Source organism: Myzus persicae, unplaced genomic scaffold (assembly GCF_001856785.1).
Source record: "Myzus persicae strain clone G006 unplaced genomic scaffold, MPER_G0061.0, whole genome shotgun sequence".
In the NCBI taxonomy this organism is placed as follows: domain Eukaryota; kingdom Metazoa; phylum Arthropoda; class Insecta; order Hemiptera; family Aphididae; genus Myzus; species Myzus persicae.
The window spans coordinates 114,917-242,877 of NW_019103885.1; the positions used below are offsets into that span (position 1 = coordinate 114,917).

Here is a 127,961-nt window from a genome sequence, read left to right on the forward strand (position 1 = left end):
TGTGTGTGTGTGTGTGTTCAATACAATGTTGTGATAGTCCGATGTGCCATATGCGTGGTTAAAGGTGTGGTAACAACCGTTCGAAAATTTGTCGACGAATGGTGTGTCTGCTCGTCGAATCCCACACAAGAAGCAGACGTAGAATGTAACCATATTACACAGCACGCCCGCGTAGTCCGAATCTAAACACAAAAATAACTTTTAAAATATTATACGCATGTTTAATAATATTATGTAAATAACTTACTGGTGATGTATAACAACAAAATTAATCCAAATTGAACGACGATATTAAAAATCCGAATTTTTTTCATTCGATATACGAATGATCAGTATTGGTGATTACGATTCAATAATAATTATAAATTATAATGTGTGTTAATGTTATTCACGATGCATTGCTGTAACCGATTATCTAATTATTACAAGTATAAAGTAACCTACTGTATGCTATCTATCAGCTGTTATGTTCCATTATAGTCTACCGGTACATACAAACCCGTTTGTGAAATACTTTTAGATAACACTTCATAGTAAAATAACGTCGTGTTGTTTCGATAATAATATATTCATCATGCTCTATATTGAACTAATGAAATAAGAAGATATTATACAGAACGGTAGACAATTTTAGAAAACATTTTAAAAATGTTTACTACCATGTATAAAGGGCTTATTTTCCTTTTTTCCATGTACCATAGGTATAAGATTAACATGTTCATAGTGGTACCAAATCCTATTTCAGGTAAGAAATTCAGAGTTAGGGTTTTAAGGGAGGAGGGGGTTCAACACTAGATAAAATTTATTTAAGATCCCTCTTTCTATGCTCCCATCATAGTTCCTAATTTAACCCCATCCCCCTATTAGACCGACAATAAATTTATACCTACGCCTAACTTCAGCACTATACACATAATAATAAATATCTTGTGAGGGTGTGTCGTGTGTGTGTTGAATAGTCTATGAAATGGAAAAATCGTGCCAATTCGTTATAAACTTCGAACAATTGTCTAAGTTCAATTAACTATAATTGATTGTAATAATGTTATTAAAATAAAACAATGACCGATGGCTCGACTATTCCAGAATTGAAGAAGGTAACGCATTATTCTTTTTTTATTTAAAAAAAAATATTACTCACCTTATCAAATAAATATAATCATAGTTAAAGTGTAATTATCTTATGACAAATAATTTAGGTAGATATACAGTCAAATCGAATTTTATAACATAAATTATTGCCTTTATTTTGGACTATTCCCGTTTCATATTCTTCAAGTTACAATATTGGATCCCTGAAAACATTATACAGTTTTCTTACATCATGCTAGTGGCTACCAGAATCCCTTGTATATTGATAAAACAGAATATATGTATGACTTCTGTCATGTGTATATATGTACTCGTTTTTATGATGGTATTTATTATTTTTTTTATTATTTTTATTTCTATTATATATGTAATTTTTTACTACTTATTTTTTACCGCCTAAAAATGATCAGAATCCATACAGCAATACGGCATCATTAAAAAAGTACGTCCATATACTGAATATATACATAGATCTTAAATACAAAAACAGACCTACATAGGTACTGTCACTGAAATCGTATCATACTTATTACTATTGCACGACAAATCCCCTGGTGATTTAAAGAATATATTCAATACGATTATAATGGGAATAAAAACATAAGATTATCAAAAAGGATAACAATTGCGAGATTTAAACGTTCCCTTCCAATAGAAAGCTTTTATTTACTGTCTGAATGGAGCACAGAAAAGACAATAAAATCCAATTACACGTATACTGTGTAGGAATGAGACATTTCACTGTAATAACTGAAATAATCGTTTGTGTTTTACGTCCTACGGCGGTACGGTATCCTGATAATCTATTTACATTTTTATTATTCAAACAAACACACGATGTCGTCTTCTTAACTACAAGAAAATCCAATATACTTTTTTTTACACACCAAAATTTTTATAAATTCAAACATTTGAAGTTTCACCGATCAACCATAATGTGACGACAGTAAATAAATAAGTTATTGTTCTACGATGCATATAGGTACGCGGGTAGTGGGTACTTCTATACCGGTTGCAAGATTAGATAATGAATTATAATACAACTAAAATATAATATAATGTTGTGTTTCGTACATGCGTACAACATGTGCAACACGTGTATCGTGTTCTGTACAGTGTTTGTCCACAAAATAACATTTTTGAAATAAAATCTTAAACCATTATTACTCTATTGGGTTATAACTTATAATAATATAATAAAGATTTAATTCAAATTTATAATACTTAAAATTCGCTATAATTCAAAATTTGAATTTTAAAGAAAACAAGTTGGTTGAGGAGGGTAGAAAGTAGTTTATTAGAAATTACTAACCAGATGCAGGATAAGAACGATAACGGATTAAATATTTTAAGAAATCCTATGCCGCAATTTATATTTTAATTGCCTTGGAAATTACTGTGCAGAAACTTACAAACAGGGAATGACATTGTAAATCTGTAACATATTTAATTGACTATTATTTTTATGCTACTATTACAGTAATGTAAAGTGTACAATTGAGAAAATTGCTACCTTTTTGTAGAAGTTACATCTCCCATATCAAATTAAAATAGTCCAAACCGTTCTTCCTAATAGTATAACTATTGTTACATGGGTGTACTGTTATATTAATAAAAAAATTTAAATAAAAATTTGTTTGCATTAATTTAAGTGTGTAATATTGTTATAATTATTGCATGCGTATTCGACAAATTAAATACTTTTTTGATAATCAAAACAATTAGGTAAGTGCATTACATACGGGTAGGTCACAGAAATATAATTTATATTTCTAAGCCAGTATTATAGTGCTAGATATTTTAGTTGCTTAACTGAATTCAAACATAAAAATTAAACTAAATGATAAAAAATAATGTTTTTATATTTTAACATCGGTTTTATTTGAATTATTATTATTATTCTCTCAAGTAAATTTGTTTAGGTTTAATTTTAAATAGTTGAACTATTTAAATCGTTGTGCACCATTCGTTATTTTATGTCGTATATCATGCTAAACTACTAAAATGGTTTTATTTAAATACGTTGTATAAAAGAATAAAAGATGATCAGTTATTACCAGTCATCATTGTATGTATATCGATACTTGAGAACGTTCTAATAGGATTTTAAATAGAATAGAACCATTAAAAATAGTAACAATACGATAGTTTTTAATCGTGGGTAGGTACTTCATTAGTAGGCGCTTTCAATTTGTGTTATGTGGGTATCAATAAACCCAAAATCAAACAATTATACAACACTGACTTGGAAAGAGATATAGGTACTAATATTTAAGTGAAAATCAATTTCAAAAGAGTTACGTTTGACCGAGTTATAAGGTTTCTTCAGCTGATATGAAGTCGTACGATACTCTCTTAATCGTTACCAATATATACAACTAATCAAAATTAAAATATAAGAAGTAAACTAGGATAAATAAAAATACATTTTTATTAACAAAGTGCTAAGTTATTTACTTATTTCATTATCTTGTACACGTGATTTGTATAATACTTAAAAAGAAAAACGTGAAAAATTTAAAAGTACCCAGGTGGTTGTCGCACTCAGAGTAATCACAATTGCATTAGACTTAATAGCCGAGCCCGAGTAAGTACAAATTCTTTGCAATAAACATAATTGCTTCGATAACATCCGGACAATTTATTATCGAGTCCTAACAGTCAATTTTGTGTAAAAATCAGCTGAAAAATTATTTTTAAAAAGTTGTTTCAAACTTAGAAATGTCATATTTTTTCTAAATAAACCTATTACTACAAAAGATACATAATGTAATTATTTGAAATTAAAAGTGCCAATAAAGTTTGAGTGGTTTCGGAATCAGGTGGCAATTATTGTTCATTTTTATTGCTAAAATATTAAATAATCATGAAATTGATTTGTGAATCATTTTACCACTTTTAACCTAAATGACGAATACTTACAACCGCATTAGAAGGTTCAAAAACAAATTTAATAATTTTTATTGTTTATTTTAAAGTTTTCTCAGCGGCTCAGCGGAGAAAAAATACAACTTCGTCGAGGGTGTGTGTTTGGATTATCACGCTGTACGCTTTTAGTACATTCGCCAACGTTGAGCAAAGCGCATTCACCTTTTCACTCTTCTCGTTTTCCAATGATATGTCGGAACTTAAGCGCAATATGTGAATAAATTATTTTAAATTGCGCCATTTATTAAGTAACTGAAAATAAGGTGGGTATATATTTTATTATAGCAAATTAATGTACTTAGAGATATAAATATAAACATTTTTATATTTTAGTATGATTTAAATTAATTTGTTAACTGTAACTTGTAGGTTCGCTGTAGGTAGTTAGGAATATTTTTTAATTTTATTTTGTATTAAGATATACATTGTTATTGATTTATCTCTGAGAATTTCAGAATACAACGACATAATGTTTTCACCATTTTAGTAGGTATTTTAGTTAATTATTTTGAAATAAGATAGAACTAAAACATATACCTATTGAATTGGTATCATAAGTATACACTATTTTTTAAACACTACACATAATTTCACATTGAATTCAATTCATCTGTTCAGTCTATGACTACAATAATCAATATTTTGTCTTCATTCATTTGTTAAAAATTTTAAATCTATTTGTTCAATTATTAAATTGATAAATGTTGGTATTATAAATGCTAAATTGATATGTTTAACTTCTATAGATTACAAGTTAACCTTAGTTAAATAAATAATAATAATAATAATAATAACATTTAGTAAGTGATAAACATATTAGGTACGAACCGTATTTAAAAAATATACGTTTTAAAACAATAATATTATTATACGCTAACGTGATTAAATAAACCATTTAACATTAGCTATAACGGATGTTTTAATTATCACATACTATGTAATATCTGATAAGACAATAATGTTGCACAATTATTTATTTACTAACTATACCTACTAGAATATTTAGTATGATTTTATCTTACACCTTAAATTGTTTAATGTTTATAAGCTCGTAGGTAGGTAGGTATATGGTATTTCAATATTTCTAATCATTATTATTCAATAGATATAATATTATTGTCATAGATCGTTTATTTTATACGCATGCAGTAGCCAGTAGGCAGTGGCCAGTGGCCAGTAGCCAGTAGCCAGTACCTATATTAATCGCTAATCAGTAGAATTTTCTTCATTACTATTTACTATTTTAATCGGGAAGTGTTTAAAATTGTAATACTGTTCGTTGATATTTATTTATATTTTATTCATTTTACTATGTGTTAATAACTTAAATTAACAACCTACTAAATAGTAAATATCTATAACAATATTATTATAGTAAGATACTATACTAAAGAACTATAAACATTCAAATTTTAATAAAATATTAAGTTTGTATTTACAGGAAAGCTATATAATATGATAGTATTAACAAAATAACAATTAAAATTACAGGACACCTTTCTTTATGATATCAATGCAGTGATCACAGAAGAAAAAATTAACAGAGTCGACCTTCTTTAGTTGGCACAACAGCATCTTTATAGAGTTCAATATTCCTTGAAATTTGCAAAATCCAGATATTTGTCCTGGTTGTTCAAGACAACTCATCATTGAATTCTAAAAAAGTAATAATACATACTATTATAGATAAGAATTTTTCTATTATACTATACCTAATCATAGAAAGATTAATTTTATATAGTTATCGTGGATTTTTTAAATATTAAATTTTACTATAAACTAAATAATATCATATAGTTACAATATTTTAATATATATATAAATCGTATGTGTATAAATTACCCATATATATAATATAACATTCGTTAATCAAAACCAATTGTATTAACAAATGGAGAATATTAAATTCAACCTTAAAATAGAAAATAATTCACAACTCAGACTTCGGCGTATTTATCTGCTTACAATAATCTATAATTTGATCTAAATATTTGTATCCATCAATACGACAAACTATGGTGAAAATAAGAAAATGATAATACCAGTGATATAAATGTATAATGCTCGTCGTAGGTACAATAATAACGCACTTATTCAAATATAAATCGTAATTGAAAATAAAATACTTTTACATACACGGCAGTTGTTAAAGTTGTTTCCGCAGGTTTAAAATCCATCATACAAATTTCGTTTCCTTACAATTAAGGAATCATTTTCGCACTCTCGCATTGTACATAGATACAGGATACCTAACACAAATATTACGACCACAAATAGAGTATACTTGTGAAACAAGTCGAAATAAAAAAATTGTAATGCTATGATCCATTCCCTATGGCATCGTACCGGGTGCAAGAAATACAAGTAAAATTCAACGGTGTAAGTGACAATTGCTTACCGTTAAAATACAAATGATTGCGGTAATAATGATGTCTCGTAGTCTGTACTTATAGCTACCTACAGAAAGTGCCATACAACCGGTCGGGGATGGATTACAATAATATAGAGACAGCTCAGTAATTGTTCAGCCATCGCTACCCGGCTATATCGTTGTCAACATATTTTGAACTTGGACCTAAGTTCAATTGGCCTTCTGCAGTAGGTGATTCTAAGTGAACGTATTAATAAACAATAATCACGCAAATGCACAATTTCAAATCACAATACTCCAAAATATTTACCTCCTAATAACTAATCAAGTCAAAACCCTATAACACAACTAACTAAAGCCACCCCCCCCCCCCTTAATGTATTTATGAACTTTATTTTCTCTATAAGACTCACTATGCAAGGTTTAAAAATTGAATAATAAAATAAAAACGCATACAAATGAAGTATAAAAATTCTACTTATTACCAATATATTATTCAATATTAATACATCTCATCAAATATATTAATACTCCAGTCACTTTAACTCGTGAGTACATCACTAAATACATCAACATTTTATTATTGACAAATGTATGGTAAAATTAAAAAACATGCACAAGATGATCACTTAGATTTGACAGATTTACAAATAATACCTACACATTTTGCGACACACCTTAAGCACTGTATAAAACCGTAAATACATATTTTGTGTGAATAAAAATTTTTTAAAAATTTTTGAAAATATTATGAACTATTATATTATAAAAATGTTGTTTAAATTAAAAAAATTATATACTTTTATAAAAAATACTTACTATACTTAAAAACATGCTATCGTAAAATATCTTCCGCCACAGTGGATTCGGCTTTCCGACATAGCTTGTCCATAGTTTGCATACATTCATTCAACTGGAAAGTGACCTTTGGCAGTTTCTCTTGATAACATACCTATAACACAATCTACTCTGTCGTAATCACATTGGCTACGTCAGTAGATTTTGCTCTAGTTGCTAGCTAGAAGTTTTTATTTTCATCATTGACGCCAACATTAGTGTAGCACAAGTCTCTGGCTCCGCTGTCTTAATGTGTATAATATGTACAATATGTAAGCAATTATATTTAATGAAAAATAAATAAGTCTTACTTACAATATTATACTGTGACATAATATTGATGAATTGATTGTTGTGTAAAAAATGATTTTTCTGGAGGAACTTCGATACCTGGGTCACCTCTGACCGTCCGGCTGCCATATACCGTCAGGTACATACATTATAGACGGAAATTTTGTTATACCCTGATGGCTCTCAATTTTTGGAAGGACTAATATGTGCCTATCGAGTTCATTTAAAATTGAGTAGTACTTAGCACAAGTAACTAGTGTAAACTGGTATACGCTTACCCAAAATGTTTCGTATATTTTTTACTACAGACGCTTCTCTAATGAATGATTTAAATAATGTTCTGCCGCAAATAGTAGATAATTTATTTGTTTCTAGAACAGCTGGTACGGCCAAACCTGGTCGATTTATTCTTTTGTGGCTACCCGACATGGGGTGCTTACATTCTCCACCATACAATCAATAAATTTATAAACGATACAATTTATTGATTTCAGTCCAAGCCATCCTAAAATAAACTGCAAATTTTTACCAATTTTTATAACTGTCTATAACGCGCCAAATCATCGTCCACATATTACAATATCATTATCTTTCACGATTTGAGTGATATTTATACAAAGTCAATATAAACTTTTTTATTTTAGCCACTACTTTCAAATTTGTTATCCGCCGAAAAGTGAAATTTACCGCCTTTTATTCAATTTAATCTCTTTTTTAATGCACAATTTTCTCCGTTCGGCGAGCCTGGAGATTCGCTTCGGACATAAGTGTCTAAAGCATTAGTCAAAGGAATGTGTAAAAACTTATTTATATGTTAAAGATTTTTGATGTCTTTCTTGGGTTTACAAAAGTTTTAAATTTAGATATACAACCTAGTAATATTCATACCAGCATCTATCAGCATTTCCAACATTTTCACATATAATATGAATAATAGATAATTTTATTTACCTGTATGGCTGTATCTTTTCCTAATGTTTACTGATAAAAATATATTTTGTTTTGTTTTTATTATTCATAATATTTATATAATATTGTGCTAATTATAATTGGATCATTATATTGTTACTATAAATAGTTATTAATAATATTATAATAATAAGTTAACTTATAAAATAGAGTATGTTGTATAATATATCTATATTTGTTTGATAAATTAAACTTTAGAATTTTTCAATTCGTGTAAAATATAATATTACATTTAATTTAATCATTGATATTTAAGACAATATTTAATGGACCTAATTTCATGTTTCTAGGTCTAACCATTTCATCGATAAAAATAGCTGAAAATCATTTTTTTTTACTTTTCATTTAAAGGTATATTCTATTAGAATCAAAAAATTCTGGTGGTGATTTATCATGGTGGAAAAACTTCACGAGTACCAAGGCCCGATAGGTATTTTACATACCTGGAGAGATTTGTTAAGAGATAAATGGGATGGATGGAAGGAAAAACGGCCTAGAACACTTTTAGAGCTCTTACAGTCATTAGGTTTGGCCGAACGTCCAGAAAACCAAAAAGAGGATGAATGTCCACCTGAAGTTGATATGGAACAGTACTCTCACATATTTAGGTGAATCCAATAATATTCATGAGAAAAGTACTAATTATTGTAATGTGGAGATACAAACCAAATAATTCAACATCTTTAATTTATATAAAAATAATTTTAACTTATGTTGTATGTGTTGTAGAAAAAAGACTAGAAGGGAACTTGTACGCATATCCGCTGCTGTGATGGGAATTGAATTTTCGTATGCAGCAGAAACAGCATTCGTATCTCCAACACTTTTGAACATTGGAGTCGACCATCAACATATGAGTCTTGTATGGGCTGTATCTCCTTGCATTGGATTTTTCGTCACGCCCATATTAGGATCTTTAAGTGACAGGTGTACACTTCCGTTGGGACGACGCAGACCATTTCTCATAATGCTAGCTTGTGGGGTATTTTTAGGTAAGTTACATAAAACAAATTATTGCTCGTATACCTATATAATATCTAAATGAATATTATTTTTTATATTTTTTATAGGTCTAATATTGGTGCCAAATGGAAAATTATTGGGACATTGGGTGGAAGGTGATTTAGCACCAGGAAACAATTTCTGGGCAATTTTTTTTACAGTGCTAGGTACGGTACTGTTAGATTTTGATGCAGACGCTTGTCAAAGCCCAGCAAGAGCTTATCTTTTAGATATTTGCGTACCAGGTAATTTTGGATAAAAATATAGATTTTACATAAATAACTTAAACATTATAAAATATACACAGAGGATCACGCCAAAGGTCTAAGTACGTTCACGATAATGGCCGGTCTAGGAGGATGTATCGGTTATCTTTTAGGTGGAATTGATTGGGACTCGTTGAAATTTGGTAAAACATTTTTTTTTACTTTATACATTAATTCTTGGACAACTTCATACGTGTTTAGGAGAATTGATGGGCGGCCACGTAAGAGCGGTTTTCACATTAGTCACTTTTCTTTTTATTGGTTGCGTAACTTATACTGTAAGCAGTTTCAAAGAGATGCCATTAAAATTATTAAGGTCCAATCAAACAAGAATATTGATCACCGCAGCTGATGAAGTTAGCAAAATAAATAACTCCAGTAAAAATAACTGAATTAAATCACGATAAAAATGTTATAGGATTTTGATGTAGAAAATAAACTCACTGAATACGCACCAAAGTCATATGGTACTTTAAAAGATGCTGTTAGTGAAAATGAAATCGAGAATAACGAACCACGTCTTATACCTGTAAGGTTGCTAGTAGTTGTTACTAACCACAAGAATTTATTTTATTAGTTGGGTACTTATACAATAATGATATTATCTTATTTTTCATGACATATGTTACAGGAACATGCAACGTTTGGCCACTACTTGAAAACTATAGTCGTAATGCCCAAATCCATTAAGTTATTGTGTCTGACAAATTTGTTCTGTTGGATGGCTCATGTTTGCTATTCGTTATACTTCACAGATTATGTGGGCGAAGCTGTATTCGGAGGCGATCCCACAGTGGGTTTATAATTTTTTTAATGTACAAGCCACATTGCAGGTTTACTGATACTGCAAGAGCACCGTGATTTCATACTGCAATATGGTCATCATGTGCATAAACTGTAGAAAATATAAATAAACATTTTTTTAGGCTTTAATGGGGACCGAGAAGAAAATACTTTACGAACAAGGTGTGCGATTCGGATCGATCGGTATGGCGATGTATTCGCTATCGTGTGCGTGTTATTCAAGCGTAATTGAAAGACTTATAAAACGATTTGGGTGAGCGCTGTAACAACCACTTGGTGTCTAAAACACTTTATACTGTTTTGACAGAATTAATGTTTATCGGACAGGGCCAAACGGGTGTACGTCGGAGGTCTACTGTTTTATTCTACCGGTATGTTTTTAATGGCCATCACACGACACAAGTTTAGCGTGATATTTTTCTCCTGGGCAGCCGGTGTGATGTACTCTACGATGTTCACAATGCCGTATTTGCTGATCGCCCATTATCACTCGACCAACACGGTATAGTGTTAGATTAATATTATGTTCTGTTCTAATAACCTGGGATTCTCGACGAGAGTTGGATTTTATAATTTTGTATTTTTTTGCTTTCAAGTTTGTTGAAAATGTCAGTGGTCAAGAATCAGATGATCAAGTCAGAGGTTTGGGCACAGACGTAGCTGTGGTCAGTTCCATGGTGTTCGTGGCTCAGTTCATACTGTCCATGTGTATGGGAACAATTGTCAGCATATCCGGGACGACTTCGGCTGTCGTTTACACTGCATCGTTTTTAGCGTTTTGTGCTTCGATAGTCGCTTAGCAAATCGTGTATTTAGATCTTTAAAACCAACAATCTCAGAATCCCAGAAAAAAATGCCTATTAACATATTTGATTTTTCCACTAGTTACATATTTTGCTTCACTAAAATATAATCACATAATATTATATCAACAAAATAATCATTTTTATTCGTTTTATATACCACTATGAACTTTAACTTATATAATTACTTAAATGGTATATCAAAAATCCGTATCTAAATGAAATATCACATACCTACCTATTGTTGTTTATCAATTGTTCTTTACAAAATTAATTTCGCTTAATGTGTAACCCTTAAAATACAATCCACTACATACTAAAATATTTCACTTAAAGACGACGATGAATTACATGCTATGTGTTAATTTTATTAAATAAGAAGTTCAAGACAAGAATTTAATCAACAAAGGTTTTGTTACTCATTTAATCTTTTACACATCAACATTTTAAACTTAGACATGTTGTAGTTCAATTATTTGAAGAACGATTTTTACCAATATCTTGAATGAAATATCTACTATTTTATACACAATTTAAGATAAGAATTATATATAGGTATACCTATTCAGGATTTCTAAAGTTTAACTATACTTATAAATTTACTTAATTGTTAAATAAATTATATTATTTGATTCAACATGTTTATTTAATTAAAATACGACGAATTTTGTTTTAAAAATAATAAAATTACATATTAATTACAATTTATATACTTATTTAACGTTTGAATAATTAACTGTATTCATTTTAATTTTTAATTATTAATTATAGGTATGTTTTATAATATTTAAACCAACTCATATAGTGGAGTAATATAATTACATTATTATAATATATATTTATCAAATAAATCAAAAACATGAAATATCCATATAACACTGATAATTAATTTAAAAAATGTGCTTAGTCATTATATTATATGTTCACATACGAGTATAAGAGTATGTGTGACATTCTGACATTTGTATATTTATATAGGTAGTTACATGCGTTCTAATTTAAATGGTCTAAATAACTATGAAAACTTATTACAATCCTATTATTTTAGGCACGTAGTTTAATTTTTCCGGTTGTTGGACACTTGTAGAGTGTTAACATTGTCTTAGACGCACTGACTCAAACTAGGCAGTCAATTTTAAAATGTTCTTTATACTGTACGTCGTATTAGCAACTCATTGCCACGCACATGACAATATATTCCCCGAAGCTTTGGTATTTGAAGGATTAGGCTTATCTGACATGGTCAATAATTCAAAATCCAGTGAAATTCGTAACAATACCATAATAATTGCAGGAGATTTAAATGACGCCTTGACAACCATGAACTTCCACAGGTATGTTTTTTATTTAATACCTACCGCAATCACTAGTCAAATAATAAATATACTCCTATATTAAAATTTACAACGATCGTATAGGTTATTACTGGAGCCCGGATTTAAATGCTCTGGAACCATCGAAAAATGATCTAAAAAATAGACAAAAATTGAAAAATAAATTTTACTTCAATAATATATACCCTTAAAAATTTACATATAAAGTTATTCTTTTAATGTCTATGTTATAGGTACCTACCTAATTAATAATTTACTTAAAATAATTTACTAGACTTTATTTTTTTTTTTTTTTAACCGAAATATTTGAAAAATTTGATGAGTTAATGCGGAGATGTATCATAAAACGATTGACAATTTGAATAGAAAAAACATAAAAGCCTATTAAACAAAACATCAAGAAAAACAAATTAATGTATTATCTTTAGATAATATTTTGAATTAGTTTAGTTTAAAATAGTGAGTCGTAGGAATAATAACTATAATGTACAGATATACAAAAACTAACAAAATGATCGATAAATGCAAAATAAAAGTTTCACCGTTCAAAAAATATGTACTTGAAAAGCATTGTTCTAAGATCACCCAAAAAAATATGCACTTTACATTGAAATCCGGACGTTAGGTATAGTTATCACTAATCAGTGAATCAAGTGTAATTACTGCTTGAGGTTATATTACAAATTTCGAATTGAAGTTAGTAAGTATCTACTATTTTAACATTTATTCGTTTTAAATTCAACCAACTTCATAATGTTCAATGAAGTATAAAAAAAATGTTCTAATAACTTTATATCAGAGATTGCTGGCAATCTTATTAGATCCACGTCTAACATTATCTTTCCATCTCTTACTCAACTACCTCATTCTGACTTTACTCCTTTTATAAAACGCTATATATCTAATCTATGGTCCTCATATTGGAATAACTTACCTGCAAACTTTGCCTCAAGATATAGGGACATAACACCTATATTCCTAATAATATCTGGTTCAGCAAATTAAATCTGCATAGATCACATATTATACAATTTAACAGATCAATTAAGCCATTCTCTATTACCTAGGCATTCGTTCAAACTTGGTTTAAACGATTCTTCCTTTCGCACACTTTATCTCAATGAGTGTATTTGTGATCTATCTCATATACTATTTGATTGCCCAGCTCTGATATCCGAACGTCTAGTCTTAATTAATTATCTTAGATCTTTTAACTGTGCCTTTAATCTTCACTCCATTCTCAATACTAACTGCATCTTCACTATTAAAAGTATTATTAAATTTATTTCTTATTTTATATCAGTCTAAAAACATATAACAAACTTACAAACCATGAAACAAATTAATATTATTTAATAACCACAGTGTACCAATTATTATTTCAAGAACGTAACAAAGATTCCATTTGAAAAACTACTTTATTATTAATAAATAAGTAAGTATTAGGTATCTATGACAAATAAAAAGTACGAAAAAGAAAAATTGGCAGAATATAAATTAATTATTTTTAAATGCCATTATTTGTTGTTAATTCAAATAGGTATCTCAATAATAGTTCGTTATTTAAGGCAGGATAAAATCTATTATAATACACAAGTGCAATAATATTTACTTTCAGCACAAAATTAAATACCCAATTATAAGCCTTGACTTCAAAACCAAAAAAGGTACCTATTATATTACATACAAATTATATTTGTTTGTTACTGAAGTAAATAGGTGTACATTTGTAATAAAGAAAAAATCCGTTTACTTTGAATTGTCTTTAATGTCAAATTAGCACTTTGGTTTCAAATCAAATTTTATCAAATAATAGTTATCAAACTAAATAAGCATGGACCAACATGAAACTTAAACTGTTCTACTTATGTACCTAATTAATTTATCAATAACATTCGATTAATGTATTACAATTTCTTATAGAACAAAAATAAATGACTACCTCTGTCGACAATACGTAGTTGAAGAAATATTACAAGATATTACGGACGGTAAGTCATCTGAAGGCCGATCGATGTCTCAAGATAGTCACATGAGGGGTAAAACGTCTGTAATGCAAACCGATCAAGGTTCATCTGCTTACAATGAATGGCTGATCAAGTATACATTTAAATATAAACTATACCTAATTATTTTTTAAGCATAATAGATTGAAATATGTCGTTCGCGTTGATTTTTAGAACAAAATTATTGAAAAAAATTTATGACGAATATGATTTAAACGTTAGAATGCACGAAAAACCCGTTGGATTCACACTAAAAAATGCAAATAATGAAAGTAATTACACATACCGTTTTAAAAATGTAGTACAGTACATTTTATAATATTTTCTAGGCTTAGGAACACATAACGAAGATACCATGACGAACGTAGATGACATGAAAGATTTGAAAAACGTTCATCACTCAAACGAAGGTAAAATACCTACCGTAAATAATATAACAACGTAATATTAGTTGTAAAGTAAATAATTAAATTAATGATCATTATTGCTTTGTTATTTCAACTAGTAAAATAAAGTAAAATTATCACTTAACTAATTGTAATAACCAAATTATATAGTTAGTTTCAATAATATGTTTTACTTTATCTAAAAAAGAATTAATTCTGTTAAATAAAAAATAAAAGATACCTAGGTAAAAAAAATCCCGGTTGGCTAGATCTGATTTATCGATATCAGTTTAAACGGTATCTTCTTTGAATTCTAATAAAGTAAGCAGTAGGTACTTACCTACCAGTAGGCCTACCTACAGAAAACTGGCGCGTAAGTCGTACAGGACACTTAAATCGAAAATAAGCATACCAACCAGGTACCACAGATTACATTAAAATGTACAATCGGCCAATCAGTAGATAAATAGTTTATATATTTTATTAATGACAAATTAATTACTTACTAAGAAAATTCAATATTTCCATTGGTTTAGATTCAAATCCTGGCCCCAGTGGCAGTGAAACGGTCAGTGTGGATTTTGCACAAAGTCACTCTATACAGTACGATATTGATAATGAAAAAGAGTACAAAAAACCAAGTCGACCGCACCATGGACCTCCTGATTTCAACCCTACACAATCTACTCAACTACCTCCATCAGCACAAGAATCCTCTTTCCCACAATCATCACACGAACCACCATCATTTCCAAATGACTATGGACCCCCACCATTATCAAATGAAAAACCTCCATATCCATCTGATTATGGAACGCCATCATCACAGTCGTCATATGGGCAACCACCAACTTCTTATGGACGACCACCGTCATCGTATGGAACCCCTCCGTCGTCATATGGACCACCTTCGTCGTCATATGGTCATTCTTTTTTGCCTCCTTCAAATTACCATTCATCAAATTATCCACATCCTGGATTGATTCCACCAACTGAAAATACAGGTGAATACTATCAGTGTTGTAATACATATTGACTTTTTATTTTATTTATTCTTTACTAACGGGCGAAGCCTTTTATAACAATTTAACATTTTGGTTAAAATAAATAATACAATACCGCACATATATATATATTTATTTATAACAATAATGGTAATAAAATAAATATACAATACGGCAATACAGCGCATTAGATAGTTAAGTAAAATATAATAACTAGTAGCCTATATAGTAACACCTAATTTCATCAGTATTGATGAATGATGAGTGGCGCTTTCGTTAGCCAACCGCATCATACGATCCAAAGATTGTTTTCTAGTTTACCTATTTAAACAATTCAAAGTTTAAAAACTAATCTAAGATTAGTAAGTATAAATTACTCAAAAGTGTACATACTATTATAGATATAAATGTATAAGTACAACACATCATTTTTAGAATTTTAGAATTAATATGCGCCTATTATAACTACCTACCTATTGGCTTTTGAAGAAGGTGACTGGTAAGTAATTATCAGGTACGTCATTTTTTTTTTGAATAAATATTTAACTTAGTCACATGGGTATCTAATATCTATTAGACAGGTATTACATAATATCGTCTTTCTAGTATTTCTATCTTACCCTCATTAGCTAGAGAACAATAAAAGTGCGAACATTTAAAATATTAAAATATGATAAGATAATAAGAAAATAAAAAATAAAGAAAAATAAAAATAAAATATAAATAGTGAATATATAATTTTGTTTAATTGTTTTCTTTAATAGGTAACTAATAAACAATAAATATAAATAAATTTAAAAAACACTTTTTTTGAAAAGGGGAACGTGTAAAATGTTAAAGATAAGATTATGTTTTAGTATTGTTGCCATATATTTTTGATGCTATGCAAACCCAATCACTAACACTATTTCAAGTCAATAACGCTTTAAGTATTAAAAATCAGAAAAATATAATAAAACTAATTTAAAGAAAGATAGGTAGTGTATGATGTCTATTGACTATTTATAATTTATATGTATACATTTCTAAAAATACGTATAGGTACTTCGGTATTTTTATATAAATGTATATTGCACATGTGCAGCCTTGTAAATTATAACTCAAATTAAATATATTATGCGTATTGTTTTAATACAAAGGTTACAATGTTCCAACTCGAGACATCGAAACATTAAGTCAATCGAATTACGAGGTACACAATTCTAATAGAGAACCATTTATACGAGGACTTACCGCAACGGATATGTACGATCTAACCTTAACGGCTATTGCATTTTTGGGGTTCGGTACATTTGTCATGAATCTAGTAATGGATGCGATGGCGGTAAGTTCGTATCTATCATGTAAACGAAACCCTCAAATCACGATGTAGATAATCCATGCAAATCATCTACATGGTGCCTCAAACTCAAATAGAATAAATTATATAATACTGCAAAACGTATAACGGCTATTATACATATGGAATAATCATTCAACAAGCCCTTGTTGAAATTCGTGGTTATTTCAGGTGCAATCGGGAGCAACACTAACGCTAAACTCGTCGCCATTACATCACGGTGCCACTGTGTCCAGAGTCAGAAGACACAATATTAATAACCCCATATTTTGGGAAATAAACGAGCTGTCGTGGACCATAGTATCGACGCTTGACAATATGATGGCAAGCGTGGACGGGACCACTGTGAATTGCGAAGAAGCCAAAATATTATGCCAAAGATCCAAGAAACTAGTAAAAACCGGTATAAACTTCAGTTCAAAATTATTGCCGGTTTGGAAGTGAGTTGAAATTTAAAAAGGAATACAAAAAAAAAGAATATTTTTAGCAGTAAAAAAATCATTTTGACTTTTAGAATTAAGTATAAAGATGTTTTTATCTTAGAGTCTGAGCGGAGCAAAGAATATATTGATTTTACAATGATAAGTATTTTTTGATTTTTTTGTGTGGGTCTGTTTAGAGCAAGCTTTTAGGGCAATAAAAATGCTTTGATTTTTTACTTCAACATCTTTTCTGGTAGGGACAAAATCCAAAAGGTCAAAAGTTATAAATTCCATTAGTATATATCCGTAGATATGTTATCCTTTTTTGTAGGACAACGCTCAGTATAAATATAAATTATACATTTTGAATTTAATAAATGATACGGATGTAGCGGGAAGAACGGCCCCACTGGTTGAAGTGCCCCTCTACAGCGCCATGATGAAACCACAAAAAAAAAAGTATATATCCGTAGATATTTTAATGGGAAATAAAAATTTTAATTTTGTTGTAATTTAAAAATATTATTCATTGGTATTTGAATCTCTTAAAATATATTACTATATTGTATACACTCAATGACTTTTCAAATACCACATTTCTGGACAACATTAATTTAACTTCTATATTATAAATGCCTAAATGGCTAATAGTAAAATAAATTAAATTAATCACAATAATATCATCAAATATACTACCTATGTAATATTATATGCTAACCCACAGTCTTTACTCAGAATCGTTTTTATATATAATGATTTCATATCATCTAATTCAAATTTAACACATCAAATACAGTAACTCTCTAGACACCTAATGTACAGCAGAGCGTTATCCACTTGCCCAACTTTTCCAAACTTGATCATTATTCCCAACATAGTCAATAATAGTTATGTTATATTTTTTAACCTATTTGTAATAGGTTAAGAATAAATTTGTGTAGTATTTTTTTCTTTTTGATATTTAAAAATTTGAAATACCAAAAAAGTATAAAAATTGGTCGACCAAATATTATAACAAAGGTCTAACAAATCTGATTTTGTATAGAACTCCCAACAAATGTTATTCACAATTCAAGTATTAATTTAGTTGAAATACAAATGTAAAATTGTATTTTAAAAAAATATTAGAACTCAAATGACAACGAAAAAATAAAAAAATGTTGTCAATAGATTTAATGTAAAAATTTCTGTTTTCCCTAAATTGCTTTTTTTTCGATGCTCGAGTAAAGTTAATAAAGAGAACTTCTTAATTTACTTACCCTCCACCCCCCCCCCCCAAAAAAAAAGAACCAAGTAGATACCACATTTCTACCAGAAATTACACAAAGTTGAACGATTTCTGTGAAGGCTAACACAAAAAAAAATTAATAATAACACATTGTAAAATAATACAACACTCCACTCAACATCTAACACTTATAAATGCATTGAAATATCTGCTGTTACAAATATTAAGCCTAGATAAAAGCATTAATAGATATTAAACAATATATTTGATAACAAAGACAAATTTAATTTTCATATAAAAATATATGCAATATTAAATGCTATTATTTATCATATTAATATATTATAAGTGTTAAAATTTAAGCTTCAATGGTGTTTGTGGTATATTATAATGAATAGTAATTTTAAAAATGTTTGTTTTCAGTGTTGCTTTAGGATGGCTTTCGAAGAAATTAGGTACAGATAAAAGTCAGCCAGTGATATCTGCATTATTAGGTCATTGTATTTTGCCTTCACAGTGTCAATCAAATTCATGATTTTATCATCTAAGTGAACATTAAAATAAATAAATACATATATTAATTTATTGGTCTATTTTTCTCTCCTAAACTATAACATACCAATCCAATATGAGCAATTTTTTAAAAAAACTGACCTCTAAACATTCCTTCCTTTTTTTATTTTAATACAATATATAGTACAAACTACAAAAACATAGTTTACAAATTTGTTATAATGTTAATTTTGTTTAAATTGCTAAATCATCTTCTTTAATAATATAATGAATATAATAGTATATCATATTGTGTATTTATAAATAGGTATCTTATCATATGACACGCCGCCAATTAGATCATAAGTAATTAAGTTATTAATTTTAATTTTAATCAGATTAAAAATATATATATAGATACATTACATATAATAAACATTATACCATGATGTAAAGATTTACCCATTTATAGCACTAGTGGCGCCAAAGTGTTTAAAACATACTATTACAATTACATCATTCAAAGACCCTCCCCCCGCCACCCAACATTTTTGGTTTAATTGAACAATTAGCTGCAAATCAAAGCACCCACATAATGCAATGTATAAAAATTCATTTTTAGTTTTTAGCTGAACAAATATTTCAATACATTTATGATTCAAAACAAAGCAATAATGTATTGATTTTACAATGATATTTTTTTTTTCGTCTACACAAAAAATAGTAGAAAAATAATTCTCAGTACATTTAAAAAAATCAGGTAGAACAAAATCAAATTAAGGAAATTCATAAGCCGTTTTTTTTTTATAGATATTTTAAGTTTTAACTAGGCCGAAATTAGTTTAAGCAAAGAATAACAATTTTAGATATTTTGTTATAAATCCTTTAAAAATTCTGTTTATACTGTAATCAAAAAATATAAAAATATAGGCCATAGTTGTCTATAGTGTTACATAGCAGCTGCTATTTATTAATCATTTGTATATCATATTGCTTTATAATAATGATTAAAATTCTTTGTACTTAAAATTCTGGAACCACAGCCGAACCCTTGCAGTACCCTATGGTGGGCACCCCAATTACAAAATCTTCTAAGACAACTGTCATCTAAATTAGGGGATTGATGCTTCTGTAATACCTCCTAGTACTTTGAAAAAGTAATTTTTCAATATTCTTAAGTTTCAATAACTATGTTTAAGCATGAGAAAAAACCACTGGCATTAAACAACTTTTGAAAGTAATGTTGGAGGCGTAGTTATGAAAAAATATCAGCGAATATAGTTTTTATAAATGTTTGCTCAGTTGTGTCTTTAAATCTATCATTATATTAAAATATAATAGCGACACTATTTTCCAAGTATTATTTATTATAACTCATTTTCCATGTATTCTCTTATTACACAAATTAAAATTGAAGGTAAGATATATTTGGTGACATAGGTTTTAGTTTTAACACACCACTTATACATTAAATACTACTTACAAATACATCAAATTTAATAAATTATTAAGAGTCACACAAAAATTTAGCATGGTGATGATAATGCTGTTCTATAAAAGTTGAAATGAAATAAAAACCATGGCCATATCCTTCTTCAACATTTATTGAAGCTGCAATCCCTGACTTTTTACAAGCACTTATAAAACTATCCAATCTTAAATCATCTTTATGTTCATCATTATTTCCCTACAAAAAAATATTTATACATTTCATTTTCAAAGTAATCATTATAGTATGCCATTGATATTGATAAAAAATAAATTAAGACATTTTTAATATAACATATTATTTAACTTTACTTGATGAATGAGAATATTTAACTCTGGTCCTTTATAATCAGCTACTAAGCAAGTAGAATCCCATTTCTCCATTGTTTTGTTATCATTTCCAAAATAACACTCTAATATGAATCGTTCATCAGGTGATTGAGATGGATTACAAACTGGAGCTAATGCTGAGACTGAACAAAACTTGCCAGGATTTTTAAGAGCACTTATTAATGCACCATGTCCTCCCATACTAAAATATTATTATTCATTAATAATTATATTTTATTACAGTGCAATACGTAAAAATTATTTAATAAACTATAAATCTAAGAATTTAAAATATAATAGATATTATATAGGTGCCAATTTATCAATATTTAAAATTAACCTATCTTAATTTTCCTGGTTTAAACACAATAAAGCTTAACAGTTAAGATATTTTATGATTAATAATAACATCTCTAATTTTCTTTTTTAGTTTAATACATAATACATAAACATAAATACTCTTATTTAATATTTATAACTATACCTGTGGCCCATGATTGACTGCTTGTCTCTGTTGACATTAAAATGTTTCTGAATAATACTAGGTAGCTCTTCGTTCACATATGAGTACATTTGGTAATTCTTGCTCCACGGTTTTTTAATGGCGTTTACATAATATGACTGGCCGTAAGCTTCAATTTGATTATTCTCAACACCTAATCTAACCCCTGAAAACACAAGTCAATGTTTGTGACCAATGTTTATTATTACAAAATAAATTAGATATCCTTACTAGGGCAGACATCTGGTGACACTACGATTATTCCATAATGTGCTGCCCATCGTTGAAACCCTGACTTCTGTATAAATGTTTGTTCAGAACATAACATACCACCCAAATGGTATAAGACTGGAGCAGGTCTTTCCAAATTTTCTGGTACGTACACGGCAAATCTCATACGGAAATTTAACATGGCACTAAAAACAATAAAAGAACATTACATTTAATATTATAAGTAATAACTAAAATACAACTTATGAATAATAACATTGTTTTTATTTTAAAGTAACATTGATAATTAATCAAAAAGGGGCTAAGGACTAGTAGTAGCTAAGGACTAGTTTGTTCAAAGTATCTACCTATGTCCTGACGTAACTACTAACTGGTACCTTATACTTTATAGATCGGCGTGAATAGGTTTGAGGTAAATAGATTAAATTTAATCTTATGTTTTTAAAATGCCATCTTGTAAAATAGAACATAACAATGAACAGTAGGTTTGATAAAAATTAAGAAACAATAATAATATATACTATACGCTTTACTTTATGCTTTAGTCACAAACTTATCTTTAAATAATTAGTTTGTATTTTCCTTTTTTTTTTGGATACCTTTATTTCAAATATAGGTAACTATTAATAGCTAAGTATATTTTTGACACTAAAAATTCTATATTGAAAAATTAAAAACACGAGAAACGTTTTATTAAGGATTGGCCTGGTGGTGGGAAAAATTGGCCTCTTTAATTATTTGCACACCCCTAAAAAAAACTGAAATGGCACCCCTGTTCTTATGCCGAAGATTTGTTATTTTACAAATAATTTAAGGCATAGGGATTGACATATATAACTTATATTGAAAATTTAAAAACAATCCGTGGTTTTCGAGTCTATTATCAAAATTTCAAGTCAAAATTATTATGTAAGATCAATTGCCTATATTATGTAACCACCTGTGGCAATCATTAATATAAAAAAAAATGAATTCTACTTATTTGCTAGTATTACTAAATTATAATATGTAACCTATGGCAACCATTTATATACAAACATCCCATAGAATGATAGCCTTTCTGTTTTTCCGTAAATCCTCATTCGGAATAATACGAACACTAAAATAAGCACGCTACTCGATATTTTACCTCTATAAGTAAGAAAATCGAAATACTGAAAACAAATAAAAAACGATTAAGGTAAAAAAAAACCTTACTAAAAATCGGTCAGAAACAAACAATTTTGTGTGTAGCCCAAGACATATTTATTTTTAAAATGAGACAAATCGGGCCAGCCGTTCCGATTGATGAGGTTACCAGCGAACGGCTTTTCATTTTTATTATATTGATATATATTATATACTATATATTTCCATGTAGTAGGTATTATTGACTTATCGACTTATAACTTAAAAGCTAATAACAACTAGTAATATTATAATAATTACCAGTTACCAGTGTTACCACCATGTGTAACGTTACACCAGCACTCGGACCCATTACTTTCAACAAATTTCAACCATGCAGTTGAGAAACATTTCTCCAGCCCCCCTCCAAAAAAAAAAATTGTTTACGAAACTTTTTTATGCAAATATTTATCTATTGTACGTCCACTCGCGAAATCCCTTCTAATCAAGTAACGTTTTTTATACGTTTTACGCATAATTTTTCAAATATATAGTCAAAGGTAAAAATAAAATAAACCCAGGATTTAACTAATGTCTAATATTTAATGTCAGATAAATATTTATTTTATTGATGAAAGAAAATAAAAAACAATTTTAAATATATTATGATTTATTTGTATTGTTTACTACAAAAAAAACGGATATTTGCTCACGTATTCAGTCAACAGTCTGTCTTCACTATTTTTCTACCAAGAATGAAACTTTCGAAGACATTTTTTAAACAGTTTTTACAAATTTTAATTGTTACCTTACATAAAATTAAATTAAATTTGAACATGTATATTGAACAGCTGTGCGTTTTGTGCTTTTCGATTACCTCCGGAGCGGTCATCACCGTGCACCTAAGTTAGCCATAAATCGACTTCGGTCTGTTGCGACGCAATTCATTAGTTATTAATTATTAGGTACTATTAACATACTAAATTTGATTGTTTGTAAGAATCAGTCTATCTAATACATTTTAAGATGAAAATCGCAATATTGGGATGAATTGAAGCAGATAAATCACTAAATTTGACATGAAAAAACTCACTTTTATTTGTCGTTTTCTCCAACGTTGCTTCTCATTTAACTCAAACACTGAGCAAAAATATGCATTTTAATCATTCAACGTATAATTCGCCATTTTTAAAATCGTATTCCAAGTATAACTCGACCTCATTAAGATCCATAAACGTAAGACCAAAACGTTTGTCCGAGCCATATTCCTATGTTAGATTTTTTATTTTTGTACTCTATTACGAGATCTACTGTTTGTATTTTTCTTCACATATGACCTATGATCAAATTTGAAAAAAAAGGTATAAGTATTACAATATTATTTCATAAATAAATTTACAAGTACCTATAAGTATAGGTTATGTATTTATAATTTAAATAAATATTTAAATATATAAATATACATAATTTATATATTTTTTATATTTAAATATAGGTAGGTAAAGGTTCACACCATGACTAATTAAGATGAAAATTATATCCAACAACAGTTATATTAGAAAATCTTTATTTTGCCTTAAGACGAATTGATATTTCAAAATCAATGACCAAAGTTTCTAGATTTAAATATTTGTTAGAAAACAGACATGTTAACAAAATTGAACTCACATAAACATCTGGAATTCATTGGAACACAATGAATAGATATAGATTTAAAAAATAAAATGGGAATTCCACCAACCCCATGGCTCTTCTACTGGAGTTTTATACACTGTAGCAGGTTGAGGTATACACCGGACATACAGTAGGTACCACTAAACGTGTACATTATTTCCCCACTTATACCCGTTTCCACTAAAAGTATATCTTGTACTTTTCCTAATAACTAATAATCGATTCCACCAAATAAGATAATGTCCTATAATACTAAAAGCTATTAAACAGTAAAGTTGATAAATAAGTATATAATATTGAGTAGTGAGTACTATCATATATTAATTATTATAAACACTAAACAGAATAATATGTTTTAGTTAAATAGTTTTTATATAATATGATATTATAAGAATAACTATGCAATAATAATAACTCTGTACCAAATCAAAGTCTAAAAGTTGAAAATAAAATAAAAAATAGATGAGTTTAAATTTTTTTTTAACTGAAGAGTAATATTACACCTAAGCACCTTTTAATACATTTTTTCAAATACTTATAAATCAAATAGTAATATCCATAATAATTAGTTATCCAATACCAAATTGTATTCAAAAAACAAAAAATACATGTATATTAAATATATATTTTAAAATTGTAGGGTATACTTTTACAAATTCGTACCTGAAATTTAAAACAAAATTGCATTGTAATAAATAGTTGGTAAATACATTTATAATTTATTATATAACCTATAAATCAAGGTGTATATATATATACATACATCCACCTTGCTAGTAATCAATAATATTATTATATTTCTATATTCTATAGTCTAAGCGAGAGATATTCAAACCGTGAGTTGGCGCTTCCAGAGAGGTTGGTAAATGGAACTGCGTCAAAGAACCAGAAACCAAAATTAATGTAGGTCATAAATATATGATTATTAATTAATAGAAATATTATTTATAATAACTATAACAATTATGAAAACGTTTTGAAGTTTATTATTAGTACTTAAATCATTATTATTATCACCCGTATTGTATATATTTTACATCCGTTGATTTAATTTTTCTCAGCGCAATTTGTGTTTTCTCTCTCAGACCCAAGCGTAACAACATAGATAAAAAGTTTCACCTAAAACCGTTTTTATGATTATTAAGTAATCTTACAGTAAAATCACTTATTACAAAAATTATAGAGGATACAATTTTTAGGGTGTCATAAACCGGTTTTATATTTTATTATTATATCACTTAGCATTCGACATTCAAAATAAAACTGAAATAATATTCACTTCAATAATGTTTAAATTGTTTTGAGACAAATGTTAGACAAATCGATATGTTATATTATGCCCTTAAAAATATAATCTCTATCGTTTTTAAAATAGGTGATTCTGCTCTAAGATAACACAAAAACAAAAAAAAATAATTCTGCGTAAATGTGTTTTGTCTATGTTGCGAGTGGCCGCGTGGGCCAAAGAGAGAATACTGTCTGCGCTGAAGAGACATCCAAATTTGGAAGCAGTCAAAATATTTTGAACACACACGACACACATGAGCTGCGGGATGAAAAAGTTTAAATACCTCTGGTCTAAACTGTTATAATTTGGTCATTTTCTTTTAATATATATTGATATGTACGTCGTAAGTATAGTATCCGACCAATTTACGATCTCGGTACCGGTACAGGGTCTAATTATTATTGCTAATAGCCATTTGCTATAAAAATGATTTTATTGAAATGTAAAATATTGTTTTTCAATATTTAGGGTTTTTAAAAAAATTTACTGTACAACAGCTTTTAATAGTACCTATATAAATTGTTTAAGTAAAAACGTGGTCAATGTCTCATTAACTGGTGACAACTGGTAACGAATATTGGTGGAAAAGGGCAAGTTACACTTTTAGTAAAAACTGGTACTTATTTGTGGAAAAAGTACCCTTTTTGACTTTGGTGGAAACAAGTACCGACCGGCAGTGTTGTAAAGTATTTGAGTAAAAGAATTCAAATACTTTTTATTTTGAAGTATTTGAATGGTATTTTAAATACTTTTTTTACTATTGAATACTATTTTATTGAATACTTTTTTTTGCTATTCAATTTCTTGTTAAATAAAAATACCGTGCCATCATGGTCATGATATAAACATTATAAACAACAAGGTATGATCGTAACTTTTTAACGGACAGATCCTCCGGTGAGCACGTGACGTAGCGTAATATATAGTAGTAATAATATATTGACAATATGATAATACCACAGATTAAATAAAACTTTATTAGAACTTTATAGAACTTTATTAAACCGTTTTATTTCATCTGTGATAATACGGATAAGTGACGTATGCGCGGACTTGATCCAAATCTGGAATTTTACGATCATACCATGTGGCATGTTGTTTATATAATAATATATATGTTATATATGTTCTATGATATAAATAAAGCCATGATTTGATTTATAACTACTTACCATTTCGGAATGCGAAAATAGTATTACCAATTATTAGTACTAGGTACCTATTTACCAAGAAAATGGTTATCAATTATCATTATCGTTTATCGCTGACGAAGTCGATGAAAGTATGGGATATCCAAATACATAATATAGCTTTAAAAATGTTTAACTATCAGTGGTCGAAGTGGGGGAGATATGGAGGGATGACATCCCTCTACTTTTTTGTATTTACATTTTTAATCCCTCTACTTATTTTGTCTAGAATAACGCATTCCTCCTAAGAATTGTGTTTTAAAATGAAATAATTATTATGATTTTTATATTTATACCTATGTATAAGAAAACTTTATTTTTCGTATAGGCCTAAATCTGAATTGTAAGGCATCCCTCCACTTATCTTGAGCCATTTCGACCACTGATAACTATGTAGGGAAAAGTTCATTGTCGTGGTACAACTATCATTAAAAAAGAACCAACATGACTGATCGGTTTTTGATTATTGAACAAATTACGTTTATAAAATGCAATAAACAAATTTTTTACTATAACAAATTATTTCAGAACTAAAGGGTTTTTTTTTTTATTTAAAGTTTATTTCAAATACTTCTGAAAAGTATTACTCAAATACTTTACTATTTATAGTATTTGGGTGGTATTTTAAAAGTATTTGAGTAATTACTTAAATACTTTTAAAAAGTATTTTTTACAACACTGCCGACCGGGGCAAGTATAATGTACCTAAAGGCAAAGGCCTTTGATTACAATAAGAGGATTCAGGTTACCAACAAAGGGTTACCAAAACTAAAAACCTCGCCAAAAACTGAAATTTGAATGGAAATGCATAATATTACTTACTGATGGTAAACGGAATTGGTGAAAAAGGTAGAAGTCCGTCACCTACTTTACAAGATGTGCATACGTTTATAATACAACGCAGCAACTTCTGTCATTTCAGTTTTAAATAGAGGGGGCAAAATTTTTGATCAGCATATGTAGTGAGTAAGTACAAAAAAAACTATACTCGAATTTCAAAGTTAAAGACTATAAAATATATTAATTATGATCGTGACAATAATAAAATTATAAAAAAATAGTCATGTTTTTCACCAACAACCAGCTTTTTGAGGCTGGGCCGCTTTGAAAATCAGACAGGGCCACAGGGGCAAATGCTCACTTTGACCCCATCAAATGACACCACTGAGCTGTGAGTTACCACTGACCTGTCGTGTTCGAAAACTTTTTGCTGTCCGCCGAAACAGCGGTTGTCCGACACCACCTTCAATTGCTGCTTCGTGTTATTGGACCACTGACGTGACCCACACAATCTTTGACTAACCTGGTCCTGGTACGGTCGTGGCTGCTGGAACTTGACTGTGTGAACTGCTCGACCCAATGACGGACAGACCGCGAACAGGTGATATCCATGGCGGAACATGGGCATAATATAACATAACGGACTGCGCATATTGTTCTATTACCTATAGTCACCTATATACTCGATATCAGCGTTGTGATTTTAATTTTTCCGTTGGGTTGTGTTGTTTGCACAGATATATTAAAAAACAATAAAACATATTAGACATGACAAATTGACAAAAAATATTATTTTTATATTTCTATGATATTAGATATGAATGATATGATAATATCACACAATATTCTGTGATAATGTGGTATCTTTATAATTGATAATAATATTAATATATTATCGTAATATTATTGGACATTGCATAATATTGTTCCTCAAAACACGTGTTCCAATGGATTTTTGCTCCACAAAATCATGTTCCTGACGTGGAACAAGTATTTTGAGGAACAAAAGTCTATCAGAACAAGTGTTTTGTGGAACTAAGGTCTTTCGGGACAAATATTTTGTGGAAAAAAATCTCTCGGAACAATTATTTAGTGGATCTTAAAAAACCAGGATCATAATTTTTTTGGAACAAGAGTAATTTTTTTCAGGTACTATTTGTTCCAACTTATCCAAAATATCTAAATTGTACTCGATGTTCCACAATACATATTCTGTTCCGAATGTTCCGATGAACTTTTATTCCACAAAACATTTAACATGGGTATTAACAAATAATATTGACAAATGTTTGTTCCAACCTGGGTTGTCAATCAATAATGATATTGAACCATGAATACACTACCATCGAGCAGTTCGGTCCCCCGAGATAACAGCTATGATAACATTGTATGAAACTACACTTTTGTACTTGGCTAACGTTAGATATATACATGGCATAAAATAAATATTTAATGAAGCCCAGGGGGGTCACGAACTTTTTATCCATAACTCATAAGGGCACATATTATAGGAGCTACCCACCCATACTTACATCCAGTTAAAACCCGAACGCACAAAAATAGTGTGTTTGTGATGCAACTGTTGAATCTGTGTAATATAGAACTCATAATAATTTAGATAACCTATAGTTAAAATAGTTAAATAAAGTATTGACTATTGAAAAAAGATGTGAGCATTTGTACTTCTTTATAATATACCAATGACAATACAATGCTGTTAAAATTTTAGAATTAATATGCGCCTATTACAACTACCTACCTATTGGCTTTTGAAGATGGCGAGTAATTATCAGGTACGTAATTTTTTAATGAATAAATATTTAACTTAGCTACATAGGAATCTATTAGATAGGTATTACATAATATCGTCTTTCTAGTATTTCTATCTTACCCTCATTAGCTAGCGAACAATAAAAGTGCGAACATTTAAAATTTTAAAATATGATAATATAATAAGACAATAAAAAAAATATAAATAGTGAATATGTAATTTTGTTTAATTGTTTTCTTTAATAACTAATTAGCAATAAATATAAATAAATAAATTTAAAAAAAAAATCCCTTTTTTTCTGAAAAGGGGAAGAATAAAATGTTAAAAATATGACAAAAATTTCTAAGATTAAGTTTTAGTATTGTTGCCATATATTTTTAGTGCTATGCAAACCCAATCACTAACAAGTCAATAGTGAAAATCAGAAAAATAAAATAAAACCAATTTTGAAGAAAGATAGGTAGTGTAGGTATCTATACTTTATAACTGTATTATTTATTAATATCCATGCCTTATGGAGAAAAATAAAATAAATATTATACACATATTTTCCAGGTTGCATGAACAATTACTAAACATTTATATGAGCTTATAGTGAGCTAATGGTCCCTTAAACATGATTTAGTGGCCCATGATTAGCCTATTAAATTGATAAAATGTTCATGCAAGCCGACAATAAAATTTTTAATATTATGAATTAATAATTCTATCACCATTTACCATTACTAAAATCTGAACAGTCGACTGTTTCAAAATCGGAGGTAATCAATCCGCACCCGCCTGCAACTTTGTAAGATGAATAAATATTTTTTTTATGTAATACATGTTAAGTTTTTTCAGGTGTATTATTTAGGTCTCCAATAGGTAATACATTATAGGAATTATAACACTATACAGAACTCTCATGATTTGAGTTATGAAGGTTTGAATGTGATTGTTGTAGATAGCATGAGTTTAAGTTCGTTTTTTGAATGGTTTTAATTCTTTATCGATACAATGAACCCAAAAATGATTACTCGATAAAATAAAATAAAATCTACTTAATACATAGGTACTAGGTGGTTGTAGCCAATAGCTTAATTGGCATAAAAAAAATTTTAATTTTAAAAAAATAAATAAAATCTCTTAAAAATTGAGTTTTGAATGTTCATTAAAAAATATACACTTATATAATTGTATATAACAGGTATAGGTAAATATTTACTAACAATTTTTTGTTGTTAGTAAAATGTTTACCTTTGTGATTATCAATAAGGTAAAATGACGTATAAGTCAGTAAAACTTTATTTAATACAAAAATATTTAAAAAAAAAAATATTTGTGATAGCATTGAACTATAAGGTGTTTTTGAACGTTTTCAAAGAGGAAGGCTCTCTTATCATATAATAGACTTAGGAAGAAAAAAAATATGCAGAAACATCTAAAATATGCAAACATATGCAAAATAAAATTTCATACTTGAATTCTCCGTAGGTTCTGTAAGACGTAATTGTATAACATTGCTATGTTTTGTCACCTATGATGAATATGCAAATACTATAAGTCCCGAAACATGGTTATTATTATTATAGATTCTAATATACTTTTTACCTACATCGTAATTGAGCTTGCAGAGTGGTTACTGACCACTGCTCACTGGTCTAAATATTTCACATTTTGATATCATAACTGTGTTACATTGTGATTAAATAAATATTAATTTTTTATTTTATAAATTAGTGACTAATGTAATTTTTAATCAAACAAAATTCCCAATTCCCAGGCGGCTTTAATTTTTCACAACACAAATTCCTTCCCACTTCATACAGACTTAGGACTGTCTCAAAAGAGGTGTGGTTAAAATGTGTTGGTGTTTTTTTAAGATAATATTCTAGTAAGTATATTATAAAAATTATATAAAAACCATATTATTGTGAATCAAATTAAATTAATTAAACAATATTTTGTTCTAATGGCCTATTTATGAAAAAGTACATTAATATAAGTATTTTTTTTTTTTGGAACCAAAGTTAATAATTTATAGTTATGTATTATAAAAATGATATTGAACAATTTCCTTTTTAACATTTGATGATAAAATATGAAAAAAAATTAGAATCACGGTGATGCAAAATTTAAACTAAAATAATAGAATAACTTCCTGATTCAGAATAAAACATAACAGATTGTATTTTATACTAAACATTTTTATATAGGTATTATAAAATTATTATCAATAAACAGTATGGCATTAAAGCTATAATATGTCATATAACATAATATATTAATATATACATATTATATTATAATGAACTCTTATATTCTATACAAAAAATATATTGAATTATTGAATAATGAAAAATATAATATTGCACTTTGATATTTGGGTGTGAATGTATGAATCCAAGAAAATAATAATAAAAAATTAATTTAGCAATGTTACGATCTATTGACCAATAAATTGTACAAATCAAAGAAATAAGTAGAATATCATACAATTTGACTTACTCTTGAAACGGACATCTCACTCCATATAGTTTGTGAAAGTATCAAGAGACATCAGTCATTTTATATTTTTTTTTTTTTAAATAGTACATATTTGTATGTTTAATCAATAAGAAGTTTCATTTGCCTAATAACAATCACTTTTAGTTTGTTTCAGACACTTTCAGTACTATGATAAATTAAGTGGTTTTCAACTTGTATAGCTTGGTACATTAAGAGTGCACAAAAAATAGTATGAGACATAAGTATTGACATTTAATTAAAGAGAAATATACATTTAATGAATCATACTAAAAGAATTAGTGAAACTTATAACATTAATTATCTTAATGTTTTATTTTCTTTGTCTTTATTAGTTAATTACACTATTGTAAATTGTAAGTAATCAAACAAAACTATTGTTATTATTTGCAAATGATTTATAGGACAACTCTAAAGTTATTTAATTCACAACGATGTAATTTTATCACTATTTTCTTCTGTTTAAATTCTTTTGATCGAAAAGTTTTTTAAAAGGTAAATTTTCAATATTCTGAAAATTCTTTAAATTATATTTTGACATGAGGAAAAATGACTGACAAGAGACAATAAAAACTTTTGAAAGAATCATAATGACATAGTTTGGTAGCATTAAAATAACACTATAATTTATAATTATTATTTATTTTGGGTAATTCATTTGTCCATATATTTTCTAATTATGCAAATTGAAATTAAGTTTTGGTAAGTTTATTTAGGTAACATATAAGTCTTGACACACCACTCATTATATGAGTATAATACTATGTAAAAATACAACAAATTCAACCAATATTAAGAGTCACACAAAAATTTAGAATGATGATGAAAATGCTGTTCCATAAAACTTGAAATGAAATAAAATCCATGATCATATCCATCTTCTAAATTTATAGAAATTTCAATCCCTGCCTTTTCACAAGCGCTTTCAAAATTTTCTAATTTTAATTGTTCTTTGTATTTATCATTATTCCCCTACAAAAAAAAAAAACAAATGTAATTAGTACGTATTATAGCTATTCAATATTCATACATTATATACTTTTAAAAATTAATTAAGACATTTTTAATATAATATTTCATATAACTTTACTTGATGTATGAGGATATTTAACTTTGGTCCTTTATAATCAGCTATTAAGCAGGTAGCATCCCATTCCTCCATGGTTTTTGTATCATCTCCAAAATAACACTTTAATATAAATTGTATATCGGGTGTTTTAGACGGATTACAAACTGGAGCAAAAGCTGAGACTGAACGAAACTTGCCAGGATTTTTAAGTGCACTTATTAATGCACCATGACCTCCCATACTGAAATATTATTATTTATTATAGTATGCATTACATAAAAATAATTTAATAAAATATAAGACTATGAATTAAAACATAATGAGTATTAACACCGATAACTGATGAATAGGTATATAATATATAATACATAACATATTATGTTATAAAGAACCAAATTCTTAATGTTTAAACTTAACTGATCTTAATCTTCTTGGTTTAAGCTACATGATTATTAATAATCTATGTCTAATTTCCCTTCTTACAATAGTACTTAATATTTAGATACAGGGCCGTATGCAAGGAGGGTTCAATTGTTGATAACTTCATACCTCCCACCTAACATATATATGTAAAACTAAAAACATATTTTAAAGAACTTTTTTACAATGATGAAAACTTACCCCTCCTACAGTCCTAAATATTAGAATCTTGTCAATTACAATGATAAACATAAGGAATTAATTAATACTTATAAATATACCTGTGGCCCATGATTGATTGTCTGTCTTTGTTGACATTAAAGTTCTCCTGAATAATACTGGGTAGCTCCTCATTCACATATGAATACATTTGGTAATTTCTGTTCCATGGTTTTTTCACAGCATTTACATAAAATGACAAGCCTTTAGCTTCAATTTCATTCTTTTCAGCACCAAAAGTAACCCCTGAGAACACAAGTTAATATTTATGATACCTATCAGTTTTATTATTGCAATAATTATTAAATTAAATATCCTTACTAGGGCAGACATCTGGAGACACTACGATTATTCCATAATGTGCTGCCCATCGTTGAAACCCTGACTTCTGTATAAAAGTTTGTTCGGAACATGACATACCACCCAAAAGATATAAGACTGGAGCAGGTCCTTCCAAATTTTCTGGTACATACACGGCAAATCTCATCCGGAAATTTAACACGGCACTAAAAATAAAAATAGCACATTTCGGTTAATTAAAATAAGTAGGTAATATACTAATATCTAATAACACATTTTAGAAATATTGTTGTGAAATAAATACAATAAAAGTAAGTTCCTATTATAATTAGTACTTAATAATGAAATTTATTTACCATACCTAGTACATACTTACTAAATAATTTAGTATTTTTTTTACTGTTTAAATCTTTATGAAATATTTTAAACACTCGACTTATTTTAGCTATCTAATTTAATTTATATAGCCTATAAACATGGTAAAATTTAATAACCTACTTAACAAGAGTGTATTCACAGAGAACGATCCTTATGTTTACTTATTGTTACTTATAACTTATAACCAGGGCTCGGGACTTTATGCATTTGCATATTTGTTCGGGAAGTAAATAGAATAAAACTGATCCGATACAAATTTGTGTTGTGGTATTTAGAGTTAAAGTTTAAAAGTTTATTGTGCATATGTTTGCATATTTTGGAATTTTTTTCTACAAATGCATATTTTTAATATTTATTGATTTTTATTGCATATTTTAAAATAACTTTTGATTATTTACTCTTAAATCATAATGTATTGAAGAAAAATGTTGGTCTTGCTATGCTAAAGAAAATTAAAAACATTCTTAACGGTGAATTAATTGACATGAAAGACTTACCAGAAGACTTAGATATTAATGATCTGACATATTTTAAATATGCTCCCATCACATCGGTAAACGTAGAAAGATCATTTTCCGCCTATAAAACTTTACTTACAAATAATAGAAGGTCTTTCAAAGTCGAGAACATAAAAAAACATTTGATAATCCAGTGTAACGCAAGTAAGTACATAATTAGAATTATAAAATGATTATTTTTTAATACATAAAAATTATAATTGCTAGGTATAGAAGATGCTGAGTGTTGAAAAATCCAAAGACCTCCCATTCAACAGTTTTTACATTTTTTTTTTTAGTAATATAGTATGTATAAAATATACATTTTTAGTAATATGTACAAGAAATGTTTTTTTTTAAATTAAATTTGAATAATTATGTATTTTTTAATTAAAAATAAATGCATATTAAAGCGCATATTTTGATATTTTTTGGTGCATATGTATGCGCATATTTTTAAGATTTTAAGCACATAAAGTCCCGAGCCCTGCTTATAACGGTTAAGACGTATAAGTTATTATACTATAATATAAGTATACCTACTTCTTAATCCTTTAGATGTTTGACATTTTACAAATAAAAGGAAATTTTCTAAACGTATGTAAAATTCTAGTATAAACATTTGGTGAATATTTCAAGTATTTACGGTTATTCAATTTTTAATTAGGTACAACAAAATAAGAAAATCGATTTTGTCAAAAACTAGTACGATAAATCATAAATTAATACAAAATAATATACTTACATTTTTATTTGTTAACAAATTTCTAAAGATTTTTATAAAATAAAAGGATGTACAAACACATTTAGAAGAATTAAATAGTTTTGCCTATTATTCTATTGAATTTTCGATGTGTGTAATAATAACTATAATGATAACATTGATAATAATAGAAATGTACATCCGTTAAAGCTCAATAATTAATGAATATTTCTCGAAGAAATGGCGTAATTTAATGGTTAGTGGTGGGGGTGGGGATTGAAACATTTAGATCCCATCCCACTAAAAAAAATGTTGGTTTATACTTTATATCATGAAAACCTCTCATTGTGATCTTTAAAATGTAAGTATAGCCCGAAGGAGGTACATGTATAAATGCATGCACTAATTAAAATAGATAACTGCCTACATACTATTTAATAAAGTTTTACAATTTACTTTTTTTGAGTAGTTTTGTGGAATAATCTGTGTAAGCATAAGAATCCCAAAATTTTAAACTTCAAAAAGTTTTAACTTTGAAACCAAGTCTGACCGACAAATATACAAATTCTGATTGCAACATTGTTCTTAACACGTTGAATACATAGGTTTCCGGAAAAAATTCCCAAAAATTGTCTGCGAGCTAAACTGCATTGTTATGCCGTATTTAAATATGTTTGTGCAATCACAATAGTAATTAGTGTTCATTACGAAGTTATCTTAGCTATGAGCCTATGTACAGCTATAATATTTATAGTTGAATATGTATTTAAATATAGTTCGCCAGTTTAAAAATAAGTGATTGAGAATAAAACTTTACTAACGCGGATTTCGAACATTTTTTAGATTGTGATTATTTTTAAATATTTTTTGCTTTAAGAATTATGCAACAAAAACTGATAATGCATTTTTATCAATCCAGAAGAAATGGTATGACGCAATGACTGGTGCACCTCCAAAAATAATGGAAATAATAGTGGTGGCAGATAATAGAAAAGATCCTAAATATCTAACATTGTACAATATATAAAAATATTATAACGTTCATTTTTCTAAGGAACCTTGTTATGAACTAATCTTTTTCACTGAACGAATTAATTTTTTTATTAACATTTCAAATACTGGTTAGATGGCAGTGTTCCTCTTAAAATCTTTAAGTTCAAGAACAGACAGAACAGTGCGCTTTTTCTCTTAACTATATAAATGTCATTGTACGTCCAGGACGTCCTAATAACAACACACAAGGTAGTAGGTACCTACCTATATATTTAAAAATAGATGTATACATTAAAGATGGTTACTTAAACTGTGAAATAAAATATAATATACGAGTATATTATATGCACTAAGTACATACATATAAGTAACATTAATTTATTTTATACCTGGTGAATTCATTAAATTTTAAAATTAAAATAAAATAATAAATACAATTAAATACTTTTAATATTTTCTAACATAATATAATTATATAGATACTACCAGCCCAAAATATTATTTACTTTCTATCATTATATTATGATGTTTTCTATTTTACCAATCAATGTGAAAAAGTGAAATCATATACGTTATGCAAGTATGCAATTCAATAATTAAGGCATCCGGATAGATGAAACCATTGTTCGATTTTGAGAAATCACTAGAACATAAGTAATTAGTTAAAGAATGACAATTAAGTTTCATTTGGCTTAATAATAATTATACCATATAGCTTATAAGTTATAAGTTATAACTGTACCTTCAACAATTCTACCTTTATTATTGCTAGGTTGGTCAAAAAATATTAAATTTATGCAATATTGCAATAAATATATAAATACAAATTTAATTGCAATTTAGTTATTTATTTATTAAAAATAAATATGGACAAGTGGGTACCGAAATGTTCTACAGTAGATACACCGAGTATCTTACTGCAGTGGATGTGTTTGAATTAAATTCAATGATAAATCATTCCGTGCGAAATATGATTCTGAGTAGAGACGGTATGTCATCCTGGCATACGTGTATCAATAATTAAATTTAATAACTAAAAATCGAAAAAATCAAATATTGTAAAAAATTTAAAATTAAACGCTCATAAAAAACTGTCCGATAAATTTTTTTTTTATATATGCTAGAAAACAATTTTGGGAATCTTCAGATAAAGTTTCTAATGTTAGCTATAAAAATAAAATTTGTATTAATTCCCAACTGAAAAATAGTTCTCAAATTTTCGGAATTTAGAGAAATGTTGTCAACATTAACTATAAGTTCATATAAAAAATAGCTTTATATCTTTAATATTTTTTAGATGCTATTAAAGTAACTTATGACGACCCTCACATTAAATATTCAAGCTTTTTTACTGAGTGGAAAATATTTTATCGACAGAAATTTTAAAAAAAATTCTCAAGGTTATGAATAGTTCAGAAAAAAATATTTCGAAAATATAACCATAAACATAGAAAATACTAATATAAATAGTTTGTGAAATGTTGAAGTGTCTATAGTTATGGTAGTTTTTGAGTTGAGCCAGAAAAATAAAACCGTTTTTTTTTTTTAATAAGTTTTGATTTTTTAATTAATATTTTTTTGTTTTTCCCTACGTTTTCAAAACTAATGGGGATTTTCAATTTTGATCTCCTCAATGCACCAACTACATTCAGTTTTCTCTCAGAAAATATGCTGATGTTGAAAATCGGCACATGTTTCCTACCCCAAATGTTGATGCCAAATAAAAAAAAAACACACACACATCATTGTAAATACAATAAATTCATTGCTACGCTCAGAATCTAAAACCATCCGTATATTACATTAAATCCTCGATTAAATCCAGAATTAAATCAATACAAGATCCAACTATCCAAGCCAGATGCCAGTTACGAACGCCATCTCTTTTCATTATATATACGTATAGATGGAGCTGAAATGCGTGCCACATCTTTCGGACCCTCGAACACAGATAATAAAGATAATCTTTATCTAAGCCATCCAAATGTCTTGTGATAAGGCTCTTTATTCTACTCTCTAGAGACTAATCCATTCTATCTTAGTCCGTTGGAGCTACCAACCATATAGTCTCTAGATTACTAAATATTAATTTGTGATTTATTTGGAGACAATAATATTCGGTATATAATTTTCACCACGGTTATTGTATTTTACGTTAGGTACGTTCAACACACAAATCATATTATACAGATATGTTACAGATACATATAGGTTCATTTGGGGTATATATGTTTTTTATATACCTATGCATTTTTTATTTTGTATTTAAATTTGTTTCAACGGAATAATGGGCCCCACTAGAGCATGTTCGTGTTTGGCCCCATGAAACATATCTAACAATGTTTTTATTATTATTACGTTGAGTATTTACATCGATTTTATTTACATAATACGTATGAGTACCTAGGTACTCATAATAATATGTTGGGGCCTATAGTATTTAACTAGGAAGGCAATAATAAACAAATTTACCTAAATAAAATGATAATTTATAACTACTTAGCAATATTATGCATAGTTGTCAAACAATTTCTATGCATTAAATTATCAATTATCTAATTTGTATACAACCTGTCATTAGGGACCATTAGACTATGACTATGATATAATTTTTATTTATTATTAAATTCACTTATTATGTAGGAGAAAGAGGAGAGAGATAGAAAGAGAGAATGAGTGTGAAAGTGATAACTTAATAGGAACTGACGTTCTGTAATCTTGATGAGATAATATTCATGCATTATCGTAGTGCCACTTTGATAAGAAAATATCACGATAATATAATTTTTATATGTAGTTTCCTATACGTTGAATAGTAAATTATTGGAGAATTGATGTGCAATAAACTGCAAAAAGTCATAATACGACTCTTTTGTTTCGTCGTGAGTTCCAATCGATACCTATTGAGAAATGTCAGAGAGAAAAGGATACCTACGTGCCAAGAGCAAAAAAAAAAAAAACATTACAACCCAGCACATACCTAAGGTACTTATAGGCTATAGTAATTAAAAATAATGCAACTACTGCAACACAGGTTCAAGACTTAGTATATACTTAGTGTGTACAATATAATGATACGACGCAGAGCGTTGCGCAACTGACCTGTCGTGTTCGTAGACCTTTTGTTGTCCGCCGAAACAGCGGTTATCGGACACCAAGTCCAACTGCTGCTTCATGTTGTTGGAGCACCGACAAAAATCCTGTCCCTGGTGCGGCAACGTGCGCCGCTGGAACTCGACTGAGCCGACTGCGTGAACAGGACCGCTGTCTGGCGCCTGCTGGACCCGACGGTGGGTGTACCGCGGCACCGGCGCACTGAATCGTCGAGGTCGTGCGAAAAATTATGACGTCGTCGGATCGTTGTCAGGTGGCGTATCTTTTCGGCGCGCGCACTGTCGATCGATACGTGAAAACCGGTTAACGCAATAATGACGTAAGGGCAACGTCGACAGCACCAATAACCGTTAAAAAATTAAAATACGGACGCCACTAAAATCGCAATTCACTAATCGTTTTTACACTTCCGCCGTCTTCACGCGGACAGCGTATATTAATTTAACATTTAACTTATCTACGAGGCAACCGCAGCGTGAACGATCCGTGTAATTAATGTGAGTTTATCACGATTCACGAACGACGGACGTCGAGTGTCAACTGCGGTGCCACGGTGCCACGACGATGTTTTCCGGCGACAAACGGCGGGGCCCGACTTACGGCCCAATTCCTGAGCCCCGTAGTCCGTGGTAGACTTGTATAGTAATAATGTGTCTTGCCGAATGGCGATTAACTTTTATCGTGTCACGGTCTCGCGGAATGCCAAGCCATCGGTATGTACGCCGCCGCTTGTGACCTATAATAATAATAATAATAATAATACTAATACTAATAATAATAATAAGGCAGCCCAGTGCCCCAGTTGACCTAGTAGCGTGGTCAGCGGAATACGCGATCAATACTGCTTTTTGATATTATTAAATATTATAATTATTTATAAATATATACTATATAGTAATAAATAGCAATAGTTACACAACTATCGTCACTATCGATCATCGTTTATAAATAATTTACTCGTCATATTATAGTAGGTACAAATGTTTGCAGCCCATTTACCTGTACGGCTGTACATAATAGTATATTTCCCATGCCTATTTAGTATTTAGGTATAGTGTGAGAAACGAGGTAAAAATATATTAATTTTGCTAAATGAATAATACAAAAATCGAAATAATAGAATAATTAGTGTAATTGATCCGAATTGATCTGCACTCTAAAAAGACTATAGTTCTAATACGATCACTATGTCTTCAAACATAGATATCTTGATATTATTTTAACTTATTTTCCGGGACGGTTTAGGGGGGCATGGAGGGGGGGAAATTATCCTGGTGAGAAAAATTGTCACTATAAAAAAACTGGTCGAGGGAAGAATACATTTAAAAAAAATATGTACCCAGGGCAGCAAAGTCCTATAAATACACCACTGAAGAGTTCAGGGCAACAGCCTACCAGATATTATGGTAGATCTTTGTTTTTATTACATATCGATATCAATTTCACATATAATAAAACCAATAGTTTAAAAGCCATTTAATTATTTTTATAGTCTCATCTCTATGATTTTATATTATATATCGAGTATCTTACGAACGTAGTCTTACCTATAAGGTCTTCCTGGTAGTAACAATCTACCTAGTATATTACAGTATATACCTACTCATATGGCCATATTGACAGTAGATTATATTAGGTAAATTTATATTAATCAACTATACCTATATTATACATCATACCTGCAGATACCTACCTATCTTTTACTAATTATCACATTGGCAACATACGTCCTGTGATTTGTCTTATCAGTTACCATACATTTTGCTTCAGGAAGTTAAATTTGGTTTGCTCTTAAAAAGGGGAATATTTTAGCATTAAACCCCAACACCGTATACGGGAAAAATGACTGCTTATTTTTTAGGGTCCTGGCGTGTGAACACTTTATAGTGTTCACTGTTCACACCATAATATGAGCAAACACTCAGTTTGCTACTCGCAAGTGTTAGTAATTCATTTTTTAATATGTGCAATCAATTTTAAAAGTATACACTTAAGTGAAAATAATTCATTTTTTAATTTGTATAATTATAAAAATATTCTTTTAAAAAAAATGTATATAATATTTTATATTATAATGATAAAAATAGTGAATACTACGTCATATTATTAAAAGGATACCACATCACCCTTATGTGTTGTCTTACAAATGTACAACCTAGCAAAAACTGTTTTGTGGAGGATAGAAGCACTTAGTTTGTAGTCCTTGTAGATACACCAAAAGTGTACACAAAATAGAAGATCACGTTTTCTGTGTCGTAGCGTTTTTATTTGTTTGATATCATTAATAAGAAAAAAGTTATAATACTTTTAACAATTTGATATTTTTAAGTTTTCCAAACTGAAATAACTTTTGATACATTGGTGTTATCGAAAAAATAAAACCTCAACAACACAGTTAAAATTCTCTTCTATTCTTTCAGTTTCCTGTTCTTTACAACTGGCATTTGTCTTGGAGAAAATCTTTTAAATTGATTTTAATAATACATGAAATAATAATATAAATAATAAAAATCTGTTAATCGAATAACCGCAAAAAAACCTACTAAACCCCACAGTGGTGATTATTAAACCGATTGATGTAATATCGGTTTATTCGGTTAGAATAGGCATTGATTTTAAAATAGGTAACTCATATTAAAAGTAGAATATTAGATTAACGTCTGAAAAATGTCAAGTTTGCTTCGCCACCGCATAACAACATACTCAATATAAAATGAAGAAATTTTTTTTGTATAAAACTATGATAGCTTATCAATTACTAAAATATACATAATAATACATAATACATTATATTTAAATGACGAATTATTCTAGTTTTAAACAGTGTGAACTGTTAGGATAGGTAGGTAGGAACCTAATCACAATTAAATAAATAAATGTGCAATATATCAATTGCGCCGAAATGACCTTTTTAACTGTAAGAAATCTATCGATTGCGCCTCGTCTCAACTCCGCCGAATTTGATTGCATAATATTGATTCCGCCCGCTATCAATCCGCTGAATATTTATAATTATTTATTTTAATAATAACAAAATATTAAATGCTTACATTTACATTAATATTTTATTAGCAATCTTAGAAATAAATATAATTTGCAGTTCACCCATAACAAAATTACATTGCTCAAGTAGAACATTTAAAGAACATAGACAAACTGATTCTTACATAATAATAATACCATAAGAAGGCTTAACAATAATAAAACAAACAAAAATAAAAATTATTATAAATTTAAAAAAATATTTTTTATAAAATAAAACAAACAAAAATAAAAATTATTATAAATTTAAAAAAATATTTTTTATAAGATATATACAATTTGTTCCTTCAGGGACAATAAGAATATGTGATATTAAAAAAATATATATATATCAAATATTTTTGACGATTATTTAAATAAAGAAATTGATAAATTCACTTATATAAAACTGGCATCAACCCACTATTTTAGAAATATTTTGTAAAAAACCAATTACTAGGTATTTTAATTATATTATTTTTTATGTCATTTTTCGTCATTTTTTGTCATTTTCATGAATATTTTAATTTTTTAGGCCGCTTTTTAACTGTTTTAAGGTTATCAACTTCCGAGCTCTAATTATCAACCATCATTATTAATTTATATCAACGGGTCTAGCCAAATAAACTAAACAGTATAATTATTATAAAAGTAGGAAGAAAAGAGTAATAGTTATTATAATTAATACTGATAGAATATTCAATATTATGCAAATTTAATAAATTAGATTAATAATTAGTGGTAAATTACAGCATTTTGACGTAAAGTACAAGACACGTGATGTATAAAAGATTGCAGCGAATTAAATGCAAAAATAAATGTATTTCATTTACAATGGAGTGTGTTTTTTTTTATCATTAATATTTGGGGGTAGTTAAAATGCTCTGGTTTTTAAAATTATCATATTTTCTAATAATAATAAACGGCGGCGTGTCGCCGTCGTTCATTGTAATAAACTTACGCCGACGCCTATTTACCCGTGAAATGGTGTGTTACTTTAAAACCGAGGAACACCTATTTTATATTTAACACTATATCTTTTCATTTTTTCACTGAAAAAGTTGGGTTGTACAGCTCATATAGACTCAACAACTACTATACAGCCTTTAACAAAAGTCATATCGATAGATTACTTGAGACTTGGAGGGTGCTTGCCACATATAGCTACTAAACTACCCAAAATACAACTCTACAGCTCTCACATGAATTTTTTTGTTTATTTAAATGGTTGACATTAATCACATATTATTTTATTACTAAAATAATAAATTAGTATAAATATAGTATAAATATTGCATACTTACCTATCTACATTTTTTTACAAAATATTATATATTAATAAAAAACGACAAGTCGTTGGCACTGGCAACGCCAGGTGGGAGCTATGGTATATTAACATATATTATAAATAATACTTGTTTGAATAAATTAAAAATTATTCAAGGTTTAATAAAACAAACCTACCAAGGAAAAACACTCAAACCGTATCTCCATAGTCCATTTTGATTGAATAAAATAATGAAATTCGAATACAAATTTGGCCCTAATAGCTGCAGCTGCATCGCTGTATTATGACCCATCTTTATTTTAAATCGCCTAAAATAGATAAAATGATAGGTTCCTACACTACGAAGTATATAGGTACCTAATCAAATAAAATACAGTTCAACCTTCGTACAAGTAAATCGGTAAAATATGAATCAGTTATATGTGGGTAAATAAAAAAATAATAAAAAAATAATATAAAATATTATAAAACGACGTACGATATTTCATTTATGTGTCCTACCTAAACATGACGAATGCGAAAAATAGCTTGTATTTCATCACATCGGACGTAAGGTTCTGTTCACAGTAATCGTTAGTGCTCGAATTCGTCATCGTTACAACGTGGTTACGTCGTGGTTACGCAACTTAAATGGGACATGGCGTTATTGTAGTGTTGTAAGTGATAGACCTAACCTAACCTTTATGAGAAGTAAGAACAGAAGCTTGGGTGGGAAATTCCCCAAAGTGGCACTTGTCAAGGGTAGGTATAGGCGTAACAAGAGGATGGGCTTGGCGGACCGGGCACCCCCAGCTTTATCCATAGCGCCACCCTGGTATTTTAATCTTATTTTAGTTATGAGGGTCTATGCTACTGGTACAATTATTCTAGCCCCTCAGAAAATATCTCTAGTTGCGCCTATGGCCAAGGAGTGGTAAATAATTTACAAATTTTTTTTTGCTATAATAATATTATAATACATTTTAATAATTTCATGTCTAAAAAATATTGGAGATCGATGACGCTCGATATTACGGAAACATTATAAAACAATACTGTAGGAATCGAAGTAAATATTTTGACCATTTATACTTTATATTATTAGTTCTTTAAACTCATAATTTATTCTTGTCAGCTTATATTAGTGGCTTCTGCAGTTGTAAGAAATCTCTTAATCGTCGTTGCTTTACCTACAAAATATTTTATATGACCGTTTCACATATTATACTAACAAAATTAATCAATATGCATAGCGTAAAGAGGCAAGAGCTGAGTGGTCGTTTGTACAGAATTGTGTTTAAATGTCTTAAATGTTATTCATTAATAAACGATGGCAGCAGAAGAGCAGCATTGTGCTAACAGACCCTCCTCTGCTGCAGTTGGTTCTATCCGGAAAAAAAAGAGCTGAGTGGTAATCAGCAGCAGTGGCGGATTTACGGGGGGGTCCATGGGGTCTGGACCCCCCTCCAGACACTGATATATACATATATAATTAAATAATGCATACACAGAGCCTGACCCTGTTTGTTTTTGTCGATCACAGCGAGAATAGGTGAACATTTTTGCTATAAAATGTAATATATCTAGTACAAAAGTTTATTATACCTTTCCCAGTCACTACTGAGTTCAATTATTATTGTAAATAATATTTTAGTTTCCTTTTAAATAATTGTTTGTTTTGGTAGTTCATTTGGTGTTAATTTACATATAGGTACCTACCTAAGTATTTCTGAAGGTCCCAATTCTAAATTACCATTTTACATTTATTATTATCATGTTCTATCATGAATTCACGTCATAAACTTGCCTAAACATAATAATATTATGTAGAATGGTTTTAACTTTTAAAAGTCTATATCTATACGAGTATGACTATATACATGTATTATTCACATATTAAATTATGTTAATACCGGTACCTAGATATAAACTAGAGTGTAGACGTGTAGTACACTAATAGACAAGACTGGACAAAATTGGCTCGTAAATCGTTTCAAACACTTTATAGGTATAGACAGTTTATAGGTTATTACGTTATTTTAATAACTATTGAAATCTCAAGTAGGTACAGAAATAATGCAAAACACTATTGTGCAGACAGTTAACAATTTAGAACTTATTTAGAATACAGAAGAAAATAAGTAATAACATAAAAATAATTGATTTTTCAGGAAAAAAATTTTTTTCAGTATGTATGAAAATGAAATTAAAATGAAAATTTTAAATCTATGGAATTTATGTAAAGATAAATATATGTAACTTTAAAATAAATTAACTCTGTAACTTAGAAGTTACTTATGAAAATAAAAGTAAATCGTTAAGTACCTAACTTAGTTAAAAGGAACTTAACTGTAACTTTTAACTCGTGAATGCCCAGCCATGCTAGTAAGTAGGTACCTTCCTAACTACCTAACCCATAGGTACACCATACACAACATAATAACTTTAACATAATATAATTTCTATTTACCTTTGTTTATACCTAAAGTTAGATTTAGGTAGGCACCTATATTATGTTAGATAAAATCTCAAAGATAGGATGATCTTAGACCATAGCAGCTTATATCTCAATGGCGTAATCGGCGGGATGAAACTATAACAAGGTGTGCATTTAAATCTCGTTGATAGGTACAAAATATGTGTACTACTATTTATATTTTATATATTTGTTGTTGAAATTCATAGACACATAGCTAACACAAATATTAGCGTTTTGGTGGTTTTGGATATTTCTATGATATAAGGGATAAATTATAAGTACTTAGCAATAAATATATAAATATATTTACTACCTAAACACTTTATTTATTTATTTCACTTGGAACTTGGTAGTATAGGTATTAATTACTAAGTCTGTAGGTTAAATTAACTTTTGCCGTAAACATTGCATTTGAAAATTGTGTGTATAAAATATAATAGTATTAATAAAATATTATACTTGTATAATTATGGTAGGTAAAGTTTAATAGTTTAAAGTATTTAAGCACCGGTACCTACTATCTACTTACCCACCAATATTTTTGAACTATAACAAAATAATTAAAATAAATTATTATTCTTTGTTTAAAGTGTTAAGCATCAGATTCTAATTTCGTTAGGTTGGATTTTAAATGTCTATAAAAGAAACTGTTAACCTAATAATACAGTTTCTAGATTTTTGGTTATATTATGAACTAAATAAATGAAACATTTTATAACTTTTTAAGTATAAGGCACAAAATAATTTTAAAATTGTTGTTTTTAACGAATTTCGTCAAAATTTAAACTTCAAACGCTCATACATATCTTTAATAATTTTGAACTTTTATTATAAAAATGTATGTGGCACTTGTTATACATTTTCAAGTTATTTGACAGAGCAAATATTTTTTCATCAATAATAATTTTTAAAAAAATAAATAAAAATGAATATTTTTTTTGCTTATAAATAGTTCAAAAGAAGTAAAAATATTTTTTGAATTTATCTGGTATGGTCACATAAACATTTGGTGAAAATTTCAGATTTCAAGTTATTTGTATGTATGTAATTATATCACAATAGTACCTTGTATTTTTATTACTTATAAGGACCGTGAAGTACAATCTGTTATAATATTATAATACTATACATCAGGCATGTCAAACTCAAAGAATTAACTGGGCCAAATATAATGAATAGTTTTCTATGAGGGCCATAAAAATGTATCAAAAAAAAAAATTGTATACAAATTTTTAATTGTATTCATTACTTACAATCCTGTACCATACTTGTTCAATTACAGTTAAGATAAGATAGAAAAAGTAACATAATGTATATCTCTCACTGACATAGTTATAAAACAAAAGGATAATTGCGTCATTTTTTTTCAAGTAATTTTTGATCAATATTGCTATCTGCGAGCCATAAGTAAATGAGAGCAGCATGCGATCTATATGTTTGACATGCCTGATACACATAAATAATCTTTAAAAATGAGAAAACTGAAAATAAAATAAAATTGGACAGTGCCATACTGATGTGTAAATATAGTTTAATTATTTTTAATAAATTAATGAACTGATTATGTTTTAAATGGTTATAGTTGGTTAAGAAAATAACAGAAATGAAATACATTTGATCTTTGAACAATACAATTAATTAGAAAACTAACATGTAAAATTAATATTCATAACACATTACCCAGGTTAAGAATTTGACATTTCTATGGGTATGTGCTATGTAGTTTTAGTATAAAAACTAAGAGTTTATTTAATTATATAGCTATTTAATTGTTTAGGAGGGTGCTTTTATATTTCCCTATTAAATTGTTTGGCCTAAGGGATAAATTAAGTATTTAATTAAATATTAATTATACATTGTTAACAGTTTAATAACATTCATGGAAATTATTTTATTTAAAAAAAAATAAATGTAAAATTACATTACAAAGATAATTTAGATGAATGAAATTTAAAATGCTCTTCAATGAATGTTGATATAAAATAATATCCATGATCATAACCATCTTCAAGAAATACTTTAGTCTTGATTTTATTATCTTTACACTCATTGGCTGCTTTCACAAAATTATCAATTAGTAAATCTTTTGTTAAAAATTCATCATCAGTACCCTGTAAATTTTAAATTCAGAAATTATTATTATTGTAAGTTATAACTATACGTCTATACATTTTTATAATTGTATTAATATAAATACTAACCACATGTATTAATATTTCTAATTCGGGGCCATCATATTTTTTTACTAAAAATGTTGTATCCCATTTTTGCAGAATTTCCTCTTCCTCTCCAATTAATGTTTTCAATCCATCAATTAATGTGGGCGAATTAGAAATATTGCAAACAGGTGCAAATAATGACACTGATTTATACATGCCTGGGTTAAGTAAAGCACATAATAATGCTCCATGCCCACCCATGCTATAAATAAAAATAATCATAATAATTTTAATCATTAAGCTAGACCAGTGTTTCTTAAACTTTTTGAGATCACAGAATACCAAACAATAATATTTTTTTTTATGCTGAACCCTCGTGAAAATTAATATTAACAACTGGTCAAAAAAGACATTAGAAGTTTTTAATAATAAAACCGCTAAGAGGAACACTGTTTAAAAAACACTTAGCAGGAGAGCCTTAATGTAGCAGAGTGGCCAACACTTTAACATTTTCTATTGGCATCTATTGATTCTGTTGTCATGCATAATGGATGCCAATGTCCAATTTTTTTTATTTTGCAATTTTCATACATAAATTGTCAATTTAATTTAATAATATGTAATTATGAAAATTAACTTGTATGTTATTATTTATAATTTACAAGAGTTTGATGCATAATTGTATAATATCAGTATTCATATTTTGTATTTCAGTTATATATTCTAAATTAATATATTCCTACCTAGTTAGTATTAGTTTACTCATATTCCACATCATAATATATCAATATCTTAGTTGTTAATATAGAGTATGAATATTTCATTTATATTTTATAAATTTAATGGTATTATATTACTATATACTTATCTATACTTTTTAAATTTTAAAAAACCAAGGGCATTTATTGAAATTTTTTCAATCATATCAATCGGTCAGTCTCTCAATTAAAGCTCTCCAATATAATTTATCATAATGTATTATTTTGTAATATTTATATATCTATACCTATGTCCAAAAATAGATATTTTTTCTTGAATAATTGGGAAACTCTTTAATACAAGTTGTTGGAGTTCATCAGTTATATAGGTAAACATTTGATAGTGTTTGTTCCATGGTTCTTGGGTAGCATTTACATACATAGAAGCCCCAGACCCCAGATTCCATTTATCATCTTCACCAGGGATGTTACAGTTTCCTTTAAAAATTCAAAATTCAAATTAGTTAAACCAATTTATATAGTAATTATTATAATAATTACATTCAATTACAACCAAAATAGTATGAATTGTATGATATAATGATATAATTAACCAAATCTGGTTTTAATATTTGATTTACTTTTAATAGAACTTAAATATTTATAAAATTTATTTTTATTTGAAATGTTTTACCTTACCATCCTTAATCGCATACTCGCAAAGTTTATATTCGTCTTTATCTCAGATTTAATATAAAATGTATTAATATCATAGTTTTAAGGATTCTAATTTTCTAACTTGTATTATTCCCGTGATGAAAAAATGAACTACTTCTTTCAAATGTATTGGCTCAACCATAAAGAAAATAAACTTACTAGGACTAGTGTCAGGAGAAACAACAATTATTTTGTATTGAGCAGCATATTTTTGAAATCCTGCTTTAGTGATAACATTTTGTTCAGTACATGTAAGACCCGATAAGTAAAATAATACCGGAAATTTTTCATTTTCACTTTCTCCCGGAGGTAAGTAAATGCCAAATTTCATGTTACATTGCAATGTAGGACTGAAAAATTAAAATAATTTAGTGAAAAATTAAATTCATAATATTTAGTCATGTTTAAATAATTTACCTAAAATGTTCATATACTTTCTGGTAGCCACCAAAACTTTTATTACTGGAAACAATCTTGAGATCCATTTTAACTAGGTACCTATGAAAAAAAAAAAATTAATTATTTATAGTTGCTTAATCAATCATAGGTAAGTACATACTGTCATTTAATTTAAAATAAATATTAAAAAAAGGAATATTTTCCAGAAAATTAAATTGATAAAAATCAATATTAAAAAAAAAGTATTATAATATAGAAGTATTGGTTTTTTTATTCAGTAATGTGCCAAACCAATTTATTTTTATGTTGTTTGACACCACAAACTGCCCACAAAATAGCTTATAAGAAATTTGTCAATGATTGAAATTGTTTAACATAAAACAAGAGTGCTATAGAAAAAACTTGTACATTGTAATGAGAAAAACGAAAAATTGCAAAACAATTTCATATCATAGGCAACCTACAGTTATGTACATTTTGTTTTAAAAAGTTTTTTCCAAGTGGCTCAAATGTTAATTTAAAAAAAACCACCGCCACCCTATAAAAAGGAGTAATAACTATCATACCTAATAGGCGTGCTAGTCTCAAAACAATCAGTGATTTACATATTTATTTTCCTCTAATTTACAACAAATTTTTCATCAAGTGTTTTATTATGAAGGTCAAATATTATTATGTTAATGAATTAATATAAAATATTAAAATTACATCATAACATACAAACATGATATTATTTAATAAATAAAAACTTACTTCTAAGTAGGTGTCTATTATTAATGACTAACGTCGAACAGTGGTGTCAAGAATATTGGCAGTAGTTACACAAACACAGCCGACAATTTACAACTTAAGCCAAGCACTCAAATGGCAATTACAAAATTAAATGATATAAATAATTTAGAACTCCCTACCCAAGTAGAATACAAAATATAAACAAATTGAAATAGAAATAGAAAAACTAAATAAACAACATTGATGAAGTTAGCAAATGACCTGACAAGTCTAGAAATAAATAAGGATCTATAATGTATTAATATCATGTAAATAATATGTAAATATAATATGATGAGAAGTAGACAATGGACATCTACGATCTACCATTTACATGAATACATCCAAATAGTGATAAATAGAGTAGTAATAAAGCATTCCAAAGTCCGAAGCATGAACATCAGTGATAAACTTACTAAACGATAAGGAAACTCACTAGCCTCTGCTGTCTGCTATCAGTTGTCAATACCACGATTTAAGAAGATGCTACTCAAAAAGTCACAACTATAATAATAAATAAGCTTGTATTAATGTAAAAAAATAATATTAATACATATTTTATTATCTACATCTGTGCAAAAAGTAGATAAAATAACACAGATATCACTTATCACAGAAAAACGCCGAACAAAACGTTTTAGACACTAGGTCACCAGAATGCGCTAGTGCCATCATAATATAATTTTATGAATCATGAAGACTAGAATTCTAGTCTTCATTTTATGAATGAAGGAATATTCGATAGGTCAAAAACCTCAGAAATTAAATAGGGACAAGGTCCCTTGTGATTTACATTTTTGTAATTTTAATGAGGTTTGTAAAAAATTTGGAAAAATGTAGGTATTACCAATATTTTTAAATGTCTTTAACTTATATAAGCATCTAATGAAAAATCTTGTGTTAAATTTAATATTTACATATTTTTTTAACCATAAAACAAAAATGTTAATATACATAAATTTAAAAAAAAAACGGAAACGAAAACGAATGTTTTTCAAACATCTATAAAAAGCGGAAAAAGAGCCAAAATATTTTGCAGAAAATTGTATTATTTCTAGAAAATGCTAATACAAATATTTATTAAACATTTGAAGTATCTATGGTTACCTATTCATTTTCGAATTACAGCCATAAAACAAAATCAATTTTATTAATTACCAGTTTAAATAATAAATATTCCAGTTTTTCCTTTTTTTTCCCACGATTATTTTGAAATGTACTCGTAATTTGTTACGATTAAACATTATAATAGTACTATATAGAAACCACTTTCAAAATAGAAATGCTGTAATCTTCATTGTAGCATTTCTACTATTTTTATGACATCAGACACTCACAAAACCGTTGGAAATTCATTATTATATATTTATATTAGATAAATTCATATTTCAGTGCTCCTCTCAGAATCTAAAAGTATTTTTAACTTAACATAGGTAGTCAATAGTCAATACTTCCCTAAAAATGCTGTAAATTTACTTATAGCTACTAAAATTTGTTTTTATTTTGAAAGAACTTATTGAAATGAATTGTTGAGTGGACAAGCTTTTCCGATAAGTAAGTAATCATGAAGATATGCAGACATGCAGTGGCGTATACAAGGGGGGTGTTTGGTGGATATGACATCCCGCTTGAGCCGTATCATTTATTACATTATACTAGGGCTGGGGTTTATATGTAATAAAAGACCAAAAATATGTACATATATTTGTAATTAAAATTGCCAAAATATGTAGTATAAAATAAAAAATATGTTGTATAAAATAAAAATTATGTACTAAGAAAAATTTAAAAAATACCTACCTATGTTAAAGTTTTAAATAAAAATACAATTCTAAATAATTTTTGATCATAATTGAAATACAATAAATTGATGTTTAATCAATTGTAAGGGAAACAATGACAAACCATTTATTGTTTTAAATTTTCAAAATTAAATGTACTGCGATTTGGTCTTAACACTGATTTATAAGCAATACCACAAAGAATGTTTTTTATACATTTAATGGTCTTCAGTCCCGAATTTTTGTTTAAAACGACGTTCGTTTTATTCTTTAATAATTTTGCTGTTGGGCCCTCTGATTCATTAATTTTTGAAATTGATAAATTAATAATTTGTATCCTTTCACTCAACGGAATCTTGGTGTTTTCTAATTTTGAAATTGATTCACTTAAAAAAACTAAAATTAGACACAATATATGATAGAGCAGACTTTATATTAGGTCTCTCAAAAATTTATTTTCCCTTGGGAATTGATGCTGCTAAATGTAAAATATTACTAAACCACTGAAATTATCACAATTTACGAAGTATGGAAATAAAAATGAAAATTTTACAAATTATGTAAAAATATGTATTTATGACGAAATATGTAAAAAATATGTAAAATAAAATATGTCTTATTTTATTGCAAATCATGTGAACGAATTTATCATTTACAGTAATTAATTTATCGTGTTTCACTAAAAATATGTATTTGCATACAAATCCCAGCCCTAATTATTACATATTATTTATTACAATATACATTATACAGTTTTATTCTAATGATATTGATCAAGAAGTTATTGAAACAGAGGTAAAGTTATGGCATACACATTTGGAAAAACTTTTTTATTAAAAAGTGTTCTTGACACTCTTGATAAGTGCAATAAAGACCTATTTCCAAATGTTTTTAAACTCCTTCAAATATTTGCAACATTGCCTGTCACATCATGTGAACCTGAAAGAAGTTTTTCTACATTAAAATGAATAAAAACATATCTTAGAAATTCTATTGGCCAGTTTAGACCTAATAGATTATCATCTTTAAATATTCATCGTGAAGTCGAAGTAACAGCAGAAGAAGTAATACAAAAATTGTCATTCAATCAAAAACGACGAACGGATTTTATTTTATAATATATTATTTTTTTTCATTATTATGTATTGACCAATAATGACCATACCATACAAACACTATGTATACATATTAATTAATTAAAATAAAAGTTTTAGTTTGTACGTATTATATAATATAATATTTAATGTTTATAATCAACACCCCTCTTCAGAAAATCCTAGCTACGCCACTGCAGACATGCAGCATATTCAAGATAATATGAGTTCAGTGTACACTAATGTGTATATTTAGTTGTGTAATTTACTTATATACGGCACTTGGCTGACTTCGTAGTTTCTAACTGATATATTATTATGGATTAAAATAGTTTATTATAATGATTTATAACATATCAGTACAGTGTTGAATTCCAACGGTCGTGCGTTGTTAGTTGTAGTGATGGTCAAAACAAAATCAAGACCAAGACTTTTAAAATCTTGGTCTTGAGTAATGGGTATACACGTAACACGTTAGTTTTGATCTTAGTCTTGCAGGCTCAGTCATGGTATTAGTTTTGGTCAATAATATAATTTACTAATTAGTATAATAATAAGACTCTTGCAACACTCATGTTATTTTTACAAAATCTATAAAAAAAAATGTAATACCTGTTTTAGCTGTGTGTAGCTTTTTGCTACGACTTCTAAGATGAAACTTAAGCAGGGCCGTAGCTAGGCATTGACAAGAGGGAATTTGCTAGGTGCGCAATTTTACGAAAGCTCAATTTCATCGATTGGCAGTCTCGATTCAAATATGATAATTTACAACAGCAAAAATCCGCGGTTTTTTTAGCGTTATCGCAATATGTTTCTGGTCGCGCAATGCGCGCATCATAATATTGGAAACCATGATATTCCAGTCACCACAGCTACATGTGAAAGAAGCTATTCAGTAAGCTGAAGATCATAAAAAACTATTTAAGATCTGCGATGAACCAAAATTGTCTAACAAGTATGGCAATTTTATCTATTGAAAAAAGTTTCGTTGACCAACTAATTTTTATTTTAATCTGTTATTATTATTTAATCATAATACATAATAGAGCAATTTTTATAATATTAAAAATATTTATATAATAAAATGAATATAATATACTTGTGCTACAATCATCAGTGATTTTTTTTTTATAATGAACATGGTAGTTGAAAAAAAATTGTATAGTGGGCGGAGGGGGGCAAATTTGGTTTCTGCCAGGGGTGCTACTGGTTCTTGGTACGGCCCTGAACTTAAGTCCAATATATAATATACATATTATATAAATAATTCGAAAGTAAACATAAAATAAGTCAAACAATTTAGTTTTTATTTTACTCGTTGTAAGTTTAACAACAATAAGGCGTATTACTAATAAACTACAAGTTTATGACAGTCATAATAATATGTTATGCAGACAATGTAGTTTTGGACGTTTAGCTACACAATATCTAATACGGCAATACCACTACGAAGAAAAATAAAAACGTACTTACAATCAAAATGATGCATATCGTAGTCCGTAATGACTTCCAGCAATTATTAGTCTCTAATCGAATATTAGTCCCAGTTCGATTCAAAGTATAGGTGTATTATATAGACATAACTTATCCTATTATCATTTAGCAAGACAGCAACTTTTAACGTCTATATCGATTTCGGGAAAATAAAATATTAGTATATGAAACAACTATATTATTTTGTAATAATAATTCCAATTATTTCTAATCTTTTTTCAATAATTCGGCATTTCCTCGAATGATAATCAAATTTAATAACTGTAAAAATAATTTGTTATTATTTTCTTTAAAAATTATTAGTTAATTAAATCTAGAGACACGTATGTGTTTTCGGAAAAAAAGAAAAAATTTCAAGTCTTGCAGTGTTAGTCTTGGTCCTGCAGCTCTAATCTTGATCTTGGTCTTTCTAATGCCAGAACCATCTTGGTCTTGGTCTTATACCAAGAGTCTTTAGAGACCACAAGATCAAGACCAATTTTGATCATCAATAGGTAGTTGATCCATAGACCCAGGGTCGTTACTTTGGGCGAAAAGATGAGAGGCCCAGGCTCCTCACTTTTTGCTTGGATTTGGAGCTACCCGTTCAAAAAATAATATAGAAAATTAGTTAAAAAATGTATACTATTTCCATACCTTTTAAAAGCGTATATTTTAGAGAAATAACAAGATATTGTTACACTGCATTTGACATATATATGTGTTTCAAAAATTAAAATATCCATTAATAATATTATCGCAATCACAAATTCGCAACACATAGGCCGTGATGATGCGTAGAAGCCACCTACCGACATTTTTTAATCAATTGGTTATTACTGTTATTAGTAAAAGTTATGTTTGAGAAATGAATTAAAGATAACAATATAATAAATGTGATAATAATTTATCATTATCAAAATAATGTTTCAAAATTTAGATTTTAAACACCATATTTTAAAGAAAAACATTGTTCATAATATTTAATTAATACTAATTACCAACTATATAATACTAATTTTAACTATAATAAATTCTGTATACATTTAACTGAGGAAATAAAAGAACAATTAAAATTAATCTCGGGTTAAATCAATTAAACCAATTCGTTTTCAATTATGCCAATGTACAAGATGATTTAGTAGAAGTCAGTGAATTAACAAAGGACCCTAAAAATATAAAGTTAAAGTCCATGTTTGGCAAATTATGAACTTATGAATTTTAACTATTGTTATATGGTATAAGAACTACTAAAAACCCTAGTATACTTTCTATTTCAAGGTAGTTAATATAAGAATTCTTCAGATCGAAATTTAGAATTGAGTTAATACCTTTCAGTTCCTAACTGGTATTAATGGGTTTTTTTAATAATTTAAGAAAAAAGGTGTTTGAGTTATCAAAAAAAAAAGTTTATGTGAAGACATTGGAACTCCTGCAACTTTCAAACAAACCAGAATTATAAAAAAAATTAAGGAATTTTAATATGAAAGTAAAGATACACATAACACGTACAGATTAGAATTATACCTATATGTGGCGCCTATCCATTCTTGTTTAATTAAATTAAAGAAATTTGTACAAATATTAATAAGTGATAATATTGACGAATTATTAACAAGTAAATAAAAAAAAATCTCGTAGAATTCGCATAAAAATAATTTAATTTTCTTAAACTGTATTTAAAATATTATAATTTTTAAATTGTAATCATATAATTAGTCCTGTCTAATTTAGATAGTATAGTATTTAGATACTCTGCAGTACCTAGCGACTGTATAGGGCGTGAATTGGTGAGGATCTAACTTTTATGCAGAGTAAAAACTCTGAAGATTCATAGTCTATAGATAAAGTGCTTTGGCGGAACCCCTAAGTGAGATCTGCGGAACACTGCTCTACTTACTCCGATCTCAAGTAGGTATATGCGCGATAGTGGCTCCCACGTTGTGATAGCATTAGCAATATTCTTGTAAATAATAAATAATAATAATATATAAATATATAATATTTAATGATGGGTTTATTGGTTCTTAAAATTGCAGCCGACTAGCCGATGTCTCTATAAATAACAGACAAAGCTAATAATATTTTAAATATAATAATTGCTCGGTTTAATTATATTAAATTCACAGTTGTAGATGTTCAAAACTATAGTGACGAAATAGTAGATAGGGAATTAAATAGTTGAAATATTTTTCGATGTTATATAAATTGCTATTAGCTATAGTGCTAATGGTCATTATTGAGGACTCAATTGTAAGTTTTATTTTTTTATATTAAAAAGTTTCCTTTTATAGTATACTTACCTCTAAACTCTCCCTTTTTGACTTTGTATATCATGAGATGTTTCAGGGAAACAACCAGGGGGTGGACCCCGGGTTCGGACACCCTCCTCCTCATTGGATATTGTCGTCGTATTTTTATATTTCGAGCGTAGTTTCGAGTGTTTTTCTTTCTGTCTGTCATCAAGATTTGAGAGTAGTAAAAATGCTCTTATGGTATTACGAATATTCTCACATTTTTCAGGGATACACAACTTCATAATAAAATATAGATATGTATTCATATAATATGTATTATAAATGTAGAATACTAGAATGTATTAGCATATGCATTATGCATAATGTATTACTTTAAATTGTACATGTATTCTTTTTTCTATACTATACATTTATAAGTTTCTACTTAGTGTAACAATTTATTCCTAAAGTAATATTAACTACGTAAAATGTTTTGTAGTCAATGGGTCCAGACTCCGAGACTTTCAACATAACAGCTTTTCTGATACAAAAGTGAATCTATTTGGTAATTTGGGATGTTAAAATAAAAAGCGTCAGGAAAAAAGTGGTGATTTAAATATGTTATGCAAAACCAATTTTAGAAAAAATCGGTTTTAATTTTTTAGTGTACCTAACTCAAAAACTAATTACCGTAGACACTTGACATTTTCATCGGATGTTTATAATAGCATTTTCCATATAAAGTAACATTTTCGAATTATTTTAACTCTTTAAGCTAATTAAAGCTTATTTTTAAAAATTAACCTCGATAAAAACTTTTCAACTTAGTAAAAAAACTTGAGAATGTAATGCAAGGTTCCTTAATGGTTGCATTGATGGAAGATCAAATATATTAAAGATACATAAGCAAGATTATGTTTTATATGTATTTAAAGTTCAAATTTTGACATTCATCAAAATCTCGAAAATTTTCAATTTTTTTGCAGTTAGAAATTCATAAGTTTTTTTTTTCATAGCTAACATAAGAAATTTTAATAGAAAATACCCCACTGACCCCACAAATAATTGTTCTGCCTTAAACAAAAAAAAAGTTTTTCATAATGGTCATTACAGACTACAGTCAATAAAATTTCAGGAGAGACTAACATTTTCAACATAAATGAGCCCTCTTCGATCCCATAAATAACTAAAAAGCTATCTGTTTTCACCAAATGTTTACATTAAGCATTTTTTTTTTGTCTCATGCGTACAGTATAATAGTATAGTTTATATTACTATACGCATGATTACATTTAAAATTTTTTTTTAGCTATATATATACTTAAAGACATTATTAGTAATTTTTTTTTAATATTGACAAATAAATTTTTGCTTGATCAAACATTTTGAAAATTGAATACTGAAAAATATTTTACCCAAATTTAGTCATAATAACTTAATAGTTAATATTAATATCTATATATAAGTACTAAGTAACAATAGGTATTATAATTTAATTTGTATTCTATAATGTTATAAATAAAATATCTCCCCTCTCCCTGAAAAAAATTATAATATCTATCATATCTATCTGTGCCATTTACACAACGTACATTATTTTGAAAAGCGCGCCACTAGTCACTACAGCCTACACCAGCTGCTAATTCTTGTAGTCGATAACAGCATGGTATAAAAACATTGTAAGTAACAAGTAGGTTATAACCAAGTTATAACTTTACAAGTACCTACTTATACTGGACAGGTATCTACTAAGTCGTTTCATCTAATAACGCCCATGTTTTTTTATCCATATTATTATTTATATGCGATTTCAATTATGTATGTACTACCTATACGTAGTTTTCAGATCGAAATATCGAATAAATTGTCATTATGTTATTTTATACGTGTTTAACTACTAAGTTGGTCTAAGGACTGCGTTTATTCGATGTAAATTTAATATAACAATTATCATTATTCTTTAACGTGTTCTGCAATGTTTACAGTTCATGGAAACTATATTGAAATAATAAAAATAACATATTAAGAAATATTGAATTGCTAGTGGTGGATACCCTGCCCGGTTTCCCGCGCAACAGACAACATGACTTCATTAGTTTATTAATTCTTGTCAATCCTTTAATTCATTGTTATATTATAACAATTATTATTAAATATTAATATGTATTATTTTTAATTTAACCATGTATTAATAAATGCAGGTAAAGGTATACTGGACAAACAATTTGGTTTAGCTACCTTTTTTTAAGCGAAGCTTCTTAGAGATTACACAGCATATACAATATTACAATTATAACAAAAAAAAAACACGTAATAGCGAGAAGCCGAGAAAGTTATAAACTAGATAATTAAGATTACGACTTAGATATAAACTGTTTAACCTATAAGTATTACAGTAATATACTATGTATTAGTATAGTTGATTTCTAATTTAAAAATATTTTATATTTTTATTTGAGCTACATTTTACTCGGGCTACGTAAAATATGAATGATTCGTTGATGCGTAATACATAAGCACTAGTACAGTTGTGCTACATTATATAGTTAACTTTTTTATTTGTCGTACGGCCGTTTTGAAGTGTTAGCTACTTAGCTACTTCGTTTACTATTAGGTATAGTAACCAGTAGGTATACTGCTACGTCGTTTAGGTGTTTAACACTAAAAATAGCTTATACTAGGTACACAGTTGTCACTTGTCAGTTGCACATATTTGCACCTTACACCTATCTCAGTCCGAGTTATCCAGAATATAGTGATATGCTGCATTTGTTTAATTGAGTTGCATAAATATTACCTAATTTTACTTGTTAATATACCTATGCCTAATGTCTGTTTCTTGCAGTGTTTTTATCTTTTAAGATTTTACCTATCACAGTTTTATAGAAGTTTCTTGTGTCATACATATGAGCATAAGCGCAAATGGGAGGGGAATTGACGCTTGAGCATCACAAACATTTTTAAAAGTCCTCCAAAAATATCACATATTTAGAAGCTAAGAACAAAATTAAACAAAAATAAACTGAAACAACAATGCAACTATTGAACTATAACTAATAATTTATAAGTGTTTTGCAGGTTTACTTTTATGGCAATATATTGGTTATTTGCTATACATACACCATTATATGACAGAAGCGTGCGGTGTCATTTATTTTGTTTATTGTCTATACCTATTAGATTTTTATAATGTCTTAAAAGAATTTCAATCTTATAACACTAGACACCAATATGATAAATTTTAAATCGAGTTGGTGATTTCATAATGTAAGAAGTTATTGAATAGAACAAGAATCGAACATGAAATATAATAATTTGGGGTTTGGTTCGAAAGCCCTATAGCGATGGTGGTAAATTGTGGAGCAGAATTTAAGCCTTATTTATAGTTTTGATCATGTATATAATATATATATATTATATAGCGTCATGCTTTTGTTACTTTTTCTGTAAAAGGATAAGGGAGTATAGTATTATATATTATCATAAACGTTATGCAACGTAGTTTATAGCTGTATCCTATTTAATTTCCAAAGTAAGAATTATGTGCATATTTGCGACGTGTGTCTGTCAAACCATTACAAATTAATTTTTTAGTGTACCTACTGGGCATCTTTATGAAAATCGATATTATTAAGAATTGAGCACATTTCAAGTATGACAAGAAGTCACTTCTTACTCCTTGACTGCCAGCTTCAGTCACAAAACTCGAGGTTCTGTGGACCTCTTGATTGGAGGCTCTACAGTGTGGTGGGAATAGTCTACCAAAGGGGACATACCCTTCAGGAGCTATCATTAAACCGGGCAGTGATTAACTGGTAACCTAAACTATTTGTTTAACAAGTGCCATCGATCAGTGATCGTCATACTGCTAAAAAAAAAAATACTAGATGTAAAGTGGCCGCGGTAAACTAAAAATATGCCCTTTTTTCTTTAGGTCAAACTACTTTTTGGAATATTTAACGAATTTAGGTTTATATAATATGTAGGTATAAATGTAAAATATTGTTGTCAAAATCGATCGATCGTTTGCGTGTTAAAGGAGTAGGTGCATTAAGTTTCAACGACACGCTAAAAAATAAAAACATACTTATTTAAGTTTTCGAATAATATAAACTTAAAAAATGATGGAAGGACCGCAATGTGCATCGTGCGCCGGCTAAGACTGAGAGTTTAAACTTTACAGATCACTACAGTGCACGCCTCACAAGTACCTACGGATTGCACACCCCACACGACTTTCCTCAACTCTAAACTTCACACAATTACACAACAACAAACACTAAATAGTGAACAGTAGTACAGTTCAACACGCAGTTCACAGTTTCACACGGGAACACCGCGTATTTTGAAGTATTATATGTATATAACGCGTCAAGAACGCATGCGCGCGCCTGTCCGTGTGTTGTGTTGCAGCACGCGGAGGAATCTGATTTTTGGCGCGCTTCCCGCTGCGGCGGCGGTCTTCGTCGCGGTGGTGGGGAAAGCCGGTCGACGCGGCGGGGTTCCGGGGTCGAGACCAACAGCTGTTCTCGATGAGCGGGAAACGGTTTAAACGCCGATTGCCGCCGCGCGGCCGGCCCGCCATTGGCCGGGCAACGGCAACGGCACACGGCAGCAGCCACCCGATTGGCCGCACCCCGCCACCGCCGGCACACGCACACAGACCGCTTCGATTCCCCGCCGCACGACACCCTCCCTACCACGCCGCCAGCACAGTCGGTCCGCGTAAACAAAGGCTCCGCCGCCGCGTTACCGAAAACCCGTGTCGTCCACCGGAGAATCTCGAACGAAATAACTTTACAACCGCGTAGAACCGTCGTCGTCCCGGTGCGTCTGTGGGACTAGAGCAGCTACGACTTTTCCTATGCCGCAGTGTTACGTATTATCCGCGTACGCGTCGTCGTCGTCGCGACCGCCGCCACATAATCATCGCGCGCGCGTGTGTGCATGTGTGTGAGTGTGTGTGTGTGTGTGTGTGTGTACGTGTGCGTGTGTTCTGTAATTCGGTTGTTCAGTGTTGTTTATCGCCGACTGGACACTCGTGTCTCGCGTTCCGGCAACTACTCGTAACCCGTTCTCAGTACAGAGCCGTGTGCTCGCCGAACCAATTTCTACGGCGCCGACGACATGGGACGCGATAGCTGCACCTTAAACGCCACCACGGCCGATCAGTGACCGGCGTTTCGTCGTCACCGCCGATTTCTCGGGGTAAGTGTAACACAACAACTGCCGAGCGGTGTCCCGCAGACTCCCGCGCAACGGACACCGCGCCTCCGGCATCTGGACCGCGTCCGTCTCCTCTCCCCTCCCGTGGACTTGTGCCGCCGTTACGAAAAGCCTCGCGCGAATATCGCGTACTCGGCGCCGTCCCGTTGTTGGTTTTCGCGTTTTCCGACCAAAGTTCCACCGCCCCTCCCATCGGTCCAGCCGCTGCCCGCCTACCCATCGGTCCGTCACGCGCGCCAGGCGGTTCGCGGCGTTTCGTGCGTTGGTACGGTCGCGCGCGCGCCAGCCAAAACATAACCTCTATATCCGCGTATCTCCGCGCCGCCGTTATAGCGTCTCTGGCTCTGCATCCCCTTTGTTTCCGGGACTTTTGAAATCGCGCCGTCTCGTCGTGCCACACTCCGTTCGTCAATTGAGATGTGCTCGGCATCCGTCGCGGCCGCCAGTCACCGTCGCCACGCGAACCGGCTGTAGTAGTCGTTCTGAAAAACACCCCTGGGGACAGCGACAGACAGTGTTTGGGTCCACTGAAGACTGTAAACACCTCGTCCGTCGAGTCGGTAATGTTTTTTTTATTATCCGTGCACCAATGCCCACGCCGATAACTCGACATGGCCAACATTTTTTTTCAACTTGTCACAACTGATCACATCCCTTTGTCTGGCTCATGTACAACCCTTTCATACGCAACACACAACAACTGGATCGTCGATGAGTTTGTTTGTTGGTTATGCTCTATTATTCAATTTTGTTAATCTTATGTGGTGTATTTGAACCTACTGTTGTTTGGTGTATGGCATGGTTGAAGTACACTAGTTTGTATTTCTTTGTCAACTTTCGGTTGAACTTGGGGCAGGAATAAATTATATTATAGGTGATTTCACTGACGCTTGCGAATTCATCTAATTATTCTTTTATCGAATATGAACCTTTTCAAATATTTATTTTAGAATTTTCTAAACTTGAACCTACTGTAGAGCTATCTCAGTAATCCGGTCAAGTGATAATCCGCACACGTCAAGAAATCCGCCCCCTCCCGCTTGTTTTTGATTATTATGACTAAGCATATTATATCTACACTAGGTACTTGTAATTTTAAAATAATCAACTATCTCATAAACTAAATTAAGTAATAAAAAAAATGTAACCTAATACCCAGGTAGTTGTCTATCTAATTTTTAAATTTTTAAATAAATTAATTGTAATAAATGCTAAATGATGGTTTACTAGTTATTTGATATCCAAACTATTCTCTATAATTAAATTATATTTATTTTATTCTTAAAATTCCTTTAAATACATTAATTTACCTAATATTAATGAATTAGTAGTCACTGCAGGAACTAAGGTGAATGTATACGGGAATTCTAACATTAATTAGTTAATGTCTATAAGAATTTGAATAATTTATACTCAAAAACATTACCAACTATTTTCATCCCATCTATTTGTAGTAGGTTTTCTTTTGAATTTTTATGAATTTTAGTTAGTTAAGTACTTAAACATTTAGGTAGAGATATTGACTTGAGTTGAAATTTTAAGAATCATCCTGTATTTTTGATTTAAGTAAAGAAACAAGAGGTACCTACCTATATTTTTTAACAACCTATTTAATTACAATATAAATTTTATTCCAATAACATGCACAATTGTGATATTTTTTTATTTTAATGGAATGGAAAAAGTATGAAAAGTTAATCTAAATTAGATTAAAAAATACTATCATTCGGTTTTTTACATAAGCACTTAAGATCTAAATCCATTTTCAATATCTATGTAACTTAATTTTAATGATCCCATTAAAGCAAATAGTGTTAATTATAAATTACCTATACCTAATATGATAATATGTTAATAATAGATGTGAGAAAGAAGATTGATTGTTCCTGTAAATTCAATAATTGTAAATTACCATAAAATTGAAAAATGCCTTTACCTCTTGTACCTATTACATTTCCAAGTTTTTGATGCAGGATACAAATGTTGTTCCTCCAATGACACTGTATGATATCAACTTTTAAATATTAGTCAGTCATAGAAAATTATTATTAATACAATCAACTCATATTAGTATAATTTTTGAAAGTTTTTTTTTATTTAAACTTTGTGTTACAATTAGTTTTAACAATTCAGTGAATTTTGAAAGTTAAAATGGCAATTTATAAAGAACAATGGAAAAAATTAATAATATATAAATGTCTTAGTGGTTCTCAATATGTTTGGAGTTATTTTTAAAATTTGGATGTGAAGTATAAAATAATGAATGGAATTTCGCATGAAAACTGTATGTTTATTTAGTTTTAAAAACCACTGAAAACAGTATTAATTCCAACCTACTTTGCACTACTATAACCCGTAATCGGGTAACACCCCAAAATTAATACCCATGAAAATCAACAAATGAAATTTTTGAAAATTTTGTTCTCATAAAATTCTAAAATACTAAACCATAATAATATCTTTATAGATATATTTTCTTTTCTATTTCAAGTGTATTAAGTTGAATAGATACCTAAATATTTTATACAATTAATTAATTTATGAAGAAATAGGTAGATGGTGCCTTTAACATGATAAATATACGTTTGTTTGTTTATGATGGCCTGCCTTACATATAAAAGGACTCATCAATTAATGGTGTAAAGTTTTATATTTAGTATCTACATATATTATTTTATAAGACCTTAATAATGATTTATTTTTAATAGCAAAATTCTTTTTTTTTAGGTATAACAGTTTTTGAATCAATATAATCCACAAAATGTCTAAGGCATGCAGAATGTTGAATTTGGATGAAGATGGATCTTCTACTCCAAATACAGCAATAATTAAATTAGGTGGGTGATTTTTTTAAGCTTATCTTTTTTAATTTATTTTTTCACTACTTATATTTGACTTAGTAAATAGGTGCTTGCCTTTAAATTATAAGTTCCAATTGTCCACCATATAAAATCTATACATAAATATATAGGTATAGGTAATCAATTATTAGGTTTACCTAATTATAGTTTTTAGACATTCACAAGGTATGACAGAATGACCTAATTAATGAAATAACTTGTTCTAATTAATTTTTTTATTTAATTTATTGGCTTGTATGCTACGTGTATAATATAATATTTTTTATTTTTTTAGTAACGAAAGTAAAAAATCTGATTAAAATTTTTTTTTTTTTTGAAAATAACCAATTTATAAATCTAGTTTTTAAAAAACTTGATTTTAAAGGCAAGTGGTTAATTTTTTATAATTTTTTAAAATGTGAAATTGTTAAGAAGTAAATTAAAAAAATTAGATATTAACAAGTACCTTACATACCTACCTATTTACAAATTCTCATAAAATATTTTGGAATTCAAAATCTTTTTTTTTCATTTTTGTACTACTATCAACATCAAAATGTTCAAAAAAATTATCCACTAATTAATTAACAGTAAAAGAGGGAGGTTCTAATTTGAAAAAGAGAAGTTTGTGTCACCACAGGAAACTCCTTAAGTAGTACAAAAATATTCAAAAATTTTAAAATAAGGTCTTAGAGAATATATATTATTAATTCCACAAATCAAAATTTGAATAAATTCATTATTAAAGGAAAAAATGGGGTTGAGCATACTTGGTGAATCACCCTGTATAATAACTATTTGTCTGTATACTCATATACCTATTATTTTAATAAACAATAGCTGTTTCTTATTTGAAAATTGTTCAGTTTATTTTTAAAGCACTGCCATAATTCTTAAGGCTTTAATTAATATATATTATCTATCAATATTTCTAATCTTATTTAATTTTAAATGTTAAGTTTTTGTATTTAATACTAATCATAGGAGACATAAGAATTTATTATAACCTTTTTATTTTATAACAAAGGATCTAGTATTTTACTAACTGATTAGTCAATATGTGTCCTATATTATGGTATTACCAATTACTGTGTTTGTATTTATACCTTGATTTACTTGATGCCATTTTAGTTGTAATGTGCAACTGCAAATGTATACAATTCTCAAATGTTGCTTAAACTTAAGGAAATTTATACAAGAACTAAATTCATTGTTTATTATTTATTGTCTAAAATCAAAATATTATTTTGGTGGTTATCATGGATTTAAGCTAGATAATTTTGCATTATGTTATAATCGCACTGAGGCTTTCCTAGGTTTTACTTTCAACCACCTCACCCTTAACATTATCTTAAAAAGCTATTTACAAGACAGAAGTTGACAATAAATGTTCATAAGTTTTACTCAATAGTCATTCAACCGTACATTGTGACACCTATTGACAATTGTTACAAAAAGATAATTCAGTTGTAAAAATGTAATTATTTTTAGTTAAATAGGTACTTATTATTTTTAACTTGTTAATTTATATATTTGGCATATTCATAAATAATTTCATATTATGATATATTTATTTTACAGATCCAAATATGACAACTTTCTTAACGCCATCACCATATCACTTGCTTGATCATGAATATGGTATGACACCACAAAATCAAATCATTCCAAATCCTCTTACATCACCATTAACAAAGTCACAAGTAAGTTATAATGTAATTCATTATATTTTATTTTTTTGAATATAGAAACCACTTAAGTTTTTAATAAATAAGATAAAATCTAATCAGAAAAACATAAATGAATTTTAAAAAAAAAACTAGATGGTTTGGAATTCTAAACATCACAACACTCATTTATCTATGTATGTCCAATAAGTATAATGTTATTATACGTTAATACATATAACACATAGTCAATATTATTCATAATTAATTAGTTAAATACAGGGTAATTTACCAAGCATGCTCACCCCCATTGTTTCCTTTAATAATAAATTCATTCAAATTTTGATTTTTGGAATTTTTAAATATACCTGTTCGAAGACCATATTTTCAAACCCTTAAATTTTTTTGTACCACCTAGAGGTATCCTGTGGTGATCCAAACTTCTGTTTTTCAAATGAGACCCCCCCTCTCTTTTACCGTAAATTAACAAGTCGATAATTTTTTTGAAAATTTTGATGTACCGCATTCAAAATTTGAATGAGTAGTTTCTTAGTTATTAAAATGTTTGTATTAAGGATAATAGTCCTTAAAACTGATTTTTACATACGTATAAAATAGACATAAGGTTGAATCTGGTATTTTATTATCCTCGGGCTATTTTAACAAATTATTTATATCCATAGACTAATTATTAATGATTACAATTTTCAAATCACCATAGCCCCCATGTATTATAAACTCATTACTATGGACCTTTTATCCGTAGAACTCAAGAGTTAAATAACCCATAAACTAATCGTACAAATTTTAATTTTGATACATAAAAAATTTCAGAAAAATTATCTACTGTATAATTTATAGTTAAATATAGGGGTGTTCTCATTTAAAACAGAAGTTTGTATCTTCACAAGACACTCCTTAAGTGGTACAAAAATCTCAATAATTCGAAAACGTAGTCCTAAGCATATTTAAAAAGTTGAAAAAATTAGATCTTGAATAAATGCATTATTAAAGAATAAAAGGAGGTGAGCATGCATGATGAATCACCCTATATATAAATATATATATTTATATACAGACACAACTAATACATAAGTTATTAAAATTGCCTACTGTAAATATTTATTATGTTTTTGTTTTAAGTTAAGAGGATGTCAGCACAATATTTGTGTTCTCTCTCGGACTCACACGAACATAGATAAAACGCTTACATCTAAAATCGTTGATGATTTCAAAGTTAACTTATACAAATACCTATTACAAAAATTATAGAGGATAATATTTGTGAGGGTATGGTATATCGGCTTTATATTTTATTAATAGTAGACTTCGTATTCTACTTTCAAAATAAAACAAAAAATTTAATTAAAATGATGTTTAAATTGTTTTGAGACATTATTTAGACAAATGGATGTGTCAATCCCTCAAAAATATTGTTCTGTATCGATTTTGTAATAGGTGATTTCACTCGAAAACTAAAAAAAATTGATTCTGGGTAAATCTGTTTTGTCTATGTTACGCATGGGCCAGAGAGAGAAAACTAACAGTGAGCTGACAACAACTCTTCGAGTTAACAAAATACTTTTGAGTAATTAGAGCTTCTTAATTCTTTCTCCACATAACTAAGTAGGTACCTAGTTTTATTTTTATTATTTTAATATTATAAATTGATTTTAAAATTTAAAATTTAAAATTTCCCATCACTTATTCATTACTAACCAATCTGTTATTAAAATAAAAGGTGGAGTAGGTACTACTTTGCTGTTCAGTAGATCGCTGTAATGGATGTGTTTAATATTTGAATTCAATGATATAAAATTATTTTTATAAAAAACACATTTCAGAGCAAAGATGGCCTGTCAGCCTATATTATTAAGTAGTTTATGATACTATTGCTATTAAAATAATTTATTTTACTATAAGTAAAAGGTAGGTAAATTGAATTAATTCTTGACAAAAACATTGCATATGAAAATATAATTGTATGTATATAAGATATAATAATATGCTTATTAAATTTAAAAATTTCAAGTACCTACCCAAAAATTATATTTTTAAATTACAACAAAATTATTACAATTGTTATTCTTTGTTTAGTAGTTAATTTAATTTTGTCCAGATTTGAATTAAATGTTTAAAAAAAAAACTATTTATATATTTTTGATTTAATGGTTACAACATGCATTAGTTATGAGAATTATTGTTTTAAGTTCTCAATTACTAGATATAAAAATTGAACATTTTATAAATTTAAACTACAAAATTATTTGCAAATTGTTGTGATTTTAATAAATGTTGTCTAAATTGATAGATAAATAAATGGTTTTTTGAAAAAGTTGTGCCTATGTATCTTATATACAGAGTGGTGTTATTTAAATTGTCTAAGCCCCAAATCTATTAAACCTATTACTAAAGACATATTATACTTAGGACATCAAGTTACTTAACTCAAAAACTACACTTTTAAATTTAGATACATCAAAAGTCTCAAAACAAATATCTGCTTAATAAAATCAAATAAAAAAGGGAGGTTTCCGTTTTGCAAATGTAAGTTTTTAATGGCACAGGATCATCCTTAAGTGATACAAAAAATCTCAAGGTTTCAGAAATATGGTTTTTAAATGTATTTAAAAATTCCTAAAAACCGAATTTGAATAAATGCAGAGTTTAGGCATAACAATAGAATGTACCTTATAAAATTTGATTACATTTCATTAATAACTTAGACCAGCTATCATTGTATAAAATCCTAAATTGCTATTGAAATACTTATATTTTATGTTTTAATGTATATATCTAGTTACCTTATGTATTTATACAACTATACATTGATTTGTTTATTTAACAAACTTTTATTCTATAAAAATAATCGTTTTACTACCTACCTGTAGTATTTATCCAAAATACTTGTGATAATAAATTAACAACATTAATCCTCAACAATTGAGGATTAAATCTACAATAAATTATATGAAGTGTCTGTATAATACATACAAACCTGTATTCAATTTTATTTTTTACAAAAAAACTGTTTGTATAAATAAACTATATATTTAATATCAATTTTTATGAATAATTTTATTGAGAAACAGTTAATATTTTATAGTTATTTTTTTATTGTAACAAGTTTGTGTAGAAATAGTTAATTTTTACTCTAGAAATGTTGTACACAATGAGTAAAATAAATCCTTTGTCCTATGTTAATTGATTTTAAGACGTACTTCTCTTTATATTGTAAAATTCTAACTGGTATTATCATGATTTAAATTTTTTGTTTAAGGGTGTAAAACGAAGATTAAATTTAGAGTCACAAAATTTTGGGTATGACGATGTTACACCTTCAACAGCTAAGCTAATGAGAAAATGGTCTAGTTCAAGTACTGGCAGTGAACCCAGTCCTGCTCAAAATGGTTAGAAAAATAATATATAGATCTCAATTTATTGAAATGTGTGCTTCAATGTAAGTAAATAATTGTACAATATTTATTATTTTAGTAACGGGAAAGAAGTGTTCTGAACGACCAACACGTTATGATACCTCTTTGGGCTTATTGACCAAAAAATTTATTGGCCTGCTTGAAAATTCTACAGATGGTGTTGTTGATTTAAATATAGCGTCAGAAAAGTTAGATGTTCAAAAACGGAGAATATATGACATAACCAATGTTTTAGAAGGTATTGGAATTTTGGAAAAAAAATCCAAAAATAATATTCAATGGAAGTAAGTGGGACAAACAAATATTGATTAATAAATGTATGCTTATAAATTTGTAAGTAATGTTGTATTCAAAAAATTAATTTTTTAGAGGTGGAAATGCATATGGATCAGACAAAAATAATGTTCAACAGGACTTAGAAAAAATGAAAGCCAAAGAAGAAGAATTAGATAATTTGATTTTAAATACTGGTATGAATAAAATAATTATAACATAGTTTTTAAATTGGTACAAAAATCATAAATTAATCATATATTATAATTAATCATGCAATTATTAAGTATAATATGAAATACTGAGATATAAACCATATACTTAGTGCTTAGAATTAGTTAAATTATTTCACTGGGTATTTTTGACTTTTTAATTACTAAAATATTATGTTTTCAATGTTGTTTGTGTGTATGATAAAATATTTTATTAATATTTTTTTGCAGAACGAGATATAAAACAATTGACAGAAGATAAAAGATTTGGATATGTAACTTATCAAGATATTAGGTCTATTGAATCATTCAGACAAAAGACTGTTTTGGTTGTTAAAGCCCCTCCAGAAACTGAATTACAAGTACCTCAAGATCACATTGATGGAGATGTAAGTATAAGAATGTTGAATATATTTTACAATGACATGTTTTTAAATTTTTATTCTTTTGTTTGTCACTGCCCTTTAGGGCCGTAAAAAAGCTTTGATTTTCAACTTAAAGGGTGGTCTCTGGTAGCATATTGGATATTAAACATTAACAATTATAATACTTTTCAAAATAATAGGGGGAGAAAGGTATAGGAATTTTCACCAAATGTTAATATATAAAAATTTCTTTACATCTACATAAAACAATTTTCTTAATATTTTTATTCTTTCTGAACTATTTAAGACATTTTCAAATTTCAAATTTTTCCACCTTTCTCACTTGGCACTTATTGTAGAGCAGAACAATAACCCACGTTCTCCCCTTTTTATATTAAAATGTTTATTTTTTCTTAGCAAAAGATGTACATGAAAAGTAACACTGGTGAAATAGAGGTGTTCTTGTGTCCAGAGTATAATACTAATTCAACTTTACACCAACCACAAAGTCAGTTAAGGCCGTATACATCTCAGGTTAGTATAATTACAATTAATGTTTCAAAGTCCATTTGAATTAATTTTTAAATTTTTTTAGAGTGCCAATAATTCAACAATTGGCAACACGGTTATAAAATCGCCTCAAAAATCATCAGTTATTCAACAGTCACCTACATATTTGTCACACAAATATAAAATGGAAAACGTTGAGGAATCAGAAACTGTAGAAAATGTAGAGAATACAACAATCAGAAAATTCAAGGAAGAGCCTTTGGATGATCAGCAGTATATACCTAGTACAAGTGGTTCCGGTATGCAAATTATTACACATATACCACGTTACGTTTTACACGCACATCCTGGTTTATGCATGATATGGCCATGAAGTTCCAAACTTTTACAGTTGCTCGCTTATATTTTCTTCTACTTTTTTTAGTACAAACTAATATTTAACCTTCTTAATACTATATTAGCTTTTTTATTTGGTTTCCATTATTTTTCTTAACTATTTAAGTGAATTACAGTATGCTGCATGATAAAGATATTATTCTAAATGTGCTATTGCTGATCATGTTAATTGGTTTACCAGTAGTTAATTTTGTTTTGTTATGTTTTGTTTTTGTTTTTTATTGACAGTCATTTACAACACTTTATTTACAACAATATTATTATATACAATACTTTATCTTATAATTTGTGAAGTTAATTGAAACATGTGATACCTCCTACCTTATAACTTTTTAATGTAAAACATTAAATAGAATTAACTTATCATAAAATTTGTTGTATACAAAATTGGTAAGTGGCGTTTAATGTAAATGATTGATTGCTTTCAATCAAATATTTTAGATACTGAAAGGTGGCAATGTTTGTAATAACCTTAAGTTGAATAATATAATATGTGTAATAAGCACCTATTTAAATAGTTCCATATATGTATATGATGTTATATTACTACTTTATGTTTAGTCCATTAGTATTCTTAATAGTACATGTTTATATTATTCACATCATTTGAATTTGTTCAAGATCAAGTCACACTTTTTAGTTTAAAATACAATACTATTGCCACCTTTTTCATTACTTTTTACCACTTAACTAATTTTGCGAGATAAATCTTATTATTTATAATGAATATATATATTTTTTTTTTTGGTAGTTTCTAGTTTATATATTTTTTCTTGTATGTATCTTATGGGTTAATTTCAGTCGTTAATCTCAACAAAATAAAAATTTTGTTTATTTAAATGTAAGTTAGACTTTATAAGAATGTTCTAATAGGTAGATAAACCAAATTAAAAGAATCTCAATGATACTTATAAAGTAATAAATTATCATTTTGTTGTACAAAGTTTTTATTTTATTATTATTAATAATACTAAAAAAAATTTTTTTTTGCTTATTTGTTATATTACCTAACCTTGTCTTGTATTATATACTTTTTGCTTTTTTAATCTTATGATAATACTATAACCCTGTTATAACTTGTTGGGGATTATCAAAATCGAAATTATACCGTTTACTGTGTAGTTAAATTTTTGCTCATCCACATTATCCGAAAATTTTATAAATTTGCCATTGCTTCGGGTATACTGCTCTTGGGGAAAAACAGTCATGTCGGTCGTCCGCTGAATTTTACGAGTGCCGCATGTAATGTATGTCTTGTAGCACCATGGAATTCAGCTGTCGCCTGGTGTGTTATCTGCTTCTGCCTTGTACAATCGGCGCTTCTTCATACACCACATAAACAAATTATGTTGTGTGTAACATGAAATATTGTACTAAAATAATATTAATGATGGATATTTTATGTGCATCTACTTAATTCAAATTAAGGTCCAGTGAAGCAGCTACTGAAAATGTTAATAATTATGTATGTTAATATTAGCTTTATATTAAAATGTTAAACATTAACATATTAATATTATGTTCATGAGTTTATTTAATATTTATACAAACAAATGTTTCATAAATTATAAGTAGTATGTACTCATAAATATTATGTTATGTATGTTAGCTGTTTTTTTTTTTATCAACAAGTATTTCGTCTTGATATTTGTCAAAATTACAAAAGTAAATGGTTTCTCAATGCAATAGTTAAACCATAATCATGTATTTATTTTTGGATTTATGATGAAAAAAGTGTTTGTTATTAGCTTAGTATTGTCTTACTTTTTAAGCTTTCTTTTTTTCTTTCATAATTGCATGAAGTTAGTTGCTTTTATTGAATAAGTTGTTTTCATAATTTTTAGTCACATTTTATTGTGTTTTTTAGCTAAAGATACATTTGAGATATCTTGAGAACCTTTCTTGATGCTTGAACCTCCAAACGAAGATGACTACAACTACTGTCTGGACTCTGATGAGGGTCTTGGTGACTTGTTTGGTTTCAGGTTATAAGTAGGTTAAAAATTCTTAGTATCTAAAATGTGTGTTTTTTTTTTTTTTGCAAATTGTAAATCCCTTCGTTTTCTTCCCTTGTATAACAATTCTTTTATTAACTTACCATTTGGTATATCTATTAAACTAAACAATTTTTTATTTCTTTTTTTTTAACAAAATTTTAATTTATCCCAAATTGAAATTAAATTTTCTATAATAATTATTATTTAAAAACCATAAATTTTACTTATGTATTATGTTTTTATTTTAGCATCCAATCTTATTTTTTATTTTTTTGGCATATAATTATTTTGATATCAAGGTACAAAAAAAAGTATTTTCAAGTATCGTATATTAGAAATTAAAAATTTGGTTATGAAAATGTGTTCAAATTATTATTTATTTTGTTTAAACCAATTTTATTTCTGTTTATGTTCTTTTCGTTAATGTGCAATTTTTGGTCGTTTATTTACTAGTAATTTGTTACTATGCTAAATATACGCTATTTTTAAAAAAGATACAAAAATTATATTTTATGCTATTTAGTGCCTTTTATTTGTTAAAAATAAATTTTGAGCTTTCCCTTAAAACAAAACTGTTGTACAAGGAATGGGTATGCTCGCCATTCAGAACTGAAACACTGTGTATTATAAAATCATCAATTTCTGTATATTAAAATGTCTAAAATATAAATTGTATATTTTATTACTTTTAGATTTAGAATCTACCTATAGTGATTAAGTGAAAATTAGAATTATTATTCCAAAATTAATTATGTAAATTTACCTTGATGTAAGTACTCAAATTTGTTTTTTTTTTTTTTTTAAACACTTGTATATTGAGACAATGTATTTTTTCCTCTTCATGATCTATACCCCCAATCCGCCGATCTCAATCGATTGATACACTACATTATTACCTGATGCCCATTTTGGATAAAAATTTATTTTACCGCTACTAGTTGATGGTTTCTCATCATGTACACTTATGTAGTGTGTATAACAAAACTTATTTGGTCTGAACACTGAACGTCATTGTTTAAATATATGTGTATTCCTACCACATATGTTTACGTATGTTCTTACATAGATGTGAAATTTAGTTAGTCAAGATTAACGAATTTTATAATTTGCATACAAATTGTTTTGAATGAATTAATAGTATTGATATTCAACATTAAAAAATACTGCATATTAGTGATGATCTTTAGGATTGAAACTCGTGCTACATTTTGGGGCAATGAAATGCTGTGTCGGTGATCCTAAATAATCAGCTACCATAACCACCAAAAGGTCCCTCCACCAGTTGAGAATAGCTGGTATACATCATCTGTTTCTAGTTAACTTTTTAAATGGTTTTATTAGTATATCTATTGTGCTATCAATGACAATTTGGTTTAGCATTCAGTGAGATTAGTGAATAGCCTTTTGGTTTCTGTAATAATCAAATGTTCGTCCAATTGCATTTTACCATGCACTTTTAGCTAATTAAGTATCAATTGCTTTAATGTACATTTCACAATCTTCTTGAGTCTTATTGTTAAATATATTTTCTACAGATGGGTAATTTTTGAAATATACTTAAATGAAACATTTCAGATAATGTCTACCTTAAATCTTGAAACACCTTTTGTTTTGGTATTTTTCTTCATTATTATTTATATTATTATTATTATTATTATTATTATTTATTTTTTTTTTTAGTACATAACATGCCAATGTAATTTATGTATTTATTATTATTATTTTAGTATAATTATTAATATACAATAGACATTTTTGATTTACAGTTTTATTTTAATAAATTTAAAACAAAATTATTGTCTAGTTTATACTAACCTAATAAAGTCAGAGGTTATAATAAATGGATATTATTGAGTTTTGAATTCAGACAATGAGTTTGAATACCTGTTAAGAGTTTGTTTCATATTTAACTACTTAAGTAATAATTATGATTAGTATTAGATATTTAATATAATATACATAAATATTTTAAATCAAAATTATTGCAACAACTTTGGGGTATCTATATCTAATGAACTGCTATAATTATTCATTATCATTAATCGATACATATTTTTTAATTTGATATTTTATACCAAGTGACAATAATTTTGTGCAGGACATGTTAATAAATAGGTGTTAAATAATAAAAAAAAATATACGACAATTTGTGCATTTTTTAAATAACAGTTATTCAAATACTTTTAATGTCTAATTGAATAGTTAGGTACTTAACTTATAATTTGAATAATGCGATGTGTTTAATATTTATTATAGGTAATAATAAAATATAAGTACCTACTACACTAAAATTATTGTTCAAAATAAAGTTCGTTGGCATATCAGAGTAAAAATACACTTGGTTATCCCTCCTTTCATTGAAATCTCTAGTTGCGCTCTAGAGTAGGTATATTTGTATTACCTGGTGTGAGTTTCCCTAGGATCTTTGTTAAATTTCTAATTATCCAACACTTCTTTATATAAATAGGTAGGTATCTGATTTGGTAATAGATATTCTTTTTTTGAATCCACTTAAGTTAGTCCACCTAACCAGTAACCTTAATGATTTTAACAGTTCTGACTGTTTTCGGGTCTTTTGAACTATATCATTTTGGTTTTTAGGCTAAGTTTTTGGATTTTAAAAAGTTAAAATCGGTCTTTAACCTTTATAATTTAAACATAATGTGAATTTATGAGTATATTAATAACCGCTCCCTTATATCCTATAATTTAGAATTGTTTTGAAATAAGATATCAATTAATAATTATTATGTAATAGCATGCTTAACTCAAATAACACCTTATCGATAATTCCTCTACACCTATAATGGCTTGGTTCGTGCACATCGATGACATAATATTTCATTATGCCAATCGTAAAAATGCTATTTTCAATTCAGGTGTGTGTCGCGTGTAACATGTCGAGTTCCGATTGCAAATGGCATGCAACCGATAATACTAAATATGAAAGACTGTAATCTTTCAAGGATCTGCTGATATTAGAATCTCTGTATCTTTTAAAAGATGTTTACATCTCTTACACATGAGTAATCGAAAAGAAAAAAATCCTCTTGGATTCCGGATTCTGATCGATTTTCTTTGTCTGAGACAAAGCTAAGCTCACTGCTGTGATTATTACCATAACTTAACAGACGTTCTGAGTCGCACCAGATATGTCGTGTATCTTTTAATTGTACCCACAGATATTTAAAAATACTAGATAGCCGACTTGGAAATGATTTTGAAGCCCTCAAAATGACCGAAATTCTCTTATCTAAGAGGTAAATGTTTACATTTTCACAACACTGATATATGATATTTTGTAAACATTCACCTCTTAGATAAGAGAATCTCGGCCATTTTGTAGGCTTCATAATTTTTACATTGTAGGAATAGGGAGTCGTCTATCTAGTATTTTTATATATCTGTGATTGTACCAAACATATTTGCGATATTTTTTTCGTACTCACCAGGACCAGGCCCACATTCGAATGTTAAGATCTTCTTTTCATTACAATTATTATTGCACGGCGTTCTGAATAGGCAATTTGGGTACATCGGTGTCGTGGGTGTACATTTCTGGTATCATCGTGATTCGTGGTAGATAATAATTAGGAACATATTAATATTGTATGCACTATGCAGTAGTTAATATCCTGCGGTGGGTGATGCCGGTGATCAAGGTTTATAGATAATAAAGGTTGCCTCATAGTCACGTAAACAAAGCATTCCCCCCGCAGCGTCTTATTACGCATGACGTCATCCGTAGGAGAGTTTCGCGGGCGGCTGTTGTGTCGTATGTACATACAATGCTTAATATTCATACTTACTGCTATACTTGTCTGCTAATTAATGTGAATTTGTGTTTTACATGTGTTTATTACTACTTATTAGTGTACCTACCTATAATATTTTAATCATATTATATTAAAATATTTTCTGTTTAAGATAGTAGAAACCTATAGTATTATGTATGTATTCCAAGCATACTATTCATAATAATATACTCCATACAATTTACAAATAAAGTGTTGACTTATTATAAACAATTGTAAATTGTAATTATTACTAAATGAGTAAAACTTTAAACCCAATATTAAAATATGATAATTTAAATACTTTAAATTTATTGTATACCAATCCTCATATCAATATAAAGTAATTTTTAAAATTTTCAGTTTTCTCATTAATGAGAAATATATTCCAAGTCATAATCAATAATATTATTATTTATTAGCAATTTATTTTAGTATATTATAATAAATAATTTTACAGATACAATATATTTTATAATTGAAAAATAAAAAAAAATATTATAATCATTATTCAGGTAGGTTTGGCTAATATATATATTTCAGTCTCAAGTCATTAATTTTCTTAATTTCACTATTCTGCTTAGTTGAGCTTTTGCTTTTCTTTTTTTAGCTAATGATACTGCATGTTGGTTGTAATATTTCATTCGGATCAACAATCTTTGTTTTACATAAGACTGAATTACAGGTTTATATTTTTGTTCAATTTCAGTTCTTTTGAAAATCCTATCTGTTAGCCTTTTAACTACTCCTGATCCTTTAGGGATAAGTTGCTTTGTAATTTTTTTAAATAACCTTTCAACTCTAAAAATGTTAGCTTTAAAGTTTTTACTGGGAGTTATTAATCCCCCATAAGAAAGATGACTAATCCAACATGGCATTAAATAATCATGGTCATTTGTAGCTCTTGACTTTTTTGCTGCTGTTATAGAACCAATTTCGGGAAATTTAAGCTTATGTTTTTTAGCAACCCAACCTGCTAAGTATTCTACAGCATCATTTGTCATTTCACTGTTGTTTCTTGATTCTTTAACTTGTGACTCATTTTCACTGGCCGTATCTGTTTCAGAACCGTTGGACATATTTTCATTTTCTTGATGTTCAGGTATTTCAAATTCACCTTTTACATTGAAATCGGCCTGTTTAAAAGTTGCTGCAACTAAAAACTCTTCTTGATTTTGATCAGTTGTGTTGGATGAACTTGAAACTATACCAGGGTTTTTCCCAAGAATAATCATTCTTAACCTATGGAGTGCATTTAGAGGTGATGGATGGTCATTTAAGCCACAACGTGACCGTAACTGAGAAAACAAATTCTCTAGGGCGTCTTGAATTATTTTACTGGTTAACAAATATTTTAAGTTGTTTTCTATCAAAATTTGAAGCAATAACTTAGTTCCATTTACATTCATAAGTAAAGCTTTTTGAAATAATTGTAAGTTTTGTTTTCCAATACATCTCATATTTAAAACTGTTTCATACACTTCATTTAATAATGCATCTTGCTCTTCAAGACATACTCCATAAGGTGCCGTGTAAGGGGTTCGCTTATCATTTGAGTGACACACATTTGCCAAGTCAAACCAATTATTTGTTAATTCTATAAAATGAGCAGTATCATTATTTAATTTTGTGTCATTAATAGGTTTATAATGTAAAAGTGCTGTAGCTGTAGTATGTGATAATAGTTGTGTGGCTAATTTAACTCTTTGCCGTTGAGGTCCTTCACAAGACAGATGTTCTTTTGTAAGTTTATAACACACACTTAATTCAGTTGATGAAAAAGATACCAATGCTTCTAAAGGTTTTTTATTAATGATTTTATCATTTATAGAAAACCCTGTATCTAATAACCAATTTCTGACTAATTTTAATATATGAGGTGCATCAGGTATGTACACCACCTGTCTACCATTAGGAATAATAAATACAGGATTTTGATAGTTTATATCTAAAGCCTTCCATAATCCTATATTACCGCCTCCGCAATCACTGACACAACAAATAACCTTGAACCCAATTTCATCTAACTTTTCAATAATGTCAAACAATATATCTTTGGTAATTTTTTTATAAAAATCAACAAAAATGGGTTGTTTCCACTGTGATGAAATTCCTCGAGCCATTACAACTTGCATTTGATTATGCGGACCAATAAACTCGTCATGCAATACATCATACTCCACTGTACTTGATATTTTAACTTCATCGAACATCAGAACGGTAAGTTTCTCATGATCTTTTAAACAATCTCCATTAAGTTTCATAATTTTTAGCACGTCATCAAGAATACCATTTCTCATTTCAATTGTTTTGGCCCATCGCTGAAGAGATGACAGTCCTGAAAAAATATAACTTATGAATAAGTGAAAAATAAGTTAAAAATAATCTAAAATGGAAAAAAAATTACCGGGCAGAGGATAGTGTAGTTCGTTTTTCACATAAACATATGATCTTTTGCTGAGGTACCTTAATGTGAACGCTTTGGCCACCTCATCTCTTGTCCAATGCACTCTCTTTTTTTTCTTTAATATTAAATTGAGTTGATTCTGAGAAAAAACTGATGAAACCAATTTCTTTGCTTCATTTTCAACCGATTTGTTTTTGTTCTGAGACAGAATTTTAACTTCTTCAGACATTGTTTTTTGTGTGGTTTTTAATAATGAGTTTGTTGAATTTAATTGTTTTTGCAATATATTCATACTAGTTCGGAGACATTCATTAATTTTTTTATAATCTACAAGAGGCTCTTCAAGTGATAAAATCTTATCTTTCTGCTTGTCATTTTCAACTTTCAATTCATTGTGTGTTCTCAAAAGGTCATTGTATAATTGTTCATAATCCATATTTAAAGGTGATTTATCTGGAAATGGAATAGAGTCCGCATTGATTGTAGAAGAAATTTCAATTGATGGTGACAGAGAATCTGGTGAAGTAGAAGTAATGCTGGATAAAATTAGTTCATCATGTACCTATAAAAAACATACAAACATTCAAAATTAATATAATTTTAACTATACTATGGTTTATGGTAATTAATTGTTATAATTGTATACAATATACTATGATATATATTCTGCCATATTTATTAGGTATACAATATTTTTATTTATTTGGATACCTACCGTAATGGAAATATTTTACAATTACAAATAAATTAAATATCTACTTATTAATATTTACATTTTGTTATAATTGTACAAATATTAAACATTAAAAATGTACCTGTTTCATTGATTTAGCTTCAATTCTCTTATTTCGATTGATCGCTGAAGAAGAAGTTACACTTTGTGAATGATCCGGTAGTAAATATAAAGTTGGGACTGCATCAGGTTTCAACAAACGAACTTTAGGAGTGTATCCTAAGTGTTTTTGAAAAAATAAATTATTATTAAACATTTATATAATATATCAAATATATTATTTTTGACTACCAATAAAAAATTACAAATAATTACCTAAAAGTTCTGCTTTCAAATCTCGAACGAAAGAATCTTGGGTAAAATGTTTAGAACAAACCAACGATGTCTTAGGATTCCACTTATCACCTCGCCGACATTTATGTACCCACATATTATAGATCTCAACATTCTTTATTGGGAACCTATACATAATTCATAATTTTAAAATTTAAATTAATAACACTATTAAAGATCCCTACATTATTTCATTGAGTAAAAACATTTTATACTTGGGGACCTACAATTAATGTCAAAAATTTCAAGAATTATTTATACATGTTAATAATTTAATAAAGTACAATAATATTTTAAATATAATAGTCTGTTAACACAAAATGCTTCTTTGATTTTTAGTAGCTACCTATCTGATGTAAAAAATTATAAGATTATTATTGGATAGTTTTCTTTTAACTATAAAAATTGAAGTTTTGTTGTCATCAAAATAAGCTACCTATATATTTTTCGTTATACATATTTAATACAATAATGCCCTATTGGCAAAAATTACAGTAAAAGTAAGTACCTACCTGTGAAATGATATGTCGAATCCTTGCTGTTTAGTATTGCTAGCATAATGCTTACACGTCGCTACTGCACAAGATGATCCCCCTGAGTGTTTTCTTTTCGAATTTGTAGACATAATATCCAATGAATTATTGTATTCAAATAGATATTATCGATAGACATATAACTTGCGAAAAAGAATATGAAAACAATGAATTACAAAACTCGTAAAAACGCATGTGAAAAGTGAAAACAATTTAATATTTTACTGTAGTCTGTAATACTGTATTCACTATTGTAAACAAATGTCTCCTACGGGTGACGTCACGTTCCGATTTCTCCCACTCCTGCTTTTTGATATTTTCAATATGAGGCAACCTTTATTATCTATAAACCTTGGCCGGTGATAGCTTAACAATAATAATTTTCGGATATTTTTTCAAAAGATAATATTTTATTATCTATGACACGGAACTATTTTAACATAATTCTTCCAAAAGAAAACCCCCTATGGCCTAGATTATGACGTGATTAAATTACTGAGATCGTCTGGTATTAAATTATTAATTTTTACTTTCGATGTGGGCTTATCGGTTCTTTCGAATCTTAATTAGTGTCTAATATATAATATATAATATATGAACCGTCTAAATCTTAAAATATCTCGTTGTTGTGGTCTCAAAGAAGTCTACGGTATAATATTACTGTAGTTTTATAATAAAATTAAATCATAAACCACTGTACTTTTGGACGCATATTTTCAACACCATTCCGCATGTATTTGATGATAGGTGCATAAATTTATTGCATATATCTGTGTAGTACTACACTATAGGCGCAGAACATGCGTGATGTAATATAACAGCGAAAGATAAAAATAATAAGAACGTATTAACAATGATTTTATAACGTGTTATAAGATCAATATGGTACCTATTAACTATGGAAGATAAAAAAACTAATATCTAAAATCACAAAATTAATTACATCATTGCCAACAATTTAATAAAAATTATTTTGAGCATTAGTTTGTGCCGTCCGCATTCCCAGGTCCCAAAAAAATTGCTATGATAGGTACGCCATATTATAAAAATAATAGAGAAGCTCCGTGCCATTCTACACCAACCTCACACATTACAATAAACTAGCACTGAAAAACTTAAATTAAATCTAAATATTTTGAAAATAATATCTATTGTGTAAAGTAATTAATAATATATATACAATGTACATAATATCAAAAAGTTTAAAGTCCTCACTTTATTTATTTTCTATTCTTCCTACAAATCATATTTTTGAATTATAACCAATATTTAGTATACGCTGATTGAATTAAATATAGAAAACAATTAATTAATAGTAAAATGTAACAATATAGATATTCAATCATCGTTACAACAAAAATCAAAACAATCGATATTTTTTTTTAAATATCCAATTAAATCAATATTAATTGGAGATTTTCAAACATTTACAAAAAGGTGGCTTTACACTTTAAAGTTTAAAGTTTATAGTATAAACTTTTTTTTTTAAACTTTTTTTTTAATCTAAAGACGTTATACTACATTAAAAAAGCATGAGCTATTATATAATAGGTATCAAAACAACAAACAAATATTACGAATTATATATAACTACGGGCTTACGGCATAATTAAATGCACACTGAAGTATATTATATGCATTGTAGATAATTTTAGATTAGGTAGGTAACTAGTAGCGTGGGTGATTACGATTATGTTGATTTTTATAATACCTACATTGATATAGACGAAATGTTTTTTTTTGATGAATTGTGTTAAATACGTCTGAGTTTAAAAATAAACTTTCGTTTTGATTACATTTACAACCAATACAAATAAATTTAAATAACATACTAAAGGTATACTTACAATAATAGATAGGTTTTGAATTTTACCTGGTGTGGTTAGGTAAGTAGGTAGTGGTTTGAAAACCCTACTTATTAATTTTACAGTACCTATATTAGTATACCTACTATTAGTTACCTACTAGTAACTATGTAGTTCACTAAAAAATTGAATTAAATTCACCATTTATTAATTCATTAAATATCTTTTACAACCATATTAATTAAAATAAACTATTAATAAATATTAATTTTACTACAGTAGATAACTAACTAGTAACTTCAAGTCTTCAAACCCATGTATGAATACAAATAACAAAAGACGTATACGAACAATCACAATTAGTATTTCAGTGATCTGAAGAATATCATTTATAATAATTTATAGCAATTTATATTATATAGTTTTTAAGCAAAAAATTGGATTACATAATTGTTACATTCATAGCATTGTTTAAGAATGTTAGGTAACGTCGGTTTATATCCAGTTCATTAGTTCTGATTTTTTCTAGAATAGCAATATTAATAAGTCTATTTTGATACGTGGAGTTTCTTAAATAATTTTCAATGAGTTTCAGTTTTGAAAATGACCTCTTAGCTGAGGCCACAGTTAGCGGAGTTGTAAGAAATATTAAACAAGCAGATAAAAAGTCAGGAAACTACAAGCCAAGTCATTTTGAATATTGAAATGTATTTAGTATCTCAAATCAGATTGATTTGGACAATATTAATGTTGTAATTGATAATACTTGTCTGGTAAAGTCAGATTTATATTTTAATACAAAATAATATGAGGATTTGATGATTATGCTTGATTTTTCAGACATTTTTAATTTTGATGAATTATGAAATTCAAAAGTATTTGTCATTTCATTTAATTCAGTAAATGTATTGTGTAGTTGTGCTGAATCTGTATCAATTGTTGGTAAAAAATTTTAATTTTAAAACTATCCTCCGTCACACTCAATCGTCTATCACCATTTACTTTTATAATTTTTTAATAAAACAACATTTCTAGAATTTTTGATATTTACTCCCAAACTAAAATAACCTAAAATTGTAGGTACCTACCTTGAATTTTTATTTGCCCTAGGGCCTGCTGGTTCTAATGGCAGCCCTAGTGCAGCGCTATACCTACTTGGTATTAACTTTTAGTATCGCGTGTTGGCCACAAACATGATATAAAATGTACACAAACAAGTTATTCATATTTAATAAATAATAGATATGGTCGCCAAACAGCCAAATTTAATGTTGTTACCGTTTTAATTTTGTTCAAAATACATTTGTATAATATATACTTCAGTTTTTATTTTCGTGAATAACTTTTATATTTTCCGGTTTCTGCGATCCTAATTTTTAATTTCTAAAAGTTTTCTCGGATTCTTTTTAAACATTCTTTAGTTCCTTTTCGTTCTTGAAGTGTAAGTGTAAGTGTAAGGAAACGTAAGAACTTTTGTTAAATTTTTTCAATGTTTTGCTTATGACCCGATTGATATGGAGACCATATTATTGAGCCATAATCACAAATAGAACATACCAAGCTATATATAAGTGTACTTATTATTGAGTATTTTTAGTATATTTATTATTATAGTATTATATAATATCATATACGTACTATACATTTAAAATTATTTGATAAACTAATGCTTAGAAGAAGGTCGCCTATAAGTCACAATCTCTAATATATTTATTTATTTATTAACTTTTTTTACGAGACAAACCCTTTAACAAAGAACATGTAACAAAAATAATCTGGACATGCAAAAACATAAAGAAAAAATTATAATATATAGGTACAATATAAGTTGGCTTAAATTAATTGGTATAAACACAAATTGTGAAATATAATAATAATGGTTTAAACTTGAAAATAAAGACAAAGCTTTAATTCTAATACAATCAAGATACATAAAAAAAAATCAACATCATTACAAATTAGGTTACATAACGTAAGCGCTCTCGAGAAAAAAGAATCGGGACAAATTGTTTTTTTTTTAATTCTTAAATAATAAACTTGAGCTTCTAATTGAATAGTTATGAGTTACAATCTTACTTAACAATTCGGGATAATCAATATTGTTATTTAAGAGATCATAAATAAATAATAAGTCAGGTACCAGGTATCTCACGTCTAACCTCGTATAGTCGCATGGCTGAATACAAATAGAATGTTCTATAAACGATATTGATGTTCTGGAGATCGGTAAATTTAAGCAGAAAGCAATAATTGATTTTAGGAATTCACATTGAACATTGTCAACCAAATTCGTTCAAATTTTTACTTCATATTCTAATTTATAACTAACAAGGGAGCTTAGTGAGCAATAGAGCGTTTTTAGTACTTGAAAAGTTTTCAATTCTCTAGTATTTCTTAATATAAAACCAAGCATTTTTAATACTTTATTAATAACTATGTTAGTCTTAGAACTTAGAAGTAAAAAACAAATTACAGGAAAAAAGCACACCCAAATCTCTAACTGAGTCCACTCGGTTAATAATAATATTATTAATCTTATAATTGAAAACTAAAGTTTTTTTTTAGTAAAAGAGATAGCATTGCATTTATTAATATTTACTGGTAGTAAATTTTCGTGATACCACGTGGAAAACATATCTAAAATCTCTTGGAGATTAATATCATCATCCTGATTATTGAAAATTGAATAAAATTTAATGCTATCTGCAAAAATTAACAATCTGTAAAATAGCAACACTGTAAAAACATTGTAAAAATAACAGGTTTATTGAAACAATTATATTAATAAATAAAAAAAAAAAAAATTAACACATTAACTGAAGAATTAAAAACAGATGGTAGATAATTAAAGAAAATAATGAATAATAAAGGCCCCAAGTACGAACCCTGTGGAATTTCAGAGCAAACATGAATAATTTCTGAAAATGAATGCGACAATTTAACTGACTGGCTTCTATTAGTTAAGTATGAATTTAACCATTTAAGGAAATTTCCGTCCAAATCTTTGAAGTTTGAATACAAGCAAATTATGGTACGAAGGTTCGAAAACACGCACTGATTTTATATTTTTTGAGAGCCCTTTTTTAGGTTGTTAAGTCTTCGTAATTCTGGATTTCACCAAGCGGGATTTTGATAATTAAATACTCTGCATTTTGGGACAAACAATATATCGTATATTATACAATTATAATATAATATTATGTAAACATATAATATACAATTTATAGTTAAAATATATAATACCCAGAAATAATTAATAAAACTCACCAGACGGCACTACGGCAGTTCATAATAGCGTTTATATCAAAATAACACAAAATAATCTTATTGTACAAAAATTGAGTATTAATATTATCATTGATTATAAATACTATAATTATTCCATCGGAGATTAGAATTTTAATTTTTAACTTTGAGGAACTATTCAGAGAATTGTTTTTTATATAGCATAAGTGATAAATACTTAATTTGTTTAGCAAAAACTTTACTGGACAGATGAATTATATTAAAATAGTTGTGACGATTTTATTTTCTTAACCAGCGAGACTAAAACTGTTCATTTGTGTTAAAATATAGTACATATCTATAACTATACTAATATATAAAATGATAGCGTTTGTTTGTATGTTCAGGGTAAACTCCCTAACTACTTATTCAATCGTCGTGCAGTTTTTTTAAAATTAAAGATGACATAACAGAGAAGGTTTAAGTCATAAATTTAGTCCGATAAAATTAATAAATAATTAGTTATTATTAATTAAAATAAACGTGCAAATTGTATACCTATACCTTTTTAGTAAGAAATAGTTGTTGGCTGAAAATAAATAAAAATCAAACTCGACAACTACAGATGCTTTTAGGCAGGTCGGTATCGACGTGGAATAATAAACAATTATTATAATTATTTAGTTTAGAAAAAAAAACGATTAATTTTATCTGATTATCTATTATTATTATTTATAATTAATGGTGTCACATTAAGTTATTAGTAAAAAATAACTAATAACTAATCGAATTTTCACAGATTGCTTGCCAAGATGGTTGAGTTGCACTTATAACCATCGGCTTATTCACAGTCGAAATAAAAAATATTATTCATATAGAGTATTTACCTAGCTCGGGGTACGATAATAATAGTATAGTATAATATCTATATCTATATCTATACTACTATATAAACTGAAGTCGCTTTTTTTTGTTCGGGCGATTAACTCCGAAACTTCTTATTGGATGGTCATGCATTTTTTTAAATTAAAGAGGACATCACAGATAAGGTTTTTAAGGCATACATTTAGTTCTATAAAGTTAATAAGTAATAAGTTATTATTAATTAAAATAAATTTATAAATTGTAAGCCTGTATATACATTTTGTGCGGTGGGTATGGTTGTCTGGAGACGATTTTGATTGTTATTTATTAATTGTTGATTGTTGGTTGGTTTAATCATTTGAAACCGCAATTGATTGTACATTTGATCGAAGTCTTATACTAACGTACTACTCTCATTTTCGAAAATGCCTAGGCGAAAGTAAAGCTACTTTAAAAGTACAGGGTCAGGTTTACCACGTTGCCGGCAGCTTTTCGATATCGTAAGCGATATAATTTTTTTTGAACATTATAAAGAATCCGGGGTGGAGACGCTACATTTATATGGCTACATTACCACAGATACGTAACTAAAAGTGGTCTAAAATAAAAATAATTATTTAACATCCAAAAAATAAATACTAAATTAATATATAAGAAATTTCGCAATAGCGAAACATTGCCGGGTCAGCTAGCTAGTATGTTAATATACCTATTTAGTATTTACAGACTTACAGTGTGAAAGGTTTGGGGACATTTTTGCTTTTTAAAATTAAAAACAATACCCATTCCAAAATTAAAAAAAATATTTTACATATTGAATTTTGTAAACATGATGATAAAACCTTAGAAAGAATTTCCCCAACTATTTTTAAGAATCTAGTTTCTAGTTATATTTACTTATGCGTAGCCGGGTAGGTTAGGTTAGGTTGAAAATCTTAAAAATATTTTGAATGTCTAGTAAACTGAAATATATGGTGTACTATAGTCTATTGATCTAATACAATCTTATATCAATCTTTATCTATACAATTGTATATTTTATCCGATGATTTATCTAGATAAAATAATTTTTTTTTCATCTTTATCTAGATAAATAAATATTTATAATTTATTTATCTCTATCTTTATGTGGATAACATTATAATTTATCTTTATCTAGATAATATTATATTTGTCTGGGTTCAACACTGTTTATACTAAATAAAACAATCCTTAAAATAATATAGTTGACAAAAATATAAAGCATAATAATGTAATATTAGATGTATAGTTTATTCATTATTGTACTTGGATTATTTTTACAAATTATTTATATTGATTGATCAGTGGCAATTACAAACATTTTTGAATTGTGAGTACCTAATTAATATTTCACTGATTTAGTTTTAAAGAATGGAAAACTCCAGTTAATACTTTTTAACCTTCATTAATTACTTTTTCTTTTTTTTTCATATAAATTTTCTAAAACAAGATTTATTACTAATGAAATAATGTAAATTTTCCTTTGGTGCATTTCTTTATTATATTCATGAACATCATAATTGTATAAATTTCGTTTAAGTGCCACCGACGTCATCATGGTCATGGTCATCACTCAACCTAACCAATATTTATATAAATGATAATAATTTTGGTATCATTGGTATTGCATTTTGGTATAATTCATGAAAAATGCACGAAGCGTTCATAAAAACTAGATACAACAGGACACGACACGGTGCACGTGTGAATCCCCCTTACAGATTTAAATTTTTAGAATTAAATCGTTACAATAAATATGGTGATTACCTTGTATTAACAAATCGCTGTGTATACACGATACACCACAGATATATAAACATTAAAACATACATGTATGTTTAAATATTTGTGTGTGCATATAATCATAGAACAATATAATTGAACATACTGGTCATTGACCTATAAAAGTATAAACTAAGTTTATATTTTAGCTTATTTTACTTAGTTTATAGGTCAATGATACTCATAGACATAATAAGAAGATCTTATTATGTCTATGATGATACTGATTACTGGTGTACTGTGAACCCTCAACCGTGGTAATAAGTTTTTATGTTGGTATAAAACAAAACTCGATTGCAATCAGCAAGTTTCTATTGATAAGATATCTTATGCCGACAACTTACTCACAACATTTAAGCACGAACTTAGATAACAGTTCATGCTGACTGCTGACAAGTCACCACAGGATTGCAGGACGTGAATGTGAATGTAACAGTTAGTGGTGCACAGATGACAGTCTCTGCTTTGAGAGTTTGAAACGTTATCAAAAATTGTCCTGAATATTCCTTACTCCATACTCCTTTCATTTTGGCTTACACACCTTAAATAATTATATACTATTGTTGTTTCTGAAAATATGGTGAGTGTACTAATTTTTGAATTATAAATACCACAGGCTGGACAAATTTTTGAAACCTACCTACTAAACTTCAAATTTATTACGTACTCATTTTATGTACAATTAGGAAAGTTCCATTCCAATTGAAATACATGCTCAAAAACTAAGTGAATGGTTGACAAGCAGAAAACACTGTAAAAAAGATTGGCATACACACATACAACCCATAAGACAGAAAATCAATGCAGCTATACAAGATATGCCTGAACACAGTGAGATTGTACAATTGTTGTCGGGAGCATGTGAGTATTTAAACTGAAATTATTGTAAATCTATTGGTATTTATTTATATTCTGTTAAATTTGTGTTTAGATATCAATTATTTCTATTGTAAACGTATAATTGAAATATTAAGAGAAACCGAAGCAGATACGAAAAATTTGTTTGGCTCATATGGCTCGCAGAGGATGAAGGATTGGTTAGAAATCGAAAAGCTGTACTTAAAAGACAATGTTTACCTTGCTGAAGCTTGTGATCTTCTTGTACAAAACATCAAGTATCATATTCCCTCGGTCAAGAAACAAATAGCTAAATTACAGTCAGGACAAACTGTAAGTTATTAGAATTATCTATGATAGATTAATTAGGATAGCTATTTTAATGCTTATAAGTAACAAGCTAATAATAGGTTCTGTTTAGGATTGCGATAAAAAGATTGAAGATTACACTAAATCTATTCAAACATGTAAAAAAGATTTGGAAATGATGCGGAAACAGTTCTCCATAGTTGATGACAACATCAGTTTTAAACGCACACTTATAGGACGGTTATGTGAACTTCAAAAAGTTTATGACGATGTTATGGAACATATAAAAAGTTTAAAAAAAGCCAATACATATTTTTCTTTATTTGTAGCAAATATTTTAGGTTCAGATGTTAATTTAACGATGCTTCAATATATTTTGAGTAATTATTGTTTTTTTTCATTCAATTATTTGATTATGGTATTTAAAATAGTATGAACTTTCAGATAATGGCAATACTACCTATTACGAATATCTATATGGGGAAAAACCAAGTAAAATAGAAGAGCCAGTACTAACAATCGAAGATGATGTTAAGGTATGTAATTTTGAGCTTGGATATATTCATAACAAGTAAAAATATATAATTTAAAGAGTATTTAATTTATAGGATACCAGTGCCGATGAAGAAATCGACTGGGGTGACTTGGAGAATCCATCTGAAGTATATAATTTGCCTAAACTAATTTTGTTTTCACTTTTTAACAATAATATTAATTGTTTGTTTAATTAGGACATTGATTATGGTATTTCTTTAGAAGAAAGTGGAATAGTAGTTGAAAATCTACAAACTGATGGTAGTGTTGCCAGAGGCAATGAGGCTTTGACTTTATTAGATAATTTTCAGACAAGAAATGAATTTATGAATGATATTTTAGAAGTGAGATAACCATAAACTGTTAGATTTTTATCATGTAATAGAATTATATTGTCACCATCTTGTTATAGTTAGAATCATTTTTAAGTATGCGCTTGCTCGAATTATCAAATGAAACAAACTCTGCATTATCAGTCCATTCTGGTGGAGAAATCAATGAATCTAAACCTGAGATAGCGTCCATGTTGGATATTATAAAAGTAGTCAAACAAAAGCTTAATGATCCAGTTGTCCAACATTTGCAGCAAATTAAACATTCACCAAGGTAAATTCAATATACTGTCAGAGATGACAAGTAGTGGAGAGCGACAAGTGGTTAAATTTTTTAAATAATAATCCTCGTAACATCATTATTTATTTTCTGCAATTAATATGACATTTTTATATTTTGTAATTATTCTAGCATAAAATTAGCCGTATCAAAATTGATCTTACCTCAACCATCAATAAATTTGATAATGAAATTAAATATAATATGTAATGCCTTAGGTAGCAAATTTCTGACAATAGTGCTGTAGAATACTACTCTTTATATTTGATTTGAATTATTATTTATTTTCATTTGCTTCAATGCCATCAGATATTTAAATAAACTGGAGTCAATGTTTCTTCAAAAAGTCAGCAATATTGAGAAAATGATTAATTCTCAAATAGCTGTTTCTAACAAAAAAAAAGAATTAATCGAAGAATACAATCAACTGGTTCCAAAGCTGAAGTTAATACAACAAAAAAACAAGCAACTAATAACCGAAGTATTTTTAATTTTTAAATCATATTATTTTCCAAACATTTTTGTACTATCACATTATAGTCTACTATAATAATAAATTAATGTATTATTCTGAATATATTTATTTCAGATTGAATTTGATGTATCAAAGAAATATAAAAACCGCCCTGTGTACATAATCGGAACATCAATATTTGGATCTTCGTGATTAAATTAGTAAAACAACTGAAAGTTGTAAGGTGATGTGTGTTATATGGTCTAGCTGATAATATTTACAATTTGTAAGACAAATTTGAATGGAAATTGTTATTCTTTTGAAATTTTATTGTTCATAATAAAGTATTTTATATTTTACATACCAATTACATTATTATAAATTTTGCTAAAATTCATTCTTAGAAACATTAAATAAATATATAAACTCTATGTACTAAAATGAACAAGGGAAACACAAATTATGTTCACAAATATTTAATATACAGTATAAAAACAAAATATTGTGAATTACAAACATCTTTTCATGACGAAACAATGTTTTCAGGAAATAAAGGAATTGACCCACTAACGCTTCATGATCCTCTGTAAAAAAAAAAAATATATATAAAATTAATAAAATATAATTGATTTATCAGTGTTTAACAATATGTATTATATGGTATATATTAGTATATTACAAGATCAATAAATCAAATTAAAATGAATAAATTATCATTCATATCCAACTTGGTTAGTATAACTTTATTTTAGTTTTCCATGCTTTCATTGAAATGAAACTATTCTTTGCTTCTCAAAATTTGTAGCACAAATAAGTTAAGTGAATTATAATTATACAATTGATTATTGCAAACAATATGCAAATATTTAATTGCTAAAATCATGAAAATAACTTAATAGTAGCCTATGAATGTTTTTTTCATTTTATTAGGTATATTGCATATTAATGTGATGCATGCATGTATGTTTCATCTTTCAAACATACAGTATAATAAATTTAAATTTGTTGGAATCAAATTTGTGATATCAGTTTAAATATTTTAGGAAATTGGCCTGAAAAAATTAAAGGTACAAATATAATTTTTTAAGAATTTGTCGAAATTTTAATTTTTCAATATTTTCCGTACTTATAACTCACTTTAAATTTAAAATATGGAAAAATCAAGGAGTGTACATGAATAATATTTGTACCTTCAAATTTAGTGTTTACTGTAATATTCATAATAACATAAAATAGGTTGTGCAGAATGAAAATTTGTAGGACGGATACAACAAATGTCAAATGCAGTCATCCATATGCAAAACATTATTTTACTATATGATACTATAGAAATGCAGAATGTATTCGAATGTTATATAAATACTGAGTAAATAGATTACACTAAAAAGGCGAATCACAATCTGTGTTATTGGTATTAGATCTTTTTTTAACTTGATTTAGAAAAACCCGTAATTATATAAAAATAACTTAACATTTATTTTAAGTTAAAGTAGTACTTACACAATGATGTTGTTGATGGGTATGTGGATAAGTTTGACAAAGAAACCAATGAAACCCATAATGCAAAAACCGATGGCCGTAGCGATTGCGATTTTTTGGAACTCTGCAAAACAAAATCAAATTACGTAAATGAAAAAGTGAAACAAATGGAATACAAATCGTGTTTACCTTTCCTGTCGGGTTTAGTGCATCTTTTCACCAGCCTAACCGAGTCTTTGGAAAACTGGCGTCCGGGTTCCAACACTTTTGTTACTTGATCCATGTTTTTTTTCTGTTGATCTCTGTGGACGAAATAAAATCTCAGTTAGTATATTCGACGATATTATAAATGACTTTAGTTTACTTAAGAGCACGATGAGTGCAGCAGTGAAGGGTGCTCGAGAAGTGAAATGCGAATGATGAATGAATGGGGTCGCTCAGCGACGTGTTGGCACTTGGCAGTGTAAATATATGCAATGTTGGTCGTTCTCGTCACTCGGTGACTGGTGAGTAGTGACACGTTTTGATAACGGTGTACGTAAACATAAGATCGATGCAACGTCATCGGTTGCGTTGGAACGCCAAGGCACCAAGGATTACTGATATGCAATTGGCGCCAAAACATTCATAACGTCCTTGGGGCGCCCATAAGAGCAGTTGTAGAGTACCAGTAAAGTTGCTGCATCCTGTACCTACATAGAGTAATTACTAATTATAACTAATTATTATTAGTATTAAACTGATCCAGTTCCCCACGAGGCACGAAAACAACACAGATTTCCATAATGTGTAGTTAAAAAGTCTGTGTAATACAATCATTAAACTATAGATAATAAAGAAATGGAAAGAGATAGAAGTGTAGGCCACGATTCAAGATATATCTTAAATCGGGGTGTATGCTCAATTTCATTCTAGGGTGATCTGTGGACCACGGCATCCTCCCAAGCCGATACTTCTAAACAAATGTATAATGTTTATAACAAAATTTAAAAAAAACATTTAATACAACTGAAAGTTTTCTAAAAATAATGAATTTGAATATAGTTTAAGCCGTTTAAGGAATTTCGGTGGTTTTGCTGTCAAATATAATTAAGAAATTGAGGCCGCTTGTCGCAGACTATCAGCTTAGTCCGTGCGTTTGTTTACATTTTTTGTTAGTATGATTATATGTATATGGTATATCTATTCTGACATAATCTAAATAGTATACATATTACATACTATTATGAAGATCGGTTGGGTGCATGGACCTTAAACGGCTTAAACTAGTATTAGGTCTATGGTCGGGTGACGGAATGATCACAGCTGATTCATCTTCGGTGACGAATGATGATACAATTCGAATCTTGGTGATGACGCCGTAGCGCTCTTTATTCTCATCAGTCCGGAATTTGGTTTTCAAATATGGCTACACTGACACTGGGTCATAATAATAATTATCACCATTCCGGAAACCTGTTCGACCGCCGGCGCCACCGCCGTTGCCTTCGGATAATAATAATGATGATTGATTGTCAATAAATAATTGACACCAGCGTCCAGTAAGTTGCCTGGTTAAGCTTCTGCTGCGTGTTCCCTTTTGTGTTTACATGGTTTTCCCGAGCCGGAAAAACGGATATACACCTTAGGTGATCAGTAACACGACTAGCATGCGCGGTGGCCAATAAACAATAATGGCTTTCCTGTGTCCCGTGAGAATTCGCCGAGGCAAGAAGAAAAAAAGTATGATCATCACTCAAAAGCTACACCTAACCCATCATACCCTTTAACCGACACCACTCACAACAAAATAAATCCTTTCCACTTTGGTTTATTTTTCTTATTGTAATCATTCAACAGTGTTTTAATTGCTGTTTGCAGGTGGTTCTACCAGCGACTTGGACAAAGAAGTGTTACGAGGAACCAACGCTAATGGACCAGTTCCTGGTATGGGACGTATTACTGGTAGTGCATCTATTGAGACGCTGGTGCGTGTTGGGATTGAGAAGGAAAACGGTTTGTCGCCTGATAGCAAAATGGTTGTACTTCACGATTTCACACCGTGTGTAGATGATGAGCTGACCGTGAAACGAGGCCAGGTTAGAATATCGAACTATTCAAAACAATTAATATTATGTTGTTTATAATGTTTTAAATATAAAAAATATTTGAGGAACAATGATACATATTTAGTCCATATTATAAGTCATTAGTCAAAAAGTGTTAAGTTCCTCAATGCTCAATTTAATTATTCTGCCCTTCTGATTTATGAAGAAGGTAGGTAGCGGTAGCTCATAACAATTTAGTAATTAAGTACTTTTTTAATTCAAAAATTTTCTGGATCTCATTAGTCAACTACTTACTCATTTTAGATTTTGAAATATTATTCTTTGAATAAAATTTTTAAGTTTAATTATGTGATAAAAATATCATATTAAATTTATCAGTCACGTATTTTTATTTATAAACGGTTAAAAAGTTTTCTTTCACCTATAATTTTTGTAGTGTAATGGTTTAATTTTTTTTCAAATTTAATATTTCACAAAAATTTGTATTTAAAATATTGATAACCATAATTACTTTATGATGTAAGTTGTATTTTATTTATCTTAAATTATATTGTCTATAATTTTCCTGTCAAGAACTAAGCAATTAAAACATAAATAACAAATACGCATTTATGATTTTTTTACATTTAACTTAAAATATTATGTAGTTAAACTTATAAACTTATTTTTTTTTTCATTTTTCCTTTAAATAAAATGTATTCATTTATTATTTTCTAGGTAGTCAACATCCTATACCGAGAGAATGACTGGGTATATGTAATTGCAGAGGACAGTCGTCAAGAAGGTTTTATACCTCATTCGTATTGTACACCTTATAATTCACAACTTGGTGAAATAGCTTTAAATAATGTCAAAAAGAAATTACCACGTGCACCAGCTGCTACGCCAACTGAAACTGTTGTTGAAGTTGAAATCAATGAGCAACAAAAACATGGTTTGTAGATTAGTTAGCATTTAAAATATTGCCTATAAACATAATGTATTATTAACATATTTATTTAATTGTATTATTAGGTAATTGTGGTGATTTATCTGATTGTGAAAGTTTTGGCAATAAAACTCAAGAACACAAAAATCAAAACAAACAGAACATTAGTAGCTCTAGAGCATCATTATTAAGTGCGTCTTCACATCCTGAGATACGACCATTTTTCAAAGTAATTTATAAATATAATTTACATTATTTAAGAATAAAAATAGTCTTTGATTATTCATCATTTAGAGGGTCTAAGAAAACAATATTTTGTAATATAGTATTACTGCAGAATACAAGAATTAATGTGACATGCTATATTTGACAAATATTTAGGACCCTGCAGGACGTTACATTGTGTTATACACTTTCATAGCAAGAGATGAGAATGATGTGAGTGTCGAGAGAGGAGAATTTGTAACTGTATTAAACAGAGAAGATCCTGATTGGTATTGGATTATTCGCAGTGATGGACAAGAAGGTTTTGTTCCTAGTGGATTTGTATATCCAGCTGATATAATACAAGGTACATAATATTAAATTAATTATGTTAATAAATTATAATACCCTGTATTGCAATATTATTATAACAACTTGATGTTTGTGCAGGGCACATAAATCAAATGAATAATAATCAGTGTGCTGGTACTACTAATACTGGACTACCTCCGGTTACACGAGCACGGCCACGGAAAAACTCTTGTGTGGCTGATGACGACCCAGCAATTCATGGTACTGAAATGGTAATGCTTTATGATTATAAGGTATGTTAAATTCATTTATTTTTAAACTCAAACTTTTTATTTTACTAAATTCTTATTAATTGGTTAATTTTTGTAGCCGCAAGCACCAGATGATCTGTCAGTTAAGCGTGGTGAATGGATATATGCAGATCTTACCAATCAAATGGTCGAAGGGTGGTTATGGACTTATGCTCCTAAAACAAGAAAGTACGGTTTCATACCTAAAGCATATGCTCATCCACCTGCTATGACCAGTTTGTGAATACATTGCAGCTGATATTGTTGGATCATTATTCATTACTATAAAAAAGTATTATTTAAGTATCAAATAAGTACTCTAACCTTATAATATTATGTAAGCTGAACATAACTTTATTTCTGTTGACTATTCTTCTTATACCTTCGATGATCTTTCAAAACCAATAATTGTGATATTTTGTAGGATAATGGGATTGGTAATAATAAAATATTTAGATAAATTAATATAGTTTTATAATAACAATTGAATACTTATATATTGCTATAATAGTATTATTATACAGTTTGAATCTGATCTGTTTTCACCCACATACATTTTATTGTTTGAAAGAATGAAAATAAGATTTGAGTTTATCTGTACAAATATTATGTATAAAACTAAAGTTATTTCAAATACAGATAACCGAAAATTTCTTGATTAAATCTTAGATTCTTCTCACCAAAAATGCTTGAATAAAACCTAACTATGACTTATAAAATGAATAGCAGATTATGAGCTCTACCTTTTATTTTAGATGATTAGATATATATATTTAAATACATATAACGGTGGTTGAAATTAATGGATGAAATATATCAACAAAAATAAGGTTTGAATTGAGCTACTGTATCCTTTCCTAATTACATTTTAAGAGATTTTTTTAAGGACTTATTGTTATTTAAGACATCAAAATTCATCTTGACACAATTTGTGATATTAAGATTTTACTATATCTAAAAATACACAAGAAGTGTAAATGAACTTTGACTAAAGAACTTAAAATGTCTTTAAAGACTAAAACAAAAGTTGTATCTGTATGTTTTTCATAGTCTATGATAGTTTTATTAATTGAAAATATTAACTTAAATATGGAGTTCTTGCCACTATTTTATATTAAATGTAAAATTTTCTTCAGAGAAACTATTATTCTAACGAGATAGTGCATATCTTATACATGTTTTACATATTGGTGTTACACTCTTGATGAAAAATAGTAATTTTGTAGAATCAAAAACTTAAGTTGTCTAGAAATAATATTAATGTGATATTTTATTGTTGAATCAAAATTATAGAAAGCAAGTATAAAAGCAATAACAATTTATGATATAACTAATTGTATTTTAGAGCAACAAGATCTTAAATTATATCATACTTGATACTTTTACAATTTGTTAAAAACATAAAAATATATATTTTAAGTTTGATTATAAGTATACCAATGAATATAATGTTTTTGTATGTATTCAGTGTTGGTTATTTGAAACATTTATTGTATTATGCCATTATTTAGAGTTAATAGTTTTAAGTTATTTTTTATACCTAATTATGTTATGATTAAGCAAGTGTGTATTGCTTTATTACTTATTTTGTATCAATTTTCTGGTTAAAAGTATTGTTAACTGTTTTTTGGTTGAATATGAAGTATAAATAAATGTGTCTGTGATGATTTATAGTCCACAACTGGATAGACAATTTTATAAGTAAATAGCAGTAAATTTTAGTTAAAAACCGTGGTAAAAATGTTAAAATCCGTCCATTTTGAAATTGTGCCATACTGCCATTGTACTTTAATTAGTTTAATAAGACTGTATTGCTTTAAATCACTTATTTTACATTATATTTGAATCTATGTTAAATATATACAATAAAATATTTTATTAACATTAATTTACAATGAATTTTATGAATGAAAGTATTTTATTAATATAAAAATTATTATGGTCGGCAAACCCAAAAACAGTGTAAAAATGATTTGTAAATATTTTTATAACTGTCAAATAGTGTTATGAACATCATAGTTCACAATGTTAAGAAGTAAATTGTAACTGTTCATATGGTTTGGTGATTTGAATAATTGGATGTTACAATTAGCTGGAAATGTACAACAATGTATCTCATTTATGCATTGACGTCTTGGCAGAGGAGTTCTGTTTTTTAAAATTATAATATAATTTTCGAATACATAATTTAATTTATTTTTTATGAAATAAATACTAAAGAAATTACAAGAATATATAATGCAATTGTTATTAAAAATATGTGTCTTATCAATTATCCTCAAATGTACAGTCAGCGAACTTCAATGTGTGTCTTCGAATAGAAACGTAGATAAATGTCAAGATTGGAAAAAAATGTCTGTACTCGTGGCCGACCTAGTAGGTCGATCAATTGTCAATGATAAAGTCGAAACAAAATCTAACATGTTAACGCTGTTGATTCGTGCGGCGTCGGGTGTTATCGGACAAGGCACCAGTGCTCTAAAAACTCTTATAGTAAACGGATTGGTACTTCTGACGAAAACTGTAAGTTATCTGTAAGCCTTATGGAATGACAATAATGTCTTGTACAAATATAAATATTCATATGACATATATCACTGTGACACTGTATAATCCTTATTTAGATTTTAACTGTTTCTGATTACGGAACAGCCAATTACAGAGGTGCTAGCCAAAAGACTAAGATCTTTCCCAATGGCCGTCCGATCGACTGGATCATGAATAATCCATATGTATGTAACAGTGAACACTATAATTACACCTAATTATATTGCACATGTACAAAATAAAACCTACTCAACCTAGTAAATTAATTCTCTAGTAGTCCAAAAGGTTTCAAATTTTTGGTTAGTTGTGTAATAGTTTATTATACGGACAAATACTTCTGAGTTTGGAGCTTTGTCTCACAGCTGGTCAGCTATTAGAGAATTTCGTAATTTTAGCATATCGGTCTCCAGTTGTGCCTTTATGTGGTTTACCTATTATTGTAATATTATATACATTTTTTTCCTCGATTCAGATAAAATCGATGATGGACGATGCAACCGACGAAACGTTACCAGACCTATTGATCGAACAGTTGCCGTCGGGCATGTCGTGTGTTCAGATGCTGCTTTGTCGCTTGTCGCCAATCATACACTACATGCAGCGCCGGGTTAAGGAGAGTAGTCGCAATCCGACCCACGAGTGGGTGGCATGGAATGTGTCCGACTGGCAGCAAGTCAAAGGGAACGCGAAGCATTGCTCGAAAAAACATTATGACTGCGCGAAAATGATTAAACTCAATTCGTCCCGGTGATGCAAATAGTATGATATCAACAAACGTGATCTTGCTTACATTTCTGTTCGAAATTCGGTTTTCATTTAGCATAAATATTATTTATCATATTTTAATAAAATATTAAATTATTCTATATTGGGTGGGTGTAGGTACTTATAAGTCCCTACTATTAAATATAATAAATGATAATAATATATAGCGGCGCATTTTGAGGGGAGTGGGCAATTACTTTGGAGTTTAGCTAGAACATTTTTAATTGATTAATTATAAAATAATATTGAGATAGCAGGTAAAAGCTTTATAAATTATAAATCATATTTCCAGGGAGGTAGCCAATATGGTGACAAAAATCGTCTTAAATTGTAAAGCCTTTGTAGGCTCTTATTGTTATAGGGAAGTGAATAAATGTATACACAATCATTAATATGACATTGTGTAGGTGTTGCTTAGTGTATATTCTATTTATTTATTAAGTACCTTTAGTTTCCTACACGTAAGAATAATATAATTATTAACAAGTGTGTCAATAGAACGTGTTGTTGCCTATATAGCTAAATTAGCAGTTAGGTAACGGGCTTCTGTAGGTACTCATATAGTTTTTGAATTAGCTAAATTATAATTGTTACCTATTGTACTATAATATTAAGCGAGTATCTACATGCATTTATCAAAGCCTTCACGTAAGTGTTTGTGGGAACAGTATACGAGCATATAATGATAATTTATTTACAAAGATATCCAATAAATGAAAAACAATTGTAATATGAATCTATTACACACTTGCTACTTCATTTAAATTTTAAAATAATTTAGGTATCTTTAAATCTTTTCTATGTCTTTGTTTTTGTTTGTGATATATGTTACGGGCGCAAGTTTAAGATAGTTATTTTCTCCTGTCTATGTACTTACTCTCTACATCCAAATTAACTGAAGAATTTATATAGGTATACATTCTATATATTATTTATAAAACAAAATTCTTAGGCCGACATCGCTCCGCCACCCGCCCATCCCCAATGTATTTGTCCGATTGATTTGAAAATTTTTTTTTTGTATATTATTTATTTTAAGAATAATACATGCAAATCAATACTTTTTGTTTTGGCGAATTATATAGGTAAGTTTTTCACCAGCTCCCGAAGTGGCTTATACCAGTTATACCTTATATAATATGTTAATTGTTAATGGCTTGTTTAGAAATTCTAAAAACTAATAATTTTCAATTATTGTTTATTTATCAATTATGTTGTATAAATGATAGGTGTATCGTGTATCTATAAATATATATTTACTAAGTAACTGGATCTGCTGTAGCCGATAACACCATAACGGTATTATTGGGTGGGGTATGACTGTATGAGAATCCGGTTGGCAAGAAAAATTAAGCTCATATTCGCTTGACACAAAGATAACATAATATACTTATAATATTTGGATGATTTAGGAGTGAGGACATATATTATACCTAATTGCGTCGTAGGTAGGTCGTAGCCATTTTCCACCATTATCAAAACAAAAAATGTCACCATCTTATTAATTTGAAAAGGTACCTATCATTTTCTGGCAAAGAAAATTTGTATGTATAAGTAAATATGAGGTACAAAATAAACTAAAATTAAAAATCATTGTAATAAAACTTACATTTTATACTTTTAATTATGAACTTGGTGCATATTATCTTGAAATTAAAATAAAATACCCACACAAATTATTGTAAATGTTATAATACTACCTATAGATAATAACCTAACCTATTACTTATATATATATAAATGTGTTATGCTACCTAGAAGTTATTATTCATTCATCAAATGGCTAATATTTAAATGGCAGTATTTCCTACATTTATTTTTATTTATTTATAGAATAAATTCCAACTGCAAAAATATTACATTAAAAAAAAAATCGTTAAAACTAAAGAGAGCTGATAAGCCAATGGCTCGGCTGAGAGAGGAAATGAGAGTTCTAATAACTTATAACATTTCTAAAACATGCTTAAAAAATTGAAGTTACATTTAAAGTAATAACGGTTCATAACAACTATTGAAAATTAAATTAATAAAATGTATACTATAAAAATCGTAACAATAGTGGAAATTATCCTTTTATGTAGGTATAGTATGCACTTGCTTACAATTTATTTTTAATAGTATCATTAACAAGTTGTTTGAAAATATTGGGATTATAAAAGTCTTAAGGATTAATTATTATAAATTTAACACAACAACTTATAAACACCTAATATGATCCCGAAAAATTTATTTTTAATTTAGGAATATTTATATTGACATTTTTTTAAATCTTGTTTATAATTTATGACTTATGACTCCCGAAGTACCAGAGTGGCAGAGTATAATATACTTATTATATTATACAAGAATAGAAATCAAATAATTTGTGTCAATGTGTCTTAGTTATTGATTTCATACACAAAACAAATAAAATCAATAATTTTAATATTTAATAAATTTACTAGGTACAAAATTACCTAGTTTAGTTATTAGTAATAACTTATTACTTAGTTATTAAGTACCTAATTAATTATAAGCTTAAAATATGTAGATACTAATTTATAATTGTATAATATAAGGTGTAAGGTGTAACTATACCCATGTGATTTGTCAGACAATTATTAAATTTGTGGTTAAGATTTGTACTAAAATTATTATAGTTAGATTGACCGTTAGTTCACTTCTTCATAGGTTTATCGTCCATATATCCATATATAGTAAATAAGTGGCGTATAGCCAAGGACTACAATTAGAAGTTAGGTTAAGATTTAACAGTTAGGCCTGGCTAACGTCAATTGTATTTTTATGAACGTTTATTATAAAAATACCTTACAAAATTCGTCAAAATTATGAAAGCATAAAGTATAATTTAATAAAAAAAATAAGTTTTAACATTTATGGCTTGAAAGTTTAATACGAGATTTCTCATGTGTTTTTTTTAAATATAAATTTTAAAATAAAGTTTGTCATTGCCTATACATTTTTTATGAGCAATTGAAGTTTTGAAGACATTGAATTGAATATATCTTCAAACCATTATTTTTATTATTCGAAAAATATTAATCGCAGAAACTTAAGAGTACGCTACCCATGAGTTTGTTGTCTCCACCTTACGTGTGCTAATGTAGCGTTCTCTTACATTATTTTGCTACTTTAATTATTTTTTTCTAATTACAATGAAATATCCAAAATATTTAGACTCCTTTTAAGCTAGCTAAATATTTTACATTTTCTAATTTATTTGTTTTTTTTTCTATAAATTTTAATTAATACATTTTTGCCCATCAAAAAACTTGAAAATGTAAAACAAGATTCTCTATATTTTATACATTTTATACAGCAGAGTGTTATTCTATAACGAATCATACGGCTTGTAACACTATAGAATCAACTACTTGTGAATGTAATCGGGTTATTACTTATTTATCTAACCGTTTAATTCAAATAAATAGAGAATATGATAATACAACATAATAATATAATATGAATATAACAACTTGTTGAATCAACTTTTTAATAGTTTTAATGTAGCATCTCGAGATCAGTACCTATCCCTCATATTGAAAAACTGAATACCTATTTACTTTAAAATTTTATACTTGGGAAACCTAAGATGAGTAATTTCGTTTAGCCATTGTTAAGATTTTACGATGGCGCTTTAAATGTTAGAACATTACCTACATTCATAGTACATTGATTTAATTAAGTATAATTAAATATCCATAATCCCTTCACTCCCTCTCACTCGTAAGAACACTAAGAACCTGTCTAACATAAACTGGGTATTTTACAGTTAATTACACTAATGTCTAATACCACCTACAAAATGTTTTCAATTTAAGAATGGCTGTAATTAATAATTCAATGAACACCCAAATCCTTCCAATTCATTGTGGAAATTTAATTGTAATAAACATAATATAGTCGTAACTCGTAATAATTCAACAAATATACGTGTTTGATATCGAAATCTATTTAAAATGTTTAAGTTAGGTTTCTTGTTATGATATTACATATTTATGTTGTTTATTGATGTTTTGAAATCGGGAGACAATTCGAGTAATTTAAAAAAAAAATTCCATGGGAGGCAATGTGAGGGTCAAATGAGAGGCGATTTGTGATCCCTATAATATGGCTAGGTACCTATATGTATGATAACTAAAAACGTTTAGGATAAAGCCATACCTTTATTACGCTTTCTATTTTTAATAACTTTAAATAATACATTATGTATTAAGTACCAGGTATCATTAGTATATAATTATTTATTCAAAATAAAAAAACATAAAAACTAAAAAGTTACTTTTTGCATTTTGAATTAAAAGTAGATAGTGCAGGTCTACACTAATGTAATATAGTAACATCCAGTCATAGACAATTTTTTTTTTTATTGATCTATTTGTTTCAATAACAATATGGTTATTACTTATTAGTGTTAAGTGTGTTTACATTTTTTTCTTAATTATATTTCGAAATAAGTTTGTATAAGTCTGATTTTGTTTAAAAATTGATGACGTTGTTTATTTGTCAATGTCTTCGAATAGGCGTTCAGTTAAATTGCATGTAGACAAATTATGATTAATATTGATATATAATTAAATAAAATAAAATTTTAATTACCTGTAGCCAAACAACCTTTTTTTTTAATTTAAATATTTGATCATAAAATTTTCAATTTGGTGTCAATTTGAAATGTATATAAAAAAGGATAACGAAACAAAAAAAAATGTATAAAAACTTATTGTAGGTAACTTTCAACTGATATGGGCATCAATATAAATGTTGACAAAAATCTAAGCTACAAAAATTTGTAAATAATTCTGAAGTAAAAATGTATAAAATCTTCAATTTGTATAGTTAAGACCTAAAATTGTAAAATGCAAGGTACCTCATAGTACGAACATACTATAATTACCAAAAAATATTTGAATACAATTTTTTTTTATAGTTATTTCAAATTTAAATTTGGACGAAATTAGATATTTAAATTCTAAATAAAGAAGAACGATTTTAATTGTTTTGGTTAATTCAAAAATATATTATTCATAGCTACTTTAAAGTTTTACGTATTTTATTATATTCAGGCACACTTGACGCCTATTGTGCATCTAAGTGCCTACCTATATTCCCCTTTTTTCATTTAACTGAACATTTTTTAATCGCAATATCACTAAATTTTATGATATCAAAACAAATAACATATGTCATCATTAGAGCTAGGATTTTAATGACCTAAAAAATACACGAAAATGCACTAAAGAAAATGCAAAAATGACCTAAAACTATAAAAAATGAACAAAATGGCCAAAATATATACTTTGATGAGCGAAAAAATGTCGCTAAATTTCTATAAATATTGTTTCACTAAGCTCTAGATTAAATGACGATTGATCACTATTATTTCATTTATTTGTTAGATTAGATAGTAGTACTTGATTATTTTGTTTCACTTCATTCAGTTTTCGTTGAATTCCACGAGCATGCTTATGTCGACTGATGTGTTGTTGAATTGTAAATTTCTTTTCGGATGCAACTGCAACATTACAAACTTTACAAAAAAGCACCATACCACCCGCAGAAAAAATATCGACACTAAACTCGCTCACAAAACTGCGTAAACGGTTTATTATTGTTGACTTAATTGTTGACATTTTGTACAGTTAAGATCGGTAGAACCACATAGGTACGTGTCGAATTCACTACTAAAGCTACTATTGTATACCTAAATATAGTTATGGCCTATGGGTTCATTCCATATTTAATCTTATCGAATAAATCAACAATTAATTATACTACTTTTTCAATATCAATGGACTGGAGTAGGTAATTGCCTATAGGTACTAATTGGGATTACCTATACAGCACATATTAAAAAATCTTAAAATAAACAAAAATTAGTTTAAATACACAAAATGAACGTAATATTACGCAAAAATGACCTTAAAAATGCAAAATAAAAATTACATATTCTAAATTATTATATTACGAAACAAATTTAGTTTTTGGTTAGAATTGTATAGCACTTAGAGAAAAAAAAATGCAAAAGTCACCAGAATCCTAGCTCTAGTCATCATAGTCATATAATTAATATATTATAATATTCTGTAGGAATATAGTCAAATAGGTAGTTTTTAGTTACAGAATATCACCATAAATCATTAAAAATTGAGAATAATATTTTAACACTTCTGCAGAAGTTCAGAACCGTTACTTATTATATTATTATACTTATACCTAACTTGGTGTGCGGTAGTAGTAGTAGAGTGAGTATATATACCGTATATACCTACTAAATGCTATACCTATTAATACCTATATAATTCCCGAACGTGACAAGGGTAATACGAAATCATATATTATAATATATAATACTTAATAAGTATTATTCTCGAAAATAACAGTACATTTACACCGTTCCTTCTGCACTATACCTATATAGGTACCCCCCAAAAAAATGTGCGCGTTCTCAATTATCTGCAGCGAGCATTTCGTTATTTGTCATTAAATAAAGTATACACTAGTAATAATTGTATATAGGTACAAAACACCTATAGTTATGTACCTATAATCTATATTGTATATAGCTAGGTTCACATATTTTGTATACATACTATTTTTGTATCCACAAGCTATACCTAAGTAGGAATATTGTATTTATTCTTATATAATACCGATGTTTATTTGTATATATTCATATAATATTTCCTACATGCGTATTACGCATTATAGTATCAGGTACATATGCATTAGGTATATATATATATACTATAATATATTCGTGGCCTTAATGGCCGCTCCACCTCGAGCCCGTATCTCTAAAAAATTGAATATTATGTTAATAACAAAATTATAAAATAACATTATAGTAGGCATTAAACGTTTTCTACAAATTATGACTCCCCTCCCCCAACCATATCTCTGGAGCCGCCCTTGTATATATTATTGTACATATTAGGTAGGTATTAATTAGTAGGTATATAGTGATTAATGCTAATATAACTAAACGAATTATTTTGCTGGATAGCTTACTGCAAATATATGCCATCCGCCAACTAATTGTATTGTAAAAATGACTAACAAGTTCATATTACGTTTGTGTAACAATCTGAAATATTCTGAATCATATATTATTTTGTGTTATTCAATATTTATAAATATACCTCAAATACCTGTATTATACATTTATACTATAAAATAGGTAAGAATGGTTTTTTACACGTTTAGAGATTTAAATATGCACGTGCTCCATATTTTTTATTATTTAAAATAATAGTTTTTATAAATATTTTTTTATAAAAACTATTAAGTGTTAGTTATATATTATGTACCTACCATGTACAATTACTATATTTAATAAAACACATTTATATATTTTTCTTTTACACAATATTTACGCACCGGTTTGTAGGAATTTTCATTCCATGGAACTCGGACAATAGTTTTCTTTTTTCAAATCGATTTTATATCTGAAATAAAAAGGCACCTATAATAAGTATCAACCTATTTAACCTGTATATAATATCGGTAAAAAAAAGTTCATTCGTCTGAAGTAAGGATTTTCTATATAAATATTAGAATAATTGTCTAATATAGTTGTATATATATACGAGTATATGCATACAATTATTATACTCAAGTTTTATTTTTATTATGGCTTTTTATATGCCAGAATTATATTAAATACCGATACAGTTTAGAAAGCCACGTTTTAAACTATTGTCGAACATAATATTTGATTGAAAAAATAACTAATAATAAAATATTACCTCACGCAACGTATATTTTTTTGTGTACAATTAAATGTACTCTTATATTTTAAATTGGGGGGTATTTCGTGTGATGTGTTTATAATACATTAAATATTATATGTGTGAAGAAATTCGTTTGCTGATATATAATAACAAAAATATAGTACCTTTGCTTGTTTGTGTTTAGATAATAAACCACCATGATCAAATGGAGTACCGACACAACTGTACGTGGCGTGATTTTAATATTATCCCATTGAAATAACAGTAACAATAATCAATATAATATTATGTATCGAATATTCGCATAGCAATGAATGAGCGTATCATGAATACTAATCCTTAAAAGAAAAAAAATGCAAAGTATAGATAATGTATATAGGTACCTACCTGTAATATGACTTACGAGTATAACTACGATTTGTTCGTTATATCTTATGTTGTAACTTATATTCATATAATCATATAAGTCACATTTTGAGACGAAACAACAACTATATTTTTTCTAGTATATGTAGTGTTATACTGACATACTGTTATACAATTATAAATATAAAATATATAATACAAGTAGGTACCAAGTATATTTTAGTTCTTTAAAATGTTTATTGTTTTCACGGCTCATTTCAATACTATATATAATATCATATACCCTTGTCCTGGACACTCCTGGTGTGTTATGTAGTGTTCCTGACAAAATATCAAACGTCTATTATTATAGGAACAGTCTAGTCTCGATAAATTAAATCTCAAAGGAAATACAAATAAATACGACTTAGGTATTTTTCTAGTTACATAATTCCCTCTACAACACACAACACTTCTAGGGGCAAGAAAACAATTCTAGATATCGAGGTTTTTGAGTTATCGAAACTCAACTGCGTAAACAAAATAATATAAGAAGACGAATTTTACAACAAATGTGTGTATAGTCTTGTGGAATTTAGAGTACCTATGGTGCATCATAATTATATTAAATATACAATGTACAAAATACGTCATCGATACCTATAATTATATGTAAAATATCGCAGGAATTTTATTTTATTGAGTTTGAAACCGTATTCATCGTGGATTCGCGGTGTGTTTAAAATCGGAAATTAAAATTAGTCATGACGGGATATTCTTCACGGCACTCCAGCCGCACAGGCGTCGTAGGTATATATTAAACCACACTTGTACAAATGCTGGGAATAATGGTAGGTATTATTAATATTATTTGTACCTACCTAACATTACCATCAAAATAATATATACTATTCTTTTTTTTTTTATTGCACGATTCTATAGGATATAGGTTTTGATAGTACTACATATATAATAGGTATATAATTGTTCGTCATGCCAATTGAAAAAAATAGCGGTAACATTCAAATGTGACAAAATGTATACATACCTACATTATATACTATTATATTTTATAATGTATAAAATGTGTGGATGATCGATCTCTTATTCTTTCATCATTATTATAGGTATATGCGTTATATTATTAAAAAATAAGGAAGTTTTTTTTCGATTGATAAAAAATGTCAACATATATAAGTATACATTTTCGATTTTAATATTTTAATATTATTTGGTGGCGATACACTTCAGATACATCATCTTCCCATTCGTGTCACGAAAGTAGAACGCCGCGCAGTTTAATAAAATCTTTGTAGTTTTAAAAAAAATGTATACATAATCATTGGAATTAGTATATAAAACAAGTGCATAAATAGCTGGTATGCTCACTCACTACTCAAAATCCCATCATTTGAGAACTGATAGAACTATAGAAGTATCCATAACAGTAAAACAAATGTTTCAGTAAAACTAAAAATATTGTAAATGTCAATATTGGCACATCAACTATTTATGTTGGGCCTATAGATTTAAAGTTTAAAATACTTTACTACATAGTATATTGTATAGTGTTAGTGTATACCTAATATTATGTGTCGATGTTATATATGTAGGTATAGATATAGTAAAATTATAATTAATAAGCAAGACGTCTGTTGTTTAACGGGAAAGAGGCGTGGTTTTTCATTGTGACCCTTTTGGATTTGCCACTACGTCTATTCGAATAATGAATACGTTAAAATTGTTCTATAATGTACTGCTTACCAGTTACCACTCCAATAACTAGGTACATAAATAATATATGGTAATATTATATATATTTAAATATACTACGACTCAGTGATTCTTATTTCCCGCACTATATATTACAGGACAATTATCATAGTTCTTTAGTCTTTGGTCAATGTTGACAGATAATTAAAATTACAAACCAATATCAACTATTATTATAATGTATTAATTTTCGATTTTTGCCATTGACTTGTGCGTAGATGTTTCGAAGTGAAATTTACCGATACCTACCTATAATAGCTGTGTGACTCCCGTCGTCACCTAAAATGTTCGTTATTATGGCGTATTATACTATTATGTTTCACTGGAATTTAATTTAAAAAAAAAGTAGAACCAGATACCTATTGGCTATTAATCATATTTTAAATTATTATGACGTACTGTCGGTTTTTAATTTTTTGTCGATCTTTATTTGTTCAATGACCAAACACGCGCATAAATACATAATATAATAATATACAATCGGTTTTTAAATACATATACATAGCAGGTATCTACACTTTCTAGTTTCTACAGCACTTTTAAACACAACTATTATTTTAAATGAACTGCAATTTTATCCTCGATTCGGAATAGTGCACAGATACTGATTAATGATTATTATGTATCTCGCGGTCGTTCAAAATAAGGTGTTACACTGTGATATAAAAATATAATAGTGACATTTTTTCAAAATGTAGTAGTTAACCGTAATTTTACAATTAATAGTTGTGTACATTTGAAATGGTATAGTATAATATATAATTTCTGTTTGTTGCATATAATATAGAATTGATTAAATAAAAAGTAATATTTAAAAAACAAAGTTCATAAGAAGACACAAAAAAAAAAAATGCTTTAGCAAATATCAATAAAGTCTAACTCATCGGTCTTTTATCGTTCGACTGAAGAGTGAAGACGAATGGTTGGGACTTTAGAACTCCATGAGGCATACGTTGTTCAATTAAAGCAGTTATCTCGCAGTGGAGTGCAATAGTGCGTAATCCTATTTCTTTAATCAATTTTCAATATTTACTTGATAGTTATTAGTTATTTTTTTTATTTTACTTATGATATACCAAAATACAAAATGCTCTTATTTATATGTGATACTTCCATACTCCAACGGTACAATAAGCCAATAATAAATATGACAGACGCTAAACACAGTCGAAGTGTATTTATAGTCTTCACCAAGATCCCATCGCAGAAATTTTAATTCATCGTCAGCACATAATAGAATATGTTATAAGCCGGAATAAACTTTATGCCATTTACATATTGGGTCCTAAAATAAACACTTTTTGTGCAGCTAGTTCTTTTCAAAAAATGAATTACTACTTTTAATGGAGTTTTATTATATTATAAATTACCACTTTTTTACTCATTGGAAAAACTTACAATAAATATCATATTTTAATGAGAAAAACACATGATAGATGAAACCTATCTATTGTTATAACACAACGAATTGCCCCTTAAAATAAAATAATTCTTAAAACAAGCATAATATAATAATTATTGACACCAATATTTTAACAAAATTACAAATTAAATGTATAATCAAATTAAATTATGGTAGGTTCTCATTTCAAAAGCAATTCTTGTGCCGAAATGAGAGAGTTCATAATTAGATCTAAGTGTTCGTATGGTCAATTTTTCTTAACTAAGATAATATAAAAAATACCTATAGATATAGTTAATAAAAAATAATGAGAATAGTATATAATTATTATATGTAGTTTGGATAGGGGATAACTAATTATGTAAATAATCTAAGGTGTCAACATGTTACTTATAAGTTATAACTAGTATATATATATATATGTTTTAAAATTTTTTTTTTATATATTTTTAACATTCTGTACCCTTAGGCACAATAAGAATATGTGATAAGTGAGACATTTTGTACATGGAAAAGCGTGAGGGAAGAAGCCACAATCCAGTGAAAGCACTACCTATTGTTTATTTATATTTTTAAATTTTTTTATTTGTTGAAAAATTAATCGTTAAGTAAATCTCGACACCGAGTTAAAATTTGAAATAATTAACACATTTTTATTCCTACATTAATTGGGCTTCATTAACCAAGGTTTTTTTTTGCAAAACTATATAGTTGATAAGTGATAACATAACAGATTTAATATTTGATTTTTCTTTATTCCTAGCATTATATTAATTATGGTTGAATGTTATGTCATCGAATTGAATAAAGTACATGTAAAGTAGAATACACAATAAAGCACACTATTAACTTTTATTGAAAATTCCCATTTTGACTAATTTACAAGCTTCATTAATTTATTATGAATTCATCATTTAAAAAATGTTCTTGATACAAACATTTTTTAATGCCTTTTAAATGTGTGCTTAAAAACAATGTTGTGGAATTGATGAGCTCCTTAATGGGCTCCGGAATCATACCTCCCTCCTCCAACCACAATCGTTTGATTACCTATACATTGTATAGAATGGAGGAAATTGGTTAACATTTTTGGTGGTTTTTCTTGTGCAATTGATTCTTGTTGTAATCTCTCTCGAAACAAACTGTCTATACTTGTATACAACTATAATACAAACGTTTGATAAACATTTTAAATAATATTAAGATCAATACAAATTATTATATATGCAACAGATGTATTTTAAATACAGACTCCACATCTTATTAAATATATTATTTTTAAATTTGTGTACAAATAGAGCAGTTTTAGTTAAGTTAATACAGTATGGTTTTATGCGACATTGCGACGATATTGTGTGCACAACATTTAGATATAAATTAACTGCAGCCATATAGCTATCAACCTATGATGTATCGTGTAAGAAATAAGAATACATTTTGCAGTGTATTACTTTTGAAATAAAAAGTATGTATCAAAAAATTAAACTCAATAATGTATATTATCCATTGGTTATATCTATCGACGCGATGCACCGTTATTCTTTAATTAAATAAAAAAGTAGAATACGCTATATATACCGTTTAAAAAAAACTACCTACCTATCACTGCAGGTCGAGTCGACGAATTTAATTATTAACCCAAATAGTATATGTTGAAAAACAGCTATATACCTATACATTGGTACTCATTATTATAGTTATACAAGATGAATATGCACAACTAAGAACCAAAATATTAACGCAATGTTTTTATAATTGTAAATCTGTAAACACATCTATATGTATACGCAAATGTACACTATAAATATTATTATTACCTATCATGACGTATTGTGTTTATTACAATCAAACGTACAACCAAAGAATTAGTGTTCTATAAAAAAAAAAGAAATCGTTATAGACGTTGGTTTGAAAAATGATCTCGTTCGAAAAAAGTTGTATCTATAGGTATTAACAGTTAAATAATCAATAGAATATGATATATTATATTATAATTAATAATTAAAACATAATACTGCATATTATTATATTTACATTGACATAATCGTATACATAGTTGCAGGTTCTGAGGTTCCTGTTGATGACATGGTAACTATACATATTTCATAATTGCTTTATTATAAAAATTACTTATAACCTATTTATACATATTATGTAGGCTGTGGGTAGTGTTTCAACTTTTAAAGACTGTGATTATTTTACGCATTTATAGACTGCAGTTATACCATGGTTGCTGTAACCTGTTTATGATAATTTGTAAAGTTCATACCTGTTATTTGATTTAAAAAAAAAAACGGTAAATCTGTGCACCTTAAAAAAAATGTGTACATACGTGCAGTGTTAAATCTACAGTACATAATAATAACGTATACCTACACGTAGATATAACGTTACACATATATTTATATGTTTACTTACTTCATGTACAAGACACAAAAGGTTTTAAGTTTATTTCATTAAAAAGCAAGTAAACTAGATTCAAAAAATACCTACGTCGTCATATATTTTTTATTAGAAACCACAATAGTATGTGATTTTTAGAGGTAGAACGTGAGACTTAAAATAATAACAATAATAAAAAACAAAATACATTAATAACCTAAAAACTATTAAAAATGACCTAAACATTTTGCGAAATTGTTAAAACCGCGGCGATGGTAATCGTCGATCTATTCGTCAATGTCAATATATTATCTTATTTATTGGTATTATACGATACAATGTGTAGATAAAAAATACAATAACCGTGTATAATTTATATAGGCGTGTAAGCGTCTGTAAAACTGTGACGTGTATACGACACTTATGGAACACTTGAGCGCAGTAAATTTAATCACAAAAAAAACCTTCCATACTTATATATTATAATAGTACAAATATTTATTATTTTTTAAAATATATCAATTTTTAAGAAAAATGACCTATAGAAAAAAAATTGCGTTAAAAAAACCAAAAAATGCATCATTTATTACTAAAAATGATAAGTACAATTTATATAATATTGTAGTGCACGAAAACTATTTTTAACAAATATAATATTGACCATCGTATAGGATTCATATATAAAGGGGGAAAATACAAATTTTGCCAACATCTCATCCAATTAGGATGTAAATAATGTTATTGTTATAATATTAATATATTATATAGCCCTGCAAAATGTACACTGTACACATATATATATATTCATATATATACCTACTATACTACCTAGGTATATAACTGATTACATTATTCCCGAATAAACCCAACGATTTTAAGACCTAATTAAACCTTAGTTGAGTTTGTAATTGGTTTAAACTTAATTTCCTCTAAGCGTATTATATTTTTTTCGAATAGTCATTGACATGTAATTTATTTTCTATTTCCAATAATAATGACCTAAAATATTTATAAATTAATTTTAACCGTAATAATACCGCGTACGACACAAGGAATAAAAAATAACTATTAAAATATATTTATCATTTTAGCTACATATACAGAGTGATCCAACAAGTATGCTAACTCCCCTTTTTTCTTTAATAATGAAGTTTTTCAAAATCTGATTTTTGGAATCTTTAAATATACTCATAACCTAACTATGTTTTCATATTCTTGAGATTTTTTGTACCACTTAAGGAGTGTCCTGTAGCGATACACTCTTTCGTTTTACAAATGGGAACCCCACTTTTTTACAGTAAATTATATAGCCCATAATTTTTTTGAGAATTTTGATGTATCGAAATCAAAATTCGAACTAGTGGTTTCCTAGTTATTGGACAATTTGTACTAAGGATAATAGTCCAAAATAGGGTTATGCTTATACAGTTTTACACGCGGAATAAGAAAAATAACTAAATTAAACCAGAAGGATTTTACTTGCTATATTTACCATTACCGAAGTGTTTGACTAAATAAATATAAAATTACGTCTTATTTTATGTTATTTGTATGGACTATATATAACAGCGTATACTGTATAAGCATATCCTTCTTCCCTATTATAAACTATATTATTCTTAGCACAAAATGTGTAATAACTAGAAAACTATACTTGTTCGAATTTTGATTTCAATACATCAAAATTCTCAAAAAAATTATCCACTAAATAATTTACAGTAAAAATGTGGGATTCCCATTTGAAAAAACAAAAGTGTGTATCACCACAGGACACTCCTTAAGTGGTACAAAAAAATCTCAAGAATATGAAAATATGGTCTTTGAGTATATTTAAAGAGTCCAAAAATCAGATTTTGAAAAACTTCATTATTAAAGAAAAAAAGGGGGGTGAGCATACTTGTTGGATAGCCCTGTATACTTGCATATGTATTTCGATAGTACTCAGCCTTAAGGAAACAAAAAACACGATGGGGTATTATCATGATTGATGTGTAATGTGTATGGAAAAATATTGTGAAAAACTTATTAATTGTGTAATTATTTTGCAGAAACAATAAAATAGAAAATATTTTTTTGAGTTATTTTGAATTTCGACGGACGAGATTCGAATTGCGAATATTCTTTATACCAACTAGGTCTAAAAACAATATGAATAGGTATATTAAAGTATTTTATTTATATCGTATGTTTAATCGAAAATATAGCCCAAAGGTCAAATAATTCTATACATTCATACTGAAAAATATTATTGCATGCGTGTTTTGGTTTTGTATTTGGTTATGTACTAATTTCATTTATTTTGAGACATTCTGAACTATTGCAATTCATATGACATTACATAGGTGAACATTGATGTATTCACATCAATACGCGATAAGACGTGTAAATGTGTAATACTAAAAATATAGGCATCACTACGTTTAATACTTAATAATATACCTATAAAATGTTAATGGATTTTCAAAATAAAAAAGACATTAACATCGCCGTTTTACATATACCTAGTATAGAATTGACAAAATTTAAATTTTGTAGATTATGTCGCACAATCCAAAACGAATATAAAATGTTAGGGAAAAAATATTCATCTCTTTAATAATATAGGTAGGTACCTACTTATACCTAATAATATGTAGGTGAATTTTAGAGGAACATAATATATAAAACCATTTGACACTAATTCAACTGCGTTCCTGCGGCGTATGTATACCACATCATAACATTATACGTATATGTAGGTATTACATATATGTATATAAAATAACGCACATAAATATGTGTGTGCGTGTGACGTGTGTGTATATAGTAAACGGCAGTGAAAATAGCTGGACTACGGCACGTTAATGTCGTCCGGGCGGCAGGATAAGTGTGTACAAAAACAAAATCACAACGGCGATTATACATAATAATATATATATATAATAATAAATACTATAATAATATTATACTTCTGGGTCATCACTTTAGGTTGCGAGGCGACACACACACACACACACACACGTTAATTATTATCGTACATACGATTACCGGTTGTGTTTGGGTGAGAGGAAGGAATGGAATGTGTGTTACAGGCGCTTGTTTGAAGACATACACACACAGGTGGGTCAGCTTCGTAACGGTAATACGGAATGATCGCATGCCACAACACCATCATATCTAGGTTGATATAGTATAATAATATATATAATACAAAAAAAAAAATAAAAAATATATAAATAAAAAAAAATCGTCTACTATAATATAAGAAGACGACATATAGGTATATAATGTAATAACCCCAGCCCGAACACGGAGGATTAAACGTCTATATTATTATTATGACGGTCATCGCACATTGAAAATTAAAATATTTGATAGTAGGCACTACGAGGGATATACATTATAATTATAGTCTGTAGATTAGATGTTTAAAAATTCTGTTTAGAAATGCCAATCGATTTATACGTATAATTTATATTTACGATGATTCGTCGTGGACTTACTAATTTACTATACGTATTTATTACGGATTATAAAGCACCGTGTAAAAAAAAGTAGATTGGTGGGTGAAATAATTGATTTTCCAAAATCAGAACCACCATTAGCCTAATTTTTTGTTTTTTTATAAGTCTTAAAACTACTCATTCTGTGGCTTAGAAACAATTATCAAATTGAAGCTATAGGAAAGCCGGTTGTCAGAAAAAAAAGCCAAGAAAAAAAGCCACGGAAAAAAATCCACGTAAAAAATAACATCATTTAATATTATTTTTATTAGAATTTATTATTTCCATTGTTACACTAATTACTAATAAAAATTTTAATATTGAAAAATAAGACATATGCTATCTCTGGAGATGGATATGTGAGACTGAAAGAAATTTATGAAACAATCTAACAAATATATAATCTATCTTTACCCAAAAACGGTTTTAAGGGAATTTCTTTCAGTAAATTTCCAACATGTCACAATTGGACAAAAATAAAATGATACTTTGTGGATAAACTACATATTATCTTGAAATTAATTGATTGATTTATGTCTTACACCTAGTCATTTTTAACGTATTTACTATGCACAGGGTGATTTTTTTTAAATGTAGGTACCTACATGCCGCACTGTGCAGTATGAACTATAATTAATTTTAAGGTATACTTTACCTCTATAAATCTTATTTTACATTTTTTTGATTATTATATACTTTGTACAGGGTGATTTTTTTCAAAAGTACATGTTTCAGTTTAAGTTATATTATTATATAGTATAAAATTTGTATTTAATTATTTTCCCACCAGAAAAGTAGAAGTTAAAAATATTAAATAAGTAAATTTATTAAATTTATAATAAAAATAAAAAAATACACATTGTAAAATCAATATATTCATTACTAGGGCAGAGGACTTGTAGCTCTAAAAAAACACTAAATATGCAAGCATATAGAAATGAATAGAATGTTAGATAATTCAAAATATAATTAACAACACTTAATATAGGTAACTAAATTTTTAAATAAATAAATTGGCTTTTTTTCCGTGGCTTTTTTTTTCTACATTCAGGATACCCATCGTAAAATAATAATAATATTAAGTACGCCTAGATACATAAGAGTTAAAGGCAAAATTGTGCTATAATTTGTTTGGAAAAAAAAAAAAATGTGACCATTGAACCATTCTGTGATTGTAATTCATGAAATAATATTATTGGGTTATTTTTGTAACCCAGATATGCGATAACATTTACAATTGAGTATATGACAATGCTACCTGTCAACCTACAACTACAGAATAGATTAAATTGTATTTAAAGGTTTTTTTATTTTAAATCTATCCTGTGCTACAGCTGTAGAAGAAACGTGAAATAAATGACTAAATGCATTCATTTTATCTTATAAATCTAACTTTGACCCATCCCCGTATTGCAATACATATTTTATACTCTAGGTGTAAGATACCTACAATTTTACAAGGTCTATGAGTTATGACACTATTGTGTTTTGGAACTTTTGGATTCAAATATTTCGCAAAGAAAATTATTTACTCGTAACTTTCAAATAAAACTAATATATAACTATACCTATGTCCTATACAGAGTGTCGTGAAAACTTAAATGGTAGGTACAAAATATGAATGGTCTAACTAAGACCGAAATTATTATTATTTAATGGATGAAAATGGTTTCATAACTTTGTGGTCTCGCAGTACCGAACGTCAAGACAGATTGCTAGTCTTCAATTTGCAAATTAACTTCTATAAAACATACCTATAAAATATAATTTTAAGTTAAACATTCGTCAATCATTTAATCAGACTGGGTGGGATAATTATAATAACGTGTGAGTCACACTCCATCTGGAATATGAAAGCATATAACATATTATACTAAACGCGTATAATGTATATCTCTGTGCTTATACATTGTGTGGATTGACAATTGGAATTTCACATATAGGTACAAATTGATTGTACATCCTGACCTGGAATTTCTTGTTTTCGAAAGTATTACGTCTTCAGAAAATGTTGTAGTTATAATGTTATATTACATCTATATTAATTTTGGTTTTAACAATTTCGTAATAATGTATGAATCAGTAATCACACTTTGTTTCACCTATGGCGACTGAGTGCTAATAAAACGGATAACGTTAAAAGTTAAAGCCATTAGAACAATATAATTACATTATGTTCTTACAAGTTTATATCATAAGGTAAACACAAAAGTTAATGATCAAAATAATTATCCCTTTTAATTTATGTATAATATATAAGTATATACCTAACCTATTAGATAATTTTTTTTACGATTTTTCAGTTTTTATTTTTATAAATTCAATTTTTACCTTTTTAATATGTAGAATGGGTGCACAATGCACATGGATAATTACGACGTAAGAAAGCTAAACTCGCGTACGGGTTTGTACAGGTTTCCCACATAGGTATTTCTGATTTGTCATAAAAAAATAAAAATAAAAAAAAGTTAACCATTCATTATTATTATTATTATCCATCTATACCGGTCTATACTGAAGAAAGTCATTATGATCGCTTTCCCTCGTTCCACGAAACAAAATATATAGTATGCACCAGCCTAGGAATCGGCCATCGGATAATACAAAATTCTTCATCTTCATAAGAAAATTATGAATTATTTGTATTAATGATAGTAATTAATACAGTTTGAGTATTGATATAGTAGAAGTAACTGCAATATACTTACAAAATTTCGATTTCAGATAACAGGTCTAGTACTTAATATTTCTAAATAAAATATCTAACGTAGGAGGTACCTACTATAAGTTGTAACTATATGAAATAATATTATGTAATACGTATCTATAAACACATTTTAATGTATTGTGATTAAGCTAAAAATTTAGAACAATAATACAATATACCTATATAAGTTATAACTATTATTGTGTATGTATGTACTCAATAATTGTATGAAATAGAAGTAGAAACGTATGTGTAGATCTTTCATGAAACTTAATTTCCTATTATTAAATTGGATTGAATTGAAAATTCATAGTAAGAATTAAGAAATAAGTAAAACTAGGTTTTTTCAAATTAGGGTGTGCAGTAGCCAATAGTTTATAATTCTTTGTTTGCACTAGTCCATCACAAATTCACACACTTATTATAAGTACACAAATTTAAACTTAAATCAAATAAAATTACAAATCAAAAAACAATGTCATAATTTAAATAGTTATATTAGTAACAGTGCGTGATAAGGCATACCTAAATACTCCATTCTGAATTTCTGAATCATCTTAAAAATGATACAAAAATCGCTTTCGAATTATTTAATGAATCATCCATGGTTCCACATAAGACATAACAGTTCCGTCTCCATAAAACCCACACAAAATAACGATTTATGTATTTGTTAGCCATCATACGAATAACATCCGCTCTTGTGTCTTTTACAAATGCAGATTTGTGCAAACGTTTATGATTCATGACTGTATAATACTACATAATAACCAGTTGGTTTGTTGTCTATTACACAATATATATTTACTAAGCACGGGCACCCCCATTTTTTCCTTTAATAATAAATTCATTCAAATTTTGGTTTTTGAAAAAATAAAAAAAAATCAAAAACCATATTTTTAAATCCTTGAATTTTTTTGTACTACCTAAGAAGTGTCCTGTAGTGATACGAACTTCTGTTTCTCAAATGAGAAGGGCTCTTTTACTGTAAATTAATTAGTGGATAATTTTTTTGAAAATTTTGATAAACCGCATTCAAAATTCGAATAAGTAATTTCTTAGTTATTAAAATGTTTGTATGAAGGATAATAGCCCTTAAACTGGTTTTACGTTATAAAATTGAAGTAAATTGTATATAGCATTTATTATAATTGGGCCATTTTTACAAATTATTAACATCGATACATTAATATTAAGAACTTCAATTTTCAAATCAGCATTGCCCTCATATCTTATAAACTCATTAGTCATTATTATGGACCCAAAGTTAAATAACTCAAAAACTACTAGTACGAATTTTGATTTTGATACGTCAAAAATGTCAGAAAAATTATATACTGTATAATTTATAGTTAAATAGGGGTGTTACCATTTGAAAAACAGAAATTTGTAACGATTGCTGTATCTCCACAGGACGCTCCTTATTCCTTAAGTAGTACAAAAAATCTCAAGAATTTGAAATTATGGCCTTAAAGTATACTTAAAAATTAAAAAATCAGATTTTGAATAACTGCATTATCGAAGAAAAAAAGGGGCGAGCATGCTTGGTGAATCACCCTTTTCACCCTGTTAAAACGTTGACGTTTAAAAATAGTACATATGCAGGGTCGCGAGCATGCTACCATCATCCTCCCCTATATAAATTGCACTCAGTGGCGTGGACAGGAATTTTTATGGGTGGGATGAATATTATATTCATTATTTCCAAGATAAATCACGGGATAACGCCCCCGCATTACTATTAATATTATATACATATATATATTTTTTTACAAGAAATATACAATCTATACAATTAAGCACTATAAGTATATGTGAGAAGGGAATAACAAAAACATTATGAAGTTACTTGAATAAGGAGCTACCCAGTAGTAGCACTTATAGCAACTTAGCTTCGAAGTTGCATTATTATAAGATTAAGTTAAATGATCTCTACGCCATTTTATTTTAAGTCTAGAACGTGGATTTGAGGATTTCTAGTAAGTGACGGGATATGTAAGCCTTTATATATTATATAATATTATATATTAAAATAAATGTCATGGTAGGATTCCCCCCCCCCCCCCCTCCCACCGCAAATACGACTTTATGACTGTATATTATACACTTATATATAGACAGTGTCTAAAGGTTACATATATTATGTATAACACGAATTATTCGATAACAATATTGAAACATTTCGTAAAATTGACAACTTAGCTCATTCCTCACATTCTTCAACTTTTGACAGTCAAAACGAAACACAATTTTTAATGTCACAATGTTCATATTGTTAAGTAGATGTACTTATTTACAGAGTGATGTACAGAGTTTATTTTTTGACAAACTTTGGTTTCTTTATTTGATATTTTTAAATTATTTAAATGTTCAACGGTTATGACTTATGGGTACAGCGGACTAGCTGTTTCGCTAAAATAATTACTCTGTTCAAATGTCATTACAGACTTAAATGTAGTTATTTATTTTGGTTTACAGGTTACTTTGAAGTCTTACACTAAATTATTCAAATCGTCCGGAAAGTAGGTAATTAATGTAGACGATTAAGTGAATAGTTTATTTAAATGTGCCATTTTTAATTAATTTAATATTCATTTAAAACTCAAAACTATCCAAATTGGGTCCACACAACTACGGTTCCTAACATTTGACTCGCTCTGTTCACCTCGGCTCAGTTTATGGTGATGATAATTCGGACCCGGATGTTATTTATTATTTATGATTTGAATGTTCAAAACAAATTTTGTGAGTTATACTCTACTTACTCAAAATGTTTGACTCAATTCGCAATTTACTATAACCTTGTAGACCAGGGGTCGGGAACCCCAGGAGCCGCATGCGGCTCTTTGGAAAATTCCCACTAATATTAAGTAGAAACGTTGTTTTGTGTGTTATTAATTATTATATTTAGTTAAATAATATTATATTTGTATAAACAATAATAATAATTAATTAATGAAATAAAGTTTTTCTATATTTTCTAAATTTAAGACGTATCATTATGTTTTTAATGCCTACCAATTTTTCAATAAAATAATAATACTATCTTTATTCTAATATTCTATAATATATTGTATATACTAACAGTTACAACTAAAAAAAAGGTTATTCAAACCTGTGCGGCTCCCTGGACATCATGGTCTTGTAATTTTTCGAAAAAAGAGCTCTTTCTTAAGTAAAAGTTCCTGACCCCTGTTATAGATGAACACTAGTTTTAATGAAATATTATACCTCCTATATTACCTACGCATACTATGTGCACATAACACCTATTTATAGTTTATATATATTATATTATATGTACGATAGTTATTTATCCGTTATCGTCAATCGATATATTCTTTAAAATGACGGAAATTTCACACGAAAACGGGACATAATAAATCGTCTGAAGATTATACTATTATATTTTTTATAGGTACTTCTTATTACTACGCATTTGGTATAATGGTTCTCTTTCAAGACTTGTGAAATTGGTGTTCCTGTCTCGTCTGTACCGTAACGCTATGGTGTTTAATACGGCTAATACAATTATATTTCGTGTTAATTATATCGTACGTATAAAGAAAAAAACAATATTTTTACGTGCGAAGTTAATTTTAAAATTATCTTACAAAATATGATCTCTCCATATATTATATAAATTGGATAGTCTGAAATTATACATTATTACTTACCCAAAATTTATAATTCTATTTAATTTTTAGAAAACGCGTTTTAAGTTTATGTCGTTATCATTGTTTAAACGAAATAGTGTTGATTGCATAACTTGATTGGAACATTTAAATGATTTCAATAATTATGTCAGCATACAATGCAATTTATGTTTACTATTATGAAACATATATAGTACCTACCCATATGTTACGCTTTTACTAACAGTCATTGTTCAGTCAAATATTTTTTAATAATTTACAGAAAAAAGAGAAACTATTATAATTTATGTTTATACATACATAACACTAAAGTCTTACATACTTTAGTCGTGTTTGGAATCATGAGGAAGTTGACAGGAAAAAGATCTTATGTGTTTGATGCTTGTTCGTTCTTCAAGTACGCTAATTTTCCACCGATCGACTTTCGGTGACCGTGCATGTTTCATCATATGTAGTACATCCTGCTGTATAGGTACCTAAATAGTAACGAAACAAAAACAATTGTATGAATATCTAATAGCTATTATGCAAATGTTATATAATATGACTGTACAAATAGTTATTATGATTTCACGAAATTATTATTATTTTATTTTTAAAACGATCCAATTTACAGCCTGCTGGTATATATTATATAATAGGTACGCCAAAGTCTTGTAAAAATTCCTTTAAGCAATTTCGAGTACATATATACGGGTACTTATTTTGAAAAGCATTTAAAATACGTATTTGAATATTCAACAAAAATTTGAGTACAAATAAAAATACTTGAAAACATTATTCATGTATAGACACTGTGTTAAATAATACTTTCAAATGTTTACAAAATATTTTTTCTACTTTATAAATCAACTGAACCGATTTTTATCGAATATTAATTTGATAAAGCATACATTTGTATACCTCATCATTTGGTGGAATTTTAAAACTCTCGACTGTTTTTTCTGTCGGAGTATTTGATTTTCAGCCGAGTATATAATTCACAGTAAAAAAATATATTATTACATAAAATAAATATATATTCTCAATTGTATTTTTATTTTACGTGATCAAAATGTATACAAACATTTATAAAAACTTAAAAGAATTATTAAATAGTATTTGATTTTAAACACAGACATTTCGAGAAAGTATTCAAAATACGTATTCATAGTTAAAAAGTATTCTGCAAGTACTTAGCAACATTGGACTGCTATGTACTACGATCACTGTATCTAGTATTAACTAATATATAAATATAACGCACGTGTGCCTAGCTGTGGATTGTTTAAATATAATACAGTAATAATTTGTTATTAATTGCATGTTGTTATCATTTAAAATAGTACATACGTATACGTATCACACACCTATTCATACCAATATGGTCAATGTTCAATAATCCATTGCCCAACTCAGTCTACCTATAAATGCTTTTTGAATTCATAAATTTTTTATATTACTATACATACACTAGTTTTGACTTAAAACAAAATAAGTTTAGGTGGTCATGTAGACAGTCAGGCAGATTTCTACTACAGAGTGTCTTCATGTGGTTTTCAATAATGATTCAGATTTAGGGTACTTATTTTATTTTATTCGTGATGATCTCATCTTGCAATTTGTTCACTTTCAAATCTGTTTTTAATTTACAATTATTTATTCAGTTCATCGTACCTGTTGTTGTTGTTTACCGAGTTTTGCTGCATACTGCATTGTAACGCTTTTAATTGTTACATTAAATAAGCGTGTTATATGCTATAGCCAGATTTAGATGAATATTAAAATGCTTAATGCATAAAAAAATATCACGTCCTCAATACTATTCCAGTTATTTTTCTGTATTACAGAAATAAAATTTAAAACATAACTTAACCAATATTAGTTACGGTATATTCCACGACCACAACTGTACCTGTATATATAATGACTTGATTCATAAAAAATAATATGTAGGTAAAAAATATTAGTACCTCGTACTCACCTAATACCTATACATTTTATAAACGTTATTCAGCTGCTGCAGTAAAATTACCAAGACTACATGATCTGTAACAATTTTTGTGAAAAATATTGCTTTAATAATTATAAAAATGAAAACAATTATATAGTTAATAAAAAAAAACTGTGACTATATATGTAGAGTTTAGTATATACAGTTTTTATTTATATGTTTATGAATGAAAAAAAATTATTTTTATAAATGTAGACTTCAATTTACTAGGTTATTAAATTATTTCATTTGTGTATACTAGATAACTGTTTTAGGCATATTTATATATATAATTGTAAACTGTGTTATACATGTTTATTTATTTGTTATAAAATACTTATTCTTTATTCGTTTTATGAATTGTATAAATTGTATAAATATATACATAGTGTGATTCACCAAACACTCTTGCGCTCCTATTTTTTATAATAAATCCTTTAATAATAAATTTATTCAAATTCTGATTTTTGGAATTTTTATATATACTCAACTTTTATATTTTAAAATCCTTGAATATTTTTATAAGTACTATTCAAGGGTGTTT

The 127,961-nt window shown here is 28.1% G+C and overlaps 11 protein-coding genes and 1 long non-coding RNA gene across 17 annotated transcripts; 7 read left to right on the forward strand and 5 right to left on the reverse strand.

Moving 5' to 3' along the window:
- Positions 1 to 5,515: 5,515 nt before the first annotated feature.
- Positions 5,516 to 8,505, reverse strand: LOC111035891. The gene is made up of 3 exons (XR_002604691.1): positions 7,544 to 8,505; positions 7,211 to 7,474; positions 5,516 to 5,676 (listed from the first exon to the last, which is right to left on the reverse strand). It is a non-coding gene; the product is annotated as an uncharacterized LOC111035891 (long non-coding RNA).
- Positions 8,506 to 8,881: 376 nt separating this feature from the next.
- On the forward strand, positions 8,882 to 11,945 carry LOC111035890 (proton-associated sugar transporter A-like). Its single transcript, XM_022317710.1, has 10 exons — positions 8,882 to 9,096; positions 9,218 to 9,480; positions 9,559 to 9,735; positions 9,798 to 9,899; positions 9,958 to 10,112; positions 10,175 to 10,285; positions 10,388 to 10,549; positions 10,683 to 10,813; positions 10,888 to 11,062; positions 11,157 to 11,945. Exons 1-10 carry the CDS (start codon positions 8,882 to 8,884, stop codon positions 11,358 to 11,360), a joined length of 1,695 nt encoding a protein of 564 aa, XP_022173402.1. The 3' UTR covers positions 11,361 to 11,945.
- A 291-nt stretch (positions 11,946 to 12,236) lies between these two features.
- LOC111035875 lies at positions 12,237 to 19,793 on the forward strand. Its single transcript, XM_022317689.1, has 8 exons — positions 12,237 to 12,697; positions 14,621 to 14,797; positions 14,878 to 14,975; positions 15,033 to 15,113; positions 15,626 to 16,093; positions 17,233 to 17,417; positions 17,604 to 17,872; positions 19,506 to 19,793. The coding sequence occupies exons 1-8, from the start codon at positions 12,504 to 12,506 to the stop codon at positions 19,615 to 19,617; spliced, it is 1,584 nt and encodes a 527-aa protein (XP_022173381.1). The 5' UTR covers positions 12,237 to 12,503; the 3' UTR covers positions 19,618 to 19,793.
- Positions 15,976 to 28,930, reverse strand: LOC111035877 (S-formylglutathione hydrolase-like). 2 transcript variants are annotated; one of them, XM_022317691.1, is made up of 6 exons: positions 28,572 to 28,930; positions 22,126 to 22,310; positions 21,877 to 22,060; positions 21,375 to 21,594; positions 21,058 to 21,261; positions 15,976 to 16,081 (listed from the first exon to the last, which is right to left on the reverse strand). In XM_022317691.1, exons 1-5 carry the CDS (start codon positions 28,814 to 28,816, stop codon positions 21,082 to 21,084), a joined length of 1,014 nt encoding a protein of 337 aa, XP_022173383.1. In that variant the 5' UTR covers positions 28,817 to 28,930; the 3' UTR covers positions 15,976 to 16,081; positions 21,058 to 21,081. The 2 variants fall into 2 exon arrangements, with proteins under 2 accessions (XP_022173383.1, XP_022173382.1); XM_022317690.1 differs by lacking the exon at positions 15,976 to 16,081 and having other exon boundaries at positions 20,922 to 21,261.
- Positions 28,931 to 29,041: 111 nt separating this feature from the next.
- LOC111035879 lies at positions 29,042 to 35,630 on the forward strand. 2 transcript variants are annotated; one of them, XM_022317695.1, is made up of 3 exons: positions 29,042 to 29,957; positions 35,248 to 35,488; positions 35,552 to 35,630. In XM_022317695.1, exons 1-3 carry the CDS (start codon positions 29,901 to 29,903, stop codon positions 35,572 to 35,574), a joined length of 321 nt encoding a protein of 106 aa, XP_022173387.1. In that variant the 5' UTR covers positions 29,042 to 29,900; the 3' UTR covers positions 35,575 to 35,630. The 2 variants fall into 2 exon arrangements, with proteins under 2 accessions (XP_022173387.1, XP_022173386.1); XM_022317694.1 differs by having other exon boundaries at positions 35,248 to 35,630.
- On the reverse strand, positions 33,064 to 40,243 carry LOC111035878 (S-formylglutathione hydrolase-like). The gene is made up of 5 exons (XM_022317692.1): positions 40,122 to 40,243; positions 34,470 to 34,654; positions 34,211 to 34,394; positions 33,531 to 33,750; positions 33,064 to 33,412 (listed from the first exon to the last, which is right to left on the reverse strand). Exons 1-5 carry the CDS (start codon positions 40,193 to 40,195, stop codon positions 33,233 to 33,235), a joined length of 843 nt encoding a protein of 280 aa, XP_022173384.1. The 5' UTR covers positions 40,196 to 40,243; the 3' UTR covers positions 33,064 to 33,232.
- Positions 40,244 to 48,411: 8,168 nt separating this feature from the next.
- On the reverse strand, positions 48,412 to 52,224 carry LOC111035889 (S-formylglutathione hydrolase-like). 3 transcript variants are annotated; one of them, XM_022317709.1, is made up of 6 exons: positions 52,081 to 52,224; positions 50,892 to 50,972; positions 50,634 to 50,824; positions 50,066 to 50,255; positions 49,102 to 49,321; positions 48,412 to 49,011 (listed from the first exon to the last, which is right to left on the reverse strand). In XM_022317709.1, exons 2-6 carry the CDS (start codon positions 50,957 to 50,959, stop codon positions 48,823 to 48,825), a joined length of 858 nt encoding a protein of 285 aa, XP_022173401.1. In that variant the 5' UTR covers positions 50,960 to 50,972; positions 52,081 to 52,224; the 3' UTR covers positions 48,412 to 48,822. The 3 variants fall into 3 exon arrangements, with proteins under 3 accessions (XP_022173401.1, XP_022173399.1, XP_022173400.1); XM_022317707.1 differs by having other exon boundaries at positions 52,061 to 52,224; XM_022317708.1 differs by lacking the exon at positions 52,081 to 52,224 and adding an exon at positions 51,627 to 52,052.
- Positions 52,225 to 62,941: 10,717 nt separating this feature from the next.
- LOC111035883 (transcription factor E2F2-like) lies at positions 62,942 to 76,617 on the forward strand. Of its 2 annotated transcripts, none has more exons than XM_022317699.1 (10): positions 62,942 to 63,437; positions 66,183 to 66,292; positions 67,877 to 67,998; positions 71,243 to 71,372; positions 71,458 to 71,683; positions 71,769 to 71,869; positions 72,116 to 72,273; positions 72,667 to 72,783; positions 72,845 to 73,058; positions 75,023 to 76,617. In XM_022317699.1, exons 2-10 carry the CDS (start codon positions 66,217 to 66,219, stop codon positions 75,046 to 75,048), a joined length of 1,170 nt encoding a protein of 389 aa, XP_022173391.1. In that variant the 5' UTR covers positions 62,942 to 63,437; positions 66,183 to 66,216; the 3' UTR covers positions 75,049 to 76,617. The 2 variants fall into 2 exon arrangements, with proteins under 2 accessions (XP_022173391.1, XP_022173392.1); XM_022317700.1 differs by lacking the exon at positions 62,942 to 63,437 and adding an exon at positions 63,771 to 64,015.
- A 14,350-nt stretch (positions 76,618 to 90,967) lies between these two features.
- LOC111035880 (CDK5 regulatory subunit-associated protein 3) lies at positions 90,968 to 93,762 on the forward strand. Its single transcript, XM_022317696.1, has 10 exons — positions 90,968 to 91,229; positions 91,336 to 91,510; positions 91,581 to 91,819; positions 91,908 to 92,175; positions 92,240 to 92,331; positions 92,404 to 92,457; positions 92,527 to 92,673; positions 92,742 to 92,935; positions 93,251 to 93,422; positions 93,531 to 93,762. The coding sequence occupies exons 1-10, from the start codon at positions 91,227 to 91,229 to the stop codon at positions 93,606 to 93,608; spliced, it is 1,422 nt and encodes a 473-aa protein (XP_022173388.1). The 5' UTR covers positions 90,968 to 91,226; the 3' UTR covers positions 93,609 to 93,762.
- A 93-nt stretch (positions 93,763 to 93,855) lies between these two features.
- On the reverse strand, positions 93,856 to 95,385 carry LOC111035882 (protein transport protein Sec61 subunit gamma). Its single transcript, XM_022317698.1, has 4 exons — positions 95,239 to 95,385; positions 95,064 to 95,176; positions 94,896 to 94,998; positions 93,856 to 93,979 (listed from the first exon to the last, which is right to left on the reverse strand). Exons 2-4 carry the CDS (start codon positions 95,155 to 95,157, stop codon positions 93,970 to 93,972), a joined length of 207 nt encoding a protein of 68 aa, XP_022173390.1. The 5' UTR covers positions 95,158 to 95,176; positions 95,239 to 95,385; the 3' UTR covers positions 93,856 to 93,969.
- Positions 95,386 to 96,326: 941 nt separating this feature from the next.
- Positions 96,327 to 99,810, forward strand: LOC111035881 (SH3 domain-containing protein Dlish). The gene is made up of 7 exons (XM_022317697.1): positions 96,327 to 96,596; positions 96,735 to 96,952; positions 97,640 to 97,856; positions 97,937 to 98,079; positions 98,232 to 98,421; positions 98,505 to 98,659; positions 98,736 to 99,810. The coding sequence occupies exons 1-7, from the start codon at positions 96,548 to 96,550 to the stop codon at positions 98,898 to 98,900; spliced, it is 1,137 nt and encodes a 378-aa protein (XP_022173389.1). The 5' UTR covers positions 96,327 to 96,547; the 3' UTR covers positions 98,901 to 99,810.
- A 302-nt stretch (positions 99,811 to 100,112) lies between these two features.
- LOC111035895 lies at positions 100,113 to 103,019 on the forward strand. The gene is made up of 3 exons (XM_022317715.1): positions 100,113 to 101,179; positions 101,281 to 101,388; positions 101,676 to 103,019. The coding sequence occupies exons 1-3, from the start codon at positions 100,895 to 100,897 to the stop codon at positions 101,952 to 101,954; spliced, it is 672 nt and encodes a 223-aa protein (XP_022173407.1). The 5' UTR covers positions 100,113 to 100,894; the 3' UTR covers positions 101,955 to 103,019.
- Positions 103,020 to 127,961: the final 24,942 nt, after the last annotated feature.

Bases quoted from the DNA above. Each gene is read 5' to 3' on its own strand.
- LOC111035881 (XM_022317697.1), top strand. From the start codon at position 96,548: ATGGCTTTCCTGTGTCCCGTGAGAATTCGCCGAGGCAAGAAGAAAAAA. The intron at 96,953-97,639 runs GTTAGAATATCG...ATTATTTTCTAG, and splicing joins TGACCGTGAAACGAGGCCAG to GTAGTCAACATCCTATACCG. The intron at 97,857-97,936 runs GTTTGTAGATTA...TTGTATTATTAG, and splicing joins CAATGAGCAACAAAAACATG to GTAATTGTGGTGATTTATCT.
- LOC111035889 (XM_022317709.1), bottom strand. From the start codon at position 50,959: ATGGATCTCAAGATTGTTTCCAGTAATAAAAGTTTTGGTGGCTACCAG. The intron at 50,825-50,891 runs GTAAATTATTTA...TTAATTTTTCAG, and splicing joins AAAGTATATGAACATTTTAG to TCCTACATTGCAATGTAACA. The intron at 49,322-50,065 runs GTATAGATATAT...TTTTATTTATAG, and splicing joins ATATCTATTTTTGGACATAG to CATGGGTGGGCATGGAGCAT.
- LOC111035895 (XM_022317715.1), top strand. From the start codon at position 100,895: ATGCAATTGTTATTAAAAATATGTGTCTTATCAATTATCCTCAAATGT. The intron at 101,180-101,280 runs GTAAGTTATCTG...ATCCTTATTTAG, and splicing joins TGGTACTTCTGACGAAAACT to ATTTTAACTGTTTCTGATTA. The intron at 101,389-101,675 runs GTATGTAACAGT...TCCTCGATTCAG, and splicing joins GGATCATGAATAATCCATAT to ATAAAATCGATGATGGACGA.
- LOC111035890 (XM_022317710.1), top strand. From the start codon at position 8,882: ATGGTGGAAAAACTTCACGAGTACCAAGGCCCGATAGGTATTTTACAT. The intron at 9,736-9,797 runs GTAATTTTGGAT...AAATATACACAG, and splicing joins TTTAGATATTTGCGTACCAG to AGGATCACGCCAAAGGTCTA. The intron at 11,063-11,156 runs GTATAGTGTTAG...TTTGCTTTCAAG, and splicing joins ATTATCACTCGACCAACACG to TTTGTTGAAAATGTCAGTGG.
- LOC111035883 (XM_022317699.1), top strand. From the start codon at position 66,217: ATGTCTAAGGCATGCAGAATGTTGAATTTGGATGAAGATGGATCTTCT. The intron at 66,293-67,876 runs GTGGGTGATTTT...TTTATTTTACAG, and splicing joins TACAGCAATAATTAAATTAG to ATCCAAATATGACAACTTTC. The intron at 73,059-75,022 runs GTATGCAAATTA...TGTGTTTTTTAG, and splicing joins ACCTAGTACAAGTGGTTCCG to CTAAAGATACATTTGAGATA.
- LOC111035879 (XM_022317694.1), top strand. From the start codon at position 29,901: ATGCGCCTATTACAACTACCTACCTATTGGCTTTTGAAGATGGCGAGT. The intron at 29,958-35,247 runs GTACGTAATTTT...AATGTATTGAAG, and splicing joins AGATGGCGAGTAATTATCAG to AAAAATGTTGGTCTTGCTAT.
- LOC111035877 (XM_022317691.1), bottom strand. From the start codon at position 28,816: ATGCGCAGTCCGTTATGTTATATTATGCCCATGTTCCGCCATGGATAT. The intron at 21,595-21,876 runs GTATAGTTATAA...ATAATATTTTAG, and splicing joins CAGTCAATCATGGGCCACAG to TATGGGAGGACATGGTGCAT. The intron at 21,262-21,374 runs GTAAAGTTAAAT...ATTTTTTTGTAG, and splicing joins TAAATATTCTCATTCATCAA to GGAAATAATGATGAACATAA.
- LOC111035878 (XM_022317692.1), bottom strand. From the start codon at position 40,195: ATGAAGCAGCAGTTGGACTTGGTGTCCGATAACCGCTGTTTCGGCGGA. The intron at 34,395-34,469 runs GTAAGGATATTT...TTGTGTTCTCAG, and splicing joins GTCTCCAGATGTCTGCCCTA to GGGTTACTTTTGGTGCTGAA. The intron at 33,751-34,210 runs GTATATTTATAA...ATAATATTTCAG, and splicing joins CAATCAATCATGGGCCACAG to TATGGGAGGTCATGGTGCAT.
- LOC111035882 (XM_022317698.1), bottom strand. From the start codon at position 95,157: ATGGATCAAGTAACAAAAGTGTTGGAACCCGGACGCCAGTTTTCCAAA. The intron at 94,999-95,063 runs GTAAACACGATT...TTTGTTTTGCAG, and splicing joins CACTAAACCCGACAGGAAAG to AGTTCCAAAAAATCGCAATC.
- LOC111035875 (XM_022317689.1), top strand. From the start codon at position 12,504: ATGTTCTTTATACTGTACGTCGTATTAGCAACTCATTGCCACGCACAT. The intron at 14,976-15,032 runs GTAATTACACAT...AATATTTTCTAG, and splicing joins AAAAAATGCAAATAATGAAA to GCTTAGGAACACATAACGAA. The intron at 17,873-19,505 runs GTGAGTTGAAAT...GTTTGTTTTCAG, and splicing joins AAATTATTGCCGGTTTGGAA to TGTTGCTTTAGGATGGCTTT.
- LOC111035880 (XM_022317696.1), top strand. The intron at 92,674-92,741 runs GTGAGATAACCA...ATCTTGTTATAG, and splicing joins TTATGAATGATATTTTAGAA to TTAGAATCATTTTTAAGTAT. The intron at 92,936-93,250 runs GTAAATTCAATA...CAATGCCATCAG, and splicing joins CAAATTAAACATTCACCAAG to ATATTTAAATAAACTGGAGT.